The 144,179-nt window shown below is 40.8% G+C and overlaps 4 protein-coding genes across 7 annotated transcripts in view; 2 read left to right on the top strand and 2 right to left on the bottom strand.

Moving 5' to 3' along the window:
* The window catches only part of gabbr2 (gamma-aminobutyric acid (GABA) B receptor, 2), a 202,534-nt gene extending 180,339 nt beyond the window's left edge, over positions 1-22,195 (top strand). Inside the window, exons 14-19 of the mRNA XM_053613058.1 lie at positions 12,133-12,243; positions 15,299-15,523; positions 15,845-16,027; positions 16,147-16,276; positions 17,514-17,631; positions 21,849-22,195. Of these exons, the coding sequence (XP_053469033.1) occupies positions 12,133-12,243; positions 15,299-15,523; positions 15,845-16,027; positions 16,147-16,276; positions 17,514-17,631; positions 21,849-22,011 (930 nt within the window). The 3' untranslated portion in view covers positions 22,012-22,195. The remainder of the gene's footprint in view (positions 1-12,132; positions 12,244-15,298; positions 15,524-15,844; positions 16,028-16,146; positions 16,277-17,513; positions 17,632-21,848) is intronic.
* Positions 22,196-27,613: 5,418 nt separating this feature from the next.
* Positions 27,614-61,310, bottom strand: elp2 (elongator acetyltransferase complex subunit 2). The gene is made up of 22 exons (XM_053613059.1): positions 61,070-61,310; positions 59,180-59,258; positions 58,228-58,298; positions 57,942-58,083; positions 54,988-55,065; positions 54,701-54,765; positions 54,367-54,433; positions 52,686-52,829; positions 52,514-52,597; positions 52,319-52,419; positions 45,148-45,279; positions 43,965-44,114; positions 42,562-42,753; positions 42,150-42,219; positions 41,948-42,046; positions 39,522-39,579; positions 38,482-38,554; positions 35,704-35,896; positions 33,781-33,902; positions 32,735-32,874; positions 31,421-31,534; positions 27,614-29,318 (listed from the first exon to the last, which is right to left on the bottom strand). The coding sequence occupies exons 1-22, from the start codon at positions 61,199-61,201 to the stop codon at positions 29,150-29,152; spliced, it is 2,475 nt and encodes an 824-aa protein (XP_053469034.1). The 5' UTR covers positions 61,202-61,310; the 3' UTR covers positions 27,614-29,149.
* A 633-nt stretch (positions 61,311-61,943) lies between these two features.
* abitram (actin binding transcription modulator) lies at positions 61,944-66,592 on the top strand. Of its 2 annotated transcripts, none has more exons than XM_053612428.1 (6): positions 61,944-62,097; positions 63,708-63,759; positions 63,840-63,969; positions 64,061-64,137; positions 65,250-65,319; positions 66,401-66,592. In XM_053612428.1, exons 1-6 carry the CDS (start codon positions 62,031-62,033, stop codon positions 66,536-66,538), a joined length of 534 nt encoding a protein of 177 aa, XP_053468403.1. In that variant the 5' UTR covers positions 61,944-62,030; the 3' UTR covers positions 66,539-66,592. The 2 variants fall into 2 exon arrangements, with proteins under 2 accessions (XP_053468403.1, XP_053468404.1); XM_053612429.1 differs by having other exon boundaries at positions 61,967-62,107.
* Positions 66,593-68,429: 1,837 nt separating this feature from the next.
* ctnnal1 (catenin (cadherin-associated protein), alpha-like 1) lies at positions 68,430-137,742 on the bottom strand. Of its 3 annotated transcripts, none has more exons than XM_053612424.1 (19): positions 136,357-137,742; positions 104,787-104,976; positions 99,348-99,535; positions 95,871-95,990; positions 93,488-93,577; positions 85,736-85,906; positions 84,791-84,991; positions 82,794-82,880; positions 82,429-82,587; positions 82,251-82,343; positions 80,202-80,352; positions 78,127-78,164; positions 77,595-77,645; positions 77,092-77,270; positions 76,319-76,367; positions 74,601-74,657; positions 72,314-72,433; positions 69,952-70,035; positions 68,430-69,026 (listed from the first exon to the last, which is right to left on the bottom strand). In XM_053612424.1, exons 1-19 carry the CDS (start codon positions 136,453-136,455, stop codon positions 68,865-68,867), a joined length of 2,289 nt encoding a protein of 762 aa, XP_053468399.1. In that variant the 5' UTR covers positions 136,456-137,742; the 3' UTR covers positions 68,430-68,864. The 3 variants fall into 3 exon arrangements, with proteins under 3 accessions (XP_053468399.1, XP_053468400.1, XP_053468402.1); XM_053612425.1 differs by having other exon boundaries at positions 77,595-77,642; XM_053612427.1 differs by lacking the exon at positions 136,357-137,742 and having other exon boundaries at positions 102,824-104,929.
* Between the last annotated feature and the right edge of the window lie 6,437 nt (positions 137,743-144,179).

Genomic DNA, 144,179 nt, shown 5'->3' with positions numbered 1-144,179 from the left:
CATTAGGCATTGGGCTACTAATATGAAGGTTATGAGTTTAGTCCATCATATAAATTTTATATATGATTTTATATATACACTTGGCATTTGGCACAACAGTATCTATTAATTTAGTGTATACTTCTAACCCAAATAAACAAGCACACAGAAAAAAAAAATCATTAAACAAAAACAGGAAAACCACAGACCTGGCAACCCTGGTCAATGCAGGTGGAAGTCATTCATTTAGAATAAGGGATTCATTTCAAAACAGTGATACGCACTGATGAAGCAAATTGACTAAACTCTAGAAATGGTTGTTAAAAAAAACAACAACAACAACAACAAAAACAAGCCACATATAAAACCGATTATTATGCACACGTATGCATGTGTGTGCGTGATAAATAAGGTTAATCTAAAAAGAAAATTGTGTTCCAGCACAAGCTGTGTCTTCTCTCTGGCACCCCCTGTTGGTTAGCAGGCCTGTTGTGAGCGTCTCTGTTTCCAGGCTGTGCAGCTGAGATCCAATAACAAACCAGCTCTGACCATCTGACAGCAAGACTGTCAGCCTGGCAGCCGCATGGCTCCCCCTCCTTTCTCATTCCTCCTCCATCCCCTCTCCTCTGCCCTGCACCCCTGAGACACTGCCAGTACACAGACAAGTCCAGACTGCAGCTTTCCTTCCAGTCTTCCAGCCAGGCACTGACTTACCACATAACCCCATGCGCACATATACAGCCACACATATGGTAAGTACACAACCATGACCTAATCATGAATGAAAGCAGAATATGTGTAAGTGAAGTTAAGAAAAGCCAGGTTATCATCAGAAAGCAAAATGTTCCAATAGCAGGAGGACTGAGCTGCTCTTCTGTAGCCATGGAAACAGATGAATAGAGTTCCATAGTATTAATCATTATGTCATTTGTCAGTCTCTCTCTCTCTCTCTCTCTCTCTCTCTCTCTCTCTCTCTCTCTCTCTCTCTGTTTTTCTTTCTCTTTCTCATACTTACAAGCACAAAGCCGGCCTCTGTGTTTATTGATAACTGAAATGGCTAAAATAATCACATTTGCATACTGCATATGCATGATGTCTTACATCAACTGTATTATAATTATTACTTATTATTATAATTATAATTATAATTTCCAATAATATGTCTAGTTTTCTTTTAATGAATCAATATTTTTCTGCTATTACTACGTACAGCAGAACAAGCAAACATTCCAATACACCCATAAGAGACTAATCAAGTGCTGGAATATTTATCCCTGCGATACTGATTACACATCACACCTTTCATCGTCTCAAATTCATAGTGGCTTCTCTGACTGTGTCCTTCTGTCCCTGGCATGTACCACTGTGAGCTGCAGTGCGTGCAGTGCGTCAGCAGGGCAATAAAGCAGCGTTTCACTGCGCCGCTAAACAGGCAGACTGTTGGCATGCTGCCTGCTCTCATAAAGCTGCCCAGTAGAGGAGAGCATTGCAGAGAGCACACGCTCCTATCTGAGGCTGTATTCTTGTGCCCTAAATCCCGGTTATGAGCACATGAACAGCTTTCCAAAGTCTTAAACATGAGCAAAAACAGACAGATATATGCTGTACTCCTGAGTAGCGAAGAATGGCAAGTGTTTGTACTGTAACTGACAGACATCTGACTGAACTACTGACTACTTTTGATTGATAAATAATATGAGATTATAAGAGAATAACAGACTGAGAGATGGGCTTTTTGTAAAATACTCATGATATGATGATGACATGGTTTTACTGTCATTGGTATGAGAGAGAGAGAGAGAGAGCGAGAGAGAGAGAGAGAGAGAGAGAGAGAGCGAGCATATGGAAGAATTCAGACATCCTAAGGCATATCAGTGTTTCACTGGTGTAGGGGTGGTATGACTCCACTCTCACACTGAGCCACAACATGTGTCATTGAGGCTAAAGCATTTATGATGAAGCATAAGCAATATTAAGCAAAAGCTGATCCGTTCTATAGGCAGCCACATTTTACATTTTGCCTAATTCAAATACACAAGACCAGGAATTAGATTTCAGGGGAAAGAGTGCTGGATTGGCATCAAGCATCTTCCAAAATTTGGACAAATGTACAGAATGTTTTTTGGGGGTTTTTTTTAAACAAATATTCTACAAATTATGCAGTTTACAGAAAGTTTCTCTGGATGTCTTGTTAGCGGACTGTTTTGTTCAGCCTTTGATCATTTCCCAAATCTGTTAAGCTCTCTTGGATCGATGGTGTCCCTTCTATTGTTAGTTCAGTATTTATTTCAGTAACATCTCAGCAAAGCTGTGGGGTTAGAAATGAGATATTGGTGATGCCAGAACCCCATGCCAGACACAATTACGTTAATACTGTACATATTAACTGATGATTTCTTTGAATGCTAACAAAATACAGTTTAAAGTCAGTTAATGCAAAGCATTATCATATGTTCTGCTTTGGGTTGATTAACAAGATGCAAGACGATATTTCGATACTTACTAAAAGACTGTAGGAAATCTCTTTTTGGTATATGTATGAAGGCGTACTGGCTTAGTGGTTAGCATGTTTGCCTCCCACTTCTCAGGTTAGGGGTTCAAATCCCACCTCTGCCGTATGTGCGCAGAGCTTGCATGCTCTCCCTGTGCTCTCCAAAGACATGTGTTGTAGGCTGATTGGCTCTGCGATGGCTCCAGGCTCCCCCATGACCCTGTGTTGGCTATAAGTGGTATGGAAAATGGATGGTACATGGTATTTGTGTGTTAATTATGAGTGGTGCTAATAATCATAATGAAGGAATAACAAGAAAATAGGACCTTCTCTCAAATCGCTTGGGTCAGTTAGAATGATTATTTTTGCCAAATATATAAGGACCTTCCATGCTTACAATATTTGTACTCATAACACAGAGCTGTTTAGTACTTGATTCGGATTGGCTGACAGACGTCCTAAGGTGTGCAGTTATTTTCAGTTAATGCACAGCTAATGTAGTTCCAGGCAGGTCTTGACCGCATTACAGTTCCATATGAAAAAACGTCAGCCTACTGTCCACCACAGCACACAGATGTAACGACAAACAAAATGTTAGACAAATTTGATTGTCCAGAAGTAAGTACGAAATAATTGACAACAGGCCATTGATTTATTAGAAAAAGTAACCCCGAGGTGGTAACGAGACCATGACACGACGTGGAGGCTTGAGCCAGTGATATACAGTTATTAGAGAGAGAGAGAGCGAGAGAGAGAGAGAGCAAGAAAAGAGAAAGAAAGTGCAAGAGAGCACATGTGATTGCAGAAATTAGAGAGAAAACGTGTGAACAAGTACCAATATTTATTTATTCGTTGTATTATCTGCAGTGAAAAAAAAACGAAAAACCCTGTGAACAAGTAATCCTATCGATATTTATTTATTTATTCTATTTTTATATTATCAGCATGAAACAAAAAAAAAACTGTGAATCTCTCTCTCTCTCTCTCTCTCTCTCTCTCTCTCTCTCTCTCTCTCTCTCTCTCTCTCTCTCTCTCTCTCTCTCAAATAACTGCATATCAATGGCTCAAGTCTCTGTTACTAGGTCTAAAATGACATTTTGGCAATTAGCAACAGAGGCTTGAGATGGGATGCGTAATAAATTCATTCCACACACACACGAGTGTTTTAAGGACAAAGACCTGACAAATGTCTTGAAATAAAACATATGAACAATGTCTTGAGGTGTGGTAACTGTGGTATAAGTGGAATAATTGATGCCAGACCGACTCCACTTAACATCATGGCCGCATTACTATTATTATTTTTCGAATAATTCAGCAGCCTGTCGTCAGTTCTTCCTTCCATACTGTATATATTCTCCGCAGCATGTTCTCTATCTTCTATGCTACTGAGTATACTGCTGTGTACATCATTAAACACCTCTCCAGAGCCAGCCGTTAGATCACAGCCTGAGGGTTGCTGTAGGGACGAGGAATCGAGTCACATGACCTTGCTGATTAGTGAGAAAGGGACTCACATGACCTTGATGGTCAGGGCTCACCTGTCGACTAGAGAACTTGATAGGAAACAGGGCTTCAAAGAAGAGAGGGGATTGTACACTGGTCCTCTTGATACTCTTTGACAGGGAGGAAGAGGATGAAAGAGAGCTTGTCTAACGCTGACACTGTGAACCGCTGTGCTGATGCTGTAGGCTGTGTGCATGTGTGGTTTATGCAGTTTATGTTATTTCACCAGACAAACCCATCTCAAAATGTGTTACATCAAGATTTGAGTTTTCCAGTTACATTTAAGACAGTTCTAAAGTAAGTCATTTTCTTCACATCGTATTGACCGATTCATGAGTGATCAACGGTTCACTCAACAGGCAAAATAAGCAGCCTTTCTCCATAATTGAGCATAACACAAACCCTTAAACAATATTGTGTACCACTGGCCACATGGTAACTAGCCTCCAAGGACACAATTAGACAGAGCCATGGAGAGCAGGAGAGATAAAGTGAGAAATAAAGTGAGGAGTGATAAAGAGTAAAGGAGAGGCAAAATTTCTAGAGCTCTGTGGGAAATACTGTATATTACCCATACCATTTCACACACATTTTATACTCAATTCATATTTCCAAAACCACATTCATCTTTTACAATGAATTTCAAATCACCTGTAGTGTCAAATGATACAGACTCGGGCAGGCTATGATAACAGCTTTATGCGCAATCGTGATATCTGATAATATTATGACCCGGAACACTTGGTATCTTGAACCAAATGAACACTGTCCAAAGATATCACGCCAGCTCACTGCTTGCCAAACAGATTCCTGTTCGATTAATATTAACACAGAGGTAATTTCCGCAGATGAGACTGAGAGCGTGTATGTATCCTCTGAATCAACAGAGGCTAGGTTAATCACGGGAGCAGGAATAATAGGACGTTTACGATGAGGAAAAGCTGTGTAAAAAAAAAACACGCTGTGGAATATTTCGCACAGATATTAGATCAGATGGGATGTTTGATGTTTGCTCTATGATTCATTCATTCTTTCTTTCTTTAATGCTCATTCATTTGGAGGATAAATGAATAAATGCGTAACTATGTAGACAATGTAATGCGCTTTTGGGCTAAATGTTAGACTATGGTGTTATTTAAAGAATAACATTTAAAACGTGCCGATCTATACTTCAGTCTGAAATGGGATATATGTGTTGATGTGGTATTCTATAACGGCAGCTCTGATAATGTATAACAGAAAAACATCCGTGTTGATATGATGAAGCTTTCTGTAAGGTGACATTTATTGAACGTTTAAGGGATGAGTCTCTAGTGTCCGTGCTTTGTAAAAGTCAGAGATAAAGCTGTTCGTTTAAGACATTTTTTTTTGCCTTATTAACTTCGAGAGAGAGAGAAAAAAAGAGGCTGGAGAGGGAATGACTGTTTATAACTCCTATGATGTAAGTGATAACAGGAACTAACTAGACTAGCAGATGTTCCACATCATTAAAAGTAACCATAAATGGATAAAAAAAAGTATGGCGTCATCGTTTAATCAATAAAAGAATGTAATGCTTTGCATATTGCTGTGGTATAAGAGAAAGAAATCCCTTATAGAAAAATAATCACCTAACAGCGACTCCAGTCCACACGCATCAAGCTGCATTACGCTACCCTATCACTGATTATTTTCCTATAACTACAAACCCTGTCGAGCTTTATTCCTTACATATATTATTCTTACACACGTTAGTTCATACTGCTAAGTTGTGCGTTTAATAAGACTGCATCCCTCTGAGGAATTGTGCTGTGGTGTGTGGTTTCCACAACAGTATGTGTACATGTGTCTGCACGCACATTTGTGTATGCCTATATATGTCTGCAGTCACTGGGGTAGCAGATGGAGGATGATGGAGACTAATCCCACTCCATCCCACGCCATTTGGAGTGTGTGTCTTGTGTACCGAAGGGCCGGGGAAGGCAGAGTGGTCTTAATGAGGTATCAGGAATGATAGCTTGTCCTTGACTCAACAAGGATGTATGGTAGCAGGGACACATTGTTTGTGGAAAGAAAATAAGCTGCATTGCATGGACAAGTGAGCTTATACTTAAAAGACCAGGAGACAGTTATACTGTATATACAGTGCCCTTCACTAATATCGGCACCCTTGGTAAATATGAGCAAAGAAGGCTGTGAAAAGTTGTCTTTATTGTTTAACATTTTTGATCTTTTGTTAAAAAAAAATGCACAAAAAATACTCTGCTCTCATGGATATCAAACAGTTGCAAACATAACACAGGTTTATAATATATATGTTAAATATAGGTGTGCAACAATTATTGGCACTCCTATGAATTCATATGAGAAAAATATATTTGAAGTATATTGAGCGTCACAAAATGGGACGTGGCTATAAGAAAAAAGCACAAGCATTGAAAATGCCCTTTTCCGCCATCAGGGCAATAATTAAGAAGTTCCAGTCAACTGGAAATGTTATGAATCAACCTGGAAGAGGACGTGTGTCTGTATCGTCTCAACGCACTGTGAAGAGGACGGTTCGAGTGGACAAAAAATCTCCAAGGATCACAGCTGGAGAATTGCAGATGTTAGTTGCGTCTTGGGCTCAGAAAGTCTCCGAAACTACAATCCGAAGTCACCTACATCACCGCAAGTTTTTTGGAAGGGTTTCAAGAAAAAACCTCTACTCTCATCCAAAAACAAACTCGAGCGTCTTCAGTTTGCCAGACACTACTGGAACTTCAAATGGGATCGGGTTCTATGGGCAGATGAAACCAAAATAGAGCTTTTTGGCAATAAAAACCAGAGGTGGTTTTGGCACACACAGAGAGGTAGCCGTATATCAGTGTAATTCAATAATATATAATAGTAATTCAGTGTGTGTGTGTGTGTGTGTGTGTGCGTGTGTGTACTTAGCACACAAATTCAAATGCAGGAGCCCAATTATCTCTCTTTGCGTGTGTGCAAGAGGGCAGGGAAGGTAATTATGGTAGTAAAGATACTCCTAGTCATCACGTGACAGCAGCCTGGTAAAAAGTCATCTGTGCCTGTGCTTCACAGAGAAAGCAAGCAGATGGGAATTCTGATTAAACCTGGGTTATGACGAAGCATTAGATTAAAGAATGGCAGCAATAAAAAGTCTTTTTCAGCTTCCGTAACAAAGGGCGTAATCCGAGACATAATGCACCACACGTTCCTATTTGCATATTTAAACATGTGTGATATTCAGGGTTAGATTCTTAGTTTAATGACGCATTTAGCTTCTAATAAATCAGTTCTGGCAGCTCCCGGGTGCTGCCGCAAGCACTGCAGTACTGCCACTTTGAAGTCCCTCCTTTTGAAGTGGATTTTAGAGTCTGAAATAAGCAGCAGTGAGCAGGAGGAGGAGGACGATCCAGAGAGACTTGTCTCCCTGTGGCAGGCGGATCGGAGAGCTGCTCAGGCTTGAGCAGCTAGACCTCATTTGGAGCCCTACTGGGAACACAGAGGCCACACTGGCTCTCGACTCCCTCACCTAGCCTGATTACAGCAAGTGTGCGTATTCAGCTACGTGCTGGGAAAGGATCGAAGGGACTGTGTAAATGTCACTGCTGTATTCCACAGAGTTTATATTGTACGTTTATATGAGTTTATACACTCACCATCCACTTCATTAGGAACGCCTGCACACCTGCACATTCATGTATCTAATCAGCCAGTCATGTGGCAGCAGCGTAATGCAAAAAGCATGCAGATACAGGTCAAGAGCTTCAGTTCATGTTCACAACAAACATCAGAATGAAGAAAAAGTGTGATCACTGTCACTTTATTTGTGGCATGGATATTGGTACCAGATGGGCTTGTTTGAGTATTTCAGAAACTGCTGATCTCCTAGGATTTTCACACACAACACAGAGTTTACACAGAATGGTGCAAAAAAAAAAAACCATTGAGTGAGTGACAGTTCTGTGAGTGAAAACGCTTTGTTGATCAGAGAGGTCAGAGGAAAATGGCCAGATTGATACGAGCTGCCAGGAAGGATATAGTAACTCATATAAGCAGTCTTTACAACCCTGGTGAGCAGAAAAGCATCTCAGCATGCACAAAACATTGTACCTTGAGGTGCATGGGCTACTAGAGCAGAAGACTAGAGCAGAAGATTAGGACAGTCTTCAACTGTCCAGTTTCAGTCAGTCGGTGTCCATGATAGCCTCAGATGCTTTTCTTGGCTGACACGAGTGGAACCTGATGTGACCTTCTGCTGTTGTAGCCCATCCACCTCAAGGTTTGATGTGTTGTGCATTCTGAAATGCTTTTCTGCTCACCACGGTTGTAAAGTGTGATTATATGCATTACTATAGACTTCCTGTCAGCTCATACTAGTCTGGTCGTTGTCCTCTACTCTGTCTCATCAGTAAGATGTTTCAGCCTGGAGATTCCTCCACACACATGATGTTTTTTGTTTTTGCACCATTCTGTGTAAACTCTAGAGAATGTTTGTGTGTGAAAATCCCAGGAGATCAGAAGTTTCAGAAATACTCAAACCAGCCCATCTGGCACCAACAACCATGCTGAAACCACGTTTACAGTCACAGAGATCACCCCCCCCCCCCCCCCCCCCCGCCCGATTCTAATGTTTGATTTGAGCATTAACTGAAGCTCTTATTCTGTATCTGCATGATTTTCTGCGTTGTGCTGCTGCTACATTATTGGCTTATTAGATAACTGCATGAATGTGCAGGTGTACAGGTGTTCCTATTAAAATGGACGGTGAGTGTATGTGTGACTTTGGTGCATTTGAAGCCGTCATTGTCATCGTAAAATTCATACAAACTTCTAAACATCGTGTCTTTTGCCCAGAGATCTCTTCTTGTTCCACATACCACAGTCACTTGTGTCACATGCAGTGTGTTCAGCTGGTTTTTTGTTTGTTTGTTTGTTTGTTTGTTTGTTTAGTTCACAACATTGCAATGAGTTTGCAACTGTTTGCATTTATTGTCTCACTGACTCATTAAATCACATGCTTGAGCACTCATAGATAGCTCTGTCTGGGATTGTTACTGTACAGGTTTTCTGGCTTGCACCTTACATGGCTGTAGAAACTTTACATAATTTGTACGTCATTACTAGTTTGATTGACACTGAGCAATCTTCTATTTTATTATAGTGTCAGATATGCTTCCAGATAGTGATGAGAGGCACAGGTCAACATTCTCATGTTCCCATGTTCCCTCTGTTATTACTTTCGTAGGTGATGGAAAACTGTTGTCAAGGGGTTGATGACTTTCTTTCTCCCTCTCTCTTTCTTTCCTCTACTCTCATCCCTTTGGCTGACAATGAGTGAGCACTCCATTTCCTCCACTATGTCTCCATAAGTCTCTTCTTTCCAGTCTGAATAGGAACCACAGAGAGTCTCAGTCATTTTTCGCTTCCACTGAGGGACTCTACACTTCGTTGCCCATGTCCCCTTGTCTCCGTGTCTCTGCAGACACCCTGTCAGTCGCCCTTTCCAGTCTGTGATGAACAATTACATTAGAGGACTAATGCGCTGAGAAATGACGGCAGCGTCCAATAAGCAGTACTGCTCGGCCCATTGGCAGTTGCCTGGCAACCTCACACAACGCAGCTTGTCTCTCTACAGCAAAGATTTGAAATGATGAATGTTCCGGAGTTTTGTTATCCTTGTATTTAGCATATCGGTATAACGTGGTGTACGGGACATGTTCATACATTTTCAGTGTTCAGGACTGTCTGATTGTTACATATTTAGAAAATAAATTCAGTAATTCTTGAAGAGTTCCCTGTATAGTTAGTGGTTCTTATCTTTCTAAAAAGGGATTTGCTTGGAACCCTTTCTTTGAAATAGTCAGCTGTAGGGCTCTACATGGAACCTTTAACCTAAAAGAACAACCGAAGAACCCTTGAGGGTTATAAATGTAACCTTTTTGCTTAGAGTGTAGAGGTGATGATACACTATATGGCCACACCCATATTTGCCCATTCCAAAACCATGGCCGTGAACACAAAATCGGTCCCCCCGTTTGCTGTTATAATAACCTCCACTCTTCTGGGAAGGATTTCCACTAGATTTTGAAAAACGGTCGTAGAGATTTATGCACACCCAGCTGCAAGAGCGATGCTGAAATCAGGTGCTGATGTCAAGTGAGAAGACCTGGTGCGCATTCCAATTCATTCCAATAGTGACGGGGTTGAGGTCAGGGCTCGGGGCAGACCACTCGAATTCTTCCACATTGACCTGGGCAAACCATGTCTTTATGGGAGCTCTGTGCACAGGGGCATTGTCATGATGAAACATGTTTAGGCCCCTTAGTTCCAGTAAAGGGGAACTGTAATGCTACAGCACACAAAGACACCATTTTGTGGCAACAGTTTGAAGAAGAACCACATATGCCTGTGATGGTCAGGTGTCCACATACTTTTGGCCATGCAGTGTATCCGTTAGTATTCCACACTGTTAGGAAAAGGGTTCCTGGCTTTCTAAAGGGGTTCTACTTGAAACAATGTCTGAAGAGGAGATTTTCTGTTGTAGGGTTATACATAGATCTTTTAAGCATTCCCTCTTTTTCGATGAACTGGATAACAGTAATACTGTATACCAGTAATCTGCACACTCCAAGAAGTCTCAAATTAGACCCAAGTGTTCCCCCATCAGATACGATTCCAAATACAACTCTTTTATAAGGAAAGGAAACGTATCCTATCGAAAGAACCTTTTAAACACCTTTTAAAGAGTGTGTCTATATTTTATGCGTATTATCTTGTTACTGATATGAGATGGGCAGTCTGTTTATTAAACACTGTAACTAAGTTTGTAAGGTATGACACAGTACTTTGCATATTTTCTTTAGTATATACATCAGTGTTCTCTGCTGAACAATGTGCGTCCTGCTGTCTAGAAGCATGTATTTTCTAATTTTTTGTGAAGTCCCATAAATGCTCACAGAATCAAAGTTGCCTTTTGTTAATCAGCTGATTGCTCGAGACCGTGAGCAATGGCACTGACTTTCAAACTCCTTTGTGCAGTCTATCAGTTTGTGAGTTTTATTGGTCCTTGTTTTGAACTGTTTAGACAAGGAGCAGATAAAAGGCTGGCTAGGATAAAAGGCTCTGTACATCATTCCAAACTGGAAAGAATCACTAGAGCTGAAGGGTGCCACTGTGTGTCTGCAACTAAGTGCATTTTTGAGGAGGCACTGCAACCATGGCATACTGAAAAGTTTTTAAAGTGGGACAGCAAAGGAGTTTGTTGGAGTCTGACTGCCTTTGGAGTGTGTGTACAGAGGAAAACCCAGTTACTCACTTCACGTACTTCCTTCACGACACAATGCAGCACTGACCTATTTTCCACTGCAGACCAGTCTGTTGTACGTAAATACATCAGCCAATCAATGTCTGACCAAGTCGTATTGTTTATCAGCTTTATTTTCTGGCATCCTGCAGTGCTAATTGGCTTATTATCATGGCCTTTTGGAGAGACCAGCAAGCGTTATCCCCCCCGGGGGAAATCACATGACCTGTTTCTATAGTGTTCCATGCTGGAACACTATAGAAACCATTAAACCATTGAATGTACCGTTAAGTCATTATACCATTGAATGTAAACGGTTAAGGGCCTACAAAGCGCTCATTCACCCATTCACACACACACACATGCACTCACACAGCCTTGAAAGGTGCTAGCTTGGCATCGGGAGCAACTTGGGGTTCAGTGTCTTGCCCAAGGATACATTAGTGGACATCCCACTCTACCACCTGATCCACAGCCGCCTATCGAGCATGTCCTCCCAGTCTCCTGTGACAGTGGTGTGGGAGGTGAGAGGTCTGAACACAGCGCTTAATTAACGAGTGCCATGTGTAGCCATGAATACCACAGACATTATAGGTATTAATTACTCCATCTTCATGCATACTTCAGTTTCATGAAAAGGAAAGGGAATAGAGTAGAGTTTTTAGTCTGGACAATTCATGGTAATCCTAAATGCTCCTATAATATTATTATTAAATGATTTGCTTTTCATGTTATGAAAGAGGCACAGCAGGACCGTGAGCTTGCTGCTTTGCCTGTGAAACCATGGACTCTTATGTGGTATGTGGTGTTATTACACTTGTGGTGGCAATTCTCACTGTATACCCTTCTCCATTCTGTATCTCTGCAGGCGGACCCTCAGGGGCGAGATATGGCTATCCGGCCCTTCCTGGAGCACTGTGAGAACACACATATGACCATTTGGCTTGGGATTGTCTATGCCTACAAAGGCCTCCTTATGGTAAGTGAAAGAAAATATGCATAAATATTTCTCTCCCATCTACTACCTTAGTATTTTAGGAACATTAGGAAGATAATAAATCAGGGCTTTTTGTTCTTGGTTCCAGGAACCTGTTTAGTTCTTGCTCTAGGAGTGTATCCACATCCACACACACAAATCTAAGAATAGAACAGAGGCTGAAATGTTATGCATGAAGGAGCAGCGAAAGATCCTTCTTCAAGTTTTCCCAGCCTAGTTAGACATCACCGGAGGAGGCTCCGTGCTGTTATTCTCTTAGGCTCGGACACCTGACCATCACACCCCTATATGCATGTTAAACATCCTATTCTAGAGTTTCTTCCCCCTTTTGCTGTTAGAATAACTTCTGCTCTACTGGGAAGGCTTTCCACTAGATTTTGGAACATGTGGGGATTTGTGCCCCCTCTCTGCCACAAGAGCATTAGTGAAGTCAGGAACTAATGCTGGGAAAGAAGACCTGCGGTACATTCAGAGATTCCACTTTATCTCAAAATTGATCGGTTGGGTTGAAGTCGGGGCTCTGTGCAGCCCACTCAGTTTCTTCCATTCCAACCTTAAACTAGGCAAATTATGTCCTTATAAACTGTCTGTCTTTTTTTTTTTTAAATGTAAAATCTAAATTAATCAGGAAAACCAAAAATAAAACTCTTATAAATGTAAACTGGTATGTTATACTTGAATAAATGATGAAAAGGTTTGTTTTCAGGCCACTATTACAATTAACCTTTGCGAGGCAAGGCAGTAGAAAGCAGCTCCGGAAAAAAGTAATACAACAAGTTGTCTAATTGGCCATAGCATTATATTCAAAGCAGTAATTGTTGCATTCTGGGATAAAAAGTAAATAAAAGCTGCTCTGTCTGTGTGATCTGTAGAAATAAATTACTGTTTTTAGTCTATTTACTCTAATTTTGTGTGTGTGTGTGTGAGAGAGAGTGAGAGAGAGAGAGAGAGACAGCGAGAGAGAACACCACTTAGTCTTTTCCCCATCATGTTTTGCTGCTGTGGAGTCATAACCGAGCCACACATCCTATCATCACTAACTGAATAGGAATGCTCTGCCATTGCCCTTCTCCCATTCCAACACACTCACAAGCACATACACGCACTCACCTGTCTATGATTTAAATCTTATGCACGGTGTTGAATCAGATGGCTCTGCTAAATGAACAGCTTCATTTAATTAAGTTTAAACATGTGTTTTAATTACAGATTTCTCAGGAAAGTTGGACAGGTGTTATTAAACCTGCCTTTAAAATTATTACATTAAGGAAGTCGGAATCAGTTCATCTGTATGATTCATAGTGCTGTCTGAAAGCCTCAGGCAGAAGCTTCTAATTAACTATACAACAGAGTTATAGCCAAGACCATCTCAGTCAAAACCATCAGGAGTATGGATAACGGGATCGAGATGACTTTCAGCTTGTACTTTGTAGCTACATTGGAGCTGAAGGGCCACGACAGAGGACTAGCTACACTAGCATTGTGGGGAAAAAAAGCAAGCTAAAGTTAGCTCGCACTGTCAAAAATGTAGTCAACTGGCTAGGTTGCAAATGTCAACCAATGAAAACGAATTTTAGATCGCTAAAATGTTAACTATTTAGGAAGAACAGTGATACTTTTCTGTTATTGTAAGCTGGCTAGCTAGTTAGCATTTGGCTACTTAGCCAGGGTATGAGTCTCTGTAGATAGCTGAAGTGGCATGCGTCATTCAGTAAAAAACTCTTTATGGTTCACAAATCCAAACAGTATTACAGATGAAGATGCCGACACTGCCACACTGATTTTGCTTTAGAAAAATTATAATGAAATATAGACAGCTCAGTGATGCAGTGGATAGCGTTGCCACCTCACAGCTCCAGGGTCCCTGGTTCGATCCTGAGCTCTAGATACTGTTTGTGCTGGGTTTATGTGCACATGTCCTTCAAATTCTTTGGCTTCCTTCTACTTTCCAAAGATATGCTGGATTGACAGCCCTAATTTGCTCCTAGGTGTGAATGAATGTGTGAGTGTGTTGTAGTGCCCTGTGACAGACTGATGTCCCATCCAGGGTCTATTCCTACCTTGTTCCCAGTATTCCTGGGATAGGCTCTGGATCCACCACAAACCTGAACAGGATAAAGCACTGAAGATGAATGAATGAATGAATGATTGAATGAAAATGAACTGTCATGAAAAGTTATTAAATATACCATAAAGTATTAAAATCATTCAATATGATTTTGATGTTGACTAAATCTCTCTCTCTCTCTCTCTCTCTCTCTCTCTCTCTCTCTCTCTCTCTCTCTCTCTATATATATATATATATATATATATATATATATATATATATAAACATTTGTTTTCCAAGAGAATATTAGGACTAAGACCAAATGGGCTTGAGACTGAGAAAAGACCAGTATGTGGTACACTGGTCCAGAGACCGGTGACTGGTCTTAGCCCTGACATAAAATTCATGCATACACAACAGAAAACAATATAAATTGAGGTGCATTTTTATTAGGTACTATACAGGTGGTACTCTGTAGCCAATAGACTGGGAACTTGGTGTATGTTGAATTGTCTTACTGTGCCTCAGAGCATGGCTGTAATACACAACATCACTCAGACACATGTTTAACATAATGTTCTCATTGGGGATTTGTCTGGAGGTGCATCAATGACGGGTTATCCTAGGTGAGTATTTAACTATGTATTTGTCAATCCTGTCAAAATAAACCGTTTACTGAACATAAAAACGAGTATCAGGAAGTAATCAAGTTATGTGTTAAGTGCTTCTTATTGCAAGTGTCTGTAGTGTCTTTTAGCAACAAGCATACTCAGTGCAATGCTGTATTTGTATCTAGAGTGATGTGTTTGTTAAATTGCTGCTAAGAGCCATGAGCAGCGCTTTTGATTTGATAAACTCTGGCACTTAACCTTAGCAGAAGCATCAAAGCAACATCTGATACAATCAAAGCAAGAACATTATCAAAAATGACTGCAGTGTTCAGATCTCATGTGGTTATGTAATCTCCCATTCTGCTCCTTATTGTTGTAGTTGTTCGGTTGTTTCCTGGCCTGGGAGACGAGGAACGTCAGTATCCCTGCTCTGAATGATAGCAAGTACATCGGGATGAGTGTGTACAACGTGGGAATCATGTGCATCATCGGTGCAGCTGTGTCCTTCCTGACGCGGGACCAGCCGAACGTGCAGTTCTGCATCGTAGCCCTGGTCATTATTTTCTGCAGCACTATCACACTCTGCTTGGTGTTTGTGCCAAAGGTGAGAAAATTAGCTGTTCCACCATGATAAGTTGGACACCAAGTCATTTACTAGAGTGGATGAAAAACATTGGATCCTTAAAAGCTACAATTTTCAGAACAACATTACAAGAGAAAGCACAGCCATTTATTTCCAGTGCACTAAAAGAAACATCTGGACCTGTAAACAGTGCTGTAAAAATCTCCAATGTTTTGGCTTAAAGCGGAATAAGACAGCTGTGTTGGAAAACACTGATTTCTAATGGTGGCTTTAATGTACTTTAACTAGCGTTCTCATCATGTACCGAAATGGAAGGCAAATCTCTTTCTTCCGTCTCTCCAGCTTATCACGATGAGGACAAACCCAGACGCGGCCACCCAGAACCGACGGCTGAAGTTCACCCAGAACCAGAAAAAGGAAGACTCGAAGACATCCACATCAGTGACCAGTGTTAACCAGACAAACACGTCCCGCCTGGACGGCCTGCAAGCGGACAACCACCGCCTCAGGATGCGGATCACAGAGGTAGGACATATGACCAAGAAACATTTCCACTGCTCCACCTTGCTAATGACCTTCTAGCATCCTAAAATTCAAAGACGTCAATGCTGAGTAATTGTATTATGGCCTATTTTTGTATTTAGTTGGATAAGGAGTTAGAGGAGGTGACCATGCAGCTTCAGGACACGCCAGAGAAGACCCCCTATATCAAACAGAACCACTACCAGGACGTCAACAACATCCTGAGCATACGCAACTTCACAGATGGCAAAGGTGGGAGGAGCTTATCTAATGTTTCTCATTACAAACAAATGCAACTTATTGCAGCCAGGGGCCCACCATGCTTAGAAATAAAGGTACCCAACTGTACTTTTCCTTTTCACTAGGGTGCTACCATGAAGGAGGCATGTTTTATAACTTTAGTATGTATATTTTACCTGGATATCATATGTACTAAAAGTACAAAACGATTACCTGTGATGGTACCACCCCAGCAACAAGGAAAAAGTACAGATTGATACCTTAAAATCTGAGAGCTTTACTTTAAAAAAAAAATAAATAAATAAAAATACTACAGACTCCTCCAGAATAGGTTTTAATTATTCAGATATTTAGCTCCTTATTCCAATGTGCACAATAATATTTTACCTATTTATTGGAGCCGTACAGTTTTTATTTTATACAACAGAACACATCAGGTCTACATCGATGTTAATTATAGTTTTCTTGTTTTTGAGTTATTGAGGATTGGATTAAAGGATTCAATTCATAAGTATACGAATTAAATAAATATAATAACTTACATAGTGGTGTGTTGTGATGTCCAGGACACAATGGCTATGCTTCATGCACCCCTGGGGGTCCCTGGTCCCCACTTTGAGAAGCAATGAACTCAAAGCATCGCAGCACGAACATCCCGGCTGCATGGTAGAGCAAGCAACACAATGAACAATTTCTCTACCTGCTTATGTTGCTTCTGGCAAACCGGTCCCTGATCTAATTAGAAATGTGTATGCATTTGAACGAACAATGCTAACGAACGAAGGTTTTCTTCACTTTCATACAGATGAAGTCATAAGAAAAATACACTAATCCCTGACGGAGGACTGAAAGACTTAACCTGAGATACTTTTATCTAACACCGGCCCTAAACTCAACCTCTGTATCTGTAATATGACTTGTCATGCAGATTGCTAAGAAAGTGTGAGACCGTGACATTATTCATCTGTCCATCACAGGCATTTCGATCAGATGTAACTGGCATCATGATTTATTCATTTTGATTCAGCAAGTTTATCGATTGTTTCTCATTTCAATACGTTTATATTATTTTATTTTTAATATGATCAGCTCCATTCCAAATAAGGTTTCTCCCCTTAGACATAATCCGAGTTGAAATATTGTAATATTATATGGCTTAAATGAATAATGAGACATTTTAGGTGTAATACAATTACGAATATGATTAAAAAAAATATATATTGTTCTGTCCTTCCTTTAATTTCTATAGATGGCGAGAAAACCGTTTTGAAGAATCATCTGGAGCAGAAACCACAAGCACTGAGGGGATCCATGGATCCTTCTAGAATAAGCAGAGGCCCGCTAGAGGACATAAACTCACCAGAACAGTCAGTGCTTTAAGTGCTTCATTCACATAATAAGTGCATTTCTACGTGTTTAAAGAGAAATGAAACAATATGATGCTGAAATTAACCCAGCGATAGAAGGAACGAGAACAAGAGGGCGAGCAAGAGCGGTACAGAGAGAAGAGAGAAATAGGTTGCGTAACCTGTGATTTACAACAAGCGATGGAGGCAGTGAGGCCTGAAAATAGACAGAAGAGCAGGAGAGGAATACTCAGCTATTCCCAGTGCCCGTGAATGCCTGATCATACGGGGGAGGGAGCTCACACTGTGCTCACCTTTTCATCAGCAGATTCACACACACACACACACACACACACACACACACAGTTACACTTTCAGACTGTTCTCCAGGGTCCATATGCAGAACGAGAATTTCTATACACTGCTCCGCAACACGTAATTGCTCTATTTTAACTCGGGTTTTTCCCGTCTGGTCACATTTACTGGATCAAAGCAGAGATGCATTTATCTGATACAGTGTTCGGTCTGTGTGGGTTTCCTTTGGGTTCTCCAGTTTCTTCCTAACTCCCAAAAATATGGTGGTAGGTGGATTGGCTATGCTAAATTGCCACTAGATATAAATGAGTGCGTGAACACATGTGCATTATGCCCTGTGATAGACTGACTTCCCATCCAGGTTGCACGGCTCTGGGTTTGCCGTGACCCTGACCAGGATAAAGTGGATACTCGAGATTAATATCTGGGGTGATGCGTGTACAAAATGCTTAATCGATACTGGATCGGATTTAATATATTCTTAATTCACCGATGTATATTATGCCATTGTCTAAATGCATGTCACTATTCAGAGTCAGTTCAGTTATTGTGAGGATGTTGTTCTCATGTTCCCAGTCCTCAAACCACAAAAGTATACCTAGCATTTAAGACACCTTTACTATCGAGCAGGATTCACATTTGTTCTCTTCAGAAACATTTCTTGCTAGCCATGTGCAACCCAAAAGCACTTATCAGACAGGTAATTATACGAGTAAGTACTTACTTAAGAATTTACTGCCAAAGGGTTTATGGTCATGGCTGTGCTTGACTATGCATGACAGCGTAACAGCCATAGTGATAGCTTGGAACAAAAAAGAAATTGACAGCAGAGGACACGTTCCTCTGAGCAGCGTTAATGTATAAAAACACAAAGTACAAAGAGAATTCGACGGCAGAATATTAAATTCTCAAATGAACAAACTGTGATAAAAGATAACATTACTTTTTAGAAAATGTGCACAGTCACAAAGCATCAGAAATCCTTAATCATTTATTCACATTCAGTAATCGCTTTATCCTGCTCAGGGTTTGTGGAAGATCCGGGAACAATGGGTGTGAGGCCGAAATAAATCCTGGATGGGACACCATACGAGCGCACAATCACACCCACGGCAATTTAGGCACATACTGGAATGTTTTTGGGAGATGGGAAGAGACAGAGAACGTGAAATCCAGTCAAACACGCAAACATGCAAAATACATACAGACAGTAAGCTGAGTTTTTGGGAATCAGTGACCATGAAGCTACGAAGTGCCGATGCTAAACACCGCACCACTGTGCTGCCCAGTCTTAAACAACAATGTCTCATACAACTGTTCAAATGGGCAGTGTTTACAAGCCGTACCTCTGTGGTGACTGACAGGAGATTCAAAAGAGTCAACATCCCCCTCAAGAAAGCAGAACGTGGGAGAATGAGCAGGGGAAGCACAGACAAGCAGACAAATACAATGTGTATCAATAATAAATCTTCAGAAAATAAAGTCTCAGGTATAAAGAATGTTACTGCAACTGCACAGAAGAGCCATATTAAACATGAGAACTGCTAAAACAGATTTGCAAGCGACGTACAAGGAGAAAAGCTTGGCCTATATTTTATATATATACACACACACAGATTATACATACATACATACATACATACATATATATAATATATATACACACACACACACACACACACACACACAGTCATGTGAAACTATAAGTACACCCCATGGAAATTTCCGGATTTTTTGACATATTTGAACAAAACCAGAAGGGAAAATGTGCTTTTTTTCCATTATTTGTTCAACAGACATATCAATATATATGAGAATTCTTTTGTGGAAAAATTAAGTACATCCTTGGCCTCAGAAGCTAGTATTGCCCGCTGTAGCAGAAATAACTTCTTGTAGGCGTTTTGCATAATTGTCCACCAGTCTCTGACATCGGCGTTCTGGAATTTTTTTTACCTCTCTTCCATGTAATATTCTTTCAGTTGCAAGATGTTTGAGGGTTTTCTTGCATGTACTGCCCAATTTCAAATCCCCCCCAAAATATTTAAATGGGATTCAAATCCGGTCTTTGACTAGGCCGTTCCATAACCCTCTATTTCTTCTTTTTGAGCCGTTCCTTGGTGGATTTGATAGTGTGCTTAGGATCATTATCCTGTTGGAACTCTCAGACAGATGGCCTCATATTATCTTCAAGATCTCTTTGATATGATGCAGAATTCATAGATGAATCAATGAATGCAAGCTGTCCAGTCCCTGAGGCAGCAAAACAACCCCAAACCGTAACATTTCCACCTCCGTGCTTCACAGTTGTTATGAGGTGCTTTTCCTGAAAAGCTGTCTTTGGTCTACACCAAATGTGTCTGCGGTTACTGTGGCCAAACAGCTCTATCTTTGATTCATCTGTCCCGAGCACATTATTCCAAAAGGCCTGGTCTTTGCCTATATGCTCATTGGCAAACTGTAGTCTTGCAGTAGTCTTTTCCTGGCACGCCTCCCATGCGGGTCCAATTTTTGCAGTCTCTTTCTGATTGTAGAAGCGTGTACTTTGACCCAAAAGTTGCAAGACTTATTAGCAGATCCTGTGATGAAATTTTGGGGTTCTTGGAGACTTCTTTTTTTGCATCAGAAAATGACTACAATTTGTCAGTTTTATGTGTCATTTGATAGAGTGTATCAACTTCATTAATAGGCACTGTTTCAAAGAGGATCAAATGTTTGCTTGTCCAACTATGTAAAATAAAGCCAACAATTTCTATGGGGTGTATTTATTTTTTCACATGACTTTCACATGAGCAAGAAAGAGAGAGAGAGAGAGCGAGAGACATACATTTCCCTACAGATTATATAAGTATGCATGCAAAAGAAGGCACATCATCATTCACAGCCATCACAGCCAGGCCCATTCTATTAAAACAGCACCTTAATTTAATCATAAATCTAACAGACATGTCAGAAAGCGGTGTTTCGGTGTTAATTTATGTAACTGGCATTTTGATTATGTAATTACCGTGACAGCACGTTCCTCTCTAGGGTTATAGGGTGAGAACTGATACTGTGTGCAGATATGAAATGTACTTTATGTCAGGGGATGTGAGGAGAAGGAGTGCAGTGGATTAGGGGGCTGTGCAGGAGAAGGCTGTTTCTCTATACTCACAATGTGTGTAATGGCTTTCTGAAGATCGCAGATACATATTTTACACCTGGAACTTATCTGTTCTTTACAAACTGGCATTTGTCGTTCCAGTACAGCCTTGAGCTCACATTTATGTGAATAACTTATGGTGTTACCTATGATCCAGTATAAAAAATAAAATCAGAGTAGAAAAAAAACACTGACACAAGTTATGTCAGAAAATAAGTAAGTACAGGACAAAATGAACGTCCATAGGAGGATACCACAGTTCTGGATTTATAGTTGCTCAGTAGTTCCTGTTTGGTCTTTCTACATTGGTAATTTAAGCATAAGTTAAATATGATTAATAAGTTTACATAAAGGAGCAACATAGGAGCAAAATTAACCCTGCTCTTTGGGGGAAGGGATGGCGTACTCTATCTCCTGCCAATCAGAGATACTAGCCCATGGTGACCATCTGCAAGCTCATGTGTGTGGATGAGGGCAAATAGGGCTATCCTCCGAGTTTGCAGCATGATTAGCAGTTCGAAAAAATTTTTGTGGATGGCTTTATGTGTCTTATGTGTCTTAGAGGAAGCATGTGTTAGCCTTCACCCTCCAGCTGCTGCATGATAGTGGAGAGATGACTGCTGGATGGGAATTGGCATGTGATGAAATTGGGGAGAAAATGGGGGGCAAAATGCATGCCGTCTAAGTCAGAGTGTTTGTCTAAAGTGCATTTTTTTCTGAGATGCATTACTTGATCTATTTGATTATAAATTTCACCAGTGAAATCTGTGTGCTCTGTCCACAGCATACAGCGCAGGCTGTCTTTGCAGCTGCCCATCTTGCACCATGCATACTTACCCTCCATAGGAGGGGTGGACGCCAGCTGCAGTCCTAACAGCAGCCCGGCCTCAAGTCCCCGCCACAGACACATGCCCCCCTCCTACAGGGTCATGGTCTCTGGCCTGTGAGTCCTACCACAGCTCTGCGCTCTGAGGAACAGATCTCCGTTTGAAATCCAACAGACTGAGCCACATCAGCAATGAACGGAAGTGTGCGAGTGACCTGGGTGGGGGGGGGGTCCTCCTCGTACACACATCCACTGCCCTCCACCCATCTACGTCTACGTCAGAACAAAACTGATCCTTCAGGCTGTGAGGGGGGTTTGGGGGGGGGAGGGATGGGTGGGAAGGGGTGGGGGGGGCATCATGTCATCCGGTCAACCTCACACATCCACAGTGCCCACCAAGATCTGCATTTCACCTTCTACTCTTTCCCCGTATCGGTCTCCATCTCCCAGACAACTACAGATGCAACAGGGGATGCCAGCTGAGCTAGCCTTATCAACTTTCATAGGTGTTTTCTCAAATCTCCCTGTTTTTGGACCCTTTGTCAACTCATTAGACTTTAGTAGCTCCCAACAGTGGCCATCCAGAAGCACCCTGTTCAGCACTCGAACAAACACCATGGTACACACGAGAGCAAGCTGTCATCATGCCAGGAAAAAATGATTTGGGGTAAGGCTGGGCACTCCTGAAAACGGCCTCTGAAGATCTTAGACAACAGTTTGGTGCAGCTTTCCTGACACTGATTAGGTGTACACATGGTGTAAAAAAAAAAAAAAAAAAAAAAAAAAAAGGGTTAGCTTGTTGCTCGTACAACTGGCTCACAGGGAAAGCGAGCCAGTTGCAGTTTCTGCTAACCTTAACAAGCAAACATCACAGCACACCAGTGGCCAGGGCTTTTGCCATAAAAAGTTCCTCTGTTGATTGATCATAATGGTAGATTTGGAGCAAATATCTAAAATGACACCAACCTGAACTGGCTATCTGGTCAATAAACTGATCACTAAGGGCAGTTAGAGGCAGGGACACTGTTGTCAAGCAAGTGAGGCCTCATGATATCCTTAGACCAGACAAGTAGCTCTCTGGAAAACCCTGTACGAGTGTTAACACTCATATGGAAGTGCAGGAGGAACAAATACAGAAGTTGGCGAGATCCGTAAGAGCCCGAGGTCCAGTCTTCCATTTTATCAAAGTGTGTGGGCCTATAGTCAAAAACAAATAGTTGATAGATCATTCCTCTGTGGGTTAAGCAGTGCCCCATAAATGGACTTTGGCACACAAATAGTCATCTCTTGATGTGATCCATTAATGGCGCCAAACAGAATTGACATCAGAGATGTAGACAGTATTAAGTGAATAAAGTGTCTTTATGGAATGCTCTTTAGTCGACGCGAAGTGATGTACACATCGTAATGGAGAAATAAAGCAGTTCGATTCGCTGCACAATAATGGCTGGATCAAATAAGTGAATTGGTCACGTCGGTGTAACCTCATTGCAGAGTTTTTCTCCTGATCACAGCAAGTCAAACATCTTCACCAACCTTGTTGTAGCTTGAGCCAAAACAGGACCTGGATGGAGTTGCACATCATTCACGCACATCGAGGACTCTATCACAAGCCTGAGGCGCAGGAGGAAGTTCTGCTGCCGTCCCCAAGTGGCACTGGGAAACACATTACCTGGCACTTAGCAACAGTGAACATACCTCATAGTTGCTATAGAAATGTAACTGTGTGCTGTGAACTTTGCACAAATGTCTCACAGATATAGAGTGTCTAGCTGTTGTCATATTTTTTTGTAAACCTATATCAAGACAACAAAAGAATTGTATTCGAAATGCAAAATATTGGAATAAGCTACGTATCACCATTCTCGAGAACAATTTCCTTTCTGCAGATATTTCACCGTCGGTGTCTTGGATTCCGTTCTTTTTTTCGTTTGTTGTTTTTTTTTTTTTTTTTTTTTGCGTTTGTTGAATGCCGTGCCTGTGATCTTGTACTTGGAGCCAGATGGACACTATAGTGCTGATCGGTCAGATTCATATAACTAACTATTTGATAACGTAACACATCCTGACTGACTTTCATAGGTTTGGTTTGTTGGTGTGCTAGAGTCCAAACTAAACTGTTAGCAGGTTTTGTTTTCCAATTTATTTTTCAGTGGACATTAACATCTTCAAAGGACCACATGCTAATGGTTGAGGCTGTTAATGAGCGTCAATAGAGCAAATCATAGTAAGAAAGACCGTTAAACATAAAGCAAAAACCCCATAATGCCACAGCACCTACGCCTCTGACACTCTCCAAGATGCTCTTCAGTCTTTCAGTTTCCTTTTCATATTTGTGAAAGTACTGCACAGATCACTGTTTAGATGAATTTCTAAATGTTGGTTTTTTTTTCCCAAGGAGTTACAAAATGAGTTTTAAAAAAAAAAAAAAAAAAAAAAAAAAAAAAAACACGAAACAACCCTGTGATGATATACAGCAGTCGAATCATTGAGTTTATCACACTGCTGTATTGTTATTTTACAGTCACATAAATCTAAACCATGCACGCAGTTTGGTTCCTGGAATTTACTCAGTTTATCACAGCAGGAGTTGTAAGGAACATGATTAACACTAACATGTTAACATTATTGAGACTAAATGTCTAAAAAGGGCAATTTTGCTCAAACAACAAAGCCTGTTCGACAATTTGTGGATCCTTAAGTATGTTTAATCGCTGAATTTTAGTAAAGCCGTATGTCGTGTTGTCATGTGTTCTTACTTCGGTGAAAGTGGTTGTAAAAGGGCTCCCTAATGTGCACCCGATAAACGTTTGAGTTCCCCCCCCCCCCCTGAAGTGAACCTCTGGAGCGCAGGAGAATTGACGATAAAAACCAATCCTCTAAACTATTCCTATTCCCGTGCTCCAGTGATTCAAAATGTTTAGCTTTTCTCATTAGCGTTTCTCTGTACTTGAATACGAGTTGGGGGTGGGGGGTGCATTTAAGTATAAAATAACCCATATCACAGATGACCTTATTGTTTTGAATTATTCATGGTTATTATTGATTGAAGCAAATCTAATTAGCAGTCGTTGCACATTTAGACATACTTTGCATTTAACAGATGGACCCGATCAGTTTGCTTATTAATACTGTTACAATACTTCTGTTTATTCCATTTATTTATATTACTCCACAGGGAGGATCATAATACGCGCATCTGTAACAAAAGAAAATTCAAAAGGTGGTAATGATTAATTTCCGTTCATTACCAAACGCTGTAATTATATTATAATAAATGTTTAGAAATGATTTTCGAATTTACATTTTTGTAGGTTCCACACACGGTATCCTATGCATATATTGTAGAATTTATTTTCCAAATTCCTACAAATGCACATTTATGAACGTGGCAATAATTAGCTCCAGGCTGTCTACACGGATAATACTGAAGTCATATCAGACTGAAAGGTGTGCATGGAGGCAGATGGAAATCCTAAGAAATAAAACTACCGCACAGGAATATAGACAGTTTCTCTGAAACCAATATGGAAATAAGCTCTGAGCTGACCACAAATTATTTAAATGGAAACCACAAACTTTGATTTGTCTGTCAGCGTCCTTCATAGTAATGCTGCGAACTGTGAATTTAAACACGTACTCCTGTTTGTTCTCTGGGGAAATCAGTACGAGACCAAACCACCGGGTTATTTCTGAATTTTCTTTTGAAGTGTTATGTAATATTAATGGGATTCATCAGGCGTGTCTGTGTGCGCATGTGTGTGTGTGTATGTGTATGTGTGTGTTTTGATCGAACACAGTTTACTCGATACAGAGGTTCAAAAAGAAGCAGCACTGAAATCTGAATTGCGGAGTGTCTTCTTGTTACAGGCAATAAACTCTGGAACCAAGTTGGTCTTGGTCAGAACTCTTGGGTCACTTTGTCACGTTACTCACAAATCGTTTAACACTGGACGACAGTCACTGGGGCAAAAAGATCGTCAGCCTGGACTATCGAAGGCTTTCTGGGAGGTGAATAGTGTGTGTTGACCATGGCAGCGGGTAACAATAAGAGCGCCTCCTCATTACCCCAAAAAGCACGAAGGACTATTTCTAATGTATATAATGTATACAACACATTTTTTTTTTCTGTAGAGGTATTAATCTATGATAGTGAGGGGACATTACAAACGACGAAAAAATACTAATAATAATTTACAGAACGTCAACGGTGAGTGTGTATGTCTGTTTGCCACTCTGTGAAAATGTGCCGTCTCCAAGTTTACATATCGCTATAAGAAACTATTTATTCTGTGCTGAAAGACTTCTCTCTCTCTCTCTCTCTTTTTTTTTTTTTTTTTGTTGTTGCTTTTAGTTCACGGAACATCGGTGCCCATCACGATCAAAAACGATTCACAACTCTGACTTTTTTGTTTTCTTTTTTATATGCGGTAAATTTTGCCAGTGTACACTTCTGTGCTCCACAACTGTCCTGAGCAGTGTGTTTGTACTAGCACATACACACACCAGAGCTCTTGAAGAATCAAAGTGGATGTGCTCATTTCATATTCTTGTACCCTTAAACTGCATGGAAATCATAACATTTTTAATAAATTATTGCAAAAAAAAAAAATGTTTTTTTTTTTTTTTTATTAATAAAATAATCAGAAAAACAATACAAGGCTGTTTTCCTTACTTGAAAGTCCTGCTAAAGTCTACCGATGATCATAAAATCGATAACAATCGAATATTTGATATTGTTATTGTATTAGATTACATTTGAATATTATTATATTATAAATAGCAGTAAATTATGCAATAATCACGTGGGTTTGGATTTTATATAATATACTATCTTTTAATAACAGTTATAATATTTCTCTAATCACTACTATAATTATCAAATAATATCTCAATTGTATTTTTTCTATAATAATAATAATAATAATAATAATGAGAAGAAGAATATATAATATTTGATTATATTACCATTAATATAGTAACAAAATATATCATCATATTATTGTTAATATTTTTATTGCGCGCACGCACACACACACACACACGGTGAAATGAGCTGAATCAGTACAGAGCCTCTGTACACTGTGGGTGGTAAATAATTGACAGAGCGAGGGCCCCATGGCTAACAGGATGGATGGAGAACAAGTGCAGAGTTTTCTTGTCAGAGACGCTCTGTCTGCTCCATCAAGCTGTCAAATATTTAGCATCTAAGCACTAGACTGAGGGTTCAGAGGCCGGAAGTCTTGGTACACACATCAGTTCCTGAGCTACACCGGAGGCCGGGCTTGTTCTAGATCACAGGAGCGCACACACACACACACACACACACACACACACACACACACACACACACACACACACACACACACACACACACACACACACACACACACACACACAGGTTTTACCTTCCTAAACAAGTTCTAGTCAGAACCCTCTAACTGGGGAACCCTGGGCTTCCCTGTGAGACAAGTTGGAACAAAAAAAATACCTTAAGGGTTTGATATTTAACTCTTATTCAAAAAGTGTGTAAAGAAACTTGAGGTAGGAAGAGGTTCAATCACACAATGAGTTGCCAGATAATTAGGTATATCTATCTAGCCTATATTAAACAGGCACCTCAGTGTATATGGAAAAACTAGACACACAGTGTTGCCTTTTTCAGGTTGTGCTAGATTTTACAGATCAGCGAAAGTAAGAAAAATGTGCCAACAGTGGATGTTGCGATATTAAAAGTGCATGAATCTGTTATAAAGTTTGCATTTCCCTTCGTGAATGTGATATAAACTGTCTCCATCTTTGCATTTTTCATTTTGAACATTTTTTTGCACCCTGAAACTATGGGGGTTTCAAACATTTGCACTCAACCGTTTAAGTAAAAGGCATCACACCTTCTCTTCCCTTGAGAAACTTTCAACAGGAAGTAAGCTGCTCCTGAGCGATAGAAAAGCGTTCACCAACGTTCGCTCATCCACAGATCGCGAGGTCAAATCCCGGCCATACCACAGCTATCTGCGCCTGGGGTCAAGTCAGCAGTTTTGGTAGTGCTCTCCGGGTGGGAGGAACGGCCTTACTGTCTCTCCCCGTCAATCACGGCCACACTAGCCGATCGTGGGCATCTGTGAGATCATTCCTGCAAGCGTGATTACGCTGGTCTGTGACACCGCATGAGCAGCACTTTGGAAAGATTCAGAGGTTGGCTTCATGCGTCTCGGAGGAAGCACTTGCTTGCTCCACCCTCACGCAGTACGTTAGAGTTAGCTAGTGAATGGGTGGGAACTGGCAAGATTAAACTGGGGAGAAAATGGGGGGAAATCCCACCAAAAAAACAAACAAAAAAAAACAAAACAGGAAGTAATTAGGCGTGTAATGATCAGACAATTTGGATTGATGCATCGATATAAAAGGCAACAATTACAAAGGCACAATCATAATCGATTACTATTGATTAGAATTGATTATTCTCGGAAAAGGACAGAATTGGTAATAATTAAAAAGAATTTATATTTTAAACTGGCATGTAAATAGCCTGGCAAGTTGATATGCTCATAATTCTGATACTTTAAATAGTCCGTCTGTACATCATCATCATCATCGTTTGCGAATTACCGGAAAGCCTGCTCCAGATTCTGTACAAAGGTGGTCAAATCTACTAAATCAAGTTGTACTTAAACTGCATCATATCGCAGCAGATGCAGTGGAATAATAAAATACTGAATTGCTGCGTTCGAGAATCTAAATCCGAACATTTCACGTGTCCTGAGATTTACACCCATAGAAGCAACATGACGAAATTAAGCAATCACGACTGAGAGCGGTGTTGTCCTGAGCGTGACTTCAGAGCACTTTTCTCAATGGACTAGAGATTGGATTCTTGAAACAAACCCAGACACAAACACATCAAACGTACTCAACTCTGTGCCAATGGGTAATATGTAAAAAGCAGATGAGCTGGGAAAAACAGGCTGCTTCCGGTTTGGACATGAAACAATCGGTACTTTTAGTTTCGTTAGAAAAGGATTATTTATTACAACACAAACTTCAGAGGAGGTTTCAGATAAATAGCACAACAGTCCTTTTGTTTTGTTTTTTTAAATAGTCTAATAGTACGAATATCCGATCTTCTGTATTGATTAAGACATTTCTTAAGAGCCGTCCACACGTTTCGGCATCGGTTCTGATGGACACCCTACCGTGGACTGAAGTGTGTGTGTGTGTAGATGGTGAAGGGTCTGAGGGGACCACTGGCTGAGAGACTGCTACAGAGTCAGTGTGTTGATGTTGAAGATTTTGACAGTGTGGTCAGCTCCAGCACTGGCTAACTGGACAGAGGTGCTTTGGTGGTTCTCGTTCAAGCCTTCACTCCGATCCTGCTGACAGACTCGGGGCCTCCAGCGCAGCCTCTTCACCACCAGTGTGTGACTTTGACTGCAGACACGAGGGCAGTCAAGGAAAACTGCGGCCGAGGGGAAGACACATTTAAAAAAACAACAACAAAAAAAAAAACATACTTTTACTCCATCTCTTTCTTCCTGCTGCCTGGATCAGCCTTCCCATTTTTCCTCACTTCAAACCCGTCTCTTTAGGTCGGTGGACTTCCTCTGCCTCCGCTATTCTGCTTGCATACATGTTTAAACATGTTTACGCACTGACACAATCCATTTTAAATCCATTTTCATTTTCCATCGTACATGTTTCGAAATGTCACTCAAGCAAGAGAAACTCATTAACCTCAGGTGCAGCCGGTTATCGCCAAACTGGAGTGGAGTTGAAAGACCAGCGTTTAAGAGACAATTCACAGCCGGGGGACAAGTGAGAAAACACAGTGCGCTGTAGAACACACGGCATGACCGCTGGAGCTTCAGACTATGGAGCTTTCCCAGCTATTATTCTGTCTGCCAAGTCGGAATCAAAGTGAAATTGATTTGGTCTGATTCGGTTTCACACTATCCAAGCATTAGTTTACAGGAAAACATTTCTAAAAACAAAATCCTAGCAGGCAAAGAGGAAAAAAAAAAACAAAACGGAACCACATAAATCCTAGCGTATATCGGTGGACAAGAGGTCTGGTATAAATGACCTCATCTGTGTGCCAAGCAACGGTAAGACATCCGCGAGGCAAAAGTCATGTGTGAGCGTTCTTTATAATAAACAGCTGCTCCATTTTTAATAACCGAGGCTCATGAATATAAAGGTCAAAGTTCACCTAGGTAAAGTTGGCGTGAAGTGAAAGTAGGCGCTGACAGAAGCAGACGAGCGTCTTTTACATCCCACGTCCTTTTCCGTTCAGTGAAGCGGCAGAAAATTCTATTCTTTAGGTCTCTTCTGTATCGCTGTAGCAAGGGGTCAGAAATCATCGATGCTACGGCAAACTTTAGCATGTTGGCACCTCTGCGCAACAAAGTTTAATCAGACCAGAAAACAAACCTTTTCTGGGGGTCATTTTGTTGAGCAAACCAGACAAAAACCTCTCCGACGTCTTGAAACAAAACTTTAAATAAATCTTTTGCAAGTGTGAGTAGAAACAACGGAACGTAGCCAGTGCTAAATAAAGACAAAAATAAATAAATAAATAAATAACAATATAAACAATTTAGAAGCATTTTTATGCTCTTCAGCCCAAATATCCAAAACACTTCTGAATTCCATGGAATTTAAATTTGTGCCAAAAGTACTGGATGTACCTTTTCAAGAAATGAACGAATATATACACATTTTGAAAGCATAAATGAAAACTCTGGCAACGCATTCATAAACCTTGATTAGCGAAAAGGAAGCTCAGAAAACTGTTAACAAAGAATGCTGTTTATTTGAAGGCCATGTCAAATATTTTCCACCGAGTTCACTGTTTTCATTCTTCTTATTTTTGTTTGTTTCTTGAAAAGTTACGATCAATACTTTCGGCGCAAATTTAATTCCACTGAATTCCAGCTCTGTCTTCTGGCGCTTGTTTCATTTAAAATGTCAGTTTATTAGATTGAAATTCAAAACAAACTGTATGCGATCCATAAATCATATCAAAGCATATTGTGTACAGCTGACTGCTTGCGACTGAGCCGATTCAGATCGATCAAGTTCTATCCACCTTGCCGGGCTTGAGACGCTCTCCTACAGAAGCCCATTTGGTCGATATGTGAGTGCAATGTTTTAAAACCTGCATCTCATTTCCTAACATACAACAATTGCCCTCCACTGTCAACTCCTACACCGGTAATGGAGAAGACATCTTAGTGAAAATTGTCACATTGTGTGAACAGACCAAATCTCAAAAACAATGCCTTTTACCTCAGTGAGACCCTCTTTCCTCAGTTCTGTTTGTAGTTTTCAGTGGACCAAAACTTACAGCCAGTAGTCAGTTTGAAGTACTTGGCTGCATGAGAATGAGGTCATTAGTTCAGCCAGAAGCAGACCTGTTACCGGATCAGAGAAAAACACAACCTCTCAGATCAAAGCGTTTGCGTGAAACGTGCTAGCCTCCTCATGGCCTCAGCCTCTTTCGGGTCCTGAGCGCATCGCAAAAGAAAGGATACGAGACGTCGCTTTCAGCACACCTGCTCCAGTCTGATCCTGAAGACGGATCGTCCACTTTCCTCCATTTATACAGAACGATCTGTCCACTCTCCAGACCCACCGCTATGAGGTAGCTACACACAGAGGAATGAAACAGTGAGCAAAATCTGCAAAGACCTTGTTAGGTAAATAAAGAAAAAGAGTTATTCTGCTTAAAATGTCTGAACTGCGAGTGTGTTAGCACTGTGCTTTCCTCACACACTGAAGGTCATGCTTTGATCACGTTTTTTTGGATATGTCCCACAACAACACATGCCGTCGAATTACCCACAATGCACGTACGCAGTAGCTTTCAAAGTAGAGATGGCAGTGGACAAAGGTGTAATGTTTGAATGAGCTTTTTCTTTTGAAAACTACCAACCAAAACAAAACTAAGAAAAAAAATCGGTGATTATTTTAGCCATGAGGCATGACGCAATGATGACGCGAACAATGATTAGATATTTCATCAATCTTACTCTATTATGTTAAATTACGTGTACATTAAAACAATATATAGAGTCTGCTTTTAGATAATCAGAGCGTTAGAGTCTTTCACCAAACCCGAATTTTTACATGTAGTTTCCCCCCCCCCCCCTTTTCTCTTTTGAACGTGACCAGATATTTTGATATTTCTACTTTATACAGTAGAAATATCTCACTTTCACCATGATGGCTGCCACAATATTAGGCTCAGAGAAATATACACAACTCTGTCATGTAACTGCAGGAAGTAGTGAAAGTATTCACATTTGTCCAATTAACATCACTTTGATACCTAGACAACATCACCATTATGTGACTTTGACATACTAGAATAAGCTGAGATATACAGTTTTATGTAATGTAGCCAAGTACTCAAACTGTCAATAGCACAACCTTAACGTCCACAATAATCTGTCGGTTGAATAAAGTGTAACATCAACTTAACATCAAAATGGATAAATCCAGAATTTAGTACAGGCGATGCCTGCTGAATTAAGCCTTTATGATAATGTACATAGGTATATGTCAGTTGCCATAAAGGGTCTAAATGCATGTGTAATATAACCCTATGAACAGTTCCCTTAGGTTAAGCGCTACCCATTTTCTAAAATACTAACAGCAAATTACTTGTTTGTTTAAAAATCATAATTAAAACTTCAAATATGGCTAAATATAGTAGTGTGTTTATATCTGCATTACTTACAAAATTAAAACCCTGCAGTGTTTGTCGCACAGTGGGGTAGAACATCTGCTTTGGTGCAGTATAAAGTATCTTCTGTTAGTGAATTATAGCTAATGCGGTGTTTTACCTCTGGTCAGAGAGAAGGAAAGGGCAGACAGCCACAGCAGTAGCTGAATCCCCAACATCCAGAACAGATGAACAGGGAATAACGGCACTGTCATTCATGCCAACTGGATCTCCAGAGCCACGGTGACCCCACATGATCACCTACCACCACAAGCAAGCATGTAGATTAATGGCACGTTTAAATAAAAACACACAGCCTGTTATACAGCTGCATGGGCAAAAGGATGGATTTTATTGAGGATATGATTTGCCATGTATTAGAATAAACTGATGAACCTGCGATGCTCCATGGTTAAAGTGTGGCTTGCGTTAATTTTTTTTTTTTTTTTTTTTTAGCAAAAATGAAATGAAATATATAAAATAAAATATTAACAAAGTCAAATAAAATAAAACATATCGGCATGATCAAAATAACACAAGCCAAACTTTAACCATAGAGCATTACAAGTTCATCAGTTTGATCATTCCCTTATTTCAGCAAAAATACAATGAAATATAAATAAAATATGAATAAATTAAAACAAAATTAAAAAAAAAAAATCATAACATAACATAGAATAAAATTACACAAAATAAAACAAAACACAAAATGATAAAACACACACACACACACACACACACACACACCACCAACAGCAATAACAATAATAATGTATAATAATTAAAAAAAAAAAACAAATTAATTCCACAATATTTTTTATATTTTTCAATAATTTTCTGAAGGTCAAACAGAGAAATGAACATCCCAATCAGATACTTGCTAAAGCGAACGCTGGATTTGAAATAATGATCTGATATTCTCAGAGAATCCTATTGTGCAATAGACCCAAACATGAATATGATATCATTATCTCTCCCTATGCTAGTGCCATACATGTTCAAAGAAACTGGTGGAAAACTAAACCGGAAGCTCAGAGATGATCAGAATGCTCATGAAAGACCAATAAATTACGAGGTGTTAGAGCACTCACCTGTATGTCACGTGCTTCTTTATATTATTTATACGATACTGATTAACAAACAATACATTGCGCAACTGTAGCTCACCTTCTTATCCCGACTAGCTGTCACAAAGTACTTATTATCCAGGCTCCAATCACATGACCAAATGATACGTGCGTGCACTGCTGAGTCCTTAGTGGTGTGTGTGTAGAGCGAGAATCTGGGCTCTGAAAACACAAAGAGCATCACTGCATCATAATTTCTCAACAGTCACTCCTTTATAGATGGATCCTAGGTGACTGTTTGTTGTGCTCTCCACAGGTAGAACTATTGTTGGTATGCTAGTGAGCTCTGTCGTGTCACCCCTGAGAGGTTGTTTGTGCTCTGCTTTAATGTCAGTGTGTGCTGACACTCCTGGCCAGAGTGGTCGTCTCAGCCAGGTCGTCACGCCCCGGCAACACTAACTCGGGGCTGCCAGGAACCGAAGGGATGCCACATCCTCACACACATATGCATATACTGTACACACACGGCTCATTTTTAGCCGGGACAGCCACGACTGTCTGCCCTTCGACTGGCAAGTCTCCGCTCATTAGCGAGAAATACAAAGCGAGATGAAGTGAGACGAATGGAGGGATCGGGGGAGCGTTTCTCCACTGCTGATGCTGAGCCTCTGCCTCATCAGCATTGACGCAGGTTATCCTCCCTCCATCCATGGTATGAAAGCTGTGAGTAATACCAGCCTCAACCAGAACAGACTGCGGTCTCCCTCCGTCTCAAGCTTCATCCGACACACAGGCAAATAGGCAAAGGGAAACGGACGCTCGCCTGCTTAACTACTGTCAGTGGTGATTTAGGCGGACACGCTGAAAGGCGGCACAGGAGGAAGGCTTGGAGCGGCTTTTAAAGAGAATTTGAATATGAATATTGACCTGAATATTAAGATTCCCTTCGATATTTTTAGTAGCGTAACACACATCTGTAATTGGAAAAGAAAGTGATGTACTAAATTTACTAATTAAATAGAAAGTACGAGTAGGTTGCCCTAAAAGTCAAAAAAACCCTTGCGACTCGTTCAACAGGTAAAACATTTAGTGCTTCTCTAAAACACTGGAAAGCTGCTGGATGATAGTAAACTGATTGGTAGAATTATTCAGAAACTGTTTAGCTAGAAGACTCGTGATGGCTGGAGAACAAAACCTACAGATTAGACAACTAAATACTGAACACAGATCAGGTAATAGAAAGAAAGACAGAGAGACAGACACACGCAGACCAGACGTGAAGGCTGTGTTCTTTATATTGTTGTTTAGCTAGCCAGTCCATATTTTGTGATTATTGCAGCCATAAATACTTGATTTTGCCATGGCTTTTTGCAAAATTTGTGAGTTTTTTGTGCTTTTTTTTTGAGGAAAACTAATTGTATTGGTGAAATTCATAGTTTTGCACGGCCTTTCGCAGTGGTGTTTGTTGGTAAACGAGACCTTTTAGCTGTACTCATGTTCGACGCACGTGAATAGAAGATGGCTTTGGCTGAACGCGCGTTGTGATGACGTCACATGATGCATCTTGGCCCGAATCGGCAGAACCTCTGCGGTCATTTTGACAAACCGCAAGCTCCTCCGAACAGTGCGGAGATTTTGCGTTCATTTGTGCGATCTCAACATCCTAGACAGACTCCCATTTTTTAAGAAAAAAAAAATATCACTGAATGCATTCATTATATATCTATATTCAATCTATATTAATATTTGTTCATCATCAATTGAGGGCCTGAATACAGTGACTCCAAAGCCATTTAAAATTCAACTTGGCTGTGAATTCTTCTTGCTTGAGAACAAGATGAATATGATAGATGTGTGTGTGCTGCACAGGAAAGTATGTAGTACAAGCGATTAAAATTCGGATGCAAATTTTTCTTGGAATTTGAAATTCATGGTGTATATGGACTGAATGATCGTATAAACTGACTTCGTGTTTGTGAAACTGGCCTAACTCAGTGAACGCACACGGAAGAACCTTCTTTACCTGAAGCATCGGGTCCACAGTCCTCACGTCTCCACAACGACCAGGTGCGGTCCCGGGACACAGCGAGGAGCAAGCGTGAGTCTGGGGAGAAGGCCATCTGAGTGACGGTCAGACTGTGGTATGGAAGCGCTTGTAGCTGTTTCCAGGTGGATGTGCTCCACAACAGGATAGCAGCATGCGCCGCTTTAGATGCCTGTACACAAAAAGCAGACACATTTCAGTAGTCTTCCACCATTTTACAAGAGAAACGACTGAAGAAGTCACAAAAGTCATAAGGAAGGGGGTGAAGGTCATAAAAGGATCCAATGTTCCCTTGACGTAGGAAAGAACCAGACCTTTTCAAGCATGACCCTAACTGCACAGACATCCTACGTCCTAGTAATCCATGGAGATGCAGGAGAACCTGTAGATGTTGTCCATACGGTACGGGTTCCCAACTCTTTTCATGAAGTGCATCTTGTTCTGTCCTCTGATTGAACTCACTCACTATTAAGTATCAGATTAGGTCAATCAGGTGTGTTGGAAAACACTAAAATGTGTAGGACAGGGGGTACACACGGACCAGGGTTAGGATCCTGTGGACTACAGGAACAAACAGCACTCAGAACTACCAAAGCTCTAGCCACCTGACCCCCGTTTCCAGATTACAGTCGGAGACAAGCTTCTAAGGACATGTCTTTGGAGGAACTGAATGGAGAGGCTGTACTTAGAGTCTGAACACTAGCCAGGTTCACATATACTTCACCACAACACTGATTATACCTTTAACATGGCTGAGTCGACTAGTAATGTAATCGTAATGTGGACGATCACTTGCATACGTTTACATCCGGCTGTTGCTTGAGAAAGTCTATAGTCGATCAGTTGAGGGTTAATGGTCCAAGTGGCAGCTTGATCAGCAGCCTTAACCACTTACCCACCATTGCCCTGATGTCACTTGCTACTCAGCGTGGTCAAAGAGTTAAAGTCTCCTTCTGTGCTACACGAGTACAGAATGATTTACTATGCAATGAACCACAGCCGTACTAGTATCGCTGTGGCAGTTCTTAAAGAAGTAACTCATTACTGCATCTAAAAGTAGATGGCGTGTCCACTGGCTGGGACGCGGTGTGTCACCTGACAGGGAAATGTAGGACAATATTTAACAGAGTTTGTTATAGTAAAACCTTAAAACTGTACACCTGACACGGGCCTCCCTTGTCAGGATTCCAATTTCTCCTCCTAGAAAAACTATAATAAAGCCGCATTGTTTCAGGGACCGCACTGTTCCAAATTCTTCATTTAATGCACAGAATGTGCATATACGTTAATCATTCATTTAGACATTCTTCATCTTTAGAAACTGCTTTAACCTGGAGTCTATCCCGGCATCAGTGGGCGTGATGCGGGAGTACACTCAGGATGGGACGCGAGTCCGTTACAGGGCACCACGCACGCACTCATTTCAACCTAGGCGTAATTTAGTGTCGCCAATCCACCTACAGGCATGTTTTTGGGAGGTGGGAGGAAACTAGAGGACCTGGAGGAAACCCACACGGACATGGGGAGAACATGCACAGAAAGTCCGCACAGACAGTAACCCAGGGTCAGGATTAAATGAGGGACAATGAAGCTGTGAGGCAGTAACACGACCTGCTGCATCATCACGCAGCTTTCTGCTTTTTAAATCATGTCAGTCTCAGCAAAGCATCTTCAAAAATGGCTATTAACGTGTTTTACCCTGCATTCAGGCCACTCATCACTCTATATGCCGGTTGCAAGTGTATATTCTACCACAAATTTGTCAGTAGCCATGGTTTTTCTGGTAGCACTTGACATGTGTGACTTGACCACAAAAAAACAACGCCGCTAGTTACAAACTGTTTTCAAAACCATCCTAAAACGTGACGACTTGCCTATTCTGTCCACAAATTAGATGTGCTCTGGCTAAAACCTATGCTTGCGTATAAATAGCATTTGTGCAGTACGTCAACGTCTACTACTGCCTCTATGACCCGAGAACGTTTTAACCTTGCGACTGCTGCCATATATTTATGTCAAAAACACCTCACCATGTCCTCACACGCTTGGTGTAAACCCTGGGTTTTACAGACATCAGGACGAAGCAGTCGTGTAGAGCACCGTTCTACTTTGACATGTTGCTCGTCCAAACCCTATCCGACATCACTATTATTTTTTTTTAAATTCTGAAATATACCTTTGTTTCTTCACAAGACAACTTTATGCCACAAATAGGCACCTTCATACACATTCACAGAATATACTCTGATCGTGAAGATGATCACATTAAAAAGTTTACATGGTGATTATTCTCCAATTGAACAGATTGTTTAAAAGGATGAGACGGGTATTTCATTTAGACTGGGCTTAACTGGTTTACACCATTATATACTATTACACCTAATGCTGCAAAAATGTAGCCACGGACCAACAGGACAAATAGCTTTTTTTTTTTTTTTTTCTGCATTCAATTACATTTTATTTGTATAGTACTTTTCGCAATGGACAATGTCGCAAAGCAGCTTAACGGAAATATATACATTCAGGACATAAATTTGAAATTCCTGAATTTATTCTTAATGAGCAAGTCAGAGGAAGCCAAGGAAAAACTCAGTGGGATTTCTGGGATCTGTCAATCAAACTAATAATCTTACAATTTTCAGCAATTCAAGCACGGTACTACAGAAACGCTAATAGCTGAATAGCCCTGGATGAGAACAATAGTTTAGACGGAGGAAATATTGCGAAGCCAATCATCTGACTGTAGTGTGACACTACCTTACACGCTGAGGCGACCACTGTTCCTGCAGAGTCTGATGCCAGACAGAACATCTCAAAACCATGACCATACCTAAAGAGAGAAAGAGAAAGAGAGAGACAGGGTGAGAGATGTAGGAAATGTTAATGAGTATTCTGCTACTTCTGTACAAACTAGACGTCAGCACAGAGGTGGCTTCATGATCGTCAGAATGGCGTTTGAAGCTAGAAGCTCGTTTATGAGCCGTGGCATGGCTGTGAGCGCGTGCAAACAGTCGTGTGCTACCCCAGCTATAACACCAGCCGTGCAGTCGTTTCAGACGTGGGTAAATAGCCGAGGAAAATGAAAATACAAAGCCTAAAGCTACTAAATATTGAGTATGTAACTTAGAACAGTATAGCCTGAGTGTTTCAATTTACCAGTGGAATAAACCACATCTCGAAATGCGCCGTAGAGCTAATGAACCGGAAACGGAGCGCTTCTAATTCCATTCCACCGTATACGTGATACACCGTATATATTCCGACTACACATGGACGTATTGTGTTGATACGAGCCTAGTGATCGGCTCAAAATGAGATTTACAACAGTCCCCCCCCCCTGCAAAGAGTCCAACAACATGATATGTATTCCTCCTCCAAGGAACAGCTATGTACTCAAACAAGTAAAACAAGAGAATAAGCTCAGATAACAAATGACAGCAATTATGTTGGGACACACGCCTTATGGGACATAAGAGTAAAACTTTAGACTTTCAGAACTGCATTAAGCCAATAACTCTGTAAACTGCATTCATTTTCACACAGAGAAAAACTGAGCGCGAAACAGGAGCCTTCATTAAGAGAGAGCGAAATGTGTATTCCCTAATGTCGCAGCAGACGCAGAGAGAAGGTACCGCGTCTGGACTCACAAGTCATGCTTTCTAAATGACTTCTACATTGCATTATTAGGAGCTGCGCAGGCTGATGTTGAATCAGTAATGTTGCACAGCATATTGCTGCCTGCTCCTGCCATGTCAGTAGTGTTAAAGAGTTCACAAATGAGAATAAATGAGACTCACAGCTTCTGGACCTCAGGCCACAGCGTGTTCTGGAGAAGGTGATCTTCAGGAGGGGGTTCTTTTATAATGATCACAACACACAGACAAACACACAGACACACACGCACACATACAAAAGTGTGAGAAACGAGTCCAACACTCCGAGACACGGATACTCTTTCCTTCCATTTTTCACCAGACTCATCTATTGAACATCTAAATAATCCCTCGGCAATTACCTCAACGCTATTTTCAACAGTGAGAGCTTTCGGTGCGATTTTCAACGGCTGTTAATTTTAAGATTAGCGGGCAAAATGAATTTTACTTTCCTTGATGCAAGTCTAGAAACGCCTCTCGTCGTTCGGTCATGGGTATGAATGTAACACGTGCCCAATTTGACTCCAAATGGAGTTGAAAGCTACTCACCACCCATATTTCATTTTTCGGCCCTGGTTTGTCATTTTCCTCTAATTATTCCCTTCTTTGCCTCTCCAGAAGGAGAGACAGATAGTGTGTGTGTGTGTGTGTGTGCGTATATATGAGTGTGCAAGAGAGAGGGGGTTTGGGGGGGTGGGGGTGCGAGTGAAAGAGAGTCACATTATTCTGTTAACAACTCAAGGTCTGCCTCATTGCGCTCCCTGTAGCCCAGAGTCATCAATATTTTAACTCTGCAATTATATAAGCCTTCTTTCTAATTACAATTTCAGATTAAGCAGCTTTTTCAATCACTCTGACAGCGTCTGCCTGTTTGCCTGGAGCGATAAATGCATAAACCCCTCCTCCTGCCGTTAACTCTACACACGTGCAAACATGCACGCGGTCCCTCCTCACATTGTCTGCTCCAGTAATAACAGCTGTCTACAGCTGTCTCCCTCTGATTCATGCTATGGTTATATATGAGCACAGGAAGGCAGTTCCTAATAATGTCTAGTCACAAACGCTGGCCATCACTGTCTCGTTCAGGAACAGGTCCTTAGGCCTCTACGGTACACAGCAGAAGACGTGATGGCCTCATACATCTAGTGCATCTATTTCTGTAATACACCAGGGCCAGAAGCTACTGTCTTTAATTACCTTTCACAGGAGCTTAGGGGAATTTAACAACTGACCAAATCATTATCGTAATCGTTACAGGTGAAGTTTCCAATGTTTAAAAGTGTTTCTAGACCTATAATTTTGCAATACTCCATGCAACAGATCTGACAAGCTTCTGAATTTCAGACTATTGCTTCATTTTTCCAGCCCATAAATTAGCTCCACCTCCAGGAGGAATAGAGTTGCACAGCAATGCTGATGAAGATTCTTTGTGATACTAAAGAACCGTCACTTAAGGTGAGACGCAAGAGACAGAAGTGACGTTTTCGCTCACATCATTCATTTTTTGGATAAAATATGCAGTAGTAAAAATGTCAAAGCGGAGCGGTAATATGTTGATTTCAATGAATTACCACATTTGGTGAAGCCTAGCAACTTTGATGAAGGCTTTATGCACCGCTCATTTGACAAAGGTGCCATGCTACATATTCCCAAAAAGCTTGCTTTCTCTGTATATATCAAGTTACATGTCATTATTATATTATATAATATAACATCATATTTACATTTAATCATATAGCAGATGCTTTTATCCAAAGCGACTTACAAATGAGAAAATACAAGCAAAATACACACACACACACACAGTCTCAGGAGTCTTACATTACAGACATTGTAGTTTATTGCTTTGAACACATCTGCAGTCCTCATGCCTCCCTGCAGCAGGTCTATGGCATGTTCACGCAGGTGAGCAGGAACCCTAGACATCTTTCTTCTGGTGTTTTTCAGAGTCAGTAGAAAGGTCTCTTTAGTGTCCTAAGTTATTATAACTGTGAGCTTATTTGCCTACCGCCTGTAAACTGTTCGTGTCTACAGGACTGTTCCACAGGAGCATGTGCAGTGATTGTTTATGGTTCATTGATCAAGCAAGAAAAACATCGTTTAAACCCTTTCTAATAAATATTTTTTTCACAACACTACATTCGGGTACACTACGTCAAGGAGCACAGATTTGATCATTGCCATTTTAGTCATTAAGAACTGCGAGCAGGTCTATGGCAAGAGCATTCGTTCATTGAGGACTACAGAGAATGGAAGTCAAAATCTTTCATTTAACGTATGCAAACACTAATCGTATTAGAGGGTAATTTGACAGCAGGTCCAATTCAATGCACAAGGAAAAATGAGCTAGATGATAAAAATAATAAAACTACAAAATACTCTTGTATTCTACCAAATGTTATTTTGTGCAGTTGAGAGGGGGGGAAAAAAAAATAAAAATCAAGCACTCTAATATTTAAATAAATAAATAAATAAATAAATAAATAAATAAAAAATAGGCACACATTTCAAGCCTTATAATATCTGTATGAAGCATGTATTCAGTCCAGTAGGTGTATAATACTACATACCTGTTAGACTAAGAGGATGAAAGTAAGACTCCTTGTACTGGTCAGACACGCTGTTGAAATCTTTCCCTTCCTCCTGGGTGCTCTGCATCGTAAGATCACCTGTCAATCAAAGAAGAACACAAGTCTTACTAAAGCGATACTGCAGTAATCAGTCTCTCACAGGCTCAACACAACAGAACCGATAAATATAACAAGCATGTACCTTGAAACACAGCCTTATTAGAGAGCCCGAGTGCGGGTGTGCTGGCTCCTTCTGGAAGACCTTTACAATCCTGAAATGAGGGGAAATTTTCACAGCTGCTTTTACAGATCAATAAACTGTCGATGAAAATGTTTATCATATACAAGCACTTTTCATTCATCCGTTGTCCTAAACTAAACTAGTCTAGGACACCCCGTTATGATGTAAATACACTGCACTGATCTTTATTACTGTATATAAAATTGAATAAAAACATTACAGAAGCTGCACAGTATTTAAAGAGGACAACAGAAAATAACGCTCACCAGAATGCTCTATATTAAAGGAGGATTCACAGTAGAAAGTGTAATTAACTCGGAGGATCCACGTGACATAACTAGACTTCTGAGAACAGCAAATTTTGAAGACGTACTTGTGAAGCCAAAAGTTTCTCCAAAGAAGTGCCCGCTATGTTGGCAAAGTTCTCCACAAAGTTACGCGGAGCCTTGAACACACGCAGCACTTTTTCGTCTGCTCCAGACACGAACTGGTATCGGCCCACCGTGGCCAGGCACTGCATGTCATAGCCGTGGATCTGAGGCCTGGAGATCTCGTGCCAGGTGACCTGCATACAGCCCAAGTGGTGTCAGGGAGGCGCGCTATTAAACGTGAGCCTGTGATTCCAAATTGTGTTACTGTATATTAAACGAAACATTTTTTTTTTCTTCAACCAAATCTCCATTTACTATATCTGTAGCATGTACTTTCCTTGTATGATCTGAGTCTAAGGGCAATTGTAGAATTCCATCAATTAAAAAAGAAAAAAAAAAGAAAAAGTGCCTTCAAAAAATGTGAAAAACCAAGTGGATACATTTTATAACTTTTTATCAAACTTCTACAATAATAAATTATTTAACACAGAATACAAATGTACTCTGAGACAAATATAAAGCTTCGGTAGAAGATTTTAACATCTGATTATGTGATTCCAATTAGAGTATGTAAATGTTATAAATATTAACAATATCTGCTATATCACAGAAAATTACATTCAGACATAAATTATCACGACATATGTTTGTTTATGTTTACTGATTAAATGTAAAATTTGCCCATATACTTTTTCCCCCTCCATCAGTGCAGGAAAACTCTTTAAAAAGCATGTCCACACACACACACACACGGTTTATAGCAATTATATTGAAACATAAGGGGTATTCCTTAAAATTCCCCACTTTGTCCAGATCTTTGGTACTAACCAGAGCATAGTTCTAACAGTGATACACTATACTTGCCAAAAGTATGTGGACACCTGACTAACACACCCATATGTGCTTTCTGAACATCCCATTCCAGATTTAGTCCTACCCTTTGTTGTTCTAACTTCCACTCTTCTAGGAAGGCTTCCACTAGATTTTGGAGCTTGGCAGTGTGGATTTGTTCATTCATCAATCACAAGAGCATTAGTGAGGTCAGACACTGATGTCGGGTGAGGACGTTTGGGGTGGAGTCAGCGTTCCAGTTCATCCCAAAGGTGTTCAGTGAGGTTGAGGGCAGGGCTCTGTGCAGGACACTCAAGTTCTTTCACTCCAAACTTGGCAAACCATGTCTTCATGGACCTCGTTTTTTTGCACAGGGGCATTGTCATGCTGGAAAAGCTTTGAACCCCTTAGTTCCAGTGAAGGGAAATTGTCATTCTACAGTATATAAACACATTCTAGACAATTTTGTGCTTCCAACATTGCTGCAACAGTTTGGGGAAGAACCACATATGGGTATGATGGTCAGGTGCCTACAATTTTGTAAATTTGCACTGAAATATATAAGTTCTGAAACCTGTGAGCAGTCTTTTCTTCTCCATGGTGCGAAGACTCTGGTAGTCTGGTCTGAGCCCACGCTGAGGAGAAAGTCTCCCTCTGGATCCCAACTCAAGTCCTGCACTGCATTAAAGTGGCCAGACACCACCACTGCGGGACTCCATTCTCTCTGCACACAGTACACACGACACTTCCCACCTCGGACTCAAACACACCATTCAACTCCACCGTTCAGCTATTTTCTATTTAACATCTTGACGCTTTCACAAATTGGTCCGTTTACCAATGTCTGAACAAGAGCAATTTTTAAGTTTGTTTATCGTTTAGTTTCGTTTCACACTGCTGACAATTAAACGAACAGAAAGCAAAAGAGGAGAACACAGTGCTGGCACGAAATTAATTATATCAATAATGATAATTATCAGGGTATGAAATTAGCACACCCGCCGCCCACTAAATGCGAGCGAATTGTTGTCAATAGCATGCGAATTTGGCAGGTACATTTCTCGCACGAGTACGGCTTACAAAAATAATATATTAATTGCATAATTTAGTTGTACTCGTTCCTCCCTCAGTGTCCGTGATTAGCATTGGCTGTACAAACATTAAACGTTACTTTGAAAGTGGAAGCAAAGAAAAAGCAAAAACCCGGAAGTGTGAAATTGGCTAATTGCCTTTGGCGTTCATAAAATAACTCCCACCTAACGGCTCGTAAAAACATTTATTAGCACGTTAAAAAGAGGAGATATTTTAATGGAAAATGGAAGATAACAGAAAGCAGGGAAAGGTGGGACGGACTGAAGGTATTGGATGTAAAGGGAAATGATCGACGTGTTCTGTATGATTGAATAGTTGAGTGTTTTACACTTAAAAAAATAACTCTTTGTTTATAAAAAATATTATTTAAAAAAACATTGTTAGTTTCTGTTTTTGTGAGGTGGCTGGTAGAAATTCTAAGCGGCCAGTAAAAAAAATTAATTAATAAATAATAATAATTAAAAAATAATAATAATTACCAGCCATTCATATTGTGTTCTCACCTGCCTAAACAAACCACATGGAAAACGGTCATGCTGCAAGGATCGATTCACACAGAATATGTACTGGCTCTTTTAGAAAGCAAAATCAAGTGAACTGAACTCTGCTAGAATAACGCCCTCTTAATGGAGGTTTAGGAGTAATGGATGAGATCTGGGACTCACCTGCTGGCTCGGGTCTCTTTGCCAGAGGTGCAGCGCACCATGGAAGGCATGAGCCAGAATCTTGGAGCCATCAGGACCGAACTGACAGCCAAAGAAGCCTAGTGTGTTTCCTCCAACCTCTCCAACACGCACCTGGAGACATGGCCAAACAACAGGTGGCGGGCTTTAAAAGGCCCGCAACTCTCACAAAAGATGTCGTGTTATTTTTGGAAAGCCTGAACATTCTGTTTTGGTTGTAACTCGTATCTCTAACAGGCAGAATGCCAGTCCCATAGAGGCCCTTTTTCCTTGACTGGCCAGAAAGTCAATAAACAGTCAAATCCTTTAGGCCTCCATCATGTCAAGAGGTGTCTTACAAGTACGGGTCTTACAGAGCGTTCACACCAAGAGAAAAAAGAAAACAAAAAAACCCCAAGTTTCTCTCAAAACTCCATCACAGAAAATCATCTCAAGATTCTGCCAATTTATTCCCATCTGTGGCCAATTAAGGAGGCAGAAAGCCTTTCCACGGTGCATTCTGTTTGCCAATAAATGGCAGAGTGCACACGGTGAATGAATCTCACTGCCCCTCGTGAATCCGCTGGTTACAGAGGCCACTATTTACCAGCCGTGGACCTCGGCCAATCAGAGCAGACATCTACAGCTGTGCTCCATCTTAGTTTAGCCATCTATTATCAAAGAAGATTACAAAGTGCACAATCAGGATTCCAAATAAATCAAACCGACAGGCCAAAGCACAAATTAGGCAAAGCCGGCGCTATTAAGGACGTAAGGGGGGGAAAAAAAAATCTGTTATCGTAATTGTGAACTGTCACTATGCACCATGTCACATTAAAACAAACGGAGAACTCAAACCAAGAAGTGTGGTTAGAAAAGAGTCTGTGCAGTAAATTAGAATATAGGCTAGTGTCCTTTTGACTAAGCAAGACTATAAATATCACTCGGCAGTATTGTACTGTAAAACAAAAAGAACAGTGTGTCCTCTATCTGTCCTGTGTCTAACACACTTAATACCTCAGATTAATGGAGGAAGCTAGGCGTGTTGCAAAGCAGAACTAACATCATATAAAAAAAAAAAAAATTATATAATTAGTTGTAATCATGGCATCAAGGTTAACATGGCTCCATTAATGCAGACTGGCTGAGATTTGCATTTAGGAATAATTCCAGTCAGGAGGAGCAGGGATAAAAGACAAGTTACATAATCGAGTGAGATTCTGCAAAATCGTGGTTTCTTCCGGGAGTTATTTAATGCCACATTTAATGCTCCGAGTATATTCAGTCTGTAGGTGTTTAAATAAACCTGCTTTTGACCTTGTCTGTGTCACAGGACTGTCCTACATTTACATTTACTCATTTGATAGACGCTTTTATGCAAAGTGGCTTACAATTGAGCTGAGCAGATGAAGATTAAGAGCCTTGCTCAAGAGGTCAACAGTGGTAGCCTGGGGGTGCTGGGATTTAAATTCACGACCTTCGGTAGGCCAGAATTTAACCACCAAACCTACAGCCTTTTCTAGTTGTGAGAAAAAAACTAAAGTTTTTTTTACGGTCAATGGTAATGCTGTTCAAGCAGCATACGGACGTACAGTGCTGTGGTACCGTAGTGGCTGTATTTGGGTTTTAGATGAATAATAAAAATTAAATAGTTACGAATTAGCTTATGATTACCAGTCAGTACGTTTATATGGACAGTAATAATCTAATTACTGATGTTATTCTGAATAAGACAATATTGTGATTAAGGATGTTTACATGAGTTGATTTTAACTATAAAATACTTTTATTAGCCTATAAAGCACTAAACGGTCTCGCGCCACAGTATCGAAGCGACCTTTTGGTTTTCTATGATCCACCACGCCTACTTAGATCAAAAGATGCAGGCTATTTGATGGTACCTCGAATAGTGAAGGCTACAGCAGGGGGGAGAGCTTTCTCTTATAGAGCCCCACAGTTATGGAACAGTCTTCCTATTAGTGTTCGGGACTCGGACACAGTCTCAGTGTTTAAGTCTAGGCTTAAAACGTATTTGTTTACTCAAGCCTAACCTGACTAGACTTTCTATTATACTAATTCCCAGTCCTAATAATCTTTTCTCGCCCTCTCTCCTTCTGCCGAGCCACACACGATTTTATGGAGATACTAGAGATCCTGATCCTTTCTGCCTCTGGATGGAGCTCAAATCTTCTCCAATTCCAGACTGCTGGGACTACGGCTGCTCCTAAGGCCATACAGACTTCATATAAGTCAATAATGAACTTTTTCACATTATCTGTTGTTACCCAGATGAGGACGGGTTCCCTTCTGAGTCGGGTTCCTCTCAAGGTTTCTTCCTCTTAAAACATCTCAGGGAGTTTTTCCTCGCCACCGTCGCCAATCAGTGGCTCGCTCAGTCGGGGTAAATTCGCACCTTTAATATCTGTATACCGTGTTGATATTTCTGTAAAGCTGCTTTGAGACAATGTCTATTGTACAAAGCGCTATACAAATAAAATTGAATTTGAATTGATTTTAGGATATTCCTTTCATGTTCCCGTTTTACATGTTGTAGAACATAGAGCGATTAACGGCACGTCATTACGTCACCGCGCCACCCGACGTTCCCTCCAGAATTTCACGCGTCAACATACAGTTGGTTTTCGTTATGGTACCGTATAAAGTTTTGGGTGTTTCATTTTTAATTTTTACGAAAGCTTTAAGTGCAGTTAATTATTTGTCGTGCTATACGTGCAAATAGACGACTGCTTGAAGCCGTGGGCTGCGTCCCAAACCGTGTACTTACCTACTATATAGTAGCCGAGATACATGCATTTCACTTACTATATAGTAGGTAAGTACGCGATTTGGGACGCAGCCGTGCTCTCTTGTTTGCCGTAAAACGGTTGAGCGCTGCAGTGTGTACGTGTCCTGTCGCAGAATGCGGTGAAAACTCTCACACGACGTTAATAATGTGATTAAGGTGTGTACATGTCTGTAATACACGTCGATAATGCGACTGAAACAGGAATACTCCACACGTCTTAATTCCATTTGTGTTTACTTCGAGTATGACTTTAGTCGGATTGAGGTCATCAGAATCGCTGTTTACACGCTAGTTTATTAATCAGAGTATCGTCTAAATCGGGTTAATATCGGAATATCGTTGTCCATGTAAACGTCCTGAATGTTGCTCATCAATGTACTCAAATGTGACATAAAAATAATTCAATATAGTAGAACGTAAAATACCGTTTAATTAAAGGCATAAATCACAGGCCATCTATTGGAGTGGCCAATATTTGGGTACACTACAGGGTGTCCCAAAAGTCTCCATATATAGGGGAAATTAACACTTTTTAACAAAATGTCTTCCAAGGGTTTCATACTTAGTTGCACATCGCACACGACACTGTTGCCAAACTTATTAACAAATTCAAAAAGACTGGAAGTGTCGTGGCCCGACCGATGACAAACATATTCCCCTTCTTTATAGATGGAGACTTTTGGGACACCCTGTATATAATATAATATATATAAGAAAAAAAAACATTTATTGACAATTCATCACCTATCCTTAATCTTCCATTATAAGTGAAAGGGCTCTATAAAGGGTTTTTCATTCTTTTTTTTAGTACATGGAACGGTGTCGATATTTCATGGTAATCCCACACAGTCTCACTGGCAACTTTAATAGGAACACCTGTACATTCACGCAATTATTCAATCAGCCAATCATGTGACTTCATCACAAAGCATAAAATCATGCAGACGCAGGTCAAGAGCTTCAGTTACTGTTCAGATCAAACATCAGAATCAGGAAAAAAGTTGAGATCAGTGAATTTGACCACGGCACGGTTGTTGGTGCTGATGATCTCCTGAGATTTTTTTTTTTTTTTACCACACACACACACACCAATCTATAGAGTTTACACAGAATGGTGCAAAAAAAAAAAAAAGCCCAATATTCAAAAAGTCTCAAAAGATTTCTAGTGGACGTTTTGACTTTCTAACTCGCACCTTTCCACGGTCTATCTGGAGACAAGGTCAAATCAATTATGAAACTAAAGTGTGTCTTTCACTTTGAGTGACAAGGACCTCTGCAAGCCACTTTGGAGAAACACAACATTAACCAGAGTGATTTCGAATTCTGTCCACTTTGCCTTGCATATATTACACCAAGCCTGCAAGCACACTGTGTAATCACTCACAGTATATAGAGAAAACAACAACAATGTGGATCTGCATCACATAACACACTTCCAAACACACACCACAGGGCACGAGAAAGCTACGCAGTTTGAAAAGAAATTAAAGTGGAATATGTTTAAATTTAATCTGTGCTCATGATCATCATCATCATCATAATAAGTGCCACTTAACTGGCATTTAAAAAGCCGTATGGTGTCACTGGTAGATCGGTGTGCTTAAGATGATCCCCGATGCGCGATCGATTAGCCAGGTTAACAATCTAGACTTAGTTGAGCTCATTTCTGCATTGTAGTGCCGCTATAACCCTCTGATCATCTCTCTGTTCTGATCCATCTGCATTAATAATAAATTAGCATGCAGCTAAGGGTTCAGCAGTGACATGTCCTCAGTATGTTCCTCCCAGACCGTACCACAGCACTAACTACCAGAATGACTTATTAGCAGGACCTACTTTACTCAGCAGCCCGTCTGGCCACCCCACTGCTAGCCAGCTCTCCACTAAATTTGTTCAGTTAGGATAATAATTATGGAGGATGCTCTGATTTTTTAAATGTGTTAATTAGCCACAATGATTGCTGGGCATTTCCTGGTCAATCCTACACTCTCAGGTAGTGGCGAGGCTCAGGTCTAGATAAAATAAACATGAGAGTGGGCGGTGCCATAATTAAATTGTATATATAGAGAGAGAGAGAGAGAGGATAATGAGTCTTTATTGGACACGTATACATTACAGCACAGTGAAATTCTTTTCTTAGCATACCCCAGCATGCAGGGTCAGCCATGATACAGCACCCCTGGAGCAGAGAGGGTTAAGGGCCTTGCTCAAGGGCCCAACAGTGGCAGCGCCGGGGCTTGAACTCCCGACCTTCCGATCAGTAACCCAGCGCCTTAACCACTAAGCCACCACTGCACCCACTTCATTAACATTTCTCTTGATGAAAAGTTAATGAAACTGACAAAATAGTCCTAACTAGTTACTAACTGGGCATTTAATGCGTAAATGTGTCTTGACGATTATAATGATACTTAGAAAAGTGCATCACGATGGCATATCATAATATAGATATCTTATTACGTTCCCTAGCCTTACTTAGAAGATTTTTTTTTTTTTTATCATTATTAAATCTGAATGCTCTTAAACCATTTTCGTAATTACAGCCATTTGTCAGGAGACAATGCTTAAGGAGACAGGTGTAACGTAATCTCAGTCTTTAAGCAGTCCAGCTGTGTGTGAAACTGTGGAAATGTCTCATTGGCGGAAGGAAGGATGTGAGAACAGACACCCACTTTTAGCTAGAGGCTGTGATTGATTAACTAGTTCATGTAATATGCTCTTAATCATGACGAATACAAGGCACACAGGATGTGTTCCCGTGTATGCAGTGATGCAAGCATGTGAGACCATGGCGCTCTTCCATCAAACAGTGCAGCACGTCACGGCACAGCAGCATTCTGAACCCAGGACAATCTGGATCCTGGCTAAATCTGTGCATATTGGTTTCAGAGTACAGAACTCTACCCGGTGAAGTAGAGACATTTCAGTGGAGGTTTAGTTCGGTGACCAGGAGGTAGCACAATAGTACACAAAACGTAAACATTACGTTATTTTAACACTGGAAAATTGTTGGATTTCTTCTTAAATCCACCAAAAGAAACTTCTAGACAAATGAAGCGTGACAAGCCAATAATGGGAAGTTAAAAAAAAAAAAAAAAAAAAAAAAAAAAAAAGCTTTGGTGTGGCTTAAAGCAGCTCTGCTGTAATTTAGGCACAGGTTCGCTCTTGCCTCTTTTTTTATTTACTTTTTTTTTTTTAAACCTAAACATTGCCATTAATGCTTCATAGAACCAGGTAACCTTTTATTTATTTATTTATTTATTTATTTATTTTTATTTATTTACGGGATCGTTATATAGTCGGACGTGTAACATCAAAAATAAACGACAAAAATTATTTTAAAGAAATTAGACTTGAGAAAATGCTACAGAAGATTGGTTAGGGTGTATCTGCTATTCAGTTTGGAGCATTTGCTCAATTCTTCCTCAGAACACACTTCAATCGATAATCTTCAGAGGACCCTGCGTTGTTCGTTTCTTTTCTTTTCTTAAAAAATTTTTTTAAATAGCTCAAATCGCTCAAGTTGCCATGGCAGCATAGTGGCACCACCCCTAAGCCTCTAACATCATTCCTGTTTTACAAACCGTGTTTGCGGATAGAACCAATTTGCAGCGGAGAACTGTCTTCCAGAGTTATACACCGGCTGTGCACTCAGCACCTCGTCGGTAAAAAAAAAAAAAGGCAATCGTTTGCTTCTGCTCTGCTTCAGAAAGACATCACCTGTCATCAGCTCCCCGCCAGATGGAAAACACACCGACCTTTACTCCTGCTGTGAAGCTTACGATCAGAAAGGACGAGAAGAACAGACAGATGTTCTCCAGCTGCCAGGGCGGGTGGAGCACAGCAGATGAGCTGTCTTCACTCCTACCACATACTCACACTATTTGCACATTTGGCACTATCTGCTGTGCATTATGAAGACCTCCATGACTGGCAAGGAGGATAGCCAGAGGACACATGAATAGGCGACTAAGGAAGGACAGTGCCCCGACGGTAGGGTCGGAGCTGTCCTGCCTCTCTGTCTGAAACGGTGCCAGAAATGAACAGAGGATGGTGTGTCTGGAGTCCCACGCACACACACATACACACACTTAAGACAATTCAACAGTAATTCATTTGGAAGGGGTTCCATTATGAAAGCAAGCCAGGATGAGCAACACAGAGGGTTCACGTGTGAACAGAAGATGATATAGGATGATGTCTTGATTACTATTTCTCTTACGTTGACACATTTTAAAATGGGTCATTAAAAGCATTAGCACAGTGAAGTGACAAGAAGAACAGGATGAATGTCTGGAAACTGGAGCGATTCATAAATGAAAAACAAATCTCCTCGTCAAATAAACAGGTAGGAGAGAGCAAACTGACCTGCTCCACCCACACACCTGACGCCTCCTCTGGCCCCCATAGGATCATGGTCTTATCCATAGAGGCAGAAAGCAGACTCAGAGGCTGTTCCACTGTGCCGCCTGCAGGGGGAGACAAACAGCAAAAAATGAAGTTAAATAGATTAAATAGAAACTATGATTATTATTAGCTGTAAAAAAAAATCCATCCTAACACCTTTGCTAAATGAAGGCTGCCAATGGATCCCATACACCCAGTTCTCATGGCCAGCTAATACCGTCTCAAGGCTCACTGCATACACTGTTGGACAGAAAGACAGCTTCATCACAGTGAAACGGGGTTCAGCACTGAATAACTCCAACACTGAGAGAATAAGAGCAGGCCTCACTTTTCCCCTTCACCTCAAACACATCCTCAGTCATCCTGATGATTCCTTCGGCAGGCTCCTGTACGTGTGCGTCGCATTTAACCACCAGCCTCCACACTCGGATCAGACAGTCCTGAGCGCAACTGGCCAAAAGTAATTCCCCATCTGAAAGAACACACACACACACACACACACACACACACACTTCAGTATATCAGTCCAGCCAAGCACGGAACCTGTAGTCGCTTCATGAATTATGAAGACTAACAAGGCTGAGACCAATTTGGATAGAGAGCACTGAGGAGGAATTTTATATTCAGAACTCCGCTCCTGTACTACATTTTCACGTGACAAATTTATTTATGAGTGTTCTGATATTCAGACATCAGAAAGTAACTGGCTTAATACACGGGTTTTCAACTTCGCGGTTATGCGGATGGGGTTGCCGAAGATTTTTACTGCTTGTTGTAGTTCTATGCACGATGAGAAATAAGAATTAAAACTGTCAAACTATTATGAGTAGTAAAATTTCATTAGCCTTCATTAATTTAAAGGACGGCTTAAGCCCTTTTTACACCAGACTGCGGCAGCACCATGTCCAACATGCTGTCATGTCATGCTGTATGTTAATCAGGATGGCCTTTACACCGGACACGGGCAGCATGCAGGGCGGCCATTTAAAACATAAATAAGCGTAACTTTGCCAGTCGTGGTATCTAGCTTCCAGCCGGGAAGACTTCAAAATACAATAACACGTGCATCTGTCCGTCCGAGATTCTCGTTAGCGCGATATCTCAAGGATGTCTGTAATGAATTTATACGGAATTATCAACGTAACCAGCAGATGAACGGATATGATTTTGGGATTGATCTAAACAGGCTCTAGCTCAAAGCAAAGTCAAATGTCTGAAATTGTTTTTCTTCAATACTGACAGGTCCTATCTTAAATATTTTTACAAAGATATAGAGAACATTAAAATTAACATACAGAAAATAATACAACTACATCAACATGATAAACTAATAACATTATATACATCATAACAAAAAAAAAAAAAAAAAAGGGTTCAATAACATGTATATGTGCAAGTGTATAGCGTGCATGCCTGTGTGAATGTGTATACATGTATGCGTTCGTCTATAAAAATCCTTTTAAATGCCCGAGTACACGTGTGTATGCGCACGTATAAGTGACACGAGGGGGATGTTCAGTCCGTACAGGTTTTCGCTGAGATTTCTGTGATCGTCGCGGCCGAAAATGCTCGATTCTGCTACGGCTCTTTTTAAAAGATTTCTTGCGGGGGGGTTTTTTTGGCTGAAAATTAGTTACTGATGAAATTGCGATTGCACAAAATTCTTTTGCACGCCATTTCGCAGTGATGTTTACGGGCAAATGAGACCTTTTAGCTGTACTCATGTTCGATGCACGTGAATCGAAGACAGCTTTGGCTGAACGCGTGTTGTGATGGGGTCACGTGACACTCCCTAGCCCGAATCGGCAGAAAAACCGCAAGCTCCTCCGAGTATCGCAGTTCGCTTGATTTCGCATTCATTTCGGAGAACGCGAAAATCCTGAAGGGACTGTATATGGTTTATGCACCTGAACAATAATAATATTTGTTATAAATGAAATTATTAAATAACAGAATACATGGACAACGATAAATGACGTTCCAGGAACAACTGAGGTGAAAACTCTTACCTTTTGCTGCCCATTCCACACCACGGACCCAGTCCTCGTGGCCTTGTAATGCGAGTACGTTCTGAAACTGAAGCACAAGCAAGTGCAGAAGCAACTTCAGAGACGGCCGGTGTAGCTTAAATAAAACTGGGTACTGCACTCTGAATTTCTTTTCTTGCTAAGGACACAGGTTCAAGCATTCTGAAGCATTTCTTATTACAGGACTGCCATGAAGCAGCACAACGTACTCTTTTCTGAATGGCTATCATGTACCTTAAATGATAATATGCAGCTTTTTTAAGATTTCGATGTGACACATAATATTATATATATATATATATGAACTCATAAATACCTGTCCATTGATCTGCACAAACAAATGGACTTTGCTGTCATCTCCCCCACATGCTAGGATGGGCACTAAAAGGGCAATGAGAAATGAGAATTAGTTACAATACAAATGTATAAAAATGGACATGTATCATGCTGAACAGTAGATATATCTTTAAGGGGTTGCATAATGGCTCCATCAGAAAGCGAAGGCATAAAGAATTTAACAGGACATTCAGTCAAACCAGGGCAATGGAGACAAATTGCATGAAGGGAAAAGCTACCTGATGCATGGCAGCATGCACTGCTTACCTCTGCTGCCTGGCAACAGCGCTAAGGAGACATCCATCATGAAGCCGCTCCCAAAAGATAACGTCTGGAGGCATTCGGCTGGTGGAGGTCATAAACACGCCATGGGTAAGAATGAACTCACACAGCTGTGATGCATTTTAAAAAGACTGGCTGTTAAATGATTTCTGATTGCCCATTAAAACTGGTCTCAGATGTGAAATCAGATTTTCCTGTCTCACCTTCGGTGCGGGAATACACGATGCATATTAAGCGTGACGCATATATTATGTGTTCTAACTTCAGTTGGCTTTGTTAGATCCTCTCTGAAAAGCTAATATTGGTATGAAATGTTTCCAATATAGAAAAACAAGCGGCTAATAAAATCCATTTTGGGTATCTGATTTCATTTGTCGACGGACATCATGGCAGCACAACTGCCAAGCTGTTACTGTGTGGTCCTAAACCCACAACTGCTCAGCTCAATTAGAAGTCATTTTGGAAAAAGCATCTGGCAAATGTATGAATGTAAATGCTCTCTGCTGTGTTGGGCTGCTGCCGTCAACACAAACTGGAGCGTAATAACAAAAACCGAGATGTACTCGGTCAAAACATCCGAATTCATTACTCGCTGAGCCGAACAGCAAACGTGCTGATTTGTGTTATTACCGAGCAAATAGGTTTGTCGTCAAATATCTGGAACCTCCCTGATGCAGGTACTCGCAAAGAAACTCGGTATATACTTGAAGGAATGACGTAGTCATCAAGAACATCACCGTAATTACATCACCAAACTAGTTCTGCCTCAAAAGCTGTGGAATTTCCGTGACTGCCCCGATCACCTTATTGCCCTCCATTTGCTACTGCACTTTACTGTTAGATATAAATATAACCCCTGTGGAGAATTCACCAATGACTGCAAAAGATAGTAAAACAATGTGATTTTTTTCCACTTGAGAGATTTCTTTTGTGCCGTTTCATTTCGTATGATTTGATTTGTACTATACTTGGTAGAAGTGACGTCAAGCACCAATCTGAATTAGCCACGTCAGTTCCCCCTTTCACCCCAAATACAAACACAAAATGTACTTCTTTCCTGCTCACTCAGCCTCTGAGTGTCTGAGACAGAGCAAATATACAGCCATTAGCAATAACATTAAAAACACCCGCCTAATATTACGTACGCCCCCTTTGTGCCATCAAAACAGCCCTGATCCGTCGAGGCATGGACTCCACAAGCTCTCTGAAGGTGTGCTGCGGTATCTGGCAGCAAGACGTTAGCGGTAGATCTTTTAATTACTGTAAGTTGCGATGTGGGGCCTCCGTGGATCGGACTTGTTTGTCCAGCACATCGCACGGATGCTCGATCGGATTGAAATCTGGAGGCCGAGTCAACACCGTGAACTCTTTGTCATGTTCCTCAAACCGTTCCTGAACAATTTTTGGCAGTGTAGCAGGGCGCATTATCCTGCTGATAGAGGCCACTGCTATTAGGGTGTACTTGATCTGCAACAATGTTCAGGTAGGTGGTACGTGTCAACGTAACATCCACATGAACGCCAGCAGGACCCAAGGTTTCCCAGTAGAACATTGCACAGAGGATCAGACTTCCTCCACCAGCTTGCCTTCTTCCCATAGTGCATCCTGGTGTAATCTCTCCACCAGGTAAGCAACACACACACACACACACGCACACACACACCCGGCCGTCCACATGATGTAAAAGAAAACGTGATTCATCAGACCAGGTCATCTCCTTCCATTGCCCCATGGTCCACTTCTGATGCTCACGTGCCCACTGTAGGAGCTTTCGGCGGTGGACAGGCATTCTGACCGGCGTGTTGCTATGCAGCCCCATACACAGAACGCTACGATGACGCCGTTCTATCACCTTTCCAGCAATTTGTGCTACAGTAGCTCTTCTGTGGGGATCAGACCAAACGGGCTAGCCTTCACTTCCCACACGTATCAATAACCCATGGTCACAAATGGTCACCGGGAGACAGGAAAACTCATTTCATACGATTTTAAACCGAGTGCTATATGCGCACCACTTCGAAACGTAGTAGTGCCATGCTCTGATAATCAGTGTCGCTTTTTAGACTAGCTAGAAGGGGGAGTTTTCTTTGCAATTTTGCTTCATCTTTGCCTCTTTCAGCAAGAAACAGGCACTATAAATATCTACAAAACGCACCACGCAACAATTCTGACTCACGTTTAAAAACAAAAGCACAGTGGAGCCTCTGCTCAGTCGTTCCTACGCACTTTTCTAGCATTAGCACTGTTCACGCACTGTGTGCAGAGCCAGGAGAAGCAGCTGTCAATCAGTACGTGATCGGATACACCAACATAGTCTCAATCAGGCAGAAAATAGGTCTTTTTATAGCTTTTTGGCAGAATATATACTCCTTAAATATACTTTTAGAGTATGTTCATGTTTTAAATAATGACAAACTGGAACTGAAAGGAAGCTGCTGCTTTCATGTCATTTTTCTTTTACTTAAGGTTTTGTTTTTACAGATTTTTCGTTGTCCGTCTTTTCAGTGCTACAGTTTAGTGTTTGTAGGCATTAAATAAAAGTATCAGCAAGTTCAACTAAACGGTTCTTAATTTGGATTAGTTTTAATGTGGCACTTTTTTTTGCTTCAGCTGGCAATTCGTTAGTTAAATTATACAGTAGGTCATGAAGCGTACTGTGTATCAAGACTATAAATGTCTTCAAGTATCGCAATATGTTATTTGTGTCACATCGCCAGCCCTACATAAATCTCCCACTGGTGAATGAGTATTAAATGGCATCTTCAGTATCAAACTTTTTGTGTGTTTCCAGGGGCTTTCTAAAAACCTACCAGTAGATGTCAGTCTTGAGACACTTATAACTCATGAAACTCAAGCTTATGTTACATACTGAAACATCAGGTGTATATTTTAAAGAAAGAAAGAGAGAGAGAGAGAGAGAAGAAAAAAGCAGCACTCACCTTTTCGACTGCTGTACATCCACAGTTTCACGGTGGAGTCTGATGACGCAGAGACGAGCAGCGAGTCGGAGGAAGACAGCGGTACAGCGTCCACAGCACACACAGGACCCGAGTGGCCTGAACACACTGCAGAGGCAGCAAACTGGAACACACAATGGTCAAAAAACTAAGAGGACATATCAAAAACTTCTTAGTAGTATCCGAAGCCACACAGCATATTATCACTATATTTATGCTGCTATAAATACATCATGCACCGTTCACACTGAACCCAAAAAATACAAACCTGACCGTGTTGCTCCTCCCACACAATAACATTATTATCAGATCCTCCTGAAAGCAGCTGTGTTTCTGGACCTGTGATAACAGTTTCACAATTACAAAAATATCTCACACACACACACACACACAGGATGATTTTACTGATACCTATGACGTAGTTGGGCAGTACCGGCAAATAACCGATTAATCAACCGATTTTAAGAACTGATACTGAATGAAAACATAATACTCAAAGTAAAATACTGCCGAACTTTATTTAAAAAATAAACGGTACTGACTGTACCATGAAAATGTACCGTGCGTTTACAATGAAATAAATATTAATATATTAACTATTAATACATTTTAAAGCAAATAAAAGTGTCAAGTCCAAGTCAAGTCTCGAGTCAGTCGTTCAAGAGTCCAAGTCAAGGCTCGAGTCAGTCGTTCGAGAGTCCAAGTCAAGGCTCGAGTCAGTCGTTCGAGAGTCCAAGTCAAGGCTCGAGTCAGTCGTTCGAGAGTCCAAGTCGAGTCTCGAGTCAGTCGTTCGAGAGTCCAAGTCGAGTCTCGAGTCAGTCGTTCGAGAGTCCAAGTCGAGTCTCGAGTCAGTCGTTCGAGAGTCCAAGTCGAGTCTCGAGTCAGTCGTTCGAGAGTCCAAGTCGAGTCTCGAGTCAGTCGTTCGAGAGTCCAAGTCAAGTCTCGAGTCAGTTGTTTTTGCGGCTCGGGCAGCAGACTCGAGTTTCCATCTCTGCTCGTAGGTGAAACAATTTGGATCTATTCTTTTTTGCTATTAACACTGACGCGTCATTTGACCATTTTCATACTTGTGAAACTCAACACAGCTCTGCATTTTGCACTGAACTGGACTCCACTGCTTGGAGAGGTAACGTCTGAACACTTGGTGCCAAAAACTTAATTAAACTGCATCATTTTTAATAAATAACCAAGACGATTATCTAGGATGAAATCCCACTCACCACAGTCCTCCCTGTGAATCCACTGCACAGTGTTAACCCTGCCACTGTGCTTATTCAGGAGCTCAACAACTTTCACCTCCTGAGAAAAGAGTCACAAAAAAAAATAATAAATAAATGACTTTTTCCACTAATGGCAGCTCAGTTAAATCTATTTGGGTAAATCAGACCAACAGCATGATGTTTAGTCGTGGCTAGCTGGCTAACCACACAACAGGAAAGACTTAGTGATGTTCAGTAAATAAACAGAATGGTTCTGTAGCTTTTTTTTTTTTTTTAAACTATTACCAATATTATTATTAAAACAAAATGAAATATCAATTTACAGAAAAGTGCTACTTTCATTGTTTTTGTCCACTCATGAGCACTGCATTATCTGAAACGTGTTACATAACCCTAAAATAATGTCAATTTGTGTTTTATGACGACATACAGTACCGCGCAAAAGTCTTAGGCACCTATATTTATTTAGAACAAATTATGTTATATATAATTATTTTATTAATTCTACTTTATTGAGTCAGTACAAAAACATTTTAGATTTCCAAACATTACTTTTCCAAAAAAAACAACAATAATAATAATAATAATAATAATAATAATAAATGTTACAGAAAAATGTTGCATGCCAGTAAAGAAAGCAACATATTACATAAGAGACCCATTTTCAGACAAAAAAAAAAGATAATGAAGGCTGCTGGGATTTACATGAAAAAAAGAACACAAATTAATTAATTAATTGATTAAGAAAAGAAAAAAAAAGGAAGCAAGTGTGACAGTCAAAGTCTCCAGAAGAACGGTGCCTGGCTCTACAAGGTGCTCAGTAAAACTCAAGAAAGACAGTCAGACAGACAGAAAAAAAGAAAGAAAGAAAGAAAGAAGCCTTTATTTGTCACATATATTACAGCACGGTGAAATTATTTTCTTCACATATCCCAGTTTGTTAGGAAGTTGGGGTCAGACATGATACAGAGAGGGTTAAGGGCCTTACTCAAGGGCCCAACAGTGGCCGCTTGGTGGTCCTGGGGCTTGAACCTTCTGATCAGTAACCCAGAGCCTCATCCGTTGAGCCACCACTGCCCCTCAAAACTTACCTTCTAATTTCCTTATAACACTGCACACATTGTACCCGAGACTTCTAATTTATAGGGAAAAACGAGCAAAGGGTCGCCACACCAAGGTCATACTGACCTTGTTTAGTTTATTACTGTACGCTGCAGTGTTTTTCTTTTAAGCAGAAAGATTTCAGTTCATTATTGAAGTCATCTTTACTTAACAGCATTTCTTTGTATGTGTATGAAAATGGTGCACAGTACTGTACATTAATTTCATATATAAACTCCATTAAGTACAGTAAAAAAAAAAAAAAAAAAACACTATTTCCCAAAAAATATATTTTCTTCTTCTTCTCCATATTCAGAACCAAACACCTTGCTTTCTAAATGAAACTGTACATCATTCCTGGTCCTGTTCAGAAGTTTATTACAGAGGAATTTCACAAAATGTTGGATTTACTTCTTTTATACTGGAATTTTACTCATAAGTTTATTAATACTGGAAAGAAATGCATACATTTGATATAAAAGTGCATATATGTATATATGAATGGCACTGCAACAGAACAATTGCTTGTAAAATTGTAAGATTGTAAAATATATATATATTAACCAGCAAAGAGTGATTATGATGTATGGTATTGTTGCTTTCCTTACCCTTAGGAAAACATGAGATTTTGGTGGGAAAATGTGCTTTATGTATCGAACATTAACTCCTGTTCTGTAGCTTGCGACCAAAAGTTCAGGCAGAATGAGCTAACATGCTAGTTCACCAGGAGACGCCGCACATATTAAATGAAAATAAACTCCCAAAGAGAAACAAACTAAAGCTAGTTACCTGTGGATCATACAGAGCAACTGAATTACACGTCCCAAAGGCGATTAAATCTCTGCGGCTCCAGGAGAGAACGTGTGGAGTCCGGTTTGCACAACACGCTACATGGCATGTTGTCATTATGGGGATCGCCATCTTTGTTGTCACAGGGTTGCCAGGTCAGCGTGACAAACAACCCAAAACCCTGCCTTCAAAACCTACACATTTTTTATTTCAAGCGAAATCGCATGCAATTTTATAGATATATTTAAAACCAACTTTATGATATACTAATGAATCAGTATTAACACAATATTTAATAATGAATTATTTCACAGTGGAGGTTGTGTTGTTACAGAAATAGTTGTTGTTGTTTTTTTTTAAAAAAAAAAGAAAAGAAATGCTTTCTTTTAAATAGTCACGTAACGGGCATATCTAAGGTTGAGAATGAATTACCGAGTTAATTCATTTTAACGGTTTAAAATAATTAATTGAAAGCGTTAGCTGTTGGAAAGAGTGTCAATCATTAGTTGCGTTATCCAATCTGGCAACCCGGCGATGTGTAACAGCTAATACGAACTTGGTTAAATACCAAACGGCTGCGCAATAACTATTTGGATCACTACACAATGTGTGCACATTACCACATTATACCCTAGGTAGTAAGCTAACTTAGGAAGAGTGGATTCATATAGAATTCAGCCACTTAACCCTTTTATGCTGCACAACTGTTCCTTATGGTTTTCTTTTCTAATACGTCTTCAAATAAAGACTTTTAATAAAGAAAGACAACGCAATAATTACATTTTCAGTTTATTGAGCACTTATGAAACGCAAAGCGCCGTTATATTATTACTTCATAAACACTACGTCTATGTTTCCGACCGGTTCCTAATAACGGTTGCACACCGTGCGCAGCCTGATTTGTGGTCCGTCATGGAAGTCGGTGTTTGGAGAGTGTAATAGTTAGCGTTTGGTATTTGCGATGGCAGAAACACATGAGAGAGCTCCATCTGTGATTGATCGCTATTATACACGATGGTATAAAACAGGTGAGGTCAGGTCAGTTACTTGAGTTATATCATTGCTTTCCTGAATAGTTCTAAGATTCACATTGTTGTGGAGCGTGACCGGAGCTTAGGTTCATGAGTTACAGAGCTTATGTCGCTCTTAGAAAGGTTTTATACCGACCTCATGGTTTTGGTGGTAGTATTTGCGTTTTACAGCTTGAACTGAATAAGAGACAGTTTGATTGGCAGTTTAAGGGATGTGTGAACATGTCACGAGACTGTTTTGAGTTACAGAGCTTCTATTGCTCATATAAAGGCAGTAGAACTTAAAAGTATTGCATGTTGAGTTGAATGAGACAGTGTGATTGACAGGTAAAGGTACTTCATGTCGTCATCATCATCATCATCATCATAATAATAATCAGTGGTGGAAGAAGTGTTCAGATCCTTTACTTAAGTAAAAGAACTAATACCACAATATGAAAATACTCCACTACAAGTAAAATATACTGTGTGTGTATATATGTTATCGATATATGATGTTTTTGGATTCATATTTCTACTTTATTAATGTGTATGTAGCATTTTACTGCTGCATATGTTTGAGTTCATTGTAACTACTTGATATACTGTTGGTTAGTTTAATCTAATCTACAGCAGTGCATCATAATCTATAAGATTATTTCGATTAGGAATAGGACAGTTTTCTCGACCCATAAAGGAAAACTTAATCCTTCAGTTTATCACAAACCTTCACACACATTTGGAGATGCGCGGTTTTCACTGGACAGGGAGGGTATGAGAAAATTACCATCTGAAAAGTAAGTAGTAACTAAAGCTGTCAGGCAAATGTAGTGAAGTAAAAAATACAATATTTGCCTCTGAGATATAGTGGAGTAGAAGTATAAAGTTGCATAAAATGGAAAACCAATAATAATAATAATAATAATAATAATAATAATAATAATGCTTTAATTCGATGGTGAACATGTCATCAGATTATTCTTTTGCCACTCACAGATCATTTTCCTCAATAAATAAATGACCAAGTAGAATATTTTTGTCTCATTTGTTTAACTGGGTTCTCTACATCTACTTTTAGGACATTTGTGAAAATCTGATGATGTTTTAGGTCCTATTTATGCACGGCTCACAAACTTGGAGTTGAAAGTAGATTTGGGCTGGGTTTTTTTTTGTTCCAGTGGTATCTACTGTAGCTAAAGCAGAAAGTGAGAAAACTGGATAAGATGATATGACATCCGTGTTGAATAAATACAGCTTAGCCAGACCATCTACTCAAACACAGGCTGAGCTGCTCAAACTGGTAGACTATATTTGCCAGATGGTAAGTACTGGTGGAAGAGAAACCGTTTCTGAACTAATGCAACATCATGGACAAGTTCTTTCTTCAGTTCACAACAGTGCAGTTAGTAAATTCTCAAACATTTATTGATCAGTTCAGTCAGGTCATAAGGAAGCTGGAAAACAAAGTCAGTCTATCAGTTTGAGCAGCTCGGTCTGTGTTTTTAGCAGCCGCTATCTGACCAGATCAAGCAGTGGATGTTGAAAGCTAGTTTTAAGACAGCACGTTACTTTAAAGTTTTACAGTATGAGAACAGTGTGGAAGTATTGATTTGTTGACTCACTTTCAGATATGAAAGGGAGATCATGTGAAGACCATTGCATCCTACAGCACTCGAACAGGTAGATCAATTCTTTCGAGTTTTTCCTGATGCGTTTAGTTATTTAGCAGGATGATCTAAAAGACAGCGTTTTATATACAGGATCTGCATCATCACTCTTGCAGAGTCTCACCCCATCCTCCAGCAGGGACGCAAAATCAAGAGCATCGATTACCGTATCAGTGACGGATGCAGCCGCCTGAACAACAAAGTGTCTGGCAAATCAAAGCGAGTGAGTTAGTTTCCTACTGCGACTCCGACGCTCACGTTACGGTAGCAGATAGGAACGTGCAAAGTATGAACTTTATCATGAATTCTTACAGGGGGGTCAGTTCCTGACAGAGTTTGCTCCGCTGTGCAGAATAACATGCACAGATGACATTGAGTACACCATCTTCAGGTGAGTTAAATATCTAACCTCAGAGGCTTTATGCTGCGACGCTAAATAGGGAGACGCATTTGCTTCGAGTACAATCTGAAGGCACAAATTTAAACACACGAGGTGTTTATTGGGACTGAGAACCCGCAGCAAAAAATGTCGCAGGAGCCGGCGTTTGGCAGAGGGAGGAAGTGGGATTAAATTAAAAAAAAAAAAAAAAAACAGTTTCTCTGACACCTCAAGACCATACAGGATATTGCACTAGTTAATCACGTGTATTAAAAGGGATAGTTCACCCAAAAATGAAAATTCTGTCATCAGTTACTCCTCCACATGTCGTTCCAAACCCATAAGACTTTCGTTCGTCTTCAGAACACAAACGAAGACATTATTAATGAAACCTCGGGAGATTTGTGTCCCTCCATTTACAGTCCATGTAACCAAAAGTCATTGTAAAAGTAACCCATGTGACTCCAGTGGTTTAATCCCAGTTTTATGAAGCGATACGAATGCTTAGTGTGCGCAAAAAAAAACCTTTATTCACAAAATATCTTCACTTCCGCTTAGATCTGCGACGCGTTCACGAGAGAACCGCGGCGTATGCGTGTTGTGCTGACGCGAGAGCGGACCAAAAAAAAAAATTCAAGTCCTCCTCTATGTGGAAATCTGCAGACATCTTTGTTACAAAGATTGTTCTGCGTGACTCAGTTTGTGTCCAGCGTCCGTCTTCCTCTGCCGTAAACAGTGCAGCGCTTCCGGGTCCCGCTGTATCGCCAGAACGGAAGTTCTCTTAAGACTTGATTTTAGTTTTTTTTTTTGCGTGCACGAAGCGTCCGTATCGCTTCATAAAACTGAGATTAAACCACTGGAGTCACATGGATGACTTTTACGATGCCTTTATGAACTTTCCAGAGCTGGAACGTTTTGGTTACTTGGACTGTAAATGGAGGGACAGAAATCTCCCAGGTTTCATTAAAAATGTCTTCATTTGTGTTCCGAAGATGAACGGAAGTCTTATGGGTTTGGAACGACATGAGGGTGAGTATGTGATGAGTTAGTTCACCCAAAACTGAACATTTTATCACTTTAATCCAGAAGCTAAGGTCTGTTCCTCGTTTGGTTTTTCCTCACAGCTGTATCAGAGGACGCCTCTTAGAAGTCAATGAAGACATCCTGAAACGTCCTGATCTTCTACTGGACAAGGTAACCTTAAAAAGATCGCGCAGTAATTCATAAGCTTCATACAGGAGCAAACCCACTTTTAAGCGGTTCATCACTGAGCTCGCAATTTGAAATAAATAAATAAATAAATAAATTCCAGGGTCTCTCTCTACTTCAAGTGGGGAAATTTCTCATTAAAAATAGCAGCGATGTAGCAATAAATATCCTAACAGTTTATCCGGTCAGAAATGGTGGCGTGTTAAGAGAGCGCAGTGGAGAGTAATCAGAACTGTACACTTGAAACGTTTCTTGTTCACAACACGATTTCTTAATTATTGGCGCTACTACCTTGTCTCAGTGATCCTCTGCCAAACTTGTCCATGCATGCAGTCCACATTTCTGCCAACTGCAAATTGTGGTCATGGCTAAAAGTTTGAAATTTGGCTTCATCTATCCACAGAGTTCTGATTGTAGAGGCATGGTGAGGTAACGGCTTGTTATGGGGGTGGTTTAGTAGTTGACTTTAAAACCATAATAAACTGCAATTCAGAAATCTTTAGGATGTACTTATGCGACTTCGACCATGACAATGCTGAATGGTGTTTTGTATATCCATTACCCAACTTCCACCAACCCCTCAGTTCAGTTCAGTTCTATTTGTGTACTGCTTTGAGCATTGGACATTGTCACGAAGCAGATTTATAGAAATATAACAATATCTTTTTGGTTTTTCCCCTTAGTGTGGGGATTTTACATTTGCGCAACCTAATATTTCGTTAAGAACAACATTGTTTGAGGATACCATGACACAATGTTAAATGCGTCATGGGTGTCGTCGTCATTTTTCTCTCATTTGAGAGAAAGTACTGTTTTTTAAACACTGCATTTTCCCTAATTCAAGTGTCTTGAAGGGTGCCGATAATTCTGTAGATGTCTGTTTGGGTTCTAGTATGTTTATATTTAATATTTAATGGAAACAGCCAATGATTCCCATTTTCTATTACCAACTTTTCAGAAATGTACTGCCTGTCCTGAATGTTATTCAGTACAGTACATGTTAATTATTTTTTTGTTTGTTGAATATTACATGACGACAGTAAATGTTTTGTCCTCTCCTGACCAGCCCTCCACTGACGGCTACATAGCGGTCATCTTACCCAAACTGGAAGAGAGCAAAACAGTCACCAAAGGCCTTCTGACCAGAGAAGAGTATGAGGACGTCATCTCTAAACGAAATACTCAACCGCAAGAGTCTCTCTGAAATCAAAATTTACACAAATGGCCTCAGCAAAAAAAAAAAAAAAAGAAAAGAAAATGTTTCGGATGTGACATGAACCAAGACTAAAGGGCATTCTCACTGTAACCAGTATATGTTCATCCATCCATCCATTTTCTGTACCGCTTATCCTGTATATGTTCATATTTATTACTAGTTTGTTTTTTTAATTAAATTTCTATTATTTAGTTTTATACTGGATTAGAGAATAATAATAATAATAATAATAATAATAATAATAATGTAATAATGATTTAGCCGATATTGAATTGTTGCACATTTTTTGAATTTGGGACAAATTATTGATTTGAAATCGTTTGAAATATCTGACTAGTTACCAGGATCAGATTTGTATTCGGACTCGCCAGTATTTAGTCAGTTTGGTTATTACGTGACATGTATATTACCATATTTTGCGTGCACACAGAAGATTTTGTAACTACACAAATAAATGACATTGTCCACAATGTAAGAAAAATAATGTATATTTAGACTTTCTTTGTTTAACAATCATTCAACCGTCAAAAGGATCCAAATGGTCCAAAACTAGTTTCACACAGATTCATAGTTTCTCTGTCATCACTAAAGCTTAAAGTTTGACTGCAGTGTTATGAGCATGTTCTGAAACTTCACACGTGAACACGTACGTTTTGGACACTTCACTCATCATAGTAAGTGAGGCGTGAGGCAGAAAGGAAAGGTAAGATCATGCTGCACGAACCGCTCGATCCCAAGCACATCGCAGTTGAGTGTCTTGATTTTTTTTTTTTTTTTTTTTAGAAAGTCTTCATCCTGACCGTTTGGAGTTACTGTACCAGAGCTCGGCGCATTTCAAGTAACAGTACGAATCACAGTGACCTACAGGACCGTCCATATGAGGAGGCAGTTACCGTCACTACAAATACACGAACAGAACTTGCTTTTAATACCGTCAGGGTCACTTTTATACTAAAGTGACATTCTTCAGCACTGCTTTTTTTTTTGGGAACAGTCATTTTCGGCACGTTGGAAACGTTAAGTCCGTGACATGGTGCTTCACACCCTGGTGCTGACGGCCTGAGAGATGACGGAAACTGGACGTATTTGGCGTCGATGTGTAAATGAGGCAGATACATTAAATACAGCGTGTCAGTGTCCTATACTAAAACAACCGAGGCAGATTTCACTTATATTTTTCGAGCTACTCTGTTAACACCATATCACTTAGTGAAAAATATCAACTCTGTCTTAAGAGTAGCTTTTTCAGCAGTAGTAAAGAGCAGGGCAGTGTGGAATTGACCCCAAAACATGTACTGATTTATACAAAGAGAAAGAAAAAGGGTGTTTGTGTTTTGGTTTTTCGGTGTGGTTTTTTTTTGTGTGTGTGTGTGTGTGTGTGTCTATGCCACACAATCCAAAAGTCTCAAGAGAACTGTTTTTATTCCATTAGTGCTTAAAAACAAAATTACCGAAGTTACTGAATCATTTCTTATATAAAAACTTTTGACGTATCTAGACTATCATTTACATGACATTTTTTTATTGTTTCGATGGAATGTGTATTCAAATTCCTACAAGCAATGTTCTCATTTATGACCGAATAACTACATTAATAAACGTTTGATATTGAACGACCAACTTAACAGTCAAAAAGTGCAAATCTTAATATAGGAAATAGTTTTAAAAAAAAAAGAAAAAAAAAGAAGAGTAACCTACATCTTGCAATAAAAATTCAACAAGCTAAAAACAAAATGTGGGTGCAACAAGACAAACCTCCAAATCGTGAGACGAAAAAGACTCCAGAAAGAAAACGGGTTTTTGCATTACCAGTGTTATAATTCTTCTTTTGCATGATAAAACCGATTCTACACTCTGATTGGCTGAGCTGCATTCGACGCCAGTGTAAACTCCTTGGTATACCAAACCTCTGACCGCATCACTGTAATTGAATTCTGTATTAATGTGCTTGGATTTAAACTGATAAAACATTTTAAGAACACATGACCTATTGTGGCTTTCTTCTATATTTCAACTTAACTCTAATTAATAAACATTAGTTAACTCGAAATCACATAATATTAGTTCTACCTCTTTTGCTTTATTAAAATCATACTTTACTGAAGAATAACCTCAGTTGCAAGATATAGTTTGTGAAATGTATTCTGAAATAAAAACAGTTCTTGGTAAGAGAGACTTTTGGACCTTATTGTATGTGAGTATGCCACTGCACAACACAAAATATGTGGCAAAGCGTGCGTGTGCGCGTGTGTGTGTGTGTGTGTGTAGAATAATACTCCGAGTTTCATTAGCTCTGGGCTGTAAGGGCTCTCAGCTACTTGCTCTCTAAGAAGGTGAGATTGGCCATGTGCTGCTCCAGGGGTTTGACCCTGAAGCCGTTGGAGCTTTTGCCATTCAGTGCGTCGTCTTTAAGCGGCGTGTGCTGCCTCTCCCTCCAGGCCTGAGGAGAATCCAGACTGCTGCACTCTGGTTTACACTGACAGGAAGCGGCGGAGAGGGAAAGCATAAGCAAAATATCATCAATTGTTATCCATATCATCGTCATCTCATTTTCAGTGTTGTGTAAACTTACGTGTGGCAAATTATAAAGTAGCTGCCTTATGTAACGTTTTTCATATTTTAAAGTATAATATACAGTAAGGTATATCTCTCCTTTACAGGTTCGATATTCTCAGCAAGTCTTTTTGAGATAAAGAATTAAACGAATGTCATACTCTTAACCCCACCTCCCAGCCCCAAGTACACTTTTACAAGCTGTCAATTCTCTCAGTCGTCATAGAGGACTGTCAAAATTAATGTCTTAACTGGGATTGAACAATGTTAAAATCTACAATTTTACTAATAAATGTACAACGTTCTGCTAATGTTTTGTAGATAATACTATGCATTATATTTACACTGAGCTTCTTCTTAATAATTATGTTGTTTGAAGATATTCCACATGACTGTTTAGCGCTTTCTTTTTTTAAAAAAAAAAAAAAGATTTGAATATTGATCATTTTTCCATATTTTCTTGCATTTGTTATTAAGCGTTATGAACACGTTCTAAATATTATTTTACTGTTCCTTGCATTCAGAGTGCTATTTGTTTTAGCAAATGTAATGTATTTAATCAGTATATAAATCAAATGCTTTTAATATCAAAATACGACCCTTGGTAATCATAATCATAATCATAATCATAGTCTCGCCAATAAATATGATAAAAGTGCCATTAGTGGCACATCGTTTTGTCCGGACAGGTATTCAAATGCGCAAACATTTTAAGAAAAAAAAGAAAAAAAAGCGTAACCTGTTTGCATGGGTCATGGGTAGCACAGTAATGCGCATGAAATGACGGAGGAAAGAAATTGGGGATAAATCTGGGATAAAAAGTTCTGCGGGTTCTCTGGTCATCGTACCTTTCTGACGAGTTTGTTACACAGTGGAAGGAGAGACGCCACCGCTGTTATCACGCCTTTGGTGTTATGTATAGTCGAGTCCACCTGCGCAGAACCAGAAGAGAACCGGATTGATTGTTCGATGACCACGCTTTCCAAAAATACATTTAACAGCATGGTTGTTTGGGGCCGTGTTTCAGAAAAGCAATCATGTCCACCCTGAGACAACAATCTTTAGTTCCTATGACAGATGATCGCTGAGGCAGTTCGGCTCACGTAATCGTTTTCTCTGCAGTAGCTACTATATAGTGTTCCCGAAAGCCGCAGGGGAGGCACAGAGAGCTCGTACTCTCACTTCTTTTTCTGAGCACAAACTGAAGAATTATTGGCATCGACATATGAGGTCACATAAGATGCAAAATAAAAGTAGCACTTAGTGCAATTATTTCAGTAAATAAAAAATGTAATTAAAACACACACACACATATATATATACATATACATATATATACCTATATATCATCAGAGAAAAATACATCCTTGAAGAGGATCTTGAACCCTGCTCCATGAAGAACATTTCAAGTTCCTTTGTTTGTGTAACTGTGCTCTTCAATTCAGACCACAGGTTTTCAACAGGAACGAGATGAGATCATAATTGCAAGAGCTGATTTTGAATCCTGCAAATATTTCTGTCTTGATATGAACACTTGGGGTCATTATCTTGTTGAAAGCTCCACCTAGAAACAAGGCTTCACCTCCTGGCGGATGCAGCGAAGTTTTAAACTGAAATATCTTCATAACTAGAAGAATTCATGAGGAGTTCATTATTTATTACAATATTTAGAAGAGTCCTTGGTCCAGCAGCCACTAAACATCAACGATCCATCACCAGATAATAGATGCGGCTATGGTGAGGGCGATGAGGTCTGATTGCATGCATGTTCAACTAGTTATATCTCATACTAAATAGTTTTAGATCTTCAAACGAGATACAACATAAAACCAAGGCAACCTGAGTAAACACACAACACATGTTGTATTTATTTCTTGAAGCAAAAAAGTGATCCAACATCTATAACCCATGTGAAAAACTAATTGTCTCCTTAAACTTAAAATCTGGCCGTGTGCCACCTTTAGCAGCAATAACTGCATCCAAACACTGAAAACTTAATACTAGACATTCTCCTTTAGGATTTTCTGGTAGAGAGCAAAATTCATGTTTCCTTCGATTGTTGCAAGTTGCCCAGGCCCTGAAGCAGCAAAGCATCCCCACACCATCACACTTCCACCACCATGCTTAACCGTAGGTATGACCTTCTTTTTATGGAATTCTGTGTTTGGTTTAGCCCGACCCCTGTCTTCCAGACAATTCTACTTTCGACGCATCAGTCCATAGAACATTCTGCCAAAAGGTTTGAGGATCATCGAGGTGTGTTTTGGCAAAATTCAGACAAGCCTTAAGATTCTTCCAAGTTAGCAGTCATGAACAGTGACCTCTGTTGATATAAGAGAGGCCTGTAGGACCTTTGATGTTGTCCTTAGCTCTTTTGTGACTTCCTGGATGAGTAGTTGCTGTGCTTTTGGAGGTATTTTGGAAGGTCGGCCATTTCTGGGAAGGTTCACTACTGACTCGAGTTTCTCCAGTTGGAGATAACGGCTCTCACTGTGAGCCTTTGAAATATCTTTGTAACTCTTCCCAGACTGATGTATTTCAATCACCTTCTTCCTCGTCATTTCTGGGATTTCTTTCAGTTTTGGCGTAGTGTGTTACTGGGTAAGACCTTTTAACCAACTTTCAACCAAAGTTCTATTTAAGTGCTGATGTGATCGAGCAGGGTTTGCAGTAATCAGGCCTGCTTGCGTCTATTCCAGCTGAACCCCGTTATGAATGCAGTTTCAAAGATTTGGGAAATTAGTAACTACGGGGGCAAATACATTTTCACACAGACCCAGTTGGTATTGGATAACAGTTTTGCTTCAATAAATAAAAATATCATTTAAAAACTGTATTTTGCGTTTACTCAGGCTGCCTGTGCTTTATCTTAGATTTTGTTTTCATTTCTGAAACTATTTAGTACGAGATAAACACAAAAACAGAAGAAATCAGGGTAGGGCAAATACTTTTTCACAGCACTGTCTATTTGTGCCTTTTGTTTTGTGTTTATTTAACATGTCATGGACATGTCGTAACACGTTCAAGACTGTACATTTACGCATTTTATAAAAGGTTTGGATGCGGTTTTATTTTTATTTAGTTTTATCCAGTTGTTTGAGTAGACATTTTCGATACTGCGTAACATTTATTTCATACAATCCTTTTCGTTTTTATACAATTCAATTGCCTTTTTTTATTGGATCTCGGGTGGTCTTAGCAGCATGTTACCTTCTGGAACGTAGCACTCTTTCCCTGGACAGGAGACTTGGCACATATTTGTAGCTGCTGGCAAAAAGCTGCCAGCTTCTCAGTCTCAGACGTCAGGAGCATTTTCTCCTCATCCACCAGCTATGAGAAGAAACACGACCATTTTATTATTTTCATTTAAAAGTCAATTCCGTCAATTGCTGTCAGCATAGAAGATATTATGTTCTGACCTGACATTATATACCTGACAGAACAAGCTACATAACTATCATCTAAATGTGCGGCAACCTGAAAAAAAACTTTCAGAGTCAAATTTTGGCATTTCTATTATTCATACATTTCTGAAAACTACACGCTTTCAACCACAAGTAACGTTCTACTATAAGTCTTTTGGTTACCCCCGAAAGTGAAAAAGAAAAAAAATAATACAGGTAATACTCCATTGAGACACACTAATACAATGATTGTCTAAAAGTAGCTGCTATTTATTAAAAACTATCATCTGTTTACACAAAATGTGTTTGTATAATCACTGTGCTCGTGATCGTCATCCACCTCAGTCTCTCTAGAGTCTAGACTAATCACCTGAAGTAAAAGTCACTCACTGCATTTAAACTGTTTTAACACATGCTTCACTCTTACAGCAGTGCTGAAATAATTACTGATTAATTCAGTTAGTTCTGTTGGCTAAATCTGCCATATTTTGATTGTTCTTTCCTGGCGTTCTTTCCTGGACATCCTCAGGGTTGAGGTTCTTGGCGCGCGTGTCCTCGGTGACGCTGTCCATCCACGGCTTCTTTGGTCTTCCGCGCGGTCGACGGCCTCCTGGGTCGAATCGGAGGGCTGTTCTTGCGACCGAGTTTTCCTCGGTGTCCAATACCAATACCATCTGAGGCGTGCTTCTCGCATTTTCTCTGCGATTGGGGCGACTCCCAGCCTTCTTCATTCATTACATGGTCGAGACGGGTCAGTCCACCGGAGCGACCACCGGAGCATCTTCATCTCCATGGCGTGCAGAGCCTGTTCGTGCTTCTTGGTCGTTGGCCAGCATCCTGCTCCATACAGGGCGACTTGGGGTACGACAGTCCTGTATATCTTTGCCTTGAGGTAGTCTGTCATTTTCTTGTCACAGGGGACTCCAGTGACCTGTCTCCACTCCAACCATGCAGAGTTCATTCGTGCTCGGGTGTCGGGAAAGGTATCGCCGTCTGAGCACACCAGGGACGCGAAGTAGTAGAATTGCGTACTTTTCTTCAATTCCTGACCGTATGTAAATAAGGCAATTTGCTATATTTTTATTAAAGTCGCTTAAACATTTTAAAACTTTGTCTGCCGTCATCTATACAGAGCGTGTACGTGTTCTTCTGCGTTCTGTGTTCCGTGTGATGCGACAGCACCGCTGCATTGCAGACATTTTCACAACCAGTATCTGAGTACAAACTAACTTGACTAGGCTTATGTCCGTTTTGCTATGGCATCCAAAATGCTGCTCAAAGTCTGGCATTCACTGTGTGAGGAAAACACACTTAGCTAGCAATGTTTTAGACAGCTTAAGACGGACAGACAGACAGACTGACTGCTTTTACTACCAAAAATTTGTTAAACTTGCTCCTTACTCAAAATGGTTGTTTTTTTGTTTTTTTTACAGAAAGCCTAGACAAGATTATAAAATAAATAAACAAACATCTCCACATTGTTCTGGTGAAATATATTGCTTTCTTAAAGAAGAAGTGTTGAAGTATATTTGTCGAAGCATTTTCTGTACTGCTTACTGTGGGTGTGCCAAGGGGACCATCCAAGGGCACTCAGGGCACAAAGCAGGGCACACCCTGGATGGTGTGCCAACCCATTGCACATTGGAGGATGATCATGTAGGCTCAAATAAGGCTCAAATATTCTGGAAGTTTCATTTGTAAGGAGGAAAAAAATTGCTCAGACCTACATAGTGAGCTCATTTAACATGATTCTGTACTGTAATGCTTCTACCAAAAAAAAAAAAATCCCTCGGGATGAAAATCCTACTGACGATCTCAAAGTTGGACACCTTGTATAATAATTGGACAGTTTAGAAAAGTGCATTACAGAGCAGGCCTGCTGGAAGTTATTAATGAGCAGAGGCTGGGCTGAGACACCAGACAGTGTGATTATGAGTAGCCCAAGCTTGTCCTGAGCATGCAGGGTTGGTTAACACTAGCTGCATCACATCTATGTCTCAGAGATAGATGACAGTCATTAGAGACCTGGATGAAAGTGTCAGGGTAATGGGGTTGGGTTTGAATATGTTTGAGAGATGAATAGTGCATTTTACCTGTAAGGAGAACGACTGCAGGAAGGAGCACAGCTGTAGACTTAACTCTGAGAGAACCTGAAATTAAACAGGACCTTTTAAATTAAACACCATCCTAATCGCAATCACAATCATGTCCTGACTGACATGCTGTCAATATTCAGTAATACACAAGTATCTTTATTTTTTAAAACCTTTTAACTTAATCTCGATCACCACAAAAAGTACAACAACAACAAAAAAAAGTCAATTTTATCTAAGAACAGTTGTTGGGGCGGGAATAAACAATTATGCGAAACCCATTTTTCGTGCAATGGTTTCAAGAATTCTTCAGTCTATTAAGCACTACACCGGCGCCCTGTAACAGTCAAAGATGAAGATGAAGCCGTACATTTACATTTTCGGAGAGTGAAAATTCTTCAGAGCGGAGGGCTTTGCAGTTTCTCGGTAACATGACAAGCTGAATTTTTTTGGTCTAATTAACTTCAAGAGAAAGAAAGTCCATCGCAACCTTGCTAGAGATTCCTGATCCAGCCATGAGAAGGATTTCAATACGTTCTTCTTTTTCTCAAAGGCATTCTTAAAAGCTATCTGAAGAAATATTTATATATATATATATATATATATATATATATGAAAAAAAATTTTTAAGGCATTTAGCTAAAAAGTGTTAATTTCCCCCCATGTATGGAGACATTTGGGACACCTTGTAGATAAAGTATTTCACAGCTTACAATTATACATAAATTGTTAGCGTTGGCAAATTGCTGCGTTATATGAGGAACATATTGACTATGTTCCTCTGACATCATTACCCGTCATGTTTTGATGCTTTCTGGAAGTCTAAGGGCAGTTGTTAAATAAAAATATTCAGAGGGTGAACATTTTTAAATTTTTTCCTCAGTACAGGGACCCATGTTGTAATCTTTGTTTATGTTCATCTCATTTCACGCTACAAATGCAGTAAATAAAGATTAGTTTGAAAAATGCTGGAATACATTTTAACGTAATCTGATCTGACACTACCGTGATATTCAGTGACTTAAAATTGCATTACAAGTTTCAACTTTTTCCTCCTGGTAATTTTGGATTTATTATTAGCCTGTAAAAAATGATGTGCCGTGACAATTTGATAGCTCATCAACCTCACTATCTATTGGGGAGCGATGCAGCTGAACTTAGCAGGCACTTTCACTTCTGGGTCATGAACCTGATTATTTCTTTTAAAAATGAACAAATCTTTCCATAAACTTAAGCTTTCCTTCGCTGCCGTTACAGACTTTTACCTACCATTGGCCGTACACCGTAGATCTCTGAAGCGTACAGATCAATTGCAGTAGGTTTATAAATTAATAACTTAATCCTCAGAGTTACAGAGTGAGTCTTATTAGCAGTGAAAGACTGCACTGTGTGCTGAGGTTTTTAATGTCTTTAGCTGAGCGGTTTATTATGTACCTAAGCGGATCCTCTCACTCTCCCGGAGCAGAGCCTGTAGTGGGGAAGGTTAGGAAGTTGGCTGTAGGCCAACAGCTCACGCTACCATGCTCGGCAGTTTCCCCACAAGCTCTCTGTGGAAGCCCTGAGGCCGAAGGGCAAGATGGAGCGTCTTGCAGACAAACAATGACTGCTGCTTTTAATAACATATTGATCTGTCTTTACCAGGAACTTCATCTGTCTTAGTGACCTGAGCTGTGTGCTGACAAGGAAAACGAGCCAGAGAATTGAGTTTGATGACCTGCCTCAGCTTGGTGGAAAAGGTCCAGAGTGGTCTTCAACAGGCCTTCACCCCTTTATAACACACAAAATGGCAGAGAGTTAATGGAACATGCGTACATCCTTAGCACTGAGGAGTCAGACAAGAGAAAAATAGTAGAAGTGGACAAATCAGTACAGCCAGGACACCCAGGTAAATCCCACGTCTCTCAGCACAAGACACATTGGCAAGGTTCAATTTGGCTGACGGTAGAACTTTTGTTTTTTTTAGGCGGATTAATGAGCATGCACAGATGATGGATGATCTTATGAGAATCAGAAACATGCAGGTATGTGCAAATACTATCGAAACTGAGCAAAATAACGTTCAGCACAAAACAGTTATATAACTCTTCAAATGATCTGTTCTGTGTGTGATGTGAACACAACATCTCATAGCTGAAACATTGGACAAATACATTCCTGATGTGGTACATTAGAAACTTTGTTCATTTGTTCAAGACTCATTCATTTACTTTAGTCTGGATTAATGCACTTATCTAGTTACCAAGCTCACTATATGTTAGTATATCACATTAGCTCCCACTTGTTAGGCAATCATTCAGGTTTATGTGCAACCAAAACATGGGCCTGGGCAAACCCTGTGGAGATTTCAGGTGAGGAGCTAGCTAATGAATGTATCATTTGTCCACCCCTGACAAGGCAACAGGCCTCATTACTTTATATTGCTCTTTGCAAGCCTGGCATTCTGTTTAATATTATGAAAGGCAGCTGAAGTGAACAAAGCCATGTTCAGTACCTGGTAAAGAGGTACATGGAGTATGCCATGCTGGACATGCTTTGGCAATGTCGGACCACCTCGTGCTCCTGATTCTCCCAGTGCTCCAGCTCAGAATCCACATCCAAGGTAAGAAGCCGGAGTTCCTGTCCCAGCTTTGTGATGGTGGTCTGATCCTGACCACCACAACACACCGGCCCCTAATGGGGGGAAAGAAGAAAAAGAAGAAAAAGAAGCTCATGACCAGAATAATGAGATTAGGTTTTGCTAGTCAATCTGCTATTTTTATATTTATAAAAAAATTCAATTTGCTTAATTATCTCCAATTTTTTATATTTATGAAAATTCAATTTCCTTAATTATCACCTGCATCTGCATCTACCCCCCCCCAATCCCCCCCCCTCCCCAATCCCCCAATCCCTCCATCCCCATCATATCTAAAAATACAAAACAGCTTTCACTTTTGGCCAAGCATACCGAGCTCTCCATGCGAACAAACCGTGAAGCAAGTTTAGTTGTTGTACCTCTGTGTCGAGCTTGGCCGTCTTCGGAGTCTTCAGATTAGCGGAGTGCTTCTGGGTCGAATCAGATTCAGAGTCGAATTATGAAGATAATTGAGAGAAAAAGAAAAACCTGATGAGTACATAAAAGTACATGTATACAGATAAATAAAGATTAGTGTGTACGTATAATTATTCAGTGTGCTCAACATGCATTGATAAACAGAACATACAGATTAAACAATATGCGCAGAATTACAGATGCTGCAAAGTCTAAGCACAGTGTAAATCCTGAGCAATTGATGGGTTTGGTGTATGTATTGCCTGAATCTGGAAAATATATACAGTATTTATATTTCTGTGTTTGGTCTCTCCTTATATTTGTACATATGAACGTAAGCAAGCGCCACAACAAAATGTTATTTTACATATTTTAAGTATACAAAAAGGAGTCTATGCTGTAAGGATACAATACTGAAATCACAGTAGCACAATAAGTTTTCATTGGGTTTTTTTTTTTTTTCGGTATTTCTTTGGCATTCTGAGAGATACTCACCCCTGGCCGAGGTAACGACAGATATGTCCTTTTATCACCTAAAAATGAAATAAAGTGGTGAATTGTTGAACTCATTCCATTTTATTAGAACAAAATCTAGGTTTTGTTATTGGAACATTGCCATTTTTCTCTATTCTCAAAAGAGCCACCGCTGTCCGTCTTCAAAAGAGAAGTGCGTTCATGCCACTCATGTTGTCACTTCAATAAAATGCATGTGGCTTATTCAGACTGTAAGGGGCGGCTGTGGCTCATGTGGTAGAGTGGGTTGTCCAATAATCGCAGGGTCGGTGGTTCGATCCTTGGCCCACATGCCTAAGTGTCCTTAGGCCACTGAACCCCAAGTTGCTCACGATGGCAGGCTGGCGTCTTGCATGGCTTGGTGTGTGTTTGAATGGGTGAATGAGAAACAGTGTAATATAACTGCAGACCATTTATCAATTAAAATATCAAACTGGCACACCCTCGAAGTCAAAGACGATAAAGATCTCGTCATGAGAAGAATTTTTTTTTTTTTTTTTTTTAAAAGAGCCCATGCTCCTTACAGCCCCTGCCCCTAGGCATGTAACAAAACCATTGTGTGGACCTTTATAAGATCTGTACTGATGCCACTTCAGGATAAAGTCCACACTGACATTCAGATGAACATTCTGTCCCACAGCGGGACTGACAGACAGTATCAGACAGTAAGAGAGGGAGAGCCTGTAAAATGTTACACTCTACAGATTTTTAGAGAACGCCTTAAGACGAAGGAAAATGTGAAACATAACAATACGTGACCTCGAGTATTAAACAATCCTATCTAGCATTCTGGTCAAAATATTTTCTACCCGTGAATCTTCCTGTGGTGGTGTATTTTTTTTAATGTATTTTTAATCTACCTTCAAACTCACTGATAAAATTCTTTTTTTTTTTTTTTAAGGTTCTATCTTCCAGTGAGTCATCATGCAGGATATTGTATGAATGCAACACAGATGGCCCTAGCAATCAACATCCACATCGTCTTACACACGGACATTAAAGAACATAGCTTAATTCTCATATAGCGCGCCCAAAACTAACTTGAGAATTAGTGTTAATCTCCTTAACGAAAACTGAAGAAAAATGTTCCTCGACGACCTATTTGTCCCCCATGACTGAGACGAGACGATGACGAGAGGACACCGACGTCGCTGAACACTAACTGTGGCTAATTAAATATGCAATATTCTTGACGAGACTAAAATGTACTTTAACAAAATCTCTATTTAATTTCGTTGACAAACGGTGGAGACAAAATATTATAGCCTATATTATATATTATTATTATATATCATATAACCCAAATATCCTGTTCTTTGGATGGCATAAGCAGTAGTTTCCTTTCCTGTGCTGTGCGCAGCATTTCAGAACTAAACAAGCACAGTGGGGAGTAGCTTTCAAACTAACGTTAATTTGGTCTAGATTGACTGAAATATTAATCGATACTAACCTTATGGCTAAAAATGTCTACAGTGTTCAGTGATTAAAACTAGACTAAAATACGACTAAAATGCCCAGGCTTTTATTCAACTAAAACTTGACTGAAAAACAACATATTATAATATATATATATATATATTTAACTATCAAGGACATTTGAAACAGGACTAAGACTAAACACTAAATGTAAAAATTAGAAAATTAAATCCTCGTAGCTTGCTACATTCGATATGCTTAATAATCTCCGGTGTAACTGGGACTGAAGGTCAGCTTGCATTTATTATTTATCGAGACTGAGGGATTACATAATGAGAAACAGTCAGGGGGAACCTTATCAAATCCAAACGTATGCGTGTACAGAATAATTTGCTTAAATAAATAAAAAATGACATAAAAATTATTTGCTTTCTTAATATCTGAGAACTTGAAGAATATTCATTTAAAGTGATGCTGAAGTGTAGCCCTTGGTGAGCTGTAAATGAAGATAACGGTATTTTGGGGATTTACTAACTGCAACATCAGAACTTTGATGTCCCGTACAGCGTGTTAAAACGGCTCTTCACCCAGATAGAACCGTGACTGGCACGGCAGGATCGAGGGTGATAGCGAGAGGTTACCTCTGCGGCCTTCGAACACATCGCTGATCTCTTTCAGCAGGATGGCCATGTCGCACAGCTGCGACTCCCAGGCCTCACAGAACACGTCCAGGTTTTCTTTGGCTATCTTACTGTTGGGGTGCAGAGCCAGCGTCTGAGCTGCTGAGATGATCTGAGCAGAGAGTGAATCGTATATGATGAACAGATAAACTAAAGGATTACTTTTAATCATTGCTGTTCCAAACAATTTCAATGTGTTTCTCCAACACTGCCGCATATACAGTATGCATGCTTTACCTAAACTATAAAACATAATCAAAAGGAAAAAAAAACATACATTCTATATGTGCATAGATCCCACGTGCTCCTAGTACTAGAAAGGATCCTACTGATTTTCTGAATTATTGATAGATCCATAAACATGCACACCTAAATTTAGTGCTCCATGTTGCGCTCTTATTGGCTACTTGACCTTTACGCTTTGTTATTACAGGCAGATGATGTGCGATCACCTCTGTTATGCTCAATACATAATCACAAAGCTTACGAACCAAGTAATAACATAAAATCTCTCCGCTGGTTTGGAGAGGTGGCAAGAGAGAGCTTATAAAAGTTCCTCATCGCTGAGAATTTTTCATATTTAAACACATAAAAACAACAAGTGGAGCAGCAGCACTACGAATAAGATGGTAAACATTCTTCACCTAAACTGTGATAATACAATCGCCTAAATATTAATTAAATCAAGGGACCTGCCCATGCTCTTATGTGGGCTACCTACATTCATTTGACACTCGAAGGTTTAACGGTTACTAAAAATTGATAGTAAATGTGAAAGAAAAGAAACAGGTGTGCGAAAATAAGCTACTTCCTCTGCAATCTATACAGCGTACTGTTCCACACACCACACAAGGAGCAAAATGACAACGGCATGCATCATTTGTACCATACATATAACGAGTATGGGGCAGCTGTGTTTACAACAAAGTTCCATTAAGAAGCATGACACAAGAGCATCATTATTATACAAAAAAATGCTGCTCTACAACTATAGGCTGCACAATCATAATACTGCTGTATTTTATTTTTACATTCATATCACTGCATTAATGAATTCTCAAATCTGATCAGTCTGAAATTGCTGAGTACTTTTCTATGACATCAGTTTTTTTTGTTGTTGTTGTTGTGAATATTAACTTCAAGACAAAAAAAAAAAAGAGGCTGGTGAGGGAATTAGTGTATAGCTGTAATAGCAAAAGTAATAACAGGAACTTTTCCACATTATACCATGGTATATCCGAATACTCGATTCTGATTGGCTGGAAGGTGTGTGTTAAAACTGTATATACCACAGGTAGTTCCAGTCAGTTAAATCGCTGTTCTAACTGAACGCGCTGCCTATAAACAACTGTAACCATAGTAACATACAGTTAAACTCAAAGGTTAATTATCAGTAGAGACGCGGCACAGATGCAGGTAATTCACATTCACACAATCTCTCTCTCTGTCTCTCTCTAATGACTACTTAATATAATGCAATCAAATAAACATAATCTTATCTTATCTTTAACTTGCCAATGCTGTCAGGTGACCGTGATATAAGCGGGATAATCCACGTCGTGCATTATATTTGTGTAATACGTGCCTAGCCGTGGATTATCCCGCTTATACCACGGTCACCTGACAGCATTGGCAAGTTAAAGCTGTAAAACAGTAACAGGCTGCATCGCACCACCCTGTCGTTGATTATTTTCCCATAGCAGCACGCACAGTGTCTGTTTTATTTCACAACATACTATAGAATGTGTCTGATTAGATTAATATTATTACTGAAGAGATTATTACAGGTTTTACATTTCACTCATGTGCCCTAATGATAAATGGCACATAAATGTATCAGGATGGATAGAATCACATTTTGAGTTGATGTGGAGTGAAACACCGATTACAACTGAGGTAGATCTGTTCAATGAGAGTTCAACAAAAGCTTCAGGAATGCTTTTTGCATGAACTGGCCTTTACAAAGTGTCACATCGCTGTGTGTGTCCAACCCTTTCAGTCCCTTGATACCTGCGGACCAATGACATGGAAGGTCTCCTCGGCATGGATGCACGTGATCTCCAGCGGCTCCGTGCCCGAGATGTGGCACAGCAGTCGGCAGGTCTGAAAGCACACAGATGCAGTAACGTGCATTAGACTTACAGTTACAGAAGTAAGACTCCATCTGGGTTTAGCCTGTGCTGCTCACCTCCACCAGCTGCTCCCTGTGCTCGGTGAGTGTGCGAGCGTAATCAGCTACCGCCTCGACATTCCCCTCGCCTCCTGTGGCCTTCAGAGCCTGGAGCACAGCGTGATCAGAGTGCAGCTTCAGCAGCTCACTGGCCCGCCCCACTGCTACCTTGTGGAGCTGACAGGGCAGCACAACACGAGAAATGTGAGCACAAGATATAGAGAGAGGAAAAATGACAACTGGTCTCACACACACACACATAAATATATATAAAAGAGAGAGAAAACAGCAGTTGCATGAGGTGGATACATATGAAGGGTTTGTTTATACACCTATGACATCCAGAGTATTGAATTCTTGTGCGTAGCTGTCAGATGTCTCACCTCACGTCTGAGCTCACAGAGACTCTGACAGGTCTTCAGAATAGACAGCTCCACTTCCTCAGTCACGTCTTTGGCTTTGAATGACTGCTACTCATGTCACACAGGACAGAAAGAAAAAGAATGTCAGGTTTTCAGAGACCAAATATTGCTTAAATATGACCTCTCACTGAATGTGCCTCTTTTGTACCAAATAACACTTGTAAGACTTAAAGCTCTTTCACAGCAGCTCAGATGTAAAAGACTCGTTGCTGTCATCAGAGGCCAGACAGGTGGGACGACTCTCATATTTCCCCAGAAGGATTACAGCAGGGTGTCAGGACAAACACCAGACAGGCTGCTGCATGCACAAACCTTCCAGCTGCTCTCATCTCCTAACCGCCAGACTTCAACCTGTTGACTTTAATGGTGTGCCTGCTCTTATCATCTCCATTAACAAATGCTCTCAATGCGCCTGCCAGTCAAGGCTCAGACAGTGTCTGATGCACGGCAGTATTCTGCTTGTCTAAATTTCCAGTCACTTGAGCAGGTAACTCTACAGCACTACAAATAAACATAAATAAATAAATATATTTTTAAATAATAATAATAGCAATAATGAAAATAATAATAATAATAACAATAATAATGGTGTGAAATATTGATAGACTGTTGGATGGTCCTTTTCCTCTTTGGCCCAGAGAACATGACAGCTGTTACGCGATTCCACAATGCTATCGTCCATCTCAGATGAGACCGAGCCCAGAGAATTCAGCAACGCTTCTGGACAGTGTTGATGTGCTTCTGCTTTGCATAGTAAAGTCTTAACTTGCATCTGTGGATGCAGCGGCGAATGGTGTTGACTCACAAAGGTTTACCAAAGTATTCCCGAGCCCATGTCAGGATCTCCATTACAGACTCACGACGGTTTTTAAGACAGTGACGTCTGAGGGATCGGAGATCACGCAACTTCAGAAGTGAGATTTGAGACTGGATTCTTTGAATTTTTTAACTATATTGTGCACTGTAGAAGGTGAAACGCCCCAAATCCTCCCGATTTGTCTTTGGGGAATGTTGTTGTCAAAGTGTTGGATTATTTGCTGACGCATCTGTTGGCCGATTGGGGAGCCTCGACCCATCCTTGCTCTTGAAGGACTAGGCCTTTTTTGGAGGCTCCTTATATACTCTGATTAGATGACTGCCTCACCTGTTTCACATCAGCTTCTTATTTTAACTTGTCACATCGCTATTAGTCCTAAATTGCCCCTGTCCCAACTTTTTTTTAGAATGAGTTGCATGCATCAATTTCAAAATAAACATTTATCTTCCAAAAAAAAAAAAAAAAAAAACCTATGCAGTTGATTAGGTAAAACATCAATTACCTTGTCTTTATACGTTTTTTTTTGTTTGTTTGTTTAAATACAAGTCGAAGTACATTTACAAATCACTCCTCTTTGTTTTTATTGACATTTTCCATTCTGTCCCAACTTTTTCGGAATTGGGGTTGTAGAAACAATTGCTGAGGTAGACATACTTAAACACAGATGATGAACACAGATGATGACACTAGAGTCTGATGGGATTCTGCGAAAGGCTCGGCCTTTACAATAGAAGTGCAAAGCGAAAGAGTATTCAAGAGAGTATTCAGAGAACTGCCAAGGTACTCAAGGATGAAAGAACATCTACAGCCAAGGACTGATGGACTACAGAGTTATAAAGGACAAGAACCGAATATTTATGAACCTTTAACTATTAGTGATTTAAAGTATAACGAATGATTGCATTGGGAGCACGTATTATGCGAGGCTGCAAACTTGTGCAACCTCATAGCCTCGTTCTCCTTCAGAGCAACAAAACTAGAGCAGCTATCTTGCTCCTATTAACAAACTCCAATCAAACAAATGAAATGTGTGTGAAATGGGTGTGCATTCAGGGTAAATTGAACTAATAGGTGACGGCTGATTAATATGCATGAGTGTGTGTGTGTCTGTGTGTGTGTGTGTGTGTGTGTATAATCATACTGCCTGACTCCAGGCGGAGATGAGCTGCTTGGTTTCCTCCCGTGTTGTGTGGCAGAGCTGCAGGATGCTCTCGCGCTGCTCATGGCTAGTGTACGCTGAATCAGTGAAGTCTTCAGTCTGTTCTACCAGAACCTCCAGCTGTGCTGCTACAGTCTCACATGGCACACAGTACAGAGATTCCCTCAATCCCTCCACCTTATTCTGAAACAAACACACACACACACACAGTCTAAATGCTACAAACCTTGAGGATGATAATGTTTAGCGAAATGTGAAAACATTCACAAAAAAAGAAGAAAAAAAAAAACACATAAATGTTTATAGAATAGACTTCTCTAAGTAAGCAATGAACGAGTGCATTTGGTGTCATGAAGAATCAGGAAATAGTTTCATTAGCCAATTGACTAAATGCACCAGATTGGGTTTTACTGTGAAATATAAAAAATATATATATATATTAACACGCTGAAAGAAAAATTTAGTACAAAAGTTTATATTCCCGTGGCTTTAGGATCAGAAAGGAAAATGTCAACCAGAACATAGCAAATAACACAGAACAGGCAATATGAGTTATGAATGAGGTTAGAGGGAGTGGACAAACATGTTATTAGAGAATATTTAGATCCCATTCACAAAGGGGGATGCAAACATTTAACCGATAACTCTCCCATTATTATTATCTGATAACGGAGGAATTTCTGTCTTCTTGGCCCAAATTTTTGCAGCTCCTCCCAATATTGAGGAGTTGGCTTGATTTTGTGTTAATTTCTGCGATCGCAAAATCACGAAATCCTGAAGGGACTACAGACAACTGAACAAGAGGTAACAACAAAACTGGTTAAAAAAAAAAATACAAAAAAAAATACACTGGCATTTTGACTTCAGAGAGAAATTTTTTGAGTCATCCATAATCTGCGTGTACAAACTCTTGACCCACAGCCGCACCTTAAGGTCTTTAATTCCAGCATAGATACTGATTGGCAGTGCTTTGGGCTCTCCACTGCTCCTGGCATCTGTCACAATCTCGATAACCTGCTCCAGAGCCAGGCGCATGCGCTGGAACACGGCGTTCTTGTTGATCCGTGCAGACTCGCAGTCTGGGTGCCTCAGACATGTCTGGAGAGAAAAAAAAAACAACCACAGAGTGAACGAGAGAGAATGCGTTGATGGCAACATGCATTAAAAACGGTCAATGTGCTTGAAATGGAGCAATTAGCCAGTGGTCATTACGGATTACACGCGAGGATGAAAGCATGATTCTACCGAGGACGATTATTTAATTATATATGAGTGGTAGCCTGGAAAATATTTCACATAGTGAAATTTTTGTCTTTTCCTACCATATATGGCTTTGAACACCACAGGCTTTCCTGAACTATTTCTCTGGATCACAAGTGAAATTATAGTATTTTAAAATCTTGTTAGCCCAAAAGTTAAAAAAGTGAGAGAAGTACATTTAAAGATTTAAGTCTAACTATGGTGCAGGAGCATCACAGACATTTTGACAGCTGGGCTCTGATTATAAAATGAATTGATTAGGCTTATGTCCTTTTCACTATGGCCTCCAACAGCTTGATCAAGGTCTGGATTCTCAGTGCGGGAAATTCACACGAAAGGTTTGAGACATCTTTAGGAGACTGACCATTTTTTACCACAGTGAAGGCTAAACTGGCTCCTTACACAACGTGTGCAGGAAGATATCCAAGGCAAGGTTAAAAGCGAAATATAATGAAGACATTCTCCAGATGGGATTTTGTTTCTAAAGAACTTAAAATCTGTGACGGCACTCTGTGAGCATATTGCTGCGGTCCTGCATTTCCCCAAAATATATATATATAATAAACTGACAGCTAACGGTCATACCAAAAATATTTATAAAGTTGTTTACCTTAAAAACTGTTAGCAAGACAATCAGATCTGAAACTGTAGCACAGTTATTGGTTATGGAGGTTTGGCCAAACCTATCTGGACACCTGATCATCACACCCATATGTGCCCATTCCAAAACCATGGGCAACATGAACTATATCCCCTCTTTGCTGTTTTGACAGCCTCCATTCTTCTAAGCAGACTTTCAACAAGATTTTGAAGTGTGGCTGTGGGGATTTGTGTTCATTTAGTGAAGTCGGGCACTGGTGTGAATTGAAGAGGCCTGGTGTGCAGTTTGCTTTCCAATTCATTCCAAAGGTGTTCAGTGAGGTCGAGGTGAGGTTTCTGAGCAGGACACTCAATTTCTTCCACAACAACCTTGGCAAACCATGTCTTTATGGACCTCTCTTTGTGCAAAGGCGCACTGTCATGTCATGGAACATGTTTGGACTTAGCCCCTTAATTTCAATGAAAGAAAAATATCATTCTTAATAATTATATAGAATAAAAATCATAATTCTACGGCATACAAAGACATTCTAGACAATTGTGTGTTTCCAAATTTGTGAAAACATGTCAGGCCCACATATGGGACGTGTCCACGAGCTTTTGGCCATATAGTGTACATTCTTGTCATCTCTTGTCTACATCTCTTGTCTAGAGATTACCATTCCAGCTGCTATGTAAACATAAACACACCCACTGTGAGTGAGTAAAGCGCCAAAGAAAGCACCGGAAGTGTTAAAGTAAACCGTAACTAAAGCTAGCTATAAAATTTAGGTACATTGGTCAACGGAAATACCAAAAAAAAAAAGTTATAAATAAATGGACTTATCTGATATAACTAGCCATTACTCATTTATCATCACTCACACCAATTCTGTTCTGATGCCATAAGCTACCTGATGTAGCTACCAATTTAACCATTACCTAATCTGTAGGTTTTAAACTGTTTAACAATCTTTGGGCAAATTCAACATGCTTTTGGTGTTTGTTTTTGTGTTAGTGATCACTTTAACTGAAATCAAGAATTTTCCTTAATGTTTCAAATGGGTTTATTGCCGTATTTTTCAAAGAAAGGAATCACTACAGAAATAAATTTTTAATTAAATAGTCAGATACTATAGAGCTAAATACAGAGTACAAATTTCAATTGACCTAATTGTGCAAAATAATGGACTGACAACAGTGTATTAGCAAACCTGCCAGTTTAATGTGATTAAGGGGAAAAAAATAATGTTTTACATGTTTATTTAATGTTCCCTTTCAAACATTCGTTTGGTACGTCACTATGGGAAACGCCTCCAATAATACCACGTCTGTCAGTTGACATACCAATTACGGCCATGATGAGAGTGTCCCGCCTCCCTACCAAATAAGACGCTTCTGAAGGTCTCTTCCTTATTCTCGTTCTCTTCCCCGTGAAGGTCATGCTGGAAGCTATCCTCAGCAAGACCCGCTAAAATAGTTTAACAGTTCACAGACAAGCCGTCAAGGTACATCGCTGAACGCATATGTTTTTGCGAGCGGGTTTATTCGCTGTTAAGGTGAATAGGCTTTTATTTGCTTGGGATACTTTAAGAGAATTAAGGCATTACGGTAAATTGTCTCTCATAGCTGTTAAAGCTAGCTGTTTCTTTCCTAAGCAGTACATTGTGGTGAGTTTAGGTTGTCTCCTACATTACGGAGACCACTAGTTCGGCAGGTGGCGGAGCAAAGGTGAAAGAAGCCTTGCATCCCTCACATGTGGCTCTATGACTTTGGGCAAGGATTCCCATCCCCTGTGCATCACATGCCTGGGGGTGAAACATGCTCAGGTGGCACTCGTGAACCCAGAGTGTTCCCACTGTACATCAAAGGTGTTAGCGAGAAGCTGCTAATAAAACAGACCCATGCCTTTCTCGGTCACCCATGGAGAAGGAGACAAAACAGCCCCCTGTGTCATGCAGTTGGGGCGAATTAATGGACAAGGTCTCCCCTGAGCTGCCTCCCCTCTTCAGATTAAACACCTTAGCTGGTGAAGGTGAGGAGGAGGATGACGACAATGAGGCTGTCGCGTGTCTATTAGAGGATGAGGGAGAGGACGATTCAATCCTTCCGCCAAATAGTTCTCGGCCAGGCAGCGTACCAAGCGACGGGTCCCCCTCCCCAGTTCAGGCGGTGCTCAACCGTATTGAAATGTGCCGGAGGGCAGTGGAAACACTCTCTATTGATTGCCGTCACAAAATGTGGGTCAGGGAGCAGAGAGGGATCTTTATAATGACAAGAGAATGCTGTTGCATGCCCCAGCCATCAAACAGTTCATTCCTGCAGTCCAGCATGCGTTTCAGAGATGAAAGGTTTCTGGGATAAAGCCTTTTCACATAGGGTTCCTGTTAAAGGATTTTCCAGGCTGGACGTCCACAATATGGAGGACGTAGGGGTGTCAAATCCACCTCCAGTTGAGCGGTCAGTGGCTCGTCATCTCCACCCTAATCGCAAGGCAGCGGTTTCTTTCGCCTCAGCTTCACTGCTAGGGCGTACAGAGCGCTTAACAGCCTTGATTTTCCAGAAAATCTACCAATCTTCAGCCTTGGAAGTGAGGGCTGGGCAAATGATAGGAAGGCAAATGGATGCCGGGACACCAAACCCGGCTCTCTGGGAAGAGATCAGAGTCATTGCAGATCTCAACCTGAAAACATCCAGGGACATGGTTACAGTATGGCAGTGGTGGGCAAGCAGGCTCTGTGACCGGGGCTCTCTGACAGAGAGAAAGTGGATTTCTTAGATGCTCCTGTGGGGCTTCAGTCTCTGCCATGCAGCAACTATGTGATCTGAGGAAACAGGAGAATGAGTCTCTCCAAACTTGCCTCCCATGTAAATCCACTGCTAGGCCTCGTCAGTCAGCTCACCCCAGTTTCGCACCCACCCCCCAGTAGTGGGTGGTCGGGCTTTAGGAGCCCCAGACCTCCTCCCCCCGCCTCAGCAGTCAGAGAATCTGTTCTAAGCCATCCCAGTCAAGGGGAAAACCTACCTTTGTGGCAGCTAGACACTGGGCAACAAATCCTCAGGGAGGGAAAAAAATGGCGGGCTACCTAATTCGCTCTTCTGCCCAAGACGACAGGATGAGCAACAGCACTCGTGGAATATTTGTTGCTGTTACCCTCCCTCAAAGAGAGTGGCCATTTTCTCCCCCTCCTGCCAAGAGAAGGTGTTGGACAAGGAAACCATTCAGGAAAAGGTCAATGTTCTCTTCTGACCAGTTCAGTTGCAGTTTTGGCACCAGTTCCCCTAGTGCCCCACAGAGACATTCCCCCCCACCCCCCCTCCACTCACAGGGTTGCAAAGGAGGGAAAGGGTTAGTTTTCAAAAAAACAAACAAACGTGTGGTGTGAAAATAATAAAATAATTCCCTGTGCATCCAGGCTGTGGGCCAAGGGTACAGCAATGGTTAAAAACAAAAACATTCACAAAAACGAAAATTGACCAAATCATAGCTGCAATCCCCAGCTCCGCCGCTAGATGGCAGGGAGCGAGAGCTGCAGCCGGAGGACAGCCTTCAGGGTTTTTAGTCCCGGTACATTGTCATTCCAGAGAGAGGGGAGGTCTCCATCCCATTCTGGATTTGTGGAACCTCAACAAACAGCTCGAAAAGTAAAAGTTCAAAATGCTCAGGTTCAAACTGCTCTCTTACTTCATTCTATTCGTCACAAAGACTGGTTTACATCAGTTTATTTGAAGGACGCATATTTCCACATCGGCATTTACCCAGCACACACAATTCCTCAGGTCTGTCTATCGAGGCACAGCCTATGAATTTTTCATGGTTCCTTTCGGGCTCTCATACGCCCAGAATGTGTTCAGCAAATGTGTCGAAGTGGCTCTAACACCAAATAGCGGGATAGCGGGTCTCAGAATGTCAGCTTATTTGGATGATAAGCACCACTGTGGTCCATCACAGCAACAGGTGGAGATAGATACAAAGGTTGTGGTGTCTTACGACCACGAAGTGAGTTAGCAAACTTCATGCTTTTTCGGTACATGACTCATACATGCTTTTCACTTTGGATTTCCCGAGATTGACTCAAGACTAGAGCTGCAACGACTAATCGATCAAATCGATAATAATCGATTATGAAAATCGTTGTCAACGAATCTAATTCTCGATTAGTTGGTCTGTGCGCGGTATGTTTACTCATTACGTTACTTCTGTTCCGAAAACACGTTTCGGAGAGTAAATACTAAAAGTTGTGTCCCAAATTACGTACTATACACTTACACTATGTGCTGTCATCTAGTGAAGTGTTTCTCAAGGGGTTGGGGGGAATCCCTAGACCCCTAGTGGTCAGTGGTGTAATTGCAGGGGGTCCGTAGGGAAATGAGATGTTTTAAAATTAATCAACTTGGTTATTCACAAATATCACGTTAGCTGACCTGACGATCGTTCAATGATGGATTTATTTAAAATTTATTTACAAATGAAATGAAAGTTTGCAAAAGCCTATGAGTGGTAGACAAGTTCCAGTGTTGCATGGATGGATAAAATAAACAAAGGATAATTTAGAGTGTCAAATTAAATGTCACACCAACAATAAAATGTAAAAAATAAAATCTTGAAATGTTTTGATAAAATTTTAATGTCAATGTTAATAATATAAAGTGTTATATATATATATATATATATATAAATGACTGTTTAATATATAGCCTATAATTGTTGTGGAGTGAGGGGGTCCTTGTGGATTGTTCGAAATATGCTAGGGGTCCAAAGCTCACAAAAGGTTGAGAACCACTGGTCTAGTGTATGAATTTTAGAAAGGTAATATCGTCTCAAATGGAACACATTAGTTTTTTTACTAACCGGAAAGTTTGCCCCCCCGTCCGATTAATCAGAAAAGATAATCGGCCAACTAATCGATTATGAAAATAATCGTTAGTTGCAGCCCTACTCAAGACCAATCTAGCATTCCTGCCAAAGGTGAACGAGTCAGCTCTCACCTGCAAACCTGTGGATTTACTGGCTTTTTATCCACCGCCTTTTCCTCTTCGGAGGAGGAGCGGCTTCGGTGCTTGTGCCCGGTTCGTACTTTATGTCATCATGACAAATCAAAAGCACTGAGCAAAAGTAAACAACTTTTCATCTCATGGGCTGATTCTCGTTGGGGTAAACCTATTTCACGCCAGCACCTGTCTCATTGGGTAGTGGAAGCCATCATAATATGTTACAATAGCATGGTATTTGAACCTCCAGAGGGTCTGAGGGCTCATTCTACCAGAGGCATGGTCACTTCAGAACAGGACATTTGTGAGGCAGCAAATTGGACATCGCCTCACACTTTTGTCCGATTTTATAGGCTGGATGTTACAGAGCCGTCATTGGCTCATTCGGTCCCAAGTATGGAAAAAAAAAACACTCACACGACGTTCTTCCCCCTCATACGTCCCTTTATTTATTCTTGGATTAATAGACTGGGATGTGTCTATGTACATACACTTATATGAATTACTGAGTCATTTGGCAGCATATCTGTAATACGGGAGTTGTCTATATCCCATAGTGAGATACCAAAGGAATGTTTGGAAGATAACTCTAAGTTACTTACGTAATCCCGGTTCTCTGATAAGTGAGTAAGGAGAAAGGTATCTCACTGCACTTCCCTCCTTGCAGTTGCACGGAGAAGAAATACACTGAGAATGAGGAAGGGACCGTCAGCAGCGTCTTATATGTTAGGGAGGCAGGACTCCCTCATCACAGCCGTGATTGATCTGTCAACTGACAGACGTGGTATTATTGGTGCTTCCAGGATCGGCCACGCCCTAGAGGTTTCCCTAATGAGATACCTCGCTCCTGTTATCAGAGAACCGGGGCTACATAAATAACCTAGGGTTCTCCACTGATCTTGCCTCAGGACCCGCATTTGATTAAGTCACGGCCCAAAAGCAGTTTAACTTTTGCTTCTAATTTACTCTAAAAAATGAGTAGTGGGGGAAAAAAAAAAGGCTAAGCCTTCATGCCCAAATATCATGAAACCAATGAAGTGAGAAGAGGCACTAAAATTTTTATATTTGGACCCCCACTAAAATAACTAGAGGCAGCAATAATATGGTAATATTTCTGTTCTGACTAACGGACCATGCTCAGGCAATAAAAGCAAGATTTAACTCCTAAAAAAGTTTAGGAGATTTTATATATATATATATATACAAAAATCATAATGTGGTTTACAACTCTCTGTTTTGTCCTTAATGTAAGAAAAATATTTTTAATATAGTTACTCTCATATTTTTGTTTTGAGGCCATGCTGAGCTGAGAACAGCTACCAAACTGCTAGGACAAAATAATGCATGGTTATGTGGAAAGTTTGAAAATGCTTTCAAACATAAAATAAGATTTTTTTGATGATAAACTGACCCACTCCATTCCTGCTCATGACCTCCTTTTGGGTCACAATCTACCACTTTCACAACATTGACTTATAAGAAAAAAGGTGAGGAAAAGTTCTTATCTAGCACCCTTACAGGTTCTTCAGTTTGGTCCACTAGCAGAACCCCTAACGGTACTACATGGAACCCTGCTTCCCTTTCAGAAAGAGCTCCAAGTCTGTCCACTTCAGGAAGCCAAGAAGCATCAGCTATATGAAGAATTCTCGAAGAACCTTTCTGGTGTCAAGAATTCTCGATGGAACCTAGAGTCATAATTCCTATCTGGTATTTTTTCATAATTTTGGTTGGTATATTTCTCCCCACAGTGGGGAAAAAAGAAAACAGAGAAGCAGTAGTGCAGTACGACCAGTTTAGGTTTTAGTCGCACATTATAGAGCAGGCGATACCACTGTACTTTCTACACACCTTTGAAGCAGTGAGGAGCATCATGGTGCATTTCTCCAACACAGCACGGGCTGCGGCCATGCGTGCCTTCTGCTTCTCATCCTTCAGGTCCTGAGACACAGAGAAACAGAAATTTGAAATAGTATGCTGTTCTAGATCATAGATGAGCTGTCTAATAAATAATTAATTATATAAATAATTAATAGACTGGAGTATTCCTGAGAATATGCCAGCATATATTCAAAACATTGCAGTAAAGGTGCGCATGGCTCTTCGGCAAGGAATTTCCATCCACTTCACCACTAAATTGGCACATTCAGTAAGAACCTGACGATCAGCCAGTGTTCCCAGAGCACCTGATGTGGACAGAGAGCCTCTGAGAGCAGCCTGTAGTACCACACTTCTTCCCGTAGGTAGCAAGCTGAGCTATGATTCATCTAAAGCATTCTGGCAGGATCTTCAGTCACTAGCACCTGGTAAAGCTTCTACACGAGGGACCTGGGAACTGATATGTTGTGTGTGTGTGTGTGTGTGTGTGTGTGTGTGTGTGTGCGCGCATCTCCCTCCCAGGCAGAGAACAATATATCATATAAGAAGATCTGATTATCGGTTATTATATTTCCTTTTATAAGACTGTATAGATGGAGGTGGCAGATTGCCAGGGAAGCTCTGCAGTAAGATTGAGACGTGATGCGTGTATGAAACACTGACTGGCAGGAGACATTTCTGGTCTCAAATAAGACACTCTTATCGGTTCTTCAAAGCTTCCTGCTCTTCTCTAGAGCTCTGCTCATTGGGGTATTACACAGAACAGGGTACTGATAAAGCACAATAAGCTTTCCTCACATATCTGACTTAACTGGATGACGCAATATTGACAACTGCAACATAATCAGCTTGCTATAATAATGTTCAGGTTGATTCCTGTACAGTGAAACTGTACTGCATACTTACATGTACGTACCTAACATATACATACTGCACTTCAATTTCCTTTTTAAGGTTATCTAAGCTCAGACTGAGGTCGGTCTCACAGGGAGAGACATGACCTGTCTTTCAGCAACTTGGTACAGTGAGAACGAGCGTGAGTAACATTACAGGCACAACGTGTACGCCCTGTCCGAATTTCCAGACTTGCACCGGGAGAAGTAACGACACCTTAAGTGTTCAAAATGGAGGACAACCTTTTTGTTGTTTGATTTCATGTCATGAGCAACACAGAGATACAGACCGGCGACAAAGGAAAGTAAGTGGTCTCTTCCAGGAAGAGTCTGCCCCATACACAGGGCATGAGGTCTCACTGAATGGCTTGAGGAGTATAAAAATGATGTAAAGTAAATGCTATGGCCTTCTCAGGCACCAGATCTCAAACAAACTTAACACCTACGTAAGATTTCTGACAACCCTCTCCACCACCGTCATCAAAACCCAAAGTCTTTTATCATTCGGCAATCCTGGCCTATATCCATTATACGTTATTCTTCTTGTTGGCTGCCTCCATACTTTCATGAGGCGTTGGATTTTGATTGGCTTAGAAAGGGTGTTTAAAAAAAATAATAATAATAATAATAATAAACAAAACCCTTAGGTCAAATTTTCTCACTGGAGCCTCCAGATGTGCATTCTCATTAGAAATCACATCTGGCCCTGCAAGAGTAGATTAAGATGGAAATTCCTCAACATAATGCTAGAGTGTCAGCATGGTTCTAGTGGTTTGTGCTTGCGTACGATTTTTTTTTTCCATAAGTTTGCACCTTGTGGCTTTGTGTAGAGAAATACAAGTACCACAGTTGTATACTTTTATGCTCAATTAATGGCATTCACAGTGTCCGAAATATTACAGCGACTTAGCAGGCTCAAATGTACCATCCCTACTGACATGCTGCAGTCAATTTATTTGAATAAGCCTTATTAAAATGTCCATATACAAACATATTTACGTCAACCTTTCATTGTCTTAAATAAGATTTAAATAGGCTGAAACTCTCATACAGCTGGCTATGAGTCATGTTAATATTCAGTGGGATCAGAAAAACAGAACATATCACAGAAAACATAAAACACTGACCTTTCACAGAGCTGGGAAGGGTATATAAAAGGCGTTTAGATACATTATTACCAACGGTGAAAACCATCATTTAGGAACGGAAAACATGGACACAAATACACAACTAAAGAAAATAAACTAAATAAATAAATAAACACCAGGGGGGGGGGTCAACAGATCCAGTCCAAAGACAATTGTAGGCTGATTGACATTTCCAAATTTCCATAGGCTCAAAAACACACAGGAAGTACTGTTATCAACGTGCTTGTTTATGATCAGCCTTCATGATTTAGTAAGCCTAGGATGAGCAAAGGTGTGTGTGTGTGCACGCGCGCACGCACACGTGTGCGCTCTTACATTCTGCCTGTCCCCTGTAAGGTGCGCAAATTCCACCATCTCGTTGCCAAACTGACTGAAGATCTGCACAAACTCCTGAAAGGTGCTGACTCGCTCCAACTGATCCAGTGTGACCAGCACCTGCAAGACACACACACATACACCAGCACATAAGACTACGGGAAAGAGATGGACAGGGTAGCTGTCAAAGAAAAAGGTTTTCTTTCTGAAGCAGAAAACATCCAGAAGGCTGAAAGGCTCGTCAAGATCATTTTGGGTGTTAACGTTACTAATGAACAAATCCGTATGTTTAATAAGACAGAAGAAACGCAGCACGTTACTGAGCAACTGAGAAACTGAAAATCAGTCCTCCATCTTCAGGCCTTTCAATGGCAGAAAACCTAAAGTTACAGCTTTTCCTTTCGGAGACTCAGTCTATAAAATGTTATTTAAGCGTCTCCTTACAGAAAGCTTCACCATATCATTATGGATCGTAATTAGGAGTGTGTACACATGCCTGTGAATTGGCCATTTTGTATTAAAACACTGTTTTTATGGACCCCAACATAAATAACTAGTAGCGTAGATAACTAACCCTAACTCTAATTCTATATCGTCTGCTTCAGATGAGGCAACACTGAAAATTGCAACAGGCTCATCTTTGTCAAAAGAGCCCTAATTTTTGTTGAAAAGACAACAAAAAAAATGTGCTTTCACTTATTACTACTTGCCGCATACTGCTTCACTCAACCATTTGAAGGACAGCCCACAAATACTAGAACTACAAACCACCTACTCTTCTCTCAGATGTTTGCTTTGGGCGTGTCTCAGAAGCACTTCTAAAGAAGAAGCATAAACCAGGATTTAATGAGGCGGTTCATGCAGAGGCATTATGATCCCAGCCATCACAGGGGAACCATGCGAGCTGCCCTGCGCTCAGACCGTGTAGAGGTCCAAGAGAGTTTAATAGTCCAATGGCATGAAGAATAAATCTGTCTTATCTCTCTATTTACTCAAATTTGCCCCTATGTCAGGGGTTCCAAAACTTTTTGGTCAAAGGATCCCAACTGGACCTTATGAAAGTCTTGACCACTCTATACTTTTTTTAATCCAGATTTATAATATAGGACTACTGTAACATTTGAACATTTTATTTGTCAGTAATATGCCTGTGTTTAAGATAAGTGACTAAGTAAAAAAATTAACTAAATAAGTATAAAAAAAATAAAAGAAATAAATAAATAAAAAAGGAATATTCCTGCACTGTCTTAGCAGTCTAGTTGGAGTATTGTATAGACACTCGAAGTGTACCTTACGTACATCTGGAATATTTCAAAGCGACATCCAAGAGATGGCGTGTCAAGAGCCAAAACATCCCTGTCCATCAGGTTTCCATGTCTAACCGTGAAGTATTTAGCGTTTTTATGCATGCCGATGTTAAACACGCTGACGATCTCTGTTTCTCTTAAAACGTTCTGCTGTCCTCATGATTGTTGTCATGAGCGGTGACAAATTGAAAACTCTGACCTTCCATTCAAAATATGAACTAATCTCGAACATTCAGAAGGCCGATATGCAAAACAGACCATTCGGTAGGTTGGAAGGCGACATGAGAGGTTTTTAAAATTCAGAACACTAAGTGTAATAGAAAATATGGACAATTGGACAAAAATCATCCGATATTAACCTGATTAAGACGATACTCTGATTAATAAACTAGCGTGTAAACAGCGATTCTGATGACCTCAATCCGGCTAAAGCCATACTCCAAGTAAACACAAATCGGATTAAGACGTGTGGAGTATTCCCGTTTTAGTCGCATTATCGACGTGCGTTACAGACGTGTACACACCTTAATCACATTATTAACATCGTGTGAGAGTTTTCACCGCATTCTGCGACAGGACACGTACACACACGGCAGCGCTCGACCGTTTAACGGCAAACAAGAGAGCACGGCTGCGTCCAACGCCGCGTACTTACCTGCTGCAGTATATAGTAGGTGAAACGCATGTATCTCGGCTACTATATAGTAGGCAAGTACGCGGTTTGGGACGCAGCCCACGGCTTCAAGCAGTCGTCTATTTGCACGTATAGCACGACAAATAATCAACTGCACTTGAAGCTTTCGTGAAATAAAAAATTGAAACACCCAAAACTGTATACGGTCCCATAACGAAGACCAACTGTACGTCGATACGTGAAATTCTGGAGGGAACGTCGGACGGCGTGGCGCGGTGACGTAATGACGTGTGCCGTTAATCGCTCTATGTTCTATGACGTGTAAAACGGGAACATGAAAGGAATATCCTAAACTCAACTCATGTAAACACCTTAATCAGAATATTGTCTTATTCAGAATAAGGTCAGTAATTAGATTACTGCTGTCCGTGTAAACGTAGTCAGTGTTAATCCTCAATAACGGTCATAGGTATAGAATAGTACATAAATACACAATTTGAGACAACACTAGTCTGTTTAGTGGTGGTAGATGGACAGGGAAATGCGAGCATTTTCCATTGATGAACTACACTAGTGCAGAATGTCAGGATAGTGAAAAGGACTAAAACAGCAATTATTTATTTAAACGTGGCTTGTCTGAATGTGACTCCCTGTAGCAGTTCAAAACGTTAGCACACAAAATCCAGCAGGAGATTGTGAGTTTCTCTCAGGACCCGATTTGTAAATCAAGCAACCCCACGTGGGGTCACAACCCCCACGTTGGGAATCCCGGCCATAGCTGCACGAGACATCAATTAAACTTAACAGTAAGATAGGAGAACACCATCACAGTTTCCTAAAACTGTATGTGTGTCAGAATAAGCTGCAGGTGCCACGCCGTCCTGTTGTACCGTGTGCGCATGAAAAGTTTGAAATTTAAGTAACTTCAAATGTCGCTATACGAAAAGCACGGGCAAATCTTTTCGGGGGAGAAATAAGGACGTTTCCGAGCTTTGAATGGACCGATATAGTGAGCGGAAGCAGTGCAAGAAGCCTGGACTGGAAGGGAAAAAAAGATAAAGAGGCTGCTATTTGAAGCTCCTTGCTAGCAGTGGGTGTTATCAGACCTGGACAGGGACAAATTCAATTGGGTTCCTCTCTAATAGAGAGCTGCTCTGCCTCCTGCCTGTCCAAACAACTCTAACTGAACGTGATTAGCCCTGGCTCAGAGCGTGCACACATGCACACACACGCACTCTCTTCTTAACAATAAAAAAACAGGTCCTGCTCTCCTACCACGGTAGGTGTGCTGCTTCTCTTCAATTATCTCCAAAAGCAAGACTGAAAGTCAATGACAGGATCTAAAAGTGCAGTGTGTTTGTGTGTGTGTGTGTGGGTGTGTGTGTGTGTGTGTGTGTTACTCCTGAGTTCACAATAATGGGTTCACAATAATGAGTGATTCGAAGAACTGTGTATATTCTTCAGAGAGAAGATGAAAGGGTGTGTGTGTGTGTGTGTGTGTGTGTGTCGATCGGTGAGGTGATAGTGTGTACTTACTTTGTTGCGGGAACTGATGATCTGCTTGATGACGATGCGATCTGCGAGCACCAGCACTTTGGTGACGGAGGAGAGGAGCATGCGAGCTGCTTTCACCATGCCCATCCTGTCACTGAACACAGTGCTGCGACCATCGGCCTCGCTCGCCTCGACGCTACACACGTCCGTCAGCTGCGCTATAGCTGTGCCTACCACACACACACACACACACACAACTACACGGTCACACACATAACCATGTTGTCTAATATACAGTATTACTTGATCTAATATACAGTATTTTATGAGGGCCCCTAATTGAAGGTGGAGATACACAAATCTTGCATGATCATACAACATAAGAATAAACACAAAATCTTAAAAACAACAAATTCAAGCTACACACACACAACGTTCAGTCACAGAGTGCATTTACAAAACACACTAATCTTCTCAAAATAAGGTAGATTAAGATTAGCCTTAAGTGGTAGCACTAGACAGAGAGAGAGCGAGCGAGCGAGAGAGAGAGAGCGAGCGAGTTCAGTGTGATGCTCGCTCTATCTTTTAATCATTTAATCTTTGTGCTGTGGTGATTTAAGAAAACTCATCCCCAGTTAGTTATCTGATCTTTGCACTTATCTGATTGTATGTAAGCAACATAATATGATTTTGTAAATCAGATTATTCCTTAATTTAAAGACAAATCCACCCTGAACTTATTTCGTCAACATCTTGGCTGTTTTCATGGTTTCCTCCATTACCCACAATGCTGCTGATAATGGTGGCAGTGGGATGTATTCCTCACTTTATCTCTATCTAAAGAGAGCGATGCCGCTTTTGAGTCCAGTGTTTGCTGCGTCCAATATTTCTACGTTGGATTTCTCAATGACGTGGCATTGCATCACAAATATTTTAACATAAACAGATCGAATGTGTTTCCGGGTGAAGTTTCCGTCCAACTGCATGTTAATGAATTATTACCATTCTTTCAGACCATTTCGTTTACAATAATAATGAATAATTCCTTACATTTATATAGCGCTTTTCTAGACACTCCACGCACTTTACATTTTATTGGTGGGTGGAGGAGGGGGTGGGGGATCTCCTCAACCACCACTAGTGTGTAGCATCCACCTGGATGATGCGACGGCAGCGATGGTGTACCAGAACGCCCGGCACACACCAGCTATTAGTGGAGAGGAGAGAGTGATGTTGCCAATTCTGAGAAGGGGATTATTAGGGGGCCGTGACAGAGAAGGGCCAATTGGGGAATTTCACCAGGACACCGGGATTATACCACTACAAGTAAATGTACTCATTACCATTACGGTTCCCTAGCAAACTGACCTTCCTTTTCTCTTCCCTGTCCCTTTTTTTTTCCCCTCTAATCTAATCTAAAATCTTAAATACATCCAGGTCAGTTTGGCTCTGCATCCATGAGACGCTTCTACGTGTGACCTATAGCTGACACAACTCACAACAAAATACATGCACACTTTTCTGTCAGTTTTTTTCCTACTAGTCTACAGATCCTGGGACACCACAAAGACCAGATTCTCCAGAACAGGAGGAAGGAGAAATCTGGCAATTGTTACCAAAGAAAACCTGACTACCCTTTTAAGCAAGCTGAGAGATAATAAGATACGACTGTTTTCATTGTTCTGCTGCACAGGTTCTCGCGATTGTGTGTGAGCAGCAGGCAATCATCTGTGCATCCTCTTAACTACCCAGGAGGCACGACCCTGCCCAGATGTGCAGGATGAGACGGCTGCCATGTTTGTTCCTGGCGCTGCTTGGCATATGGAGCATCATAAGGTTGATATGATCCGTGCCACAAAAGAGAGCTGGTATTCCCAAAAAATATGTTGAGAAATACCAGGATAAAATAATAATAATAATAATAATAATAATAATAATAATAATAAATACCGAAACGGAAAGGCTGAAAGATGTGAGTGAGTGAGACTGAAAAATAGAGACATCTGTTTGGAGAGCGTTTTTTGGGGTGAAAGCATAATTTCTGCATAATTTCTGTAGATTTGTTCTAGTTTGCTCTCCAAAAGACACATCACACTAAAGCTCTGATTGCATCCGGCAGCTGGTTCACAGCCAGAAATCCAGCATTCAGTCCGCCCGTGCAAAACGATTCTGCAATATGGGCCAAATCAGCCTGCCAGCATGCGCTCTCTTACTCTTATTAATCCGTCTAATTCCTGTGCTAGGAGCACTCCGTTGTTCTCTGCCATACTGATGCATTCCTGCGTCAGGTGGGATTTCTTACCGCTGTCTTTTGCCAGAACTCTGAAGAGAAGGCCTCTGTAAAAGCTCAAGACAGAATACCCTCTGCAGGAGAAAAGAAGAGCCTCGGGTGCTCGTGTGAACGGCTGGAGCGCCTGTAACACTGCTGTAAAGGGACAGAGCCTGAGGCGGTGTGTTCAGAGAGAAGCTCCAGAGGGTGAAGGAACAGGAGCGCAGTGCCCATGCTCTTTAAAGTCGCCTGCAGCTCACTACATTAATACAAGTTGTCCACTATTTAACGAGCGCTTTCACCCAGAGCTGCGAACTAGCCGATTGTTTACACCGCGCTCGGATGACCGCATTCGTTAAACACCAGCATCAACGTTTTCAAGAAACGTCCACTGCATGGACTTTTGCGACAGAAAAAAAAATAGAACAAAGTCCACTTCTTCTAACACAGTGTCCCTTTAGGACTAAAAATATAACAGTCGAGCAAAGCAGATTTCCAAAATAACATCCAATGTTCCTTCAGGTTTCACTTACGAGTGTATAGAATAGTTTTCATTTTTTTTTAATACAGTGCATAAGTATTCGCCCCCTTGAACTTTTTCCACATTTTGTCGTGTTAATCTCAATATAAATACACTGTAGGACTTGTTAGGGAACATGACCTGAAATAATGGGCCACGCCCAAAATGGCAAAAGATGAAGCTTTTAACGGTCTTAACGACAAATCATTCATTCGAAAATGAACAGGGATTAATTAAATGCACTCCTGAGACCTCTTGTGCCACCATTTGCTCGTTTACTTTTGCTGCAGTGAACTGTTGGGGATAATAAAAGCAAATAAAAATAAAATTAAATTAAATAAAGTACAAAAAAAAAAAAAGCTGTCTGTATCGAAGAGAAGAAATCAAAGGGAAAGGTTGTCCCATACTACGTTATTTTATCGATTTGTTTAATTCTATTTGTTTTAATTTCCTGACCAATGATTTGTTGTTAAGACCATTAAAATCATAATATTTTGCCTTTTTGGACTTGGACCCATTTTTTTTTTGCCCTGGAGTATAGCGTTATGAGTTATCAAAATAAGTCCGGGATAATTATAAATCAGGGTTTTAAAATAAATTTTAAAAAAAAATACCACAAAATCCTTGAGTTTAAACATCTCACAAAGCTCAAACATGGAAAAATACGGCACATTGCAACAGTACAAAATGAGCAGGGTGTGAATACATATGCAAAGCACTGTTTCTGACCTTCTAGATGCGCAACCACCATCGATTTTATCCAGTCCAAGTCTCCCCGTTCTTCCCGCTCTACTTTCCTTTTTTAATGCACAGCCTCACCACTGAGCTTTTATCCTGTTCTACACCTCTAATTTCTGATTTTTTTTCCCCAGAGAGGAACTTCAGAGATTTCCCATGTGCTCCACTGGATTTAGTGTGACACTTCTGCTCATTCCGTGTGAGTAGCCAGGAGAATGAGCGGCAGGATTAGACGCATGACTGCATGTCTCAGCGCTGTGGGGAATGAGCTGCTAACCCCCAAGTCCACACTAATCCCAGCGCTGTGCAGGTCTCGCTCACTGGGAGTTACTGGGAGCAGCTGATCACTCTGTTTATTTACTGTAGACCAGCATCATTCTGTGGATTACCATCGGCTGAACGCAGTCTAACAGAGGAACATGAAATAACTGGAGTGTGTCTTCTTATGTTGTTTGAGGGGGGAAAAAAAATCCTTTCCAAACTTACAATTTGTCTTACCAAATGTACAACTTCTAGGTGCTGGTTTACTTTTTAAAGGGCTAACTAATTTTCTCCTTTCTTTGGTAACCTATTTGCAAAATAATAATAATAATAATAATTAATAAATAAATAAATAAATAAAAACCTTTGGGTGGAGCTCTGTATAGTCAACTCCAGAAATTCTGGCACTCTACATAAGAATGAACAAAAATGCATTAAATAAACATAACCCATTTTTTTTTTTTTTTACTTATTTACCTTGAACATCTTTAATTAATAAAAATGATTAAAGGCTCAGGAAACCTTCGCATGTATTTTGAGTTAATTGGCTGATCAGAGCTCTCTCAGGTCGAAATTTCAGTATTATAAATTCTTTATTCGAATATTTTGAGACACGGGATTTTGGATTTCCATGAGCTGTAAGCTGTAATCATCGAGATTTAAAAAAAAAAAAAGAAAAAAAAAAAGAAAAAGAAAAAAAAGCCTTGAAATATTTCACTTTATGTGTATTGAATCTAGAATATATGAAAAGTTCCACGTTTTGAATTAAATTACGGGGGAAAAAAAGGGACTTTTCCATGATATTCTAAATTTTTTTCAGATGCACCTGTACTAGTGTTTCCCAAACTTTTGGTAACCAAGGACCGCTTTAAGAGTTAAATAAATCTCACTGACCCACTCGATACGGATTCATTTCACGAACATTAAAGCCATATAGAGTTTTATCTTGCTGTATTTTCCACCCACAGAACACATATGCTCCGAGCTGGCATTATTTATAGACTAACTAATTTTGACTTGTTGAGGTCTGAATAAAACCCGTTCAATTCAAGGGACCAGTCAAACAGGATAATTACTATAAGAACTAAATATACTAAATATAATAACTGTGATAATAGCATGGTGTGATTTGACCCCCTGGCTTTCAGAACCACTGCTACAGTATATTCAGTACGTTTAAGCTCAAAATACTACTCGCTGCATGTTATTCATTGTTGCGCGATGGGTGCCAATAATTCTGGACTTGACCATAAATCTTAAAAAAAAAAAAAAAAAACACAGACACTTACTAACTTTTTAATAAACCAAGTAATCAAGAAAGCGCTTTCAACGGTGGAAAGAAGCCGTGCTGCATGTGTTATTCTGAGAGGAATCAGGAATGAGACACGGAGATGTGAAGCATTTGAGGAGATATTTTTAGAGCTGCTCTTCGGGGTGAGAGAGAAGGTTAGAGAGCTCACCCCGCACAATAGGAGAAAAAAACAAAAAAAAAAGATCTCTCTTTCTCAGGCAGACGCAATTACATACAAACAAGGGCATGAAAACCAATGAATATTCAAACCACTTCTCTTAACGGCCTCTTCCTGTGTGTCTCGGGGAGCTGAGCTGCACATTGCTCCACTTTACACAAAGTGCATAAATTAAAGGGTTTGTGAAGTTGTGAAATGCGTAGTGTGGTTCACTATGGTCCAACCTGCTCGCCTGGCCTCAAAGCAGGCGTGACCCATTTCTTCCTTTAATTCCTCGTTCTCCAGTGCTATGGCCTCTCCGACAGCCACAAAGCGGCTCACGGCGGCGCTGACCGCCTGGCCGACCCTCTGGATGGCCCTCGAGGTCTTCTCGGTCTTCTTTAGCTTGTCCTTGTGATTAATCAGGGTGGTTATCTGGAATGGGGAATAAAGTCATCATTTCATCAATCTTTTAGTAGATGTTAAATGTTTTCATAGGCCAAACCAAATTGATAAAATTCTAATCCAATTTATAAATGATTCGATAAAACATGATTTTCTCTGTATGTGTATATATTGATGAATGCCAAGTCACCTGTAAATTACCAAGAGCATTCAAGGCACAGCTGATTTACATTTCATGGTGCCTTCAACGCTCAGAGAGAGCGGAAAATGCCAAAATGTCGACTAAACTTTGAACGAGCACCGGTCCCTCCAGGAGTTACCAATTTTGTGATGACAGAAATGAATGCAAAGATCAAGAAAACTCTGCAATATTAGGAGGAGCTTGCAATTTAAAAAAAAAAAAAAAAAAAAAAAAAAAGTTACCGCAGACTTTCCGCAGATTTGGGTCAAGACACATCATGTGACATCTTCATTCATGTGACATCTCATTTACCGACAAACATCACAATAAGAAAGATCGCACAGAACAGTTTCATAAAACTGCAATTTTACCAAGTCAACTAGTTTTCCGTATATAAAAATGGTAAATGGTCTGCACTTATATAGCTCTTTTATCCAAGGCGCTTTACACCGTGTCTCATTCACCCATTCACACACACACGCACACACCAGTGGTAGTAAAGCTGCCATGCAAGGCGCTAACTTGCCATCGGGAGCAACTCGGGGTTCGGTGTCTTACCCAAGGTCACTTCGGCATGTGGAGTCACGTGGGCCTGGAATCGAACCGCCGACCCTACGATTAGTGGACGACCCGCTCTACCACCTGAACCACAGCTGCCCAAATAAAACCCACAAAAGTAAAAAAAAACCTCAAAAAACAAATCGCACTGCACATTTTGAAAAAAGAAAAAAAAAAAAAAAGCAGCCGCAAAATCAAGTATTTTTGACCGCGACAATCACAAAAAACCGCACGAGCTCCTGTACGGACAGGAGCGAACTCGCAGGTGTGGCGTGAGCTAAAACTTCCAGTAATGCAGCTCAGCTACTGCAGCACTTCAGCAACCATAGACACAAACGAACACTTCCTCCTTTTATATAGCACCGTCCCTGTTGTCCTAACTGAATACCTGGCCTTATTTGTCTTCATTCATGGACTTCTTTTGGATTGCATTTTAAATGACTGTGCTTCACAAAAAGTCCTTTAAATACTGTATGTGCGTGCGATCGTGTGTGAAATAAACAGACTAGTTAAACTTGCCAGTGTTCTCTGCATACAAAACTGCAATACCTCATGACAGTTATAACAACATGTGAAGCCTATCCACCGAAGTTCACGTCAGCGAGTCTGTGTTTCTTGTATAAATGCCCCTCGGAACACTTTTTGAAGAAATTCATTCGTATCCAGTTCGATAAATGAGGCCCGGTGTGTTTACCAGGCATTTACGAGAGTCCGAGAGAAAGAGGAGGAGGTCTTCCGTCTTTATTTCTATTCGTTAGGAACCCTGCAGTCTCACAGCTTGACAAATACTTTCACATCAACGGTCTTTCCCTCTGTGCTGGGATTAAATCTATCAATTATGCATTACACATCCATTTTCGATTTCCGCCTAAAAGACTGACGTCCCCCCCCCGGCCTCGCTCCCCCAAGGGCAGGCGCGGAGCTCGGAGCGAAAGGACACCTGTAATGGAGGCAAAACTGCAGGACAACACTATAATGGAGCACCCGGGAGGAGTGATTATTAGCAATCAATCACAACAGCTTTTGTTACTTATCAGCATCACCGTTATTTGTCGACTACATTATCGGTGAATGGCGTATGCGCTTATTGGTTTGTACTGCAAACAAGAGGACTGTTAATCATTGAAGAATATAAACAACACGCTCTGCTTTATGGAGCGAAAACAAAGCCAGGTTTAGACTGTCAACCAAGCTGGGTTTAATTTCTCCCATTCAGCAGTGTCTTGTACCCAGGATGGGAACTCCACGCTCTCGGGATTCCATTTCATTCGATTCAGTGAGATCTGATCCCTCTGCATTACGACTAACTGTTAATTTCTGTCAGCTTGATTATCCTATAGGAGTGCTGAAGAAAATCCCTCGACGGGCGACACTGGAATACGCCGCTCATTTGCATACATCCCAAATCACAATTAAAGCTCTAGCATTTGAAATTCAGGTAACTCCCAAAAGAGAAAACTATATATAAAGATTTCTTTCGGATTGCGACACGTGACCAGATCAGACATTTTGACAGGTGGTAACGGATTACAAAACGTAACTGATTAGGCTTATGTGCATAACTACGCAACTAATTTGATCAAACCCCTGAAATTTATCAGGTGAAGAAATCACGCTTGGCTAGGAAGAAAAAATGAGGATTCTTCAGACAAGTTCGCGCTGACAGGAAGGCTATTATACCCCCAACTCCACCACCCCTACCCAAAAAAAACCAACACAGAGAACCTCGAGGCAGATCACCACATCAGGTTCCACTTCTGTCAGCCAAGAACAGGAATCTGAGCCTATGTGAAGTCTCGGAGTCCAGACAACATTTTTTCCTATCTTCAACCGTACAGTTTTGGTCAGCATGTACGCCGAACCAGTCTGACCTCTCTCATTCAACCCACAGAAGTACTGCTTACTGGATGTTTTTTTGTTTTTCGCACCTGTCTCTTTAAACTCAACAGACTGTTGTGGAGGGGGGAAAAAAAAATCCCAGGATGTCAGCAGTTCCTGAAACGCTCAAGCCCATGTGACACTAACAACCACGCCACGCTCAAAGTCACTGATATCATATTTCCTCCATTCTGATGCTTCATTTGAACATTAACTGGAACTCTTGACCTGTAACCGCATGATTTTCTGCACAGTGCTGCTGCCACATGATTGGCTGATTGCATAACTGTACAGACGTGTAGTGATAACGTGGTCGAGGTGTTTTTATTTATAGCTGCATAAAAGTAGAGGCGTCAAAGTATATTATATGTAGAAAAACTTGAACAGGTTTTTTTTGTTTTGTTTTTTTTTAGCCGTTTCCCAAAATTCAAACCCAGTGACGGTTTTGTTTTTTTTCCCCGCTGACTGCACTGCACAGTTGTTATTTTATCACCAAGTCCTGCTGAGTGATTTAGCTAGTCTGGTAAGCATTTAAAGGAATTCTGTTACACTAAACCTCAAAGGAAAATGTATCGAGCACGTTTGTCAAATGCGTGGATTCCATATCATTTTAAAGGGAGGTTTCCGTTCAAGAACTGGTCAGGCAAGCACAAAAAATATCAAGTCACAAACGTATTTCGGATTATTAACACGAATTTTGTACCTTAAAGTTTCATTCTCAAAAGACAATCCCTGAATGATTTGCGTATTAGCTTGTACACTAGCCATAGCCTTGTTGCTCCTGTTAGCTGTATTCCTATTGTATAGCACCAACACCTTTAATTACAGAATCCCCTCCCACAAGTTTACTTGGGGGGGGGGGGGGGGTGCATTATTAGTGTTATTAGTGCTGTTCTGGCTGTAAAGCTCTAGAACAAAATGACAAGGTTCATCACCTCAATTAGCGGCCCTGTGCACATCCTGTTTAAGAGGGCATGTGTGTTTACATGAGAAACTGAAAGTGGGTGGATGTGAGGTGCTTGTGTGAAAACATTGTGTGTCTGTGTGTGTGTGTGTGTGTGTGTGTGTGAGAGAGAGAGAGAGAGAGAGAGTGAGTGAATGTGTGTGTGTGTGTGTGAGAGAGTGTGAGAGAGAGTGAGTGAGTGAGGGAGTGTGTGAGTGAATGAGTGTGTGTGTGTGAGAGAGACAGAGAGAGAGAGAGAGAGAGTGTGCGAGCGAGCGAGAGTATGTGTGCGCGTGTGTGTGGGGTGGGGGCGCATAACACCCATGACTTCCTGTGGATGGAGTAGCACATGGCTAGCAAGGCTGTGTAAACAGGAGGGTCGTGAAACGGATATTGATTCAGTGCTGTGACGGAGTGCTGGAGACAAACATCACTCTCACCGGCATTGTGCCATTTAAAACCACACATCTACAGGTTCATCAAAAATCAGGGCTCGGACAAGGTTTTCTCCGACTCCAAACACATATTTGTGAACGGTTCTGGCTAATGTACACTACAGAAATGGCCAAGTGTGTTCATTTGTCATCTATTTTACACAAAACTCAATCAGAGCGTTTGATTTGAGGATGGATATGAGGGGATGTCACCGTGGCCAGTTACATACAAATAAACCATCCATTTTATTTGAAGCATTTTAAATGCTCATTGTCTAGATTGGAATTCATCCATATTTGCGATGTACACAAGTCCCTGTGGATGTATCAGGAATTTTTCAATACAAAGCATGCTCATACCAGACCGCAGTCACGCTTCCATTTGAACAAGTTTTAATCTAATAAAATACCCTTCAATCTACCCGCTTCCACAGAGATGAGCTCGGAGACGGCCATGATTGGACAGTGTCATCGTGATTGACAGGGGAGAGAGAGTACGTCACAGAGGCAGCACAGCTCTCTTGACACCTAGCCGTAGATGGCTGAGGTATTGTTGGGATTCAAACTATGTTGCCACATCAGCCATGTCATAATGACACAACTTCAGCTGTCCCCGTCCCCCATGTTTCAGTAACACTCATATATAAGACATTAGTATATCCTGATGAAAATGAAGTGCGCTGTTGTGTCGGAACGCGTGTGTGTGGTGCGGATTAAATGGAGAGTCACTACTCACAGATCCTACAATTCAGCCATGATGCTTATGCAACACGTCCAGTGTGAATTTGGGGTAGCGCAACAACTAAGGCAAACTGCACTCAAACCTTATCATCCGTGTTTAAAAGCAAAAACCAAAAAACAAGTAGAATAACCAACTGGAGGTCGGCCGATAGTGGATTTTACAGATGCTGATAACTAAGCTGGTTAGAACCTGCCGATAACCGAGTAAACATCTGACTGATGCTGAAGGAATAAACTGAATAAAATATTGCTACATGTATTACTATATAATATTGTAATATATACATACATACATATATTCTGCTCTAACATACAACAGTCTATAAACGGCAGTCCATAAACGCTCTATAACGGCGGCTCCGACGGCAGCGGTGGCCGTCTATAAACGCTCTATAACGGCAGCAGTGTCAGCCGTCTATAAATGCTCTATAACCACGGCTCCGACGGCAGCGGCAGCCGTCTAAAAATGCTCTTAACGGCAGCATCCATCTATAAACGCTCTATAATGGCGGCTCCGACAGCAGTCTATAAACGGTCTATAACGGCAGCAGTGGTGGCCATCTATAAACGCTCTATAATGGCGGCTCCGACAGCAGTCTATAAATGCTCTATAATGGCGGCTCCGACGGCAGTCTATAAACGCTCTATAACGGCAGCAGCGGCGGCCATCTATAAACGCTCTATAATGGCGGCTCCGACGGCAGTCTATAAACGCTCTATAACGGCAGCAGCGGCGGCCATCTATAAACCCTCTATAATGGCGGCTCCGACGGCAGTCTATAAACGCTCTATAATGGCGGCTCCGACGGCAGTCTATAAACGCTCTATAACGGCAGCAGCGGCGGCCATCTATAAACCCTCTATAATGGCGGCTCCGACGGCAGTCTATAAACGCTCTATAACGGCAGCAGCGGCGGCCATCTATAAACCCTCTATAATGGCGGCTCCGACGGCAGTCTATAAACGCTCTATAATGGCGGCTCCGACGGCAGTCTATAAACGCTCTATAACGGCAGCAGCGGCGGCCATCTATAAACCCTCTATAATGGCGGCTCCGACGGCAGTCTATAAACGCTCTATAACGGCAGCAGCGGCAGCCATCTATAAACGCTCTATAATGGCGGCTCCGACGGCAGTCTATAAACGCTCTATAACGGCAGCAGCGGCGGCCATCTATAAACCCTCTATAATGGCGGCTCCGACGGCAGTCTATAAACGCTCTATAACGGCAGCAGCGGCGGCCATCTATAAACCCTCTATAATGGCGGCTCCGACGGCAGTCTATAAACGCTCTATAATGGCGGCTCCGACGGCAGTCTATAAACGCTCTATAACGGCAGCAGCGGCGGCCATCTATAAACCCTCTATAATGGCGGCTCCGACGGCAGTCTATAAACGCTCTATAACGGCAGCAGCGGCAGCCATCTATAAACGCTCTATAATGGCGGCTCCGACGGCAGTCTATAAACGCTCTATAACGGCAGCAGCGGCGGCCATCTATAAACGCTCTATAATGGCGGCTCCGACGGCAGTCTATAAACGCTCTATAACGGCAGCAGCGGCGGCCATCTATAAACGCTCTATAATGGCGGCTCCGACGGCAGTCTATAAACGCTCTATAACGGCAGCAGCGGCGGCCATCTATAAACGCTCTATAATGGCGGCTCCGACGGCAGTCTATAAACGCTCTACAACGGCAGCAGTGGCGGCCATCTATAAATGCTCTATAATGGCGGCTCCGACGGCAGTCTATAAACGCTCTATAACGGCAGCAGCGGCGGCCATCTATAAACGCTCTATAATGGCGGCTCCGACGGCAGTCTATAAACGCTCTATAATGGCAGCAGCGCCGGCCATCTATAAACGCTCTATAATGGCGGCTCCGACGGCAGTCTATAAACGCTCTACAACAGCAGCAGCGGCGGCCATCTATAAACGCTCTATAATGGCGGCTCCAACGGCAGTCTATAAATGCTCTATAATGGTGGCTCCAATGGCAGTCTATAAACGCTCTATAACGGCAGCAGCGGCGGCCATCTATAAACGCTCTATAATGGCGGCTCCGACGGCAGTCTATAAACGCTCTACAACGGCAGCAGTGGCGGCCATCTATAAATGCTCTATAATGGCGGCTCCGACGGCAGTCTATAAACGCTCTATAACGGCAGCAGCGGCGGCCATCTATAAACGCTCTATAATGGCGGCTCCGACGGCAGTCTATAAACGCTCTATAATGGCAGCAGCGCCGGCCATCTATAAACGCTCTATAATGGCGGCTCCGACGGCAGTCTATAAACGCTCTACAACGGCAGCAGCGGCGGCCATCTATAAACGCTCTATAATGGCGGCTCCGACGGCAGTCTATAAATGCTCTATAATGGTGGCTCCAATGGCAGTCTATAAACGCTCTATAACGGCAGCAGCGGCGGCCATCTATAAACGCTCTATAATGGCGGCTCCAACGGCAGTCTATAAATGCTCTATAATGGTGGCTCCAATGGCAGTCTATAAACGCCCTATAACGGCAGCAGCGGCAGCCATCTATAAACCCTCTATAATGGTGGCTCCAATGGCAGTCTATAAACGCTCTATAATGGTGGCTCCAATGGCAGTCTATAAACGCTCTATAACGGCAGCAGCAGCAGCCATCTATAAACCCTCTATAATGGTGGCTCCAATGGCAGTCTATAAACGCTCTATAACGGCAGAAATTAAGGAACCACTCATCGATTACGATCCTATACAAGCACACCTGTTGTCTTTTATTCCTTACTAAGCCAGTGAAAGAAGTCTTTCGCTGAAACCGTGAGGCCTGTAGTTAATGAGGCAGGGTCACGAGATCATTTTTGGTTTATGGGTCTAAATGTAATTCACAATGGTAATTTATTTTTATACTTAGGCAGTAAAACATGACTGTAATTGTTAAAATGTCCATATATCTAGATTCATACTAAGAGGTTTCTAGAACATAAAGCTTGTTTGGGTTATTAAAGGACATCAGATATGTTAAGTAATCATCTGCTAATGGTGAAGCGGAGCAGTCAGATGGATCGAATTGTGTGGTGTAGCAGAAAACTATTCCAGCTGTGGTAAGAAGAGCACTGTGTGTGTGTGTGTGTGTGTGTGTGTGTCTGTTTGCTAATTGATAAGTTAGATAAAGTTTTTCTTGAACCCAACATCCTCTCTGAAAATATAATCCATCTAAGTGTCATATCATAACGCTTAAAAAAAAAAAATGTACATCTTATAAAATTTGAAACTGCGGTGTTGCAAAACAAAAGCAACTGGTTTGAAGGAAGCAATTTATCCTGAAGTGTGGGTTTTATCCTGTAAGGTATGAACATGCTCATCCTGTGGTCCTGCTTTATCAGCGTCCTCTAGAAATTTCCACATGAAAGAAAAGCAGCTTCTGTTCACTTCACTTTGAATATTTCCAAGGATTTTTCTTCAAAATAAACACAATGACTGTAATTTCACAATATTCTAACCACATTTTTAAACTCTTTCAATGCCAGTGCCACACACACACACACACACACACACACACACACAGTAGCAGAGAGATTCTTATAAACCACCTCATTACAAACACAAGTGCGATCCACACCAGCTCTGCATGCGTCACCAAACCGAACATCTACTAGAGAGATAAAAGAAGCCCGTGCTTTAGAAATGGAAGATAATCTGTCTCCAAATCAGAAGAATAAAAGCAGAAGCACTTGGCAGCATCTCCCAGGGTTCCTGACGGGTTGGGTTTGAAAGGAAGTGGAACAATAGAGCTGCTGGCTGCATCCATATCAGTCTTCTATCATTCGGCTAAAAAAAAAAAATGAGTTTGTGTGCATGTTTGCAGGACTGATGGTATAGGATTTAATCAAGCTCAAGGGGTTCAGATACAAATCATTCTGCTAGAGAAGGGATATTTAAAAGGTACTTGAGAAAAAGTCTATGAAAGATAAAAGGAGCACATCACGTTCATATTTGTAATATCCTAAGAAGGCATTCCGAATCAATCAATCATGTCCATGTCTGATTGCTGTTCAAAGATTGCCCATTTTTACTCGTTATTTGCTCATCTTCATGCGTCATCATCCTCGTAAAATACAACTCACTGCATTTAGTGATGCACAAAGACACACTGAATAGATTTACCGCATTACGGGAAGGATGAAGAAATATACAGGATACTAACTCTGTAGTGCATGGGGCTTTAAGCATGAAAGAAAGAACACCAAAATCTCATAGGACGGGACTCTGAGCAGGTTAACTCAAGTTCTTCCAAACCAACCTCGGCAAACCCGGTCTTCACTGAGCTTGCTTTGTGCACAGGGGCATTGTCATGCTGAAGCATGTTTGGGCCTCTTAGTTCCACTTTCATTCTACAGCATACAAAGACATTCTATACAAATGTGTGCTTCCAAGTCTGTGGCAACAGTTTAGGGAAGAACCACATACAGTATATGGGTGTGATCGCCAGGTGTCCACAAACTTTTGGCCATATATACACTACATATGTACTACAGTGCAGTTCTCGATGTGTATTGATGCATGTAACTACCTGGCCATATGTTATTACATTATGTTAGCTACCATTTTGAAGGAGAGTCAGTGAGGTTACGGGGACTGGGCAGCACAATGGAGCGTCCACTTGCCCAGTGGGCTCGATAATTTATCCACGCCTGCTGTGAATATATCAAAATGGGATTTTCTTACTTTAGGATTTTTTGATTCAATTCCCTTCCACCAGCTAACCCTCTCCTATCACATGACAACTACCAACCGGGGACGGTGAAGACAAACGCACCTTTTCAGACTGTTACACGTGCTGCATCACAGGACGGTGTAACACACTCAAAGGAAAGTGCTATCAACCCTCTTCGACATACGTGACCGATGCGCAACTGGCAGATTACTGCACTGAACATATGACACACTTTGTTCTACGTGTCTTTTTCCCGCAACAGAATATCGCAGCAAGTTGCTACGGTACCAAGATGTTGGTACTGGATAAGTATAGGATATTGGCTCATATTCAGAGCTGTGAGATCGGTATTGTATCAAAAATGGGATTGGTGTCTTCCTAATTTTCAGATATGGTAGTACGTGTTTACATTTTTTATGCTGATGAATACAGAATCATCTTCCTCCTCCTAAGGCAGACATACATGTATATGATAGTGTCAAATGATTTAATAAAATCTCGTGTATATAAACTACAAGAGACATTCGGCATCGTGTGCGGTCAGAGCCCGAAATGAAAAGGTCCCAATTTCATCTCCCTTTGTAGGGAACCATGTCACATCTGATCACTTTGTTCCAGAGGCAGTCGGTGCCTGCCAATGCCATGCATTCTCTTTCAATGACATGCTAGGTTAGAGAATGGAGGGGGAGAAGCTCATAAAGCAAGCAGACGCCATAATGCTCTCTCATTATACTCATCACCCACACAGATGGACATTTAGCAACATGCAGCACAATCCCAGCAAGAGGTGACATTGTGCCTTGCACTTTTCAATGAGCCATGCTCCCTGGCTTTTAATGTCTTTAAGGAAGAAACCTCATTACCCTTACGCCTCATCCTCAGCAATCTGATGCAAAAATAAGATCGTTCAAGGGGGAGGGCAGGCGGGCTGGGAAGCGAAGCGAGTTCATGCTGAGTACACATTTTAATAGCGGGACCATATTGTCTCCACAGCCCAGATTAGATGATGTTAAGTGTGCTAGTCTGCGTCCAGCCTGAAGAAAGGCAGATAATTAAGATCAGACGGTGGAACAGGCACGGCGTGCCAGGTCAGGCAGGACACAAGCTGTACAAGAGCCCCTGGCATGCCATGGTCGATGGGCAGTAAAGTAATATCTCTCTTCACCCTCTGGCACTTTGTAATGTGGCCAGTAAGCAATGCATTCCCTGCATTTATCTTCCATACTGAGGTCACATATTGTACATGTTCAGGCTGTTTGAGTTTACATTTGTGGGAGGGGGGGGGGATGATGATCAGGGTACATCGTATCTATTCATAAGCATGGAGGTGGAAATGGGCACACACACTAAAAGCTGACAGAATTTTTTAAATGAGCAATTAGATGCACAATCCAAACCCCTTACGCTAATGAGCTTTTGGAAAGGTAATTCTGGGAAATGTTTTAAAAAGCATAGTCAGTCGTTTTATTATAACGGAGAGCCAGGCATGTTGGAATTCCTACGTTTAAGAAGTCTGAACGCCGTCTGAACAATCAAGGCAATAAAGAACTTCTCTAAGGGGATTGTTTTTTTTGCAAGCGGTAGAACCAATATCTCTACTTTTGTTTCACAACGGACTGAAATAGTGAAAAGGATAAAGGTTATGAAAACTCATTATGTTTGCGAATCAGTGAAGACGTATCCTAATAAATAAAAAGGCACAAATAAGATTACTAATTCAAAAGGAAAAATAAAAAAAACACACAAGGTTTTTATACAGTCTACACTAAAATGTTAAAACAGGTCCATTCCCTTGGCCCACAGCAGTAGTTAAAACAACAATCCTAACTGTTGTAGCCCACATTGTACATCACAAAGATTAGATAAGGTGCTGGACAGATGCCCAGTCTAATCTCCTTTCCTGTCAGTCCTTGTGACTGGTGGAACATTGCTCAGTTGTTTCAGCCTCAGCTAGTGCACACATCACCTAGCATCATAGCAACAAGATAAACCCCTCCACAGCGTCACTACAATCATGAACACCATATTTACATGAAGCACCTGTTGATCTTCCCCATGATTGTTTCACATTTGGTTTAATGTTAGTCATCCCTGGTTTAAAACTGTCTCCATTTACAATAAAGTTATTTGAATCCAGCTTGATAAAACGAGGCACATTGTTTGAGCACTCCTTTATACCCTGAATTTACTTTTAACAGAAGACCTGAGAGTACAAACTCTAGTTCCATGCAATACCAGGAAATGTTCCCCTTGACATGTATGCTGGGAAATCCTTGAATTTTTCTATCTAGAGCTTTTTTTTTTTTTTTTGGTGGAGAAAATGGGGGGGGGGGGTTGGGGGGGGGGCTTTAAAGCTCTGAAAGTGCTCCCATGTGAGGTCTCATTAAAACACAGGGCTCTTTTGTTCCTAATCACAACCTAGCCACGTGTGTTTTCCCTTCTCAGTCAACACAGCTTTCTCTTCGCTAATTGTTAATGAGCCCTCAGAGATTCCACAAGGATCGTTCACGCAGGTCGAGGTCAGGAGCTATCCTGCTCCTCCTGCTCCTCCTACACATGCACAACTTTGTTAAATCAAACCATGGGGCCTGTGATGAGATCACATGGCCTGGCTGAAGGATTCCAGGAGTCTCACCAATGCATGGCCATGATATTGCAATCCAGAATATATGTATATGCCTAAAAATTCACTGGTATAAAATATAATCCCACCAGTTTAACACTTGCTGAATGGATGTGAATAAAGAGGAGGAGCCCAGAGTTAGCTAAGGCTAAAGCTATGTGTTTTCTACCTTGAAAATTACTGCATGACCATCATACTTCAACACACAGTGCTTTCATTATGTTTAGGTCTTTAGGCTCGACATGGATGGGCTCAGCTTTTGGATGCATTCCTGACACTTTATATGTCACTAAGCATGACGTCAGGCTGAGGCCCCAAATGTGATTAACGTTTAGGTGTAGCTGTGCATTTCCAAACTTCTGCCCAAGAAACAAAGTGCTGCTCTGTCAGAATCTGACTGTCGTCGACAGGCTTGCACAGAAATGCTGAATTCGTGACATTGGGAAGTCTGGGTTCTCCATACATACATACATACATACATACACATTATGCTGTGGTACGCAAACTATACAAGTGTTCACAGATACAAACATGAAATTTCACCTGGAGAGAGCCCAATATCCCAAAAAGTGCCTGATCCCTAAAACCATGCTTTCCCATGAAAAAAAAAAATGCAAGACCTGTCCATCAGGTCAATATGTGCTTGTCTGAGGAAACAAGAAAAGAAAACGAGAGTAAATAGTAAATGTGGAGAAAGGATTGGTTGGGGAGATGCAGGCAGCGAAGACGGTCTGTTCTGCAAAGAGAAGTGGAGATATAGCCGGTAATCCCCAAAATTAACACACTAACATACTGGTGTAGTGTACATTCAGCATTAGAGCCTTCATGCAACATCAACAGAAAATGGCGCTTTTTTTTCACTTTTGTTTTTGTAACAAAACAAAACAAAAAAACTTTACATTTTGATCAAAAATCTTACAAAAAACCTTTCAAATACCAAATAAAGGGGGGACCCTTTAGTCAAATCATTCACAAATAGAAATGCTCAGCCGATCATTCAATTTATGACCAAGTTGGAGCTCAGAAGTATTTCAGCTTAAAGTGCAAAACATCTGTTTAAATGGCTCTCCAAACTCACAATTCCCACTTGGAAAGCCAGAATTTCTGATGAGCCCATAAGTGTTATGCTGTGATGTCATTACAACATGGTAGCACTGCCTACAGTGCAAAGAACAAAAAAACGCTAGCATTTTGCAGATTTTCAACTTTCACACAAAAGTTTTGAGCAACTTAAAGTTTTTATTTTCATTTGCATTTCTTTAAGAAATTCTTTTAAATGAATCATTATTAATTTAAAAGAAGGCATAAAAGGCAGAACTACCGGTATCGGTATCGACCGAGATCACTCTGAATAATCGGTTATCGGTATCGGCTGAGAAATTTCGTATCGGTGCATCTCTAGTTGAAATCCTAAAGAACATTGAGCCACTGCATTCTAAAAGTAACATGAAATGCAAGGGAGTAACAGGATACGACAGGGAAAAGCTCGATCTTATCAAACCTTTGCAGAAATCCTTTATAGCGGTCGAGTCAAACTAGTGCGGTATATCACATCAGTGAGTTTTACCAGCATAGAAGCAGTGCCCTAATCCACGGTGATTTATCGCAGACTGACCTCATCATTAACATGTATGACTGCATGGAGGAAAGGAAAAGAGATCTCTGTGAATACCAGGCTAACCGTGCCCAAATGATTAGCGAGTTTTGTGTACGGAATAAGCGAGTACCAGGGAGCAGAGAGATATCAAGGTGTCCGGCACCCGGTTTTTATCCACTTAAGGCTTCTACACCAGTTACCACTCTGTACTCTACCAGTGAGTATGGGACGCATAAAGAAACTGGAGAGCATTCACACAGGCGCTGCCAAGTTTTGTTGCAGTTCCCCTTTAAGGTTTAACTAAGCTGTGTGTGTCCTCCGCAGTACTGACTTCTTGAAGGTTGCATACTCGTTCCGTGCCTCAACTCCTACACACTTTCTTTTCATCGAGTACGTTCAATGGAGTACAATACCTCCTTTCAAAGAGTTCAGATCCTCACCAAGCTTGATTACTGATGACCAAGGACAGACAGGAAAGTTGGCAATGTGACACTGGAAAGCCGGTAAACCGCCTGGAACAATAAAGCTATTTTCTAAACTCGCATAACTACAGACGTTTGTTAAAAGAAGTGCATGTCATACAGTACGAGAGATGACATTACAGCTGACAGGACATGAAGCACCATAAAGTTTCAAGTTTCTTCTCACCAACTTGCGCAAGTATGATGAATGACAAGAATTCAAACTCCATAACCTTCAGGTTTTGCACTGCTTGGTTCCAATCATCTGTAGCCAATTATCTAGCCTGTCATTCTTCCATGGCACATCTTGACCACCCATTGGTTAACATGAAGGCTACAAACACATCTTCCTGTTAGTACAAGGCCTCCCTCAGTGTAGTAGTCTCAACCTTGCGAATTTAGGGCTTTCAATACTAGAGAGCCTTCTGTCCCAATAGTGCCATTTTTTTCCTCCTCTAAACCTCACGGACTGCCAGGCCCAAATATCATAGTTTTGACAAACTGAAATCTGGACGACTATACAGCTAGAGTTGACCATCTATATGCATCTTATAACAGTTATACTCCATTTAAACACAGCCAGGTCATGACTTCAGACTTCATACTTCATGAGTTGGTCATCTAGGACCAGTGCTGAATCAAATCTACACCACAGGTCAACAATACTGTTAAAATAAGCTGAAAGAAGAAGAACTGACTATACCCTGTAACAAGGCAACATTTCAAACAGGGTTTTTTTTCCCCCCCAGGATAAAAAACAAATACTGTAGGTTAAAGAAAAAAGAAAAGAATGGCCAAGAAATCTGGCAGAAGTGTATTTTTTTCTGGCAGCAGTGTATATTGTTTTTATATTATATAAATAATGAAGGTGAATTTTAATTCTGAGAGAAACCAAAAGTTGTTCGGAAGATATGAAAAATGTTGAAGGCAGTCATGAAGGCAAGGGCTACTAGGGAATATTTATACCAAATTCTGGACTGACGTCCTGGGTTATTTTGTTTTTTAGGTTTCATTATCAATCTCTCATCATACCCTAATGAAGAAATAAAGAAGGGACGTCCATGAGACAATGAGAAACGTTTACCATGAATTAAAATGTCTTCTTCGTTTTGTCCTACAGGTATGCACAAAACTTCTGCACTAAACTACGGAGCAGAACGTAAACATAATAAATAAATGTATGCCGAGAACATTGATTAGTTTAAAATAAATCACAATCTCCTAATTTAAAAGTAATAATAATAATAAAAAATTTTTAAAAAACAGTTAACGAAGCCTTCAGGAGCTTTTGAATGTAATGTGACGAGCTGTCATTAAGCTACATGAATGAAGAATTAGTTACACGACACTGCTGTACTCATTCACTCAAAGCCTCTTGTTCCACTTTAATAAACGTATTCGTTCACTCAAGTACTTGATATCTCTTAAACACACTCTGTATGGATTTGGTAGTCTTCCAAACTAAAAATGCGAACTTTTCAAAAGACATGGGACTGGCACAAACCTCACTCTGACTTCAGGGTAAATTGAAACGAATTGCCTAATTAGTGAAGTAACGACACGGCTTGTTAAACAAAAGAAAAAAATGATCAAAACGTTGACGTAACAAGACAACTGGACAGAGAAGTACACGTTTATTCTCTGCTTCAAGTTCAAAACAGATGTTTCATCTGTTTGGAGTCAGTGGAGTGCCAGAGTGAAACAAAACAACGACATTGATATAAATGTAGACACTGATGCGTCTTGTCTATAGCAATAGACTAATTACTAATGGATAAGCATTACAGCGTAACTGTCTTCACATTCAGTCCTGCTAGCTGCTTATTCAGTACATCTTCTAATTCGAAGAGTTTCTATTTTGCACAGAACAGTTTCTATGGAGATTAGAGTGAAAGGAGTATGACTGTGTGAATAAGGTATAAGGTATGTGTTTGAGTATATATATATATATATATATATATATAATCATACTGTGGATGATTTCTGAGCGAGAACATATTGCTGGACCGGATTGTTCAGCGGTGACTCACTACAGCGTGTGCGAAAGAGCACAGACTGTCTCTGTTAAACAGTGTTACAGAAGAACGCTGAGGGACCTTGAGGACGCGTTATGCTTTTGCCACTCTTTTCAGCTGTTATGCTCCATCACCTGTCCTGATTGATGAACGGTGAAAAGAGCCCTCCGATTTGACCTCTCACTTCTGTGGATGAGAGCAGGACTCTTGGGTGAACATCGGGAAATGAAAGGTGATGAAGTAGAATTTGTTAAAAGAGGTGAAAGTATGGAAACAGCACTCTGATTTGACCCAAAACAATTGGAATGGACAGACTTTGTTCGTGGAGGAAAATGGAAGAAAACCCAGCTGTAAAGCTCCTCAGTTATCGTTATCGGTGAAGCTCGGCATCTAATCGGTTAGCATTTGCGGTTTATCGCATGGCTACAGAACGGAGGTCTACCTGAATGAAAACGCATGGAAACAAAGTGAGGACATTTAAGAAGTATGTTTCATTGCACTAACTGTTCGATAATTGGATGTTGCGGTCTTATGAAATTGTATCTAACCAACAAGAATTCTCTTATAGCTTTTAAATAACGCCATAAAGCCATTTCTGTCCAGTCTCTGCAGTTGCTGTATAATATTCGATACTCTGCGTATACAATATAAAAACCCCACATCCGTACGCACACATGACGTGTGTTTATATACTGTGCCTTAGTTTTCCCAAGAGGCCATGGGTTTGTTTTATCGGACTCCACTCGGTGGGTGTAGCAGCAGTTAAGCCATACGTTCCACCTTCTCTCTGGGAAACTGGTCGTTTACAAAGAGCTTGCTGTTTTTTAATGCAGCTATAAAAACTCTGAGGAACAACAGACAAACTAGAAGTGATGAGCGTCCTTATATAACCTTATACAAGCAAAAAAAAAAAAAAAAAAACTTTGTTAAATGGATTTCACTGAAAGAGTGATTCCGTAAGGGATAAATAAACGTTTCAGCCATGTTCACGTCTCCTGTTTGCCAAATCAACGAACGTGTTCTGAGAGTCCGAGTTTCTCTCTTTCTGCAAAGCACGGCAACACGGCCTGTACTCCGATTTCCTTCTAATGTATGGTTAGAGTATAAATTCGCTGTAGAATTATTTTCCAGAGTCGTTATCACCTAAAAGAAGAGTGCAGCAAGACATAAAAAATAAATAAATAAATAAAAAAGGAAGAAAGAAAAACGATAATCATCTTTTCTTCACTCTTTTGGAAGCTGAGAGCACAGAAATCCTCAAAATCTCAAAAGTACCTGCTTGACTGCACGGCCTTTTATGCAATCAGGTTAATTCTCAAGCTAAATTACTCCCACAAAAGGTGTCAATTTTTAAACAAACCTTAAACTATTACTGGTGTAAAGTGTGTAAAATCCAGTCTTAACCCCTCCGATCCAGTCCAGATTTAAAATAGTAAACATGTTCAATATTTACAAATCCTGTAGTGTGGCGAGACCACTGACTCTGATCATGACGTCCAATGCATTGGTTTCATTCCGAAGTCATGTTGGTTAATGAGATACTGTGCAAAATTGGAGGTTCCACGGATTAAGATTGTTGGTGGGGAGGACGATCATTTGTGGTGTTTTATTCTGGAGCAAATCTTGTAGTTCGTGGGGGAATAAATCTGGTTTTATACCTCGTCTTCTCTCATTTACTTTTACAGCGTTTGGCAGATGCCCTTTTCCGGAGCGACTTACATTTCTCTCATTTATACAACTGAGCAGTTGAGGGTTAAGGGCCTTGATCAAGGGCCCAGCAGTGGCAGGTTGGCAGTGCTGGGATTTTGCACTCACTGCCCTCTCACATTTTCAACACTGGTTAGGGCTGAATAAATCTTGTGCTGTAATTTTCTGTCCACTGGATTGGCTAATAGTGGCATAGTGTTTTTACTTAGATGCCAATTCACACAGGCAACAGAACACTATTTCGTTCACGTTTTTAACCCAACGTGACTGTCGCTCTTGCTGATCGATCTTCACAATCAGGCCAGGTTTCAGCTGAACTGGTCCTCATTTCACAGGAAGTGACAGGAGGCAAGCAGCAATGGCCAACTACCACCTCACCTTGTCTAGCAGGCTTCTACAACATCATTTTACTGTAAAGTCCCCCATGGTTTTCCATTTTAATTGTGCGTAATCGTGAACCGGTTAATATCAAAATTTCTAAATGCAATGTCGGATTGTTTCATCTGCATCAGTTTTTTTTTTTTTTTTTAAATGCTAGACTTATGACACGTTATTCTAGTGCATGAAAAAAAAAATCACATATAGTGTCCTGAAGGACTAAAAGAAATAACACTGGCTAACAAATCTAGTATTTACGATAGCAATTGCCCGATCAATCTTCCTTCCCTAATCTAATCATTAAGAACATATTTTAAGCAGGATATTCTCAACCAAAAATGTTGCTTCCATTCCGTTCGATCTCCATACTGTCTTCCTGTTCATTATTTTGAGCAATTGATTACAACGGACAGAAGGCTGTCTCACAGTGGCCTTGTTTGTTAAGGAAAATGGAAAACTGAGAGAATGAGATATTGAAACTGACAGAATGGGAAGCTATAATCAGCTTGATGAGACCATTTTTCAGGTGTATATATGATTAGTGTCCAGCAGTGTTTAAGGTCTTACCAAGCCCAGAGCAATGTCACATGTCCAAAGCTCCATTCCTACCCCAGGCGAACCTTTTTATTCTTCTTTCAGTCTCCACAAAAGGCTCGTTAAAAAGGCATCACTTACTTCAAAGTTATTGAGACTACACTAAAGAGGCACAAGCATCATTTACTGGCAGAATACAGAGTGTATTTACAGTGCTTAGAAGTTTAAGCCTGTAGGCAATAAGTCACACGGTACAGTGAAATGGAGAATGTTCCAGATCTTAGCCCTTAAGGGTTAACCTATGACCCTGATCCTTTCTCCCTTTTAATGAAGACATCCCCTGGCCACACAGACACATGCGACTTCCTTAACGTAACATGATCCTCACACAGGAATGTTGTGACCACACCGTGGTCTGCAAACCACATCACACACACACACACACACACACACACACACACACACACACAGAGTAACATTTATTCAACATGTTACCAGCTTGAACGGTTTCTATTAACTGTTCCTATTAACGGCACATTAAATGCCAGTGCAATTCAGATATTTGATTATTTCGGATATTAAACAGGACTAAGGCGGTACTTCATACACCGTGCACTGCAGTGTACTCCCTATTAATTCTACAGCACGGTTCTACTCATTCGCAATACAATGCTACCGGGATTTGAACGTTAATTAAATTTCATGACTAAATACTCATGAGCCGACGGGACCTCACAGCTCAGATAGTTCAGACTCGACTCAGAGATTCCAGTCTCAACTCAGACTAGCGTCTCAGAGACTCCGGGCATGACACAGACTTGCAGATCATAGATTCGTGGCTCAACTCAAAATCTGTTGCTCTGAGCCTCGACTCAGAGCTGGTGGCCCAGGGGTTCGAGATTCGACCCAGACTTGCAGCTCCGGGCCTCCAGACTCAGCTCAGATTTGCATAAAGTGATTTGTGAACATCTCTGGTGTGATCACTATTTGAGTATAAACAATAAAAGGTAAAATGAGCTAATTGTGTCAGTGGGAATATAGAATAATCTCAAGTCATTAGTGGAAGTAAAACTGTCTCATTCTAACTCATCAGCAGCTCGTGTCCATGGCACCAAGAGGGCCTAAATCTGCAAAACCAGCTGTCCTGTCCAAGCAAAATTTCACTACCTGTGTGTCTCTGAAAAGTTTATGACAGCAGACAGAATGTCTTCCAGTCAAGCCAGCCACTGCTACGGAGATTTAAAAAGAAAAAATAAAATAAATTTAAAAAAAAACACCAGATACTGGCATGGAGACAGTCAGGCATGAGAGATTCCCATCCAAAGCCTCCTGGCAGCTAGCTGGGCCCTACTCTGAGAGCCAGTAATCAATATTCATGAGGTGGATTGGGGAACCCAAAGCTCCAGAGTGCATGGCTAATGTTAGCATTATTTAGAATTTGCATTACCCGTGCTTATACGGCCAGCAGAGCGATGCACAAGGCTAATCCCGTCGGCCCAAGTGTGACAAGACTGATGGAACTAATTACCACAAGGGGTAGCTTTTAGATCGGACTTAAGCAGGAAGCATTGAGACATAAACAGAGAAAGCAAATGGTTCCACGATTCCATGCTGAAACTGAATTTTTCATGCTGAATTTTTATTTACCTGGCCTCCTCCTAATTTTATGGCTGTGGCACGCAAAATACGACTTTCAACAAATCTTGTGTGTTATACGAACGACACAATGCAATACACGCAATACAATACAAATTCTAACTGAAATACAAGACACCTTCATACATGCATTTCTACTTAGTTCTTATTCTTCGATTCTTCTAATATCTGCCGGACACTCAACTCAACCATCTCAAGATGAACTCCGCATGACGAGACATAATTAGAGGGTGCAGTCCAATGGGATCACTTCAAAAGTTAAAGAGATCAATCATCTCAACTACTGCATGATGAAGGGTCTTCTGAAGAACTCAATTAACTTTCTTTTAAAATACAGCTCTAAAAAGCTAACTTTCAAGCTCTGAGAAGGAAAAAAAAATGGTCTACAGAAAAGACTTTTCTGTATCACCTGAGGCTCTGACCCATGTGTGTAGGTTTAATGAAACTCATTTGGAACTCAAGTAACATAAGAGCAAGAAATCCACCAAGACCTTCACAGCCGGTTGTAATATTATATATTCTGTAGCGGTGTAGTCAAGGCCATACGCATGAACGTACTTTTTTCAACCAAGCTGTTTGTGTAAACTGATCTCTAAGCAGCCCCTCCAGGATTTCCCGATTTTGCGATCGCAGAAATTAACAAGCAAACTCCACAATATTCGCAGGTGCTTGCGATTTTTCTAAATTTCCGCGGATTCGGGTCAAGACGCGTCACGTGATGTCATCAGAACGCGCGTTCAGCCAAAGCCCTCTTTGATTCCCGTGTGCCGAACGGTCCAGCTAAAACGTCTCATCTACCAACAAACCACTGGGAAAGTCCATGCAAAAGAGTGTTGTGCGATTGAAATTTGGCTAAGTTTTCCGAACAAAAGCACGACAAAATCCACGAGTTGCATCGCAAATTTTGAAGAAAAAAAAAAACAAAACAAAAAAAAAAGCCACGGGATGAATTTATTCGCAGTATACTCAATACTTCATGCTGGACCAAAGCACTGGTCTGTCACCCGCACATCCCGTGTTAAAACAACTCCTACCTATGAAGCAAATTCTGTTAAAGACTCAATATTACTTAATCCTGTAACTTTAAATATGGTTTAAACCTGATCACGTATTGCAGAAACACCATCAATAGTCCAACATCGGAAAGAAGTAATCCTTAAATGCAGAAAACGAACCAAACGAGATATGACAAAATGACTAGAAAGGTGAAGGACGTTACGTCTTTAAAAACTGAAATGCATCTATACAAAGAAAATCAACAAATTTTGGAGAAGATATTGACCTCTTTTTTTTTCTTTTTCTTTTTTTTTTACCAGGACCTACACTCTTAGGCATAATGGTTCTTTGAAAACCTTCTTTCAGGGTTATTCAACCAAGTTTAGTATTAGTAATCTGGTTACAGCAGAGACACAGATTAACACTCCCTCCCCCCCAAGATCTAAATGTGTGTGTTCCATTTCTGGGGATGTTGTATCAGCAAGAAGATCTTGAACTGCATGAGAAAGTGCTGATAATCTAAACTGCCTGAAGATATAGAGATAACCGGGTGATTTGGTATTTGCTGTGAACGTAGATATTTTTGCTTGTATTTCCTCATTTGTAAGTCACTTTGGATAAAAGCGTCTGCTAAATGAATAAATGTAAATATTTTGTTTTAGGATACCAAAAAAAAAAAAAAAAAAAAGCGCACTTATTTCTGGGAGTGAACCAGAAAGTCTATTTTCACCCCAATGCTACACCTGTATAAGGAACCAAAATTAAATCAGCCAGATTGTTTTATTATTTACCAGATAAGGTTCAATTAAAGAGATTAAACGGAGCAAAAAAACACAGAGGTTTATGTACTGTTTCATCCTTAGTGTGTACTGAGGACGTGCATCAGCCGTTCTATATTTCTATCTGCCTCCTTGGCAGGAGAATAACGAGGCTTTTGTAATTACTGGTAAGGTAAGTGGGGTATTCGTCACAAACTCCTCACATTCCACGAGCCCAGCAACTGCAGCCAAGCACGGTTTCTGTGCCAGTGTACACTGTAGAATGATACAAATGAATAGTCTGCATGCCTGTCCATTCTCTTTATTTTCCTGTCTTGTTAACAAATGATATGTAAACAGTGATGAGTTGAAATGTCAGGGAGTAAATAAAGGTGGTGAAGCAGAATGAAAAAACTGGGGGCACACTGAGAGCAGATAACTTGTGCCCTCGGAAAACTTTATTGTCCCGCAGTATTTACCATGCAGGCCCATGATCACAATCAGCTATGAGCTAGCAAACAGAAGACCTACTCAATGGGATACTGCGATTTCCCGGAGATTTTTGCCATGGCACAAAAGCAGGAAGGACAGGGTCATCACCATGGGTGGGCAAATCATAAATTCATTAGCTAGCCTTCCAATGTGCTGCCCAGTCCCTTGTTTTGCCCAGAAAACTAACTGATGATACTAAAGCAGTAGCTAATGTAATGTAATGTATATACCAGATATATAACATTTTTGCCAAGAAGACTATGAGAACTTTGATTTTAGTTTTCAGCAGCATCGCCACCATGAGAGTATCACTGAAGACAAGTTTGTAAGAAAGGATCTTTTGCTCTCATGAATGCCTGGTATAAATTATAGAGGCTTTTCTAAGCAACATGGATCCAGGCCTTCAGGGCATGACTTTCCTGATTCAGGTCTCTGATTGATTCAGGAGTATAACGTGTTTGGTCAGTTTTTTTTTTATATATATATCATTTGTCACATTGGAAGAGCTCCAGGCTGTATTTCTGTTAAAGGGGCCTACGACCTGTCATCAGGCAGGATGGTATCTTAATCAGAGCTGTAGTATGATCAGGGGTGGATAAATCAGTAGCTCAGATTTTTTATTTATAGCTCGATGGACAAGAAGGTTCAACAACCAGAAAAATTTTTTTTTTTTTTTTTAAACCAAAAAAAACTTTGGCAAAACAAAACTTTTCATTTGGTTTAGCGCTAAGCTCAAACAGAACACATTTTATGGTTGTGCGACACATCTTTATTCCTCGAACTTCGAATATTTGTCGTATTTAAGATAAGAATACGCATTAAAAATGCAAAAACTGTGCATCTGAATTTAAGCACCAACACCGATTTTAATTAAAACATACTGTTGAAAAAAAAAATTACGCAAAATATTAATAATGAGTCTTTATTGGCCACATATACAGTAGAGCACAGTGAAATTCTTTTCTTCGCATACGCCAGCCTGTCAGGAAGCTGGGGTCAGAGCGCAGGGCCGGCCATGATACGGCGCCCCCTGGAGCAGAGAGGGTTAAGGGCCTTGCTCAAGGGCCCAACAGTGGCAGCTTGGCAGTGCTGGGGCTTGAACCCCCGACCTTCCGATCAGTAACCCAGAGCCTTAAACACCAAGCCACCACTGTACTAATGATGTTTTTATAAAGAAGAAAAATCTAGAAAGAATAGAAGTGTTAATAGTCAATAATTGGCTAAAATGAATAAATATGACATGACAAAATATTTGCATTCATATGTAATAATATATGTGTATTTACAATATTTGTATATACAATATTCGCATATATATGTGTAGCCTTTTTCTGTAAAGCAAACAGCGAACAGTCGGCACATTGTGGAGATACACCATTCTAGAAGCTATGCATTATAGTTAGGCTCTATCAGTGAGGAAAGGGCAACAGATCCATATTGCCTTTTCATTTTTCATTGCCTTTTATAGTGACAATGCAACTGCTTTCTTGGCAGCTGCTGAAAAGAAAAAAATTAAGGGAAAAGGATGTAGTCATTCGTTGGCCAGAACACAAATTGACTGCTTCAACAATAGATGCTAACACATGCCTCTGTGGGAACTGCCAAGACAGTGATGTGCCGAATGTACGACACATGGATAAACAATATTTCCTATTGTGCTACATAACGCAGTGCTCGTGGGATCTGGTGTCCAGAAAACTAACATTCACACAGACAGAACTTTACTTCTGTCTGCAGTGCATGTCTGAAAATGCCCGATTAACCCGTGTCCCTATGTAATTCACTATGTAAGCCGGTACACGGATGGCTGGGTTGTAGTCGGCTGTAGATTTTATCATCTCTGGCTTTGCTGAATAAGTAAATTCAACGAAGAGGAGAATAGCACACACACAGCTCACATCCAACACGTCTATACGCCATACACAACAACTACGTTGTTCCAGCACTGGAACGGAAAGTATTTCGCCTTGTAATCCCACGTGTTTTACACACAGAGCTCAGATTTTCATCAGCGCCATCGCTATAGTTAGCACTCTGTTTATCCTTTCTGCGGTTAGTTCACAGATCTGTCCTGCTGTCATTCCTACAACCTGTAATCACCTTACCATTAAAGAAATTTTACATTCTGTATTTAACTGAAATATCAAAAATGCCTCCCTGCCAAGAGCGCACAGTGGTACGTTAGAAGAACTTTTGTGTAAGCTACTTTGAGAAAAAGATCCCCTTTACTGTGTAACTGAGACTTTGCATTTGTCAGATTGTGTGCTCGACTGAATACCCGCACAAACTCCCACACTTTCACAACCTAATAATGGTTTAGATTACGGAAGTGCGAGAGGCACAGAATTCACAAAAGCATGAACACTCAACATAACGTGAGAAAGAGAAAAGAACTCTCAGTCCAATTATAGCTGTAAAATTTTTTTTTTTGTATTTTTTGGGGAGGGGAAAAAGTGCTCAGCTTGGCAGAAACAAAAGACGGAGCCAGCACAAATATGTAATAATGAGCCGTTCTTTTCACAGGATTTCAAAACTGGGCTGATCAGATCAAAAGACTCAGCAGAACCTTCATAAGTCCTGTCCTGGCTTAAGATCTGAGGTCGTGCAACACAGGCACAGCGAGCTAGACTGATATTCACAGAGGGAAAGTCTTGAGAGTTAGTCAGAGTCACTATAGACTAATAGAAGTTGTGGATGTTTCAAATGGTCAGAAGGAAGTGATTGGCAGGGGGAAAAAACAAATCTGTTTGTAATGCAGGCTGAACAATTGCGTTCCAGATGCGAGAGTGCTCTAGTCAGTCCCTACAGGATTTCATGGAGTTCGTTTTGTGATTGTTTGCGATGCAACTTGCAGAGATTTTGTGCTTTTTTTTTTTTTTTTTTTGGCAGAAAACTACTTGACTTGGTGAAATTGCAACTGTACAAAATTGTTTTGCAGTCCTTCACAGTGATGTTTGTTGGTAAATGAGACCTTTTAGTCTTTCGGCAGTGTGTGACGCACGTGAATGAACGAGGGTTTTGGCTGGATGCACATTGTGATGATGTCACATGACGCTCCTTGGCCCAATCTGCGGTAATTTTGAAAAATTGCTAGCTCCTCCAAATATTGCAGCGTTTTCTTGAGTTTGCATTCGTTTCTGTGATCGCAAAAATACTGGCGGTACGAAAGCTATTTAAAGCGACAGTCAAGTGATTTTGGGCGATGTAAGGTAAAGCTAACTGTTTTTTAAACTCAAAATTTAAAAACATACAGAGTCCCGTCCTTCAGTGAGTCGTCTCGTTCCCTTCTCAGCCCGGACCTTTTTACCCCTCTGTTTTTGAAAAACATCCCGTCAATAATATGAAAACAGAAGTATGTCGAACTGTTACATCAGATGCCTCAAGAATAACGTTAAGAGCGTGTGTATCATGTGGTAGAAACAGCTAAATATGCAAAAGCATTAAATGGCCAAAAGTTCGAAAATGGAAAAAACGACAAACACAGGGATTCATATGCGTCAACTAATGATGAAATGAAACTACTGCTTAAGGATACATTTAATTACACAGTGTTCACCGGAGTCTTATTTAAAAGCTACACTGCAGTGCGGTTTGTCCAGCTAGAGCGGTGCAGCAGTCCAGTGCATATCATATTCTTGTGTCTGGTTATCAAATAAGAGAACGCAGACCACAAAGTAACATCCTTGTCAGCAGCTATGATAATCCAAGTGCTAGCACATTTATCACAGGTTGACAAAGGTGAGAGTTGACATTCCGAAGTTTTTTTTTTTCTACCTGTTTTTTCCCCCCCATCCAAAAAAAAAAAGCTTAGTACAACCAAAAAACTTAGTTTTTATGTGGATGGCAGGCCAAATGCAAAGAGAGGGGGAAAAAAATAAAAAATTTGGACAAATATCTATAGAAAAAAACAAACAAAGCACAAGTACAGCTAGAACACGTGAACGTTACAGCATTTTCGCACCGGTCTCAGCAAATTCCCTCCAATCCTTCAAATTAGCTGCGTTTACATGGACAACAATAATCCACTCTTAATCCGATTAAGACCGTACTCTAATTAAGAAACTACCATGTAAACAGCAATTTTTACTTACCTTAATCTAATTAAGGTCATAATCGAAGTAAGCAATAATCTAATTAAGACAGGTGGAGTACTCCTGCTTTAGTCGCATTATGGACGTGTATTACGGACATGTACACACCTTAATCACATTATGAACGTCGTGTGGGAGTTTTCACCGCATTTTGCGACAGGACGCGATCACACACGGCAGTTTTACGGCGAACAAGAGAGTTCGGCTGTGTCCCAAATCGCATACTTTCCTACTATAGGCCTGTAGTGGGGACAAATACATGTATCTCGGCTACTATATAGACGGTAAGTACGCGATTTGGGACACACCCACCGCTTCAAGCGGTTGTCTATTAGCACGTACAGCATGACAAATAATTAACTGCACTTAAAGCATTCGTTAAAATAAAAAAATAAAAATAAAAACACCCAAAACTGTATACGGTGCCATGACGAAGACGAACTGTATGTTGATACGTGAAATTCTGGAGGGACGTCGGACGGCGTGACGCGGTGACGTAATGACGTGTGCCGTTAATCTAATTATGTTCTAGAACATGTAAAACGGGTACATGACAGGAGTATTCTAAAAGCGCCTCATGTAAACACCATAATCATATTATTATCTTACTCAGATTAAGGTCAATAATTAGATTATTGCTGTCCATGTAAACGTAGTCATTGACAGGCTGAATTTGGTCACCCTTCTGTCAGGGATGGACAAATAATAAATTCCTTAACTAGTCCACCAGGCAAGAGAAAGCTCTAAAGTGTAGTCCAGTCCCACGTTTGGGTCACCAAACCTAATGGATTAGGCTGAAAAAATCTTAGCTGGCATAATGTAATACAGTATGACAGGCTAGTCAGCTAGTCAAGCGTATTATTGCCCACATAGGCCACGTAGTCATTATGTTTTTAAAGTCAGGAGAAAAAAAGAAAAAGAAAAAAAAAAAAAAAAAGCACATCGTGTTTGCATCCTCGACAAAAAGTCAGCAAGTTGGTGGAAATTTTTGGGGAAAAATTTGCCCGAGTGTTAAGGTCACTATGTGTTAAGCCAAACTTTACTTTGTCAGTGTTTCCAAATACCTGCATGTTCCTCATTTTGAAAAGAGTGAATATCATCCATGCAAGCTAATTAATCCACCTAATAAAAGCCAGTATTTGTGTAATGCAACAGACAAGTAGGATTCACAACAAGTGACTTACATCATTCAATAGTTACATCATCCAGGTGCACTGCTCTCTATCTTCTGTTTAAACATCATTTTTTTTTAATGTAATAGTCCAGACATGTAATCATCTTGTCCCTGGCACATGGGCTACTGATTTATCCACCCGTTTTATCTTCTGGCTTAAGAATCTTCAGTATGATAGTATGGGGTTTGCATTTGACCAGTGCTGTTGAGTGGAAAAGAACTATTATTAGTGTAAGCTTTAGGGGCTGGGAGGTGAGAGGGGTGAGAGGGCATCGATATGACAGAAGACATGATTGACAAGAAAGTAGAGACTCCTTATCCTGCTTACTTGGATAATATGATTTTATATATATATATATATATATATATATATTTTATCTCTTTAAAAGATCCTGGGGCACCATAGAAACCAGGGTTTCTCTTTTGAGCAGCACTTTTATGAAAGTAAATGAGAGCATCACCAAATATTACAAAAGGTGTCCTGATTTAATCACAGATTTGACTTTTATGCAATAAACACGGGCGTTGGCGATGATCTAGCACAGATGTGAAGCTGAAGCAGGCAGGAAAGCAAATCTGGTCGAGCGTGTGTTCTCAGAGTCTAAAGGTATGATTATTACACAGCCGGGGAGTGAGGCTGATAACACAGGGGGAGAAGATCAGCACGAACAGCACATCCCTCCAAATGAGCAAACACACACATACTTCTCACTTCATTTCCTCCCTGGTTTATCAGTGCACCTCCCTCACACACTCAGACAGCGTCACAGCATCTACGCTGAACCGTGACACTTGCTCTTGTATTTACACAGATTATTTACTCATTGCCTGGGATGAAATCGCTACCGCTGCTATATATATTTTTTTTATTATTTATTTATTTATTTCACTGTAGGGAGCCTCAAAAAAAGAAACGGTTGACTGAAGAAAACTTATTACAATTACACGAAGAAGGAAAACAACTGTTTTGCTCACAAACCTTCAACCACAAGCTGGGTATTTACTATTAAGCACAGACACACACTTTTAACCAAACGCTTCATGAATAAGCAGTCTGTCTCAGCTTGTGTTTATTGCTGGTGATCTAGCAGTTCGGAGAATTTCTGTAATGTGACCTACAGATAATGTTACAATAATGATGCATCATCCATTCCCTTTCATTCTGCAGAAATTCATTTTTGTGTATGCATTATTGTGTATGCACAGGTGGTTACTGGTTTTTAGCGCTCTCTTATTGTAGCTCTGCAAACATACATTTGAAATGAGCTCCAAGGAACAGACCAAAATCCCTAGGAAGGGGGAGGGTTATGATTAGGCCAACCTTATTGTCTGGGCTCACAAAGCTCTGAAACACTGAAAGGGTTCCTCCTTTCTTGTGGTAAGTGAATAGACGATTGGCAAGCCTCCTATCGATGACCTTTTCTCCCCATCACACTCACCATCAATGCTAATGACCTTTACAGAGTCACATGGGCAAGTAACTCAAGCACCAAGCTGTACATCTTGTTGAAACCACACTATCCACTACATAATGTGCCATTCTGGGAGTTATGCCATTTTGTATTCTCATGTGAAAACGTAACGCGGAGCATCCAGTGCACTTATGAAATCCCACAAGGCATAGCAATAGGTTAGTGTCCAAATTATGTACCCTAGAGGTGAGGGAATACATAGTGTGCACTTTAGCATTTGCAGAGAATATAGAGTACGACGCCATTTCAAACATGAAGCAAGACTGTTTTAGCAGTGCTGTCAAACCACAAAGCAGCTCATTTGCACAATTTTGTAAAAGTAGTAAGAAAACAATCATGTTAACCTATTTATAGTGTATAATACAGAGTTTGCCTTGCACTACGAGAAAAGGTTCCTTTTGGCAGCTTACAATGGTTCTATAGTTCGACCATCTGGAGAACCCTTAAAGATTTTGCTTTCCCTACTGTCCGTAAAGATTTTGGTGATGCCCTATTCTCTATATTAAAGGGCAGACCGCGGTCTGGATATGAACCCATTAAAGTATTTCGACAAACTCTAACCAACTCTAACTAATCAACATTTTTTTTCCTCAGCCAAGGTACGGTTGGGAAAGGCAATATTGCGCAGGAAGATGCACAGACCAACCCTGTCTGCTGCTAACGAGCTGTAAGTACAATACACATCCCCCAGGGGTGTGGGACATATCCATTCTATAAAGCATTCAACTGGATGATCACAAGACTAGCACAAGGCACAGTGGTTAGCACGTCCGGGGTTGGGGGTTCGAATCCCTCCTCCGCCCAGTGTGCGTGGATTTTGCACATTCTCCCCATGCTTCGAGGGTTTCCTCCGGGTACTCTGATATCCTCCCCCAGTCCAAAGACATGCGTTGTAGATTGATTGGCATTTCCAAATCATCCATTGTGTGTGAACGTGTGTGCAATTGTCCCCTAGGATGGATTGGCACCTTGTCCAGGGTGTCCCCTGCCTTGTGCCCTAAGTTCCCTGGGATAGTCTCCAGACTCCCCGTGAACCTGTGTAGAATAAGCGTTTCGGAAAATTGATGGAAGACTAGTACAGGATGAATCATCAAAATATTTCTCTCTCTTTTGCCTGGAAGCGATTAACCATACAATAAAAACAAGAATCTCTCCAAAATTAGTGTTAAAATAGGCTACTAACATATCGGTGTCCATTTCCTAAGAGTCCATATTGGTGTCCTGTTCTTAGAGTTCTACAAAACGATGAAACAACCCTTTTGATTTCAGGTGCACTTTGAGCATTAAAACACAAGTGGTGTCATCATTCAGTCAAAAAAAAAAAAAGGCTCTACCTTCAATATTTCTATTAGAAAACAAGCTTCCATCCTTTAAAAAGGTTCGTTGGTTTGCCCCTATAACATGAGGTTTATGTTTTGAGAAAATGTTCCAAGTCCTAACTCCTTTAGGAAGGACGACCCCTACCCTTCAGAAGCAGAGCCCATGGGGAACCGGTGCAGTGTGAAGCGGTTGCAGTAAGCCGTGCAAGTTCGTTGCGCGGAGGGAGAAGTGCGCGCGCGCACAGCAGTGAACTGAAACACGAGTACTGTGCTTTCTAATCCGGAGTGTATTACACTACACTACACTACACTACACTACACACACAGGGACGCAAATAACACGGAGATAAAACGGTTACATGTGAACACAAGCGATGATTTGTCCGGCGTCAGACTGTTTGCCAGACCCCTGAGCAGAGGTGCGGTTGAGTTCCCACAGTCTCACTCCGCGACAACGCGACGCTAAATGACTACAATCAAGCCGCTTTGTGTTTCATTTAGTCGCGTTTTTAAACAAACAAACAAAAAAAAAACAATCCGGATCAAGCAACTAATACGTAAACTTTCTTTACATAAACGCAGGGTGAATAATACCAGTCCGTGAGAGAGATAGACAGAAGGACCTCTGACTTTTTTTTCTCCCCCTAACTGGTTTGTTTACTTTACGCTCAGGAACCGGCCGCTCGGACACAAAACTCACCTGAGACACGAGAGGGATGAGGGTTTGCTCCACCGACCGAGTTTTGATTTCGAGTCTGCATTCAAAGTTGCCACCACCGCCACAAGGAGACGAAGCCATTCCCGACTAGTTTCTCAGCTAATGTAGGCTCTGAGAGTGAGACGCGAGTGTGTTCACCGCCGCGGTGATTTCTTTAACACACAACAATCCCCACCACGGGCTTGTGTACATATACACTACTCGGTAATGCCGCCTCTCAGCTGCCTGTCCTTCCCCATGTAGTGGCTGGAGCAGATACAGAGAGTAGGCAAGCTAAACGGGACACACTGTAACACACACACTCACACTCTCACATGAGAGTGGGTGGGCGCAGAAACACTGAGAGGGAAACACGGCCGGCTAACACGCACCAAGAGCTGGCTGCTTCCCATATGGAGATAAACTTTCTAAAATAACTGAACCGAGAATAGCACGCGTTGTTTCTGACTCATAAACCCAGCACAAGAGCCAGAGAAGTGTAACTAGAGTAAAGAAGAAGAAGTGAACAGGGAGCAAGTGTTAGCATATTACTTCAGGTCACAGTTATACAGGCTACTCGTGTTGCTAATGAACAAAACGGGTTGGAGCAAAAAAAAATGTACAACATACGGATTTATGGTTCAAAAAGCTACATTTCTGTGAAACTGTGGTGTATATACTGTAACAATCGGAAACACAGCGAAAATGAAGACATTGACTGCATTTGACTGACACCCAACTGCTGGAACAAACAAACATAACATTAAAAAAAAAACAACAACTACAGAAACCATCACAGAAATTCTAGTAGTTTATAGTACAAATACTATTACAAACCATCAGCTAACCATTAAAACCATTACCATTATTGGTCTTGCCCTCAACTGCACAGTAGTGGTAGGTTGGTAGTGCTGGGATTTGAACTAGTTGAAATGGTTTTTAACCGCCGCTCTGTGTGCGCAGAACTTGCGAGTTTTCCCTGTGCTTCAGCGGTTTCCTCCACGTAGTCTGGTTTCCTCACCCAGTCCAAAGATATGCGTCGATTGGCATTTCAATATGGTCCGCGGTGTGTGAATGTGTGTGCGATTGTGCCCTATGATGGGTTGGCACCACGTCCAGGGTGTCCCCCACCTTGTACCCTGAGTTCCCTGGGATAGGCTCCAGGCTGCCTTTGACCCTGTGTATTTTTTAAAAACCATCTGGCAGAGGTATTTCATGAAAACTAAGCAGAGACTGAAGCCATTTGAGTTAGAACAGAGATTGCACACTCACTTTCAGTTACCATTTTATCCTGGTCAGGGTGGATGCAGAGCCTGTACTGGGAACACTGGGCATGATTCCATCCAAGTATACACCCTGAATGGGACACCAGTTCATCTCAGGGCACCATGCGCACAGACTTTCATGCCTCAGGGTAATTTAGTGTAACCGATCCACCTACTGGCAGGTTTTTTGGGAGTTGGGAGGAAACCAGAGATCGAGATAGGAAGAACATGTATAAGCAGTGAGCCCAAACCCAGGATCAGGATCAAACCAGGTACCCTGGAGCTGTGAGGTGGCAACACTATACCTGCTGCACCACCATGCCACCCTAGATGTCAAGAAGAATGTGTGTGAAAATTACATCTGTAAGGATTCGAAGCCTGATGAGGACCTGAAGACAAAAAAGGTTGGATCCAGTTATAAAGGAAAAGAGTGGGCAAACAAGTTACTGAATAATATTTACATTGCATTCAGAAATGTAAACGTGATAGAACTGATGTCATTTTGATTTTTTTAATTATTAAAATTGCTTGTACTCATCGTATTGCCCTATGTTTGGCAAACATTTGCACTCAACTGTACATCACCACACAGCGTCTCATCAATGAATTGAAATATTGAAATTTGTTGAGTGTCATTTTCCCCGTTTTGAAACACTACAAGAAAGTGTGTGTGTGTGTGTGTGTGTGTGTGTGTGTGTGTACATGCATACGTCTGTTTATATGGTTTTGGTGAAACTGTATCAATGAAGAATGACAGTCATTCTATGTTTTGTGTCTTTTTATACCTTGTACCTGCTCTCTATAAAAATCTGTGTATGTGTATATAATAATTCAGTGGAGACAGACTGCTGAAGTGGGAAGTCTTTTAATTCAATTGAGACTGAATGCAATATCTATAAACATTTGGGGTGTTCCTGAGGTCCTGGGTGTGTGACTTCCTCTGAGACAGTTATAATCCAGTTTCTTCACTGCATACTGCTCACTGCTTCCTCAATAGCTGGAAGCAATTGTCCTGTTTCCTGCAGTCAAAGCAATGAAACGCAGGTAAAAGTTAATAACATTCCACCATTTCTGACCAGACTGTTGAGCAGAGAGGAGAAATCCCGCGACATGTTTGCACAGCATAGTTGCCGTGTAACCAACCCAAGTGTAAAACAAGCCACTCAGTGCATGTGAGTTTCCTCTGAGTCATGAGTATCATGTGAACACTTCCTCTGAGCAGGGCAGCTGAAGCTGTGGCCAAGTAAACTGTCCACATCCAAACCTGTACTCCAGAAAGATTACAAAAGCACGACGTTCATCAAACAGTAAATGATACGTGTTTGGATGGCAAACTACTGAGGCCTTCCGAGGGAGTATGTGAACTTTGAAAAGGTGGGAGATATGGGTGAAGTGTTTTATAGCTGAATATTTGCAGTTAGTATACTTCACTTCTGTCATAAACCTATCAGAACTTATGACAATATGTTATTCACATATCTCAATCTTTATAACTCAGGAAGATCATCACAACTTTAAAACTGTCAACACAATGAAGTTGTTGTGTTGTGTGAGATACAAAAAAGGTCCACATTCACTTGACTGCCATACTAAGCAACTCGGCAGTATAATACTGTACTGTATATTCTATTGTTGCAAATAATTGATTACTGGGGAGTAAGTTTTAGAGGCACAAATTATGATGGGCATTTTACAGTTTATTGAACCCATTCACTTATTCCGAACATTTACGAGTTGAACCCGGCTTGGCTCGGAAGTCTGTGCAGAGGAAGAAGATTGGATACGTTTTTATAAGCTATTAGAGAATATTTATATCACAGCAATGTAAATGTTTGTAAACTGATTTTTTTTTAAATTCACTATTAATAATATTAACACTATTAGTATACACTGCTTGGCCATTTTTGTTACTGATAATGCAGGAACATTTGAAAAGTATAACATCTGTTGTTGCTACATACTAAACTTCTTTGTGTTTGTTATTTTGGTCTAGTTTGCAAACACTTGCGCTCAACTATACATTGTGTACAGGGCACAGTGGCTTAATGGTTAGCACGTTTGACCCGCACCTCTGGGTCGGGGGTTTGAATCCCGGCTCTGCCCTGTGTGCGTGGTGTTTGCGTGTTCTCCACGTGCTTCAGGGGTTTCCTCCAGACATGTGTGTAGGCTGATTGGCATTTCCAAGTTGTCCAGGGTCTGAATGTGTGTATCACCCACCTTGTGCTCCAAGTTCCCATGGATAGGCTCCAGGCTCCCCCATGACCTTATCATATCATGACCAATTTTATTGAAAATGGATTTATATACATTGTGTACATTATATATGATTGCAATGAGGATTTCTCCATAGACCTAGAGTTCTTTTTTTTTTTTTGGTTTCGTTTTGTGTTTTTCTTCAGATTTCTTTTTGCATGTAAACATGCTGATATAGTTACTTTAAAAAAAAAAAAAAAAAGATTTTTGGTTCAGTTTGTTTGCATTTATTTTGTACTTTTTTGTAAACGCACTCGCTGTCAATATTGCTCTTTCATTGTTTTTATTTTGATGGTGTCCAATGGGCAGGAATTGCTGGAGATTGATGAAAAGGGGGGTGGGGTATTGACAGCAAGAATATACACTTTAGTGTTGCTTTTTTCTTTCCTAAAAGGGCCACTCAGGATTGTGGCACCGCAGTGTGTTTCACTTCTATCCAGTAAAAGCAACGAGCACTTAAAATAGTTCCTTTGCTAATGTACCTTTCCTATTGAGTTCAGCTTTTACTTTTACAACGTTTTACAGCTGCCATGCACTGCAGGAGCCCATGGCTGATACAATTTAAATATATAGGGAGTAAGTCGAATATCTCTCAAACATACTGTTCATTTTTTAGAAATGCTGATGATGTTTCTCTCGGCTGCTCAGCTCCTGAAGGAGAGACTGCATGAAGAATGCAATGCTCATAAATAGTGTTCGCATATGGGAAAATTGTCAAATAAGCAGATTCAATTCCCCCGATATATATATTTTAAAAAAAAAAACAGATTTATAGAACATGGGTTTTTAGTGAGAAGTCTGATCGAAGGTATATAACTCAACTCCTCTTCAGCCAAATTCTTTTCAGATTACAGCTCCTGATAGCATGTGAGGTATTTGGTACATTTTAATAGACTGATGCTAAGGCAGAATTTCAGGATTATTACACTGTTTGTCCTTTATCAAACAAAGATGATCCATGCATCCATTTTCTGTACTATTTATCCTACACAGGGTTGTGGGGGAGCCTGGAGCCTATCCCAGGGAGCTAGGGGCACAAGGAGGAGGACACCCTGGACGGGGTGCCAACCCATCGCAGGGCACACTCTCACACTATGGACAATATAGAGATGCCAATCAGCCTACGATGCATGTGTTTGGACTGGGGAGGAAACCGGAGTACCCGGAGGAAACCTCCAAGGGACAGGGAGAACACGCAAACACAAGGCGGAGACGGGATTCAAACCCCTAACCCCAGAGGTGCGAGGCAAACATGCTAACCACCATACCCCATGAAGATGATCATGAAGATGATCATGAATAATTTTCCTTGAATTTCATTAACATTTACTAGTATTGATTGGGCCTGGTGCCGGGATTGACTCTATTTAATTTGATTGCAAACCATCATTATGAAGTTAGAAACCATGATTCAGTTATTTTGGGTTCTGGTCAGAAAATGTGTGTGTGTGTGTAGCCTGTCTGTCTCAGGTCTGTGCGTTAATTTTAGGCAAGACCAGGGGACAGGACCAAACAACTTGTCTTTAAATGAAGTCAAATAATAGGCATCCACTTGTTTGCTACTAATTCTTTTTTCATCAGTCAACGTTAAAATTAAAAAGACAAACAATGAACGCTTTTTTATTATGTTATTAATCTGACCCCAGCTTCCTAACAAGCTGGTATACGCAATGAAAGGAATTTCACTGTGTTAAAATGTATACGTGACAAGTAAAAGCTAATCAGAAAGATATTAGTTCAAAAGATGCCAGTAGGTGAAGTGTGTGAATCTGTTTGTGCACGGTGCTCTGCGATGGACTAGTGTCCCACACCCAGTGTTCCCGGTAGAGGGTGCAGGTCTGCCGTGACCTTGACCAAGTTAAAATGGTTACCAACGATGAATGAATTAATTGATGTATATAAATATTCTCTTATTACTTGTGAGCCTACTCTTTACTTTTATAACAGAAGGTTATACTGTATACTCAGCAAAAAAGAAACGTCCTCTCACATTCAACTGCTTTTATTTCCAGCAAATTTCTTAGTGTGTAAATATTTGTATTAACATTAAAACATTCCACAGCTGAGACATAAACCGAACAAGTTTCACAGACATTTGACATTCAGAATAATGAGTCCCTGAACAAAGAGGGGGTCGATATTAAAAGTAACAGTCAGTTTATGGTGGACTCCAGCTGCTTTAAGTACTACAGTGCATCTCATCCTCATGGACTGCACCAGATTGGTCAGTTCTTGCTGTGAGATGTTACTCCACTCTTCCACCAAGGCATTTGCAGGTTCTCCATCACGTCTGGGCGGGGACACATGGTTACATGTCATTTTCCACTGCAAGGACGATCAGCTGTCCTTCCTGTCTCCCTGTAGCACCGTCTCAGGAGTCTTACATTACAGACATCGCAGTTTATTGCTCTGGACACATCTGCAGTCCTCATGCCTCCCTGCAGCAGGTCTATGGCATGTTCACGCAGGTGAGCAGGAACCCTAGACATCTTTCTTCTGGTGTTTTTCAGAGTCAGTAGAAAGGTCTCTTTAGTGTCCTAAGTTATTGTAACTGTGACCTTTAATCGCCTACCGCCTGTAAACTGTTCGTGTCTTAAGGACTGTTCCACAGGAGCATGTGCAGTAATTGTTTATGGCTCATTGAACAAGCATGAAAAACATCGTTTAAACCCTTTCCAATAAAGAACTGTAAAGCTTATTTAGATTTTACAAAATTATCTTTAAAATACAGTGTCCTGAAAAAGGGCCGGTTCTTTTTTTTGCCGAGTGTAAATGTAACTGGTTCTACAACTGAGTGAAAGATCATCAGAGTGGTTTCCTTTGGATCTAGTGGAGAATTCCCATTTGCTTATTAACTCGCTGAGCACCAAAATTCACTGCTTCATGACTGTGACCCCACATGAGTATCCAATGATAGGTCACCACTATTTCATGCTTGTCCTCTGGTCATTCTGTCATCCTGAGCGACCTAAGGTGGCCTGGTGACATACATACATAACCTTCTTTACTACTTCGTTTTGTTCTGGACCTCTCCTGGAGACCTAGCGGGTGCCACGTATCAAAGTTGTCACAAGGGTTCCTAACATGTCCTGATAGCATACCTCACCAGATAATAGTAGCAGTCATAAATAGTACTACTGTAACATTCTGATAGTCTATTGTTCTCTGTTGGGGATAAGAATCACTCAACATTATGAGAGTGTTGAGGGTGAGAATCACAGAAAAACACCGCAGAGCACACGGACTGCAATGATGCATGTCTCCTCTTCACAAATGTCTGCAAGTGACACAAATGTCTGCAAATGCCAAATGGCATTAAAAGGACAGCGCCTCTTGACCTGTGTTCAAGTATGCTTGTGCAATCATTTCCTTTACCTAATGGGCTAATCTGTCTTCAGACAGCAGAATCCCTTTATGGTGCTCCCCAAAGCACACAGACAGCTGGTCAGTGACACGCCAACTAACCGTCATGTAACACTTAAGATTGATCCCTCGCTGGACACAGGACTAGCCTGGACACATTCTCTTCTGCAAGGGAAAATAGGTTAATAAGTATATTAATATGTGTATGGGCACAGCAGTCATTGTTGAGTTCCAGTCCCAACATGGAAACAGACCAATGAGCACTGAATGCTGAGAAATGCCTCATTATGGACAATTGGTTATTCTAGTGGTTAATATGGAAAGTTGCACAAATGTTTGGCACTGGTCTCACTGTGGGACCATTGATTTGTGTGAGGGTTGGGGATGTTCCACAACTTTAAGAAAGGTTTGGACTAGTTTTTGCACTCCCAATGAAAACCCATTGATCTGTCTCTGTTACACACTTTTCGTGTAGACCCAGAACTCCAAAACATAAACAGAGGTTTATGCCCAGTGTTTCACACCATAAAGAGAGAACTTTCCACTTGCGTTGTGGCCCTTTGTGAACATACCAGTATACTGGGGTCGCTCCCAGAGGCCAGACCCATAATTTCAAGGTGTGTGGTACGCTGTACCACAGTGACCAATCTATCTGGCACCAATTGTTAACGGGCATGGAGCCCATCAGTAACATTGATGGTCTGTTAGCCCTGAATGCGGTTATCAACACACTGGTTACTTAGTCTGTTAGAATAACTGCAGTGTCATCCACTGTAGAGATAGTAACGGAAAATCATACAGTTGTAAATTTGGCCTGTCGGGTAAAGGGGTAATTATGGAATTTGACCTCTCATTGCTGATGATCATTTCTACAAACTAGCCCATCTGTCAGGATAATACAGATAATTAGGTTATTGTTCTCTGAGGCAGGAGAAATCTTGTGGC

The sequence above is a fragment of the Ictalurus furcatus genome, chromosome 24 (genome assembly GCF_023375685.1).
Source record: "Ictalurus furcatus strain D&B chromosome 24, Billie_1.0, whole genome shotgun sequence".
NCBI lineage: Eukaryota > Metazoa > Chordata > Actinopteri > Siluriformes > Ictaluridae > Ictalurus > Ictalurus furcatus.
The sequence above is the reverse complement of the archived record's forward strand: the minus strand, read 5'-3'. Positions and strand labels throughout refer to the sequence as shown.

Coding starts and splice junctions, on each gene's coding strand:
- elp2 (XM_053613059.1), bottom strand. CDS start 61,201: ATGGCGATCCCCATAATGACAACATGCCATGTAGCGTGTTGTGCAAAC. Junction 58,084..58,227: donor GGGAGGAGCAACACGGTCAG/GTTTGTATTTTT, acceptor TGTGTGTTCCAG/TTTGCTGCCTCTGCAGTGTG. Junction 31,535..32,734: donor TTCCTTCTCTCTGACCAGAG/GTAAAACACCGC, acceptor CTCTGTGTGTAG/CTACCTCATAGCGGTGGGTC.
- ctnnal1 (XM_053612424.1), bottom strand. CDS start 136,455: ATGGCTTCGTCTCCTTGTGGCGGTGGTGGCAACTTTGAATGCAGACTC. Junction 82,344..82,428: donor ACAGGGAGCAGCTGGTGGAG/GTGAGCAGCACA, acceptor GTGTGCTTTCAG/ACCTGCCGACTGCTGTGCCA. Junction 77,646..78,126: donor TGTCGTTACCTCGGCCAGGG/GTGAGTATCTCT, acceptor GATTCGACCCAG/AAGCACTCCGCTAATCTGAA.
- abitram (XM_053612428.1), top strand. CDS start 62,031: ATGGCAGAAACACATGAGAGAGCTCCATCTGTGATTGATCGCTATTAT. Junction 62,098..63,707: donor TACACGATGGTATAAAACAG/GTGAGGTCAGGT, acceptor ACTCACTTTCAG/ATATGAAAGGGAGATCATGT. Junction 65,320..66,400: donor CTGATCTTCTACTGGACAAG/GTAACCTTAAAA, acceptor TCTCCTGACCAG/CCCTCCACTGACGGCTACAT.